At 50.8% G+C, this 144,179-nt stretch overlaps 4 protein-coding genes and 1 non-coding gene across 7 annotated transcripts in view; 2 read left to right on the plus strand and 3 right to left on the minus strand.

Moving 5' to 3' along the window:
• smek1 (SMEK homolog 1, suppressor of mek1 (Dictyostelium)) overlaps positions 1–12,879 on the minus strand; it is a 42,978-nt gene extending 30,099 nt beyond the window's left edge. For 2 of the 3 annotated variants that reach the window (XM_042338046.1, XM_007910127.2), the window contains exons 1-2: positions 12,688–12,865; positions 2,492–2,547 (exon numbers count right to left, since the gene is read on the minus strand). In XM_042338046.1, the coding sequence (XP_042193980.1) occupies positions 2,492–2,547; positions 12,688–12,829 (198 nt within the window). In that variant the 5' untranslated portion in view covers positions 12,830–12,865. Of the gene's footprint in view, positions 1–2,491; positions 2,548–12,687 lie in introns of all 3 variants that reach the window. The other variant, XM_007910128.2, reaches the window with a different exon arrangement.
• Positions 12,880–17,979: 5,100 nt separating this feature from the next.
• LOC121849693 lies at positions 17,980–37,980 on the minus strand. Its single transcript, XM_042338149.1, has 14 exons — positions 37,912–37,980; positions 32,824–33,061; positions 31,906–32,081; positions 31,098–31,205; positions 29,493–29,586; positions 28,577–28,626; positions 27,775–27,856; positions 26,810–26,895; positions 26,412–26,606; positions 25,456–25,590; positions 24,376–24,711; positions 23,785–23,889; positions 23,051–23,136; positions 17,980–18,544 (listed from the first exon to the last, which is right to left on the minus strand). The coding sequence occupies exons 1-14, from the start codon at positions 37,978–37,980 to the stop codon at positions 17,980–17,982; spliced, it is 2,325 nt and encodes a 774-aa protein (XP_042194083.1).
• Positions 37,981–42,689: 4,709 nt separating this feature from the next.
• Positions 42,690–57,353, plus strand: LOC103191059 (protein angel homolog 1). Its single transcript, XM_042338350.1, has 10 exons — positions 42,690–42,793; positions 46,669–47,265; positions 50,622–50,824; positions 52,227–52,296; positions 52,964–53,400; positions 53,961–54,087; positions 54,595–54,705; positions 55,563–55,674; positions 56,188–56,333; positions 56,864–57,353. Exons 1-10 carry the CDS (start codon positions 42,730–42,732, stop codon positions 57,022–57,024), a joined length of 2,028 nt encoding a protein of 675 aa, XP_042194284.1. The 5' UTR covers positions 42,690–42,729; the 3' UTR covers positions 57,025–57,353.
• Positions 57,354–62,834: 5,481 nt separating this feature from the next.
• Positions 62,835–62,909, plus strand: trnat-cgu. Its single transcript has one exon. It is a non-coding gene; the product is annotated as a tRNA-Thr (tRNA).
• Positions 62,910–68,049: 5,140 nt separating this feature from the next.
• LOC103191058 (homeobox protein goosecoid-like) lies at positions 68,050–78,393 on the minus strand. Its single transcript, XM_042338151.1, has 3 exons — positions 78,115–78,393; positions 74,632–74,891; positions 68,050–68,214 (listed from the first exon to the last, which is right to left on the minus strand). Exons 1-3 carry the CDS (start codon positions 78,368–78,370, stop codon positions 68,050–68,052), a joined length of 681 nt encoding a protein of 226 aa, XP_042194085.1. The 5' UTR covers positions 78,371–78,393.
• Between the last annotated feature and the right edge of the window lie 65,786 nt (positions 78,394–144,179).

Consider the following 144,179-nt stretch of genomic DNA (forward strand, 5'->3'; position numbering starts at 1 on the left):
ATTCAACAAAAAACACAAAATATATGGTTACTGCAAATGATAGCTATTACATGTGAAGCCTTTTGAGATGTTTCACAACTATAGGCACTGTATCAAATGCAAGGGCTAGAAATGCAATTGTAAGCAACTTAAACCGCCAACCCTCTTTCCATTCTAATCTCACCTCAGTCCCGAAAATATGTAACACTTACAAAACAAACCCTTCTCCTCACCGTCTCAGACCTAAACTAACTGGAATCGGTGCGGGTAATGAGTAAAACAAGCGAAGACTTGCATTCACTTACTGTGACCCCAACAAACCACCGCAAACTATCCAAGCCGGGTTTATCATAAGGTACAAACCGCATCCTGTCTATCCTTTCCAGTGTATCATATTAGACATAAGATAGATGGCTGAATCACAGAGATTCTGCTGCAGATAAAAAAAACTTTGTAGTAATGCATCCACCCCACAGAGGTATTAAAAAATAAAACAAAAATGATAATAATTTGGTGGTTGTTTGTGAGACAATGCTTTGAGACGTTTGAAGACGTGGTAAGGCCCTGTGCCGTATCAAATGCAAGGATTCTTATATATCTGTAAATAATAGAACAAACCGTGGAGAGATGTAAACAAGCTGAGTGCCCCCTACTCGGCAGGATTCCCCCACAGAAAACCAGGACTGGACAAACAATCGTTAAGTGGTTACTCGATCTTAATTGTAAAGTTCACAGTTAAGAAAAATCCCTGGGGTGAAATGAATGAAAATCAGCCATATGTACACTATTATCTCATGGGTGTGGAATGCCTAATTTATTCCCTCTACAAGAATCAACATGGGAAAAATGCCTTCCCTCGAGCCGCCGGTCAGCAGTTTAAAAATATCGCTCTACTGCATCTCACTCTCTCCTCCTGAATAAGTGTTGTCTGTAACCATACCAACCACCTCACTACAGCGTTCTGAAACAGCATCTCTCCCTCTCTCACACACACACACATGGCCGACCCACCTCACCATTGGCGGTCGGGCTTTCAGTTTCTGCCCCAATCCTTTGAAACTCAATTCCAGGCCCTTCACCGTTCCCTCCGTTGCCTCCTTCATGGCAAGTCTCAAGACCCTCCTTTTCAACCGCGCCTTCAATCACCCTCCTGCCCTACCCTCCAGCTCCCAACCCTCCGCTCAGGTGCAAATCCCTGACTGCCCAGCGCCTTGGGACATCCTCTCGACACGAAGGGCGCTGTGTAAATATAATTTGTCATTGTTAGTATTATTGCCACCCCTGTTTCCAACCAACTGGCCAACTGCTAAACCTCAGTGTAGATGCACACTTTCACCATCATGTTCAACACACGGTAAGGACACAGGCAAGGAAGGCTGGGGAAGTACAGCCTGCGCGGGCAAAGAGAAACAGCCAGTCACAAGTGCACCACTCCACGACTACCCAGACCATTAATTCACCCTTGTGCACACAGCACCAAGTGCTCTCCAGGTAGACTGGAATCACAAACTCTGCAATCTGAGTGCTTCAAGTGGGAAACGTATGACCATTTTACTCACATGCCATCGCACGTCGCTGGAATCCTAGCAACAATAGCACTCAACCATGTGATTTTTATATTCTTTTATGAATGATATAGGAGTCAAAAACAGAACGCTGGATGTGACATGGTTTATCCTACAATTGGAGGTCATCGGGGAAACCAGCAATTAAGCTCCTTCATCAGGGTCCTTCAAAATGTCCAACCCTGCCTTTGTAAAGCGCTTTGAGGCTTTTCCAAAGTGAAGGGCACGACATAAATGCAAGTTGTTGTTGTTCCTATTCACTAGTTATATTCCGACATATTAAACGAAAAAAAAACATAGGTATTCGAAGCCGCCCCGAGAGCAAGGTAAAGAGATTTGAGCGTGGTTGGGGAGAAGAAACATGCAATTCGCTGAACCATAGCCTGATGCTGTACATCACAGCCAGCATTTTAAATAGGATCAACATTAGACATTTATGTAAGAAAAAGATTAAGATTCAGCAACAACAAATTACACGTGTATATCACCTTTAACATCGGGAGGTCGTCCCAAGGCGATGGACAGTCACGGATTTGGACCCGAGCAGGGTGTTGGGATCAGGAGAACAGGGTAGGAGGGTGATCGAAGGCACGGTCGTAGGGGAGGGTCTTGAGACGTGCCTTGAAGGAGGCAAGGGAGGGAGCGAGGTGAAGGATAGTAGCTCCCAGTCTCCCAGAGTCATGCCACAGAGGCCGGGCTCTTTGGCCTAGGGAGAGGAAGTCACCTGAAGATAAGGAGGGAACTCCTGAGCAGGCTTGAGGAGGCTTGGGAGACATTGGTAGACGGTGTGTGGTGTGGGAGACACTTGTAAATGAAAGAAAGAAAATGCTTTGGCTTCATATCCCCCTTTGAACCTCCTCCCCAAACAAAAAAATCTTTACTCCTCAGAATCCTTGCACTGCTTCCTTACTGTCAGACTAGGACATGTAGATATCTTGAGCCCTTACCTGTTGTTTTTGATACGCCGTATTAGGATTTATTTTAGATTCAAGAAGGAGAGAACCTGGCAAGAAGAAGAAAAGTATGTGTTAGCTGGTAAATATTCACACCACTTATGTCTTCAGATACTAAAACATTCCTTCAGCACTACGATTTATTGACAGCACAGAATAGAAGCCTTCACTGCCCCTCCCTTACACCAGTCACTCACGTGAAAGGCGCTATACAAATATAATCTTGTTGTTGTTGTTTATTCCCTGTTGCAGACGAGTTGAGTGTACCAATGTCTGACAGCAGTAACTTCCTCCTCACTGACTCCCTCCATGTTATGGAAAGTATGACACACGAACATGACGACAGATCATTATCTGCCATGAAAATGATGGCGCTCACTCACTCACTCACACCCATCCTCTGCATGTCTAAATACAGTCAATAAATATTGGTGCTGAATTCAATTAATTACTTCTAAATACCATTATCATCATTCTTCCACGTTTCAGTTGTTGGTCAGTGCACTGTAGAAAAAGAAACGTGGGGGTGACAGGACTTTGTGAACACCCTGTAGAGACACTGGATAATGAACAGGAGCAGAAAATCCTGGCTGCATATTCCACAAAGCAAAGCGCTTCACAGAATATACTGTAAAGTGAATTGACTGTATATTTTGTAGGTGGAATATGGCAGCCAATTGTGCACAGAGGTGTCCCACGAACAGCCATAGATTGAGTGACCAAATTCTTCTTATTTTTTGTGAAAGGATTATTACCCCCGGAATAGCAATCCGCCAACTGGACATTTCCCTCTCCGGAGAAGGGATTAAACACACTGTCTTGCCAATGTTACCACAGGAGAACCCAAACAGTGGATCAGGAAGCAAATCAGTTATTTTTAAAAGGTGGCTAATCCCCAATGAGCAGTGGTGCTGTTATGCTAAAACGGATCGGTGACAACACCATGCTGGGTTTAATGCAAAGAAAACGTTGCAGTACAGTCTATCCTTATAGTTTTGCACAACATCCACGGGAAAACAAATTCCACTTTTGTTTGAAACCGTGACAGATTACTGGATGAGGTGTTGCAAAATGCCCGTGCAGCCACAATCAATCACGCTTGATATAGCGCCTTATCACATCGTCATAGAAAAGCGCTTTCACACAATATACTGTAAAGTGAATTGACTGTAAACTTTGTGGGTGAAATGCCGCAGCCAATTGCGCACAGTCCTTTCCCGCAAACAGTTGGGAATTGAGTGACCACATTATTTTTATTTTATTAATAGTGGGGGTGGAAAAAGACCCAGACCCCTTTTATTATTATATAATAATAATCCTTGCATTTGATATAGCTAGCGCCTTGTCATATCATTGAGCCGTCTCAAGGTGAATGTGCTAAGTATTTTGAATCTATATAACCATAAACCTAAGGTAACAACAAAAAAAACTTTCACTCCAAGTGTCGGAATGAAAATTCATTCAAATCACACTCCCAGAAAGAACAGTTGATTGCTTGCGACAACAAAACATAATTTGCCATTTAACCCTGACCCAGGATGGGCTATAAGAAAAGTGCTTAAAATGTCACTCCCAACTAAATATCTTATTCGGAAGAGGAAGACAATTAACAGCATGAACTTTAGAATAGATTTGCATCTCCCCGACACATTACATTTTAAAAAATGTAGTGTGGGCGAATTTTGTGTGCGAAACTTGGCAGCCAATAGCACACAGCAGAGTCCCACAAACAGTCGTGGATTGAGTGACCAAACTATTATTGTTATTTATTTTTGAAGGGATTTTTACCCCTGGAAAAGCGATCTACCAATTAACTAACAACCGGGATCCTGCTTACTGCCAGGTAAATAGAGGCGTGTGGACGAAGAAAACTTGCCCAATGTTTCGCTCTGCGCCGGAACCAAACGCAGGTCCTCTTGCTTGCGAGGTGAGCGCTCTAACCACTAAGCTACAGGATTCCCACTTAGGTTTCAAAAGTGCAGAAAATCATGAAAATACTTGTAATCCACATATTGAAAGAAAATTCTTTTTGTTCGACTGCACCTTTGGTCACCTCTCTCTTATCTCCCTCCCAGTTTGGATTATCACTTTCTTTGCAAAATGCTTTGTGACATTCTCCCCCTGGGAAAAGGTGCTGTGGGAATGCAAATTGTTCTTGTATGCAAAAAGGAAGCTTTCCATTAAATGCATCTGCTCCTTTTGATAACCTCGACACAAGCTACAAGTCACAAAACCAGCTACAAATCTCTTTGGAACTCCATCCCTCAGTCCCTTGGCCTTGCTTCTTCCCCCGTTGCCTTCTTCAAGGCATGTCTCAAGACCCGCACCTTCAGTCACCCTCCTACCCCTACCCTCCCCGCCCTCACCCCTCCTGATCCCAACCTTGGGACGTCCTCCCGACGTGAAAGGCCCTACGCAAATGTAATTTGTTATTGTTGTTCTTTAGCTATTGGTACAGAATTGGACAATTAATAACGATTACAGAACAACGGTACCACAAAGGTGTTTCAAATCGAGTCAAACATACAGGGAGCTGTGCTTTAATCACCTGTGCCTCAAAATGTAATTACAACTTTGTAATCAGTCCAGAGAATGAATCGGTTTTTAATTAATAATGTGCTCAGGAGACCGATATATTGAGGCATTTTTCATGACACCGTGGGTCAGGGGTGGACACACAGCTAAATCGCTCAATTCAGACTCCAAAGATAACCCTCATTGAAGGTTCAGGAACTGTGATGTGACTGCTGCAAGTCTATCGAATGAAACATCAAACACTGACTTTGCTTGTGTTAATCAGCGACTAACCAATTGAAAGACGATCTGACTGTTTTTTTAAAAACAAACCTCTGATGGGTAAACGTAACTAACTAGTAAAAGGGCGATTTCTCATTCATCAATCTGCAATTGTGTCCACATTGTCTGTCTGTGTGGTACGTTTGTGGGAATATGTTATGTCCGTTAGCACTGGGGAACTCCCCTCCAAATCGCTAATGTTATTTCCAAATCGCTAATGTTATTTAGTGTATATAATCCTCGTCATTCATTCTCTCTGCACACAAAGGATTAGGTTACACAACGGAACAGGTTTAGTTTAGGTTATACACTCTTGAAATAAAAACAAATAGCTTTTAGAAATATGGTGACCAGTGTTTCAAAACATACCAGATAACTGTTTACTTGTTTCAATTCTGACCATTTTATCGTGCTGGGTTCAACCGGCAGATTATAATAATAATAATAAACCCCACGTCAGAACGTCGGTTTCAGTGCAGTACTGAGGAGAGCGCGACACTGTCGGAATTGCCATCTTTCAGATAAGGCAACAACCCAAGATCGTGTCAGTCCGATGCCACAACATTATTGCATTCGATAATCCTTGCACTTGATTGTTACCTGTGCCATAAACCTTGGAATCATTTGTCATTTAGCACAAGGCTGGCTGTTGGACTTTACTGCACGCAAAATGACTGCCAATGATTCAAAATTAAACATCCGATCAAATGTAATTAGCTGCTCACCTGAAGACAAAATACTAATTTGGTCACTCAATCCACGGCTGTTGTGGGACACTGTTGTGCGCAATTGGTTGCCGCGCTTTGCCCACAAAGTCAATTCACTTTACGGTCTATATTCTGTGAAGTGCTTTGGACGTGATAAGGTGCTATAATCAAATGCAAGGATGATTATGTTATTATTATATTTTGGGGGGCAAGAAATCCAACTTTCCTTCCGATGATAGATTAGTCAGATTCATCCAAGTGATGCCACAGAACAGCAATATAAAGTGTGTCAGAATCTGGCCTATTCACTATATTCCTGCTGCTCGAGTTACCAAACTCTGCCATGTTGTGACTGTGTAACAGGAGGGGAGGGGATAGGTACAGAGAAGGGCAGGGCCTTTCCCCTAATCCACCTTTGTACACTTTTAGTCTCCAGGTTACCACAGCCGCGTTTTATGGAGCAAAGGCGGGTAATTGGAGTTGAGTTACAAAACAGCCATGATCTAATAGAATGGCGGAACAGGCTCGAGGGGCTGAATGGCCTCCTCCTGGTCCTATGTTCCTGACACTCAATTTTAGATTTCAGTACTATGGTTATTTCCGAGCAAATAAAAGCCCCCGTCCCAATTAAATGTTTGGAGTATTCTAAGAATGACATGAAGAAACTTAACAGCCAGAAGATGTGTCATTGACTGCAGATATAGATCTAAAGTTAGTCAGACAATCTGCTCCTCCCAGTCAAGGACATCAGTAAGTCATAAGCTAGTCTTGGTAGGGGTGGGGGGTTGCGGAAATGGGACAGGAGCAAAAATGAATGCAATCATTGTATTGTGAATCATTCTGAAATGCATCACACACATATCGTCAGTTGCCGTACATGTGAAGTGATGTTCCCAAAATGATCTCTGTAAACATTGTTCGTTCTCACAGAGAAGACTTTGCTGGCATAGAGGAAATATAATACTCCAGAAAGAGCCGTTCAGATTTACAATTACTTGCTCATTAGTTTTGTAAACAAATATCTGAACTGAGTCACTCATCTCAGCCTCGCCGGTTTCTGAGAAAAAGCTGAACCAAGAAAAGCCAAGAACAAGTCCCAACTTGTTTGGATTATACTCCACATTCACGAACATCAATTAAACCAGGGTGGTCCAACCCTTTGGTGGCTAAGAGCTGCATAAACAATATTTTTGTGTTTGTCTTCCAGAAATATAACATTCACGGTTTAGCGAGGGCACGGGTGGCCAGATGGAATCTCTTGGCTTATTGGGGTGATCCAACTGGCGGCCCATGGGCCACATACAGCCCGTGGGCCGCCAGTTGGACTACCCTGATAAACCAAAAGACCAAAACCACTCAACAGTTTGATAAATCAGGTTAGAAGCCTTACATAGGGCAGGATCAAATCTGTGCACCAGGAATTATCTTAGTGGAAAATAAACATTTCTTCCATTCCCTCCTTCTGCTCTATTGTACCTAATCGAGTTGAGATGTTCATTTTACATGAACAACAACTTGGATTTATATAGTGCCCTTCACAGAGGATAGGGTCTCGGAGGGATGAAAGGGGTTATACAAGTAGAGGTTGTTGCTGCAGGTAACACAAAACAGGTCACACATTGTGGAATATTGCACTGTATTGAAAATGTCATTGGTGAAGTTTTAAAAGATAAAATCATTGATCTCTGTAGTTTCGAACAGGGCCTGTAAATTTTCAAACTGAAAGTCGGCCTATGATTAACCATATCTCTAATTCAAAGTAAATCACTAATCTGGACACTGTTTGGACCTCCCCAATTCAGTTTTGTAGTGTTAAAATGCATAATTGTTGAACAAACATTAAGACAATTTACCCTAAACTCCCATTACCTAAAAACTATTTAAGTATGAATTCCAAACCAGGTGAATTCCTGTTTGCCTCTGTGTGCCATTGAGGATAAGAGACAGGTGCTTTCCACTTAACGTTGGTACAAAATCTAACAGGGTTTTAAACCTAATCGGACAAGATCACTCCTGGTACTTCCTAGCATCAGAAACACAGAACCCTGAGTAGTCCGGATCATTCTCTTGGGATAGGTAGGTGTAAGTGCTTCGAGACACAGACCTACGTGAAGGGTGCTATATAAAGCAAGTTGTTGTTGTGATGCGTTTTTAAATTGTTTAAGTTAACTCTAAAATCTGAAGCAACTCAAATATTCTGATGCAGCTCAAATATTCCATATTTATAGGCAAAAATAATTTTAAAATGTTTTTGTGCAAAAGCCATGAGAATACAGAAATGGCTAGGGAATAACTATATTTCCTTACTTTATGTAGAGGACATCAGTAAACTCTAACGCTGAGGTAGTCACAATATTCACAAAGGCTTGAGCTTTGCTCCTGTACTTTGCAGTTTCATGTCAACGACAACTTGCAATTATATAGCGCCTTTCACACCAGGTAGCGTTCCAGACTGCTTAACATGGCAGAGCCTGACCCCCAAGCCAGGAGAGAGGGAGGGGAGAGGCGACCGTAAGCACGATCAAAAAGGTCTTTAAGCAGGATTTGAAAGTGGGGAGGGAGGCGGCAAGGCAGAGAGATTGGGGGAGTGAGTTCCAAAGCTTCGGGGTACAGTGACTGAAAGCACGGCCACCGATGGTGGAGCGGAGGGGGCGAGAGACGAACAGGAGGCCAGAGCCGGCCAAGCGGAGGCAGCAGGTGGAGGAATGGGGGGGTGAGCAAGTCGGAAAGGTAGGGAGGTGCGAAGGCATCAAATGTCACAGGCAAAGATTTGATGCAAAGCTGCAGTTTGCTTTCTGAGACCCCGTTTAACAGTGCAGAGTGAGAAATTTGACTTGCATTGTCGCGGAGCTCGACTCCGAGCCGGGAAGGTGACCGTAGGTACGGTCGAATAGGAAGGTCTTCAGGCGCGACCTGAAAATGGGCAAAGAAGGGGCAAGGCTGAGGGATAAAGGAAGAGTGTTCCAGTTTTGGGGTGTAGTGGCTGAAAAAGGGGAAAAAAACAATGAAACACTGACACAAAATAGTCAATTTACTTTACGGTATAATCTGTGAAGCACTTTGAGATGTTTCAACGACATGATAAGGCATTAGTGATTGGCGGTTCGCTTTTCCGGGAGTAATAATTCCTTCAAAAAATAATAACAAATTGGTCACTCAATCCACGACTGTTTGTGGGACACTGCGGCGTGCAATTAGTTGCCGCATTTCGCCCACAAAAAATATAGTCAATTCACTTCACAGTATATTTTGTGAAGCGCTTTTAGAGACGTCTCAAAGACATGATAAAGCGCTATATCGCAAGGATTATCATATTAAATGCAAGGATTATTATTATAACCTGTCTGGTAATAAGGTCTCATCTTTGCAATACTTTTTCCCAAAGAAAGTTGGGAATGTTGGTAAATCTGCCAATACCCCTTATTTATCGATTCTAACCTTGCATCACAATGTACCGTTAACCCGTTTATAGCTGCTCTTGGTAAAAAGACAGTGTAAGTGCCCTGACTCTCAAGGAGCATTGCTATGTTGTGTTCATGACTAGTTTTCCTTAAGGGTAAAACAGTGCAAGACAGCTGCAATTTGTTCCACCTCTCAACACTGTACATCAGTAATAACACTCTCTCTTACACACATTTTGCAACCCTAAAACTATACCCACTGACTCACACATGTTCCATTCCAAGTAGAAGAACACCTGAGTGTTTCAATACCACCTTTTTATGTTGGTATTGCTCTCTGGAACTCCAGGAACTGCAGGACAGAGTGGTTCCAGGAAAAAGTACCCAACAGAGTGAGGAAGCTAAAATAAATCTATTAGACCGTTTGGGGCATTCTCACTCATATTTATACAGCACTGAGTAGTCAACCGCTTCTAAGAGACCTTTCAACCGCTTCTAAGGGACCTTTTTAACCGCTTCTAAGGGACCTTTCAACCGTGACATGAAGTTGATGCCGTTTAAGACTTTAAGGTAAGAAACAAGAAAACGTTTTATATAAAGGCAATAAAAAGGGCAGTGAAGACTTAGATCAGAATGAAATGGCTACAGTAAACCTGATCTCATTCATTAACAAATACTCAATGCAACGCTCACAAATAAACAATTGCTTCATATTCCCTTTGAGTATCTCATGGGAGAAAGGGGAAGACTGCATCCAACAATAAGTTTCTACCTCAGCCGGTTTGAAAAGTGGTCTTAAAAGGCAACTACCACAATAGCTCATCTTCTACAACAACAAATTGCATTTTTCTAGCACCTTTCATGCCAGGAGCACAGTTAATTCCATAAAGTTCCCACCCAACAGTGAGACAAGTCATGATAACTGTGTCAAGTTACTAACTCTGGAATTTTGACAATAAATATTACGTAATGGAAGGGGAAAATACAGTGCACGCAGTCAGATAGCTTTTTAGTAATTTACAAAGACCACAGCATGAAACTCTTTGCTGTCGACCAGCTAAGGATATCATCGAAAGTTTACAGACCCTTAGAGCCACTGTGTGTTTGCTCTCCCACACTGAAGTAATTCACTCTGTAATGTAACTGAACCATTTATTATTTTTTCTTTGAAATGTTATCCAATTTCCTTTCACACACGCAACTTCAACTGCCAATTGTGCTAAAGCACTCCAGTCTTACCAACCCTATACGTCAAAAAAAGTATTCTACTGGTGATAATCCTCAATTGATGCCCTTTCAGTACTGACTATCTGATCGGCTCTCAATTAAAACAATTTCTGCTCCAACTTTGATTTTTTTTCCCCATACACTAATAATGTCATACACTTTCAACCGTGACACGAATAACAGCAATAACCTTGTGTTCGGTTTAAAAGTGGCAAAGAATTTGCAATTATATGGCGGTTTTCACAGTTTTAAAGAAATGCTTTACTTAATGCAGGGCAGTGAGGAAATCACAAGATGTAAAGGCACAAGCGGTGGAGGGAGGTGCGAGCGTGGCTCAGCTGGTAGCACTCTTGCCTTTGGGTCAGACGTGCCCCACATCTGCACTTTAAACTCTCAGGTAGACTGACCCTTCAGTTCAGCACTAGCGGCTGTGAGGCACTGTCAAGAGGTGCAGTCCGTCACACGAGATATTGGGCCAAGCTCTCGTCTGCCTGTTCGGGCAAAGGTTAAAATTCCCGTGCCACTCACTACTGGAAAAGAGAAGGGAAGTTTCTCTTGTTATCCTGGTCATCAACCCTCTAGATAAATAGCTCATTCACTTCATGAACCACTTGTCCTTGCTGTGTGCAGATTGCCCCACCGTGTTTGCCTACAAATAATCACTACATTTGGCAGCAGTTACCTGTGAAGTGCTTCTGCTGTTTTGATATTGCGGGCATTGTATGAAACGCAAGTCTTGCAAAAGTCGATTGGTATTACAAGAGCAGTGTATACAGCACGAGTTGTGAGAAGACAATGTATTTATGTTTGCAACGCACAGACATTACAATAAAACCCTTGCATTTACACAGCACCTGTGGCTTCAATATGCCCGAGAAGCACTCTGCCAGGAAATTGCTGTTAAATGATGTCAGCGTGGCTCGGTTGGTAGCTCACTTGCCTCCAGGTCAGACGATTACAGGTTCAAGTCTTCCGATGGGGATTTTTAGCTCGTGGTCCAGGCTGACACTCCAGCGCAGCGCTTAGGGGAAGCCCTGCTTTGTCAGAGGTGCTCTCCTCCAGACAAGATATTAAACAGAGTTCTGTTTAAGTGGATGTTAAAGATCCCGTAGTGTTGCTCTCTCCCGGTGTCCTGGCCAACTATTCCCCCGGGTAACATCTGCTGCTGACCTAATGGTCGCTCGCGGGATGACTCTGTGCGCAAACTGGCGTTCACCTATTGAATCCACTTTGCAGTGAAATCCTATGACCCGACGATGCCACGATAAGACCCCGCATCAAGAACACGGATGGTTCGGAGTCGTGGGTTCCGGGCAATCGTGTGTTTTTGTGGGCAAGGGCGGCAGGCAGCGGTAGGCACACATGTCAGGTGTTTCCTGACACTAACTGACAAAACACACACAAGCGCAGTGAATGAGCCATTGAGTGCAACACAGGGACACACCACTCGTTTCACCCACAAAGTACACAACCAATTGACGTTACGGTTGTCTGTGAAGCACTTTGAGACGTCTCAACCACGTGAGAAGGTGCTATATCAAATGCAAGGACTCACACTCACTTGGCCCAGTTATAAACACTCCCCTGACACGCTCACCTCTTTCACACTCATTCCCCCTCACACAAACTCACCTCTTTACAGACTTACTCCCTCACACACTTCAACCCCCTCAGACATACACACATTCACCAGTTTACACACTCACCCCCTCTTCACACAAACACTCATCTCATCACAGACTCATTCCCCATCACACACTCACCGCCCCTCTGGACACACACTCACTGCCCCTCTGGACACACACTCGCCCCTCTGGACACACACTCACCGCCCCTCTGGACACACACTCGGTGCCCCTCTGGACACACACTCGGTGCCCCTCTGGACACACACTCGGTGCCCCTCTGGACACACACTCGGTGCCCCTCTGGACACACACTCGGTGCCCCTCTGGACACACACTCGGTGCCCCTCTGGACACACACTCGGTGCCCCTCTGGACACACTCGGTGCCGGAGTCCGGTTGGCGCTCAGCCCCTCAGCCCCCGACTGCCTCACCGTCAGACTCGGCCCTGACGAGCAGAGACATCCCCTTGAACCTCTCCACGTAACTGGACGAGACGTGTCCGGTGCCCCTGTCGTCCCACTGCCGCTCCTCGTTCAGGGTGTAGACCTTGACCCGCCGCCGGGTGTCCGCCATGGCCTCGGGCGGGAGGGCGGAGGGCGGAGGCTCCGTCCCCGGGGCGGCGCGGCGCGGCTTCACAGCGCGGGCGGAGTAAACAGGGCCCCGGGGGCCGCCCTCCTCCTCTCTCCTCCTCTCTCCCGGGCCCGGGCTCGGGCTCGGGCAGGTACACCGAGCCCCCCCGCCCCGCCCCGCCCCGCTCCCGGCCCGGCCCGGCCTCACTCGCCGCTCATCCCCGAGGCCCGAGGCCCGACTGTCAGCGCCGCTCCCGCCGCCCGCGGGGCTGGTGGTGGTGGTGGTGGCGGTGATGGAGGCGGTGTGTGTAATGGTGGTCTCCCCCCTCACAGCCCCATGGCGGGCGGTGCGGTGCGGGCGGGCGGTGCGGGGCTGTGCGGGCGGTGCGGTGCGGTGGCGGCTCCTCTCTCTCTCTCTCTCTCTGTCTCTCTGTGTCTGTCTCTCGGTCACACACTCCCCACCGCCGCCGCCGCCATCTTAGTGCCGACCCGCCTGACAGCACAGGGTCTCCCCCGCCCCGCGGCAGGGGCCGCCCCCCCCCTCACACTCACACACACACACACACTCACACCCTTACACACTCACACACACACACCCTTACACACTCACACACACCCCTTACACACTCACACACACACCCTTACACACTCACACACACACACCATTACACACTCACACACACTCACACACACCCTTACACACTCACACACCCTTACACACTCACTCACACACACCTTACACACTCACACACACACACCCTTACACACTCACACACACACACCCTTACACACTCACACACACACTTACACACTCACACACACACCTTACACACTCACACCCTTACACACTCACACACACACCCTTACACACTCACACACACACCCTTACACACTCACACACACACCCTTACACACTCACACCCTTACACACTCACTCACACACACACCCTTACACACTCACACACACACACACTTACACACTCACACACACACTTACACACTCACACACACACTCTCACTCACACACACCCTTACACACTCACACACACCCTTACACACTCACTCACACTCACTCACACACACGCTTACACACTCACACACTTACACACTCACACACACTTACACACACACTTACACGCACACCCTTACACACTCACACACACCACACCTTACACACTCACACACACCTTACACACTCACACACGCACACCTTACACACTCACACACACCTTACACACTCACACACACACACTCACACCCTTACACACTCTCACACACTTACACACTCACACACACTGACTGGCTCACACTTACACACTCACACACACACTTACACACACACACACACTTACACACTCACACACCCTTACACACTCACTCACACACTCACCCTTACACACACACTCACACCCTTACACACTCACACACACTCACCCTTACACACTCTCACACACTTACACACTCACACACACACTTACACACACACTCACACACACACACTTACACACTCACACACACACTTACACACTCACACACACTTACACACTCACACACCCTTACACACTCACTCACACACACACCCTTACACACACACTCACACCCTTACACACTCACACACATCCCCTTACACACTCACACACCCCCTCTCACACACCCTTACACACTCACACACATCCCCTTACACACTCTCACACACACCCTTACACACACACACCCTTACACACTCACACACACACCCTTACACACTCACACACCCCCTCTCACACACCCTTACACACACACACACACCCTTACACACTCATACACACACCCTTACACACTCACACACCCCCTCTCACACACCCTTACACACTCACACACACCCCTACACACTCTCACACACACCCTTACACACTCACACACACCCTTACACACTCACACCCCCCTCTCACACATCCTTACACACTCACACCCCCTTACACACTCACACCCCCTTACACACTCACACACACACCCTTACACTCACACACCCCCTTACACACTCACACACGCCCTTACAGACTCACACACTCCCTTACACACTCACACACACCTCTTACACACTCATACCCCTTACACACTCACCCCCTACACACTCACACCCCTTACACACACCCTTACACACTCACACCCCTCCCCTTACACACTCACCCCTTTACACACACCCTTACACACTCACTCACACCCCTTGCACACACACCCTTATACACTCACCCCCCTTACACACTCACCCCCTTACACACTCACACCCCTTACACACCCCTTACACACTCACACCCTCCCCTTACACACTCACCCCCTTACACACCCCTTACACACTCACACCCCTTGCACACACACCCTTATACACTCACCCCCTTTACACACTCACCCCCTTACACACTCACCCCCTTACACACTCACCCCCTTACACGCTCACCCCCTTACACGCTCACCCCCCTTACACGCTCACCCCCACTTACACACTCACCCCCTTACACACTCACCCCCTTACACACTCACCCCCTTACACACTCACCCCCCTTACACTGCTCCGAGTTTCTGTTTCTGAGTCGATTGGATTGAAACGTGTAGTAAATACTGAGCACACACTCACTTCCTGGTACTCAACTTATTAGTAATTAATTAACAAACAAACAAACAAACAAATAAACTCTCACAACTCTTTCCACGTTGGGGGAAGACTCCCCGAAGCCTTTCGCGACGACGACAACAACTTGCCTGTGTCCGGCGCCCTTCGCCGGGGATGGCCGCCCGGTTTTTGTAGCATTCACTGTGAGACGCGGTGACCGGACGCGTTGCGGGCACAGACCTTCCTGTGCGCAAATCGGCTCACGTATTTATTCGCCTGCAAAGTACACGGTCACTACGCTTGGGGTCGGTGACCTGTGCGGATCAGCGTTCGGATACGTCGCTCCGTTGGGCGCTATACCTGACGTGAGGATTATTATTATTATTTCCAGCGAAGCATCAAGTTTTCCAATGACCAGCGAGCGTCACGCAGTGAGTATTTAATCCTTCCACTGAACGGACAGCCCTGGTTTCCTTCGAAACAGATTCACTCTGATTGCACATTCAGGCAAATAAGTTGCTTTACACACCCACACATACTCGCCCTCTCGCACACACCCTTACACACTCGCTTTCACTCTCATCACCCCCCCCCCCCCCCAATCTTCGCGTACATACTCTTTCTCCCAGCTGAGACCAGCTCCCCCCCCGCCACCCCCCACCACCGATCAAACCTGGGCTTGGCTCATCGGTTATTATTTTCCTCTATTGACATAAATTTAGTTCAGACCATATAGCAAAGCATACGTTCGCTTTAGTGAGAGGAGTGTCATAGCGACTGATTAAGTTCGCTCCGAAAATCCTTCCTTCGCCCACAAGAACCCGCCGCAGTCGCTGAATTTTACTGTGAATTCTGTGAAGCGCTTTGGGAATTTAACAATAATAATAATAATAATAATAATCCTTGCGTATGATGCACATCTTCGCGGCATCTCAAAGCGCTTCACAGAACATACTCTAAACTAAATTGACTGCATATTTTGTGGGTGAAACGCGTCAGCCGGTCGTGCACAGCCTCGTCCCACAAACAGTGACCAATTTATTATTATCATTTTTTTTTGAAGGGGTTATTACCCCCAGAGAAGCGAGCCGCCACCAATCAACTGACAACCGGGTTCCTACTTACTACAGGATAAACAGAGGCGTGTGGAGTAAGGAAACCTGCCCAGCATTTCGCCTGCCGGAAATTGAACCCAGGACTACTCGCTTGCGAGGTGAGCGCTCTAACCGCTGAGCTCCAATGTCTCCCCCAATCGTGAAAGGCACTGTGTTATAATAATAATAATAATCTTTGCATTTGATATAGCGCTTTTCACGTCGGGAGGACGTCCCAAAGCGCTTCACAGAACACACTGTAAAGTGAATTGACTGTATATTCGTGGGCGAACGCGGCAGCCAATTGCGCACAGCAATGTCCCACAAACAGTCGTAGATTGAAAATGACCAATTTATTATTGTTTTTGGTTTTGGAGGGATTATTATTAGGCTCTGTGTGGAGTAAGGAAACTTGCCCAAAGTTTCGCCCTCTGCCTGTTCAATGTAAGGGGTTATTATTATTTTAACGCTGGGGGGGGTAGAGGCAAGTTTCCCCGTCAAACAGTGACTCCCACTGGCGTCAACCAGAACACCACAATGCTTCGATTTGACACGCAGTGGAGAGCCTGAGCTACAGTACAATATTATATTAACATCTACACAACCACCACGACAAATCGCATGTATTTAGCGCCTTTCACACCGGGAGGGGCGTTCCAAGGCGCTGACGTTCCATCCGGACAAACTGCAAGTCCCACTGCCGATCTCGACGGGTAACTAATTACTCGAACTAATTATTCTGCCTGAATACTCAGTAAACTCACCTACCTGGGCTTCCTGGTTCACAGCACGGCAAGGGGTGGGGGGGGGAGGGCGGAGAGGGAGGAATCTCACGCGTGCCTGCAGCAATTAAAATGCATTTTGCGGCGCGCACAATGCAAAACCGCCACCTGCCGCGTGCAACAACAACTTGCACTTACGCAGCGCTCTTCAAGTCGGGACGAAGTCTCCACATTCTAATGCGTGCGGGTTAGAGTGGGTAACGTGCGGGTGGGGTTTGTGTCGATACTGAGTGAGATCAAGATCGAGCACAGCTCTCACCACCCCCCAACCTGGTCAAAACTCCCAAATTCCTACAGTCACTCAGTGCCTTCAGCCGGGGCTCGTGGTGGTTGGGGGGGGGGGTGATGATGATGGAGGTGCGATCGGGGAGGGGGTGGGTGGGAGAGGGAGAGAGAGAGTGTTCAGGCAAAGGTCGCTGATTACTGGGAGGCAGGTCAGAGCAGCGGGAGGTGTCCGAGGAGAGCAAGAAGAGAGAGAGTGGGATGTTGACAATCGCTGACAAGTGTAGTGACTGTGTAACAGCTGGTTGCAGTTACGCAGTCACTACACTTGTCAGCGATTCCCTGCTGGGCGGTGTTCTCTAAATGAATAAAACGTGGCTTGATACAGTGCCTTCCACACTCGGACGGTTGAATGGCCGGTGCTACATCAGTGCAAAGAAGCCTCTTATCGCTGACCTATCTGTAATCACCGTCTCTCTCTCTCTCGCTCTCTCTCTCTCTCTCTGTGTGGCTTGCGTTGCCCTGTCAAGGCTGTGAGTTGGCCAGAAGCGACGGGCGGTGCCGGTTTGCCAATGAGATTGGAGGTGGTGCTGGGGCGGGGGGCACGGCGCGGGCCGGGGTTTGGGACCAGGTCGGGTCGGGAGACTAGGCTGTTCCTGGGGTCCGCGGGCAGGCGGCAGAGGGAGACGGAATGCGCGGGGCCGGGGTGGGCAACGCTGAGCGGGTGGTGCAATCTCTCCCGGCTCAGGCTGGGCAGCGAGTACCGGCTGCTGTCCGCGCCCTCCGGCCTGCGCCAGGGGCTGAGCGGGGCGTCCGAGGAGGAGCCAAGTGAGTCCTGGGGATGGAGGTCAGGGAGCCTGTGACTGGAGGAGGTGATGGAGGAGCTTCCTGGTCTGACGGCCTCCACCGCCCCCCTGAACGAGTTGAGCAGGTGGTCGCTCTTCCTCCGCTCCATCCGCTGCTGGGATTCCGCCTTCCTCTGCTCTCTCCGCTGCTCCTGAACCATCTGCTTCCTGGTGTCGACCAGATTCCTGCTCGGCCCCAAATGGTGGAGAGAGTTGCGGGTGCGGAGAGGATGGGATGGTCAAAGAGAAGATGGGAAATTGGGGGGCAAGGGAGTGGAGGGAGGGAGGGAGTGGAGGGAGAGGAGGTAGGAGAGCAAATTCCAAATACATTATGAAATATTCTCGCACCCAAGCGATTTCAATGCCCTGCGATCGATACGTTACAGGTCTACGCTGTGTTCCCGGGCAACCTCGAGTTTCTCCCACTCCCCTCTTGCCTTGCTCCCTGATCCCTGTAAAGCACTCTGAGAGGTTAGCTTACACGAAAGACGTTACAGAGCCACAAGTGATGGTAATACGTGGATCTGGAAAGTGATACTGGGTGGCTGAAAACATTACAATAATATTATTAATCATTGCATTTGATTCAATGCCTTATCACCTCGTTGAACGTCTCAAAGCGCTTCACTGGATATACTGTAAAGCGGATTGACTGCATATTTTGTGGGAAAAACGCAGCAGCCAATTGCGCACAGCAGCGTCCCACAAACAGTCATGGATTGAGTGGCCATATTTTTTGTTGTTTGAGGGGTTATTGCCCCTGGAAAGCAATTCCCCAATCGACTAATACCTTACTGTGAGGCAAACAGTAAGGAAACTTGCTGAAGGTTTGACCCCACCCGGGAATCAAAGGTCCTACGCAAAAGTGCCGATGCTACTGGGGCAGCTCAGAGAGAAAGGCCTAAAATTCCACCTCATCTTAGCCTTTTTGTCTTTAAACTTACAACCGGGTGGGAATTGTGGAAAATTCCTCCATCCGGTCAGTCTTCATTTGGAAGATGGTTTTCCGCCGATCTTAAACTAGAAAGCTAAGACTGGGTTCAGGAAATTTCCACAGTTCGGTCCCCCACTTTGAACTTTAAGATGATATTGTCCTGTAGCTCAGTGGTTAGAGCACTCGCCTCGCAAGTGAGAGACCTGGGTTCGTTTCCTGGCAGGACAAAACCTTAGGCAAGTTTCTTTACTCCACACGCCTGATAATAATGCCTCAAGAAGAAAAAAAATGATAAAATTGGTCACTTCAATCCAAAACTGTTTGTGGGACGCTGCTGTGCGCAATTGGCTGCCGCGTTTCGCCCACAAATATACGGTCGATTCACTTTACAGTCTATTCCATGAAGCGTTTTGAGATGTCAAGAAGAAGTGAAAAGCACTATATCAAATGCAAGGATTATTTTGTTGGATGAAATTTGTTCCAGAGAGTTTCAGATGTGGATGAAATATGAAGAGGAGCAGTTATAGTTTGCAAGTGAGAGACCTGAGTTCAATTCCAGGCAGAGGGCCAAACCTTGGGCAAGTTTCCTTACTCCACACAGAGCCTAATAATAATCCCTCCAAAAAAACAAAACAATAATAAACTGTTCATTTTCAATCCATGACTGTTTGTGGGACATTGCTGTGCGCAATTGGCTGCCGCGTTCGCCCACAAATATACAGTCAATTCACTTTACAGTATATTCTGTGAAGCGCTTTGGGACGTCCAGAAGAAGTGAAAAGCGCTGTATCAAATGCAAGGATTATTATTATTATTATAGATAAAATAGTGCCTTTTCAAAATACTCCAGGATAATCCTGGAGGCGAAGAACAACCCCAGGCTACTGTTTTCCACCACAACCCGACTCCTCCGTCCCCCCCGCCACCCCGCGCAGGTCATCTCCTCCAACCTTCACTGCGAGGAGATGCTGGATTTCCTTGAATCCAAGATCAAGGGAATCCGCTGCGCGGTCACTTCCCCTCCAACTTCCACCCACCACCCACCCCTTCCCTCCCACACTCCGACTCCTACCCATCCTCCCCTACACACCTTTGTACCCGTTTCCCCACCCTCTGTCACTGAACTCATCCAATCCCTAAAACCAACCACCTGCTCCCTTGACCCCATCCCCACTCCACTCCTTATCTCCCAGCTCCACTTTCTTGCCCCACATATCACTGACATCATCAACCTGTCCCTCTCCTCTGGCTCTGTCCCCATTCCATTAAAAACTGCCATCATCACGCCCACCCTGAAAAAACCCTCCCTTGATGCGTCGCAGCTATCAAGCTACCGGCCCATCTCCAACCTCCCCTTTCTCTCCAAGGTCTTGGAAAGAGTTGTCGCCTCCCAACTGCGCTCTTTCCTTTCCACCCATTCTCTTTTCGAACCCCTTCAGTCAGGTTTCCGTGCTGCCCATAGCACAGAAACTGCCCTGGTCAAGGTCACCAATGATATCCTGACCATCTGTGACCAGGGCTCCCTCTGTCTCCTCGTCCTCCTCGACCTATCGGCAGCATTCGATACGGTCGACCACGCTATCCTACTCCACCGCTTGTCCTCCCACCTCAACCTTCAAGGCACTGTCCTTGAATGGTTTAGGTCGTACCTTTCTCACCGTCTTCACTTTGTCTCGACGAATGGCTTCTCCTCCACCCCCCGTACTGTCTCATGTGGTGTCCCTCAGGGCTCTGTCCTCGGTCCCCTCCTCTTCACCCTCTATATGCTCCCCCTCGGTGACATCATCCGCAGACATGGAGTTAACTTCCACATGTATGCGGATGACACCCAACTCTACCTTTCCTCCTCTACTCTCAACTCCACGACCACCGATGTCCTGACAGCTGCCTGTCCGACATCGAGTCCTGGACGAGAGACAACTTTCTTCAGCTCAACGTGCGAAAAACCGAGGCCCTCCTGATTGGCTCACGTCAGCGCCTCCGCACCTCAGGCGCTGACACCATCAGCATCCAAGGCTGCACTCTCCACCTCTCAAAGCCAGTCAGGAACCTCGGCGTTTTGTTCGACCCTGAGCTGTCCTTTCTCCCTCACATCCGCACCACAACTGGCACCGCCTTCCATCACCTCCGGAACATCGCCAGACTACGGCACTACCTCACCCCTCACGCTGCTGAAACCCTGGTTCACGCCTTTGTCACCTCAAGGCTGGACTATGGGAACTCTCTCCTCGCCGGCCTTCCCGGCCCTCCCTCCACACTGCAGGTCATTCAGAACTCTGCAGCTCGTGTACTGTCCCGCACCAGGCTTCGGGACCACATCACTCCCACCCTCGCTCGCCTCCACTGGCTCCCCATCCCCCAGAGGATTGATTTCAAGATCCTCATCCTCACCTACAAGGCCATTCACGGCCTTGCTCCCTCCTACCTCTCCAACCTACTATCCCCCTACCTACCTGCCCGTACCCTCCGTTCCTCTGGCTCCGGTCTGCTCCACGTCCCCCGCCCCAACCGCCCTACCATCGGTGGTCGGGCCTTCAGCCTCTCAGCCCCCAGGCTCTGGAACTCCATCCCCCAGTGCCTTCGCCGCTTCCTCCCTTTCCTCCTTCAAGGCCGGTCTCAAAACCTTTCTCTTTGACCGTGCCTTCAGCTCCCCTCTCGACTCTCTTCCCCCTCCTCGCTCCCTCCCTTCCCTCCCCTCACCCTGACCATTTCCCCCCTGCTCGGGTCATGACCCAACTGTGCAGCGCCTTGGGACGTCCTCCTGACGTGAAAGGCGCTTTATAAATGGAATCTTGTTGTTGTAAAATAGTACTGTGGTAAATAAAGTCAGATCTGGTTTCTTTTCAGGTTTAATGACATATTGGCATTGAGGGGTTATTTGTCATTGTCCTCTCTGTCAACCTGCATTTCTGTCTCTTTCTCTGGTGGAACTTTGGCTGTATTTGGCAAAGGTTGACCATCTTTGGTAGCTGTCTCATGATCTACATCTTCTGGGGCCTCTGGGGGTACCTCTTTCAGGAAGCTTTTTATTTGCCAAGAGATAAAAAAAATAATAATCCTTGCATTTGATATAGCCCCTTATCACGTCTTCGAGACATCTCAAAGCGCTTCACTCTTTCTGATCTCTTTCCTGGACTGACATGAGCTCAGTGGTCCTGCAGCTCAGTGGTTAGAGCACCCGCCTTGCAAGCGAGACATCTGGGTTCATTTCAAGGCAGGGAGAAACCTTGGACAAGTTTCCTTACTCCACACGCCTATTAATAATCTCTCCAAAACAAAACAATAATAAATCGGTCATTTTCAATCCACGACTGTTTGTGGGACATTGCTGTGCGCAATTGGCTGCCGCGTTTCGCCCACAAATATACAGTCAATTCACTTTACAGTATATTCTGTGATGAGCGTTGAGACGTCGAGAAGACGTGAAAAGCACTATATCAAATGCAAGGATTATTATTATATTATTATTATAAGAACATGCTAGGCAAGAGAAGACCAAGGTCCATCCAGTTCACCTTCCACCATCCTGGCAGTCGCTTGACATGTATTATCCCAAACTATATACTGTCTCCCCAGATATTATTTCCTAACAGAAATCTATCTCATTTGGTCTTGAAAGAATCAACACTTTTTGCCACCACCGTCTCTCTTGGGAGCCTGTTCCACACATATCGTATACTGCATATGTCATAGTGATGGCCCTTCTAATCTCGCCCGCTATTTTCCCGCGGAAACTGCTCCATTGCTTAATCCCCTACCTGTAGTCCACTTGTCCGACATTGTCCTTATCAATCTTCGAGAACAGCTCCTCAATCTGAACCCGATCCAGAGGGATTTGGTATCTCTGTTGGGATACAATTCCAAAATCCAGGTATGGGAGAGAATGACAAACTCTTATTTTCTCCCCTCCCCCCAAAGCTACGTTTTCGGCTAAACAACTGATTAAATCAGGAGTTATTGAGAGGTGAATGGAAGGCTGGCATTAAACATGGGAAATATAGAGGGAGCTTTACTGTGTCTCTAACCCTGACCTGGGAGTGTAGACGCACAGTGTAGAGGAGCTTTACTGTGTCTCTAACCCTGACCTGGGAGTGTGGACGCACAGTGTAGAGGAGCTTTACTGTGTCTCTAACCCTGACCTGGGAGTGTGGACGCACAGTGTAGAGGAGCTTTACTGTGTCTCTAACCCTGACCTGGGAGTGTGGACGCACAGTGTAGAGGGAGCTTTACTGTGTCTCTAACCCTGACCTGGGAGTGTGGACGCACAGTGTAGAGGGAGCTTTACTGTGTCTCTAACCCAGATTGGGTAGAGTAGACACTTTGGAAGCTGTTGCTAGTGACTGACAGAACCGTGTGATCTCTGGCCACAGCACAGAGTGCAACGAGTTCCACAACCTTCCCCCCACCCCCACCGGCTCCCCCACCACGCCTTCGATGCACCCAGAGAGGATATGCTCTCAGCGGTGTGCTTCATGTGAGTTTGTGCACAGACCTGCAGCGCCTTGCGGAAATCAGACACAGACACCTTCATGTTTCCCTCCTTGTCCATGTTCTTGAAAAAATCCAAGAGGCGGAGCTTGCGCTTCTCCAGGAAATCCTGTGGGTCACAAAAACTCCATGTGGGTTACAACTAAACCTGCAGCTGAGGATCAGTGAGCAGGAAAGCCCCCATTGCCTCAACGCTAAGTCCCCGACTGATCTTATTTTTGCCAACAAAACACACTCGACAGCAAAATCCAGTGAAGCGCTTGGAGAAGTCCTCCTGACAGTGAAGGGCACTGTCTCAAATGCGAGGATTATTATCATTTAGTTTTAATCCGTGTAAACCATTTCATCTTCAAATTGTTAGTGGTGCAGAAGGGCGGACGATTCCTCAGTCCAGCCTTGGTTTGGGAGCCGGGTTCTTCTTAAGAAGCTGGGGATGACAGGCTATCAAATGGAGACTTTTTTAAGCTTTAAGGCAAAATGGTCTCAAAGGCAAGCCCGAGATTGGGGGGGAGTTTGGGGCCTTGGAGTGTGGGGGGGGGAGTTTTGGGAGAGGGGGAATGTGGTGTGGGGGGAGACTGGGAATGTGGGAACATACCTGGATCACTTTCATCGGAAAAGTCCGACGTAATAGCTTCTTGTTGAAGGCGCTGCCCAAGCCCGCGGTTATGAAGATCAACCTTGACCTTTCCTCCTTCATGCTCCTCAATTGGTCCATGAAGGCTTCGTTCACGATCACGTTCTGCAGGTGAGGACATCTGCTAAGACCCAGGCCAACCAGGGCTCCTGTCCACATAGAGTCCCCAGCTTCCCCCACCACACCCCGATCCCCCCAACCTCCTGTCACACATTGGCCCGCACAGTCCAACACCGCCACGGCCACAAAGGCATTAAGTTCCATTGTGCGCCCTGTGTAAACCACTTGCCTCGTAAACTACAGGGGTATGAGGGGTAAAGGGGACTGAAAGGATTGCTCTTAAAAGAGACAGCACTAACAATATGAGTCCTGTAGCTCAGTGTTCAGAGCGCTCGACTCGCAAGTGAGAGGACCCGGTTTTGATTCCCCAGGCAGGGCGAAACGTTGGTCAAGTTTCCTTACTCCACACACACGCGCCTCTGTTTACCCGGCAGTAAGCAGGAACCCGGTTGTTAGTCGATTGGCGGATCACTTTTCCGGGGATAATATTTCCTTCCAAATAAATTAAAATAATGTGGTCACTCAATCCACGACTGTTTGTGGGACGCTGCTGTGCGCAATTGGCTGCCCCGTTTCACCCCCAAAATATACAGTCGATTCACTTTACAGTGTATCCTGTGAAGCGCTTTGAGACGTCTCGAAGACTTGATAAGGCGTTGCAAGGATTATTATTAAACCGCCTTCTTCTGTGCTGTAAATTGCAATGGTTCAGGCCCTAATTCAAAGTGACCGCTGGATATTTTTAGGATATGCTTCAAACTAAACCATTGTGCCCGAGTTGTGGTGGGTGGGATGGGGGCGGTGGGGGGGGGGGGGTGGCTGTGGACGGGCAGTGAGGAGGGGTGTCGGAGGATTGGTGTGTGTAGGCGAGGGGGAGGTTTTTTCAGAAACTGAAAGAAATCGCTAATTATCAATAAAATTTCACCGCTTGTTAGGTTACAATGCTTTGTGCGAGTGTCAGGTTTCACACTTAAGACTTACTTTGAGGGAGAACCAGTACATTGGGGATTTGGGGTTCTTTTTCAGGACAGCCAGCAGGATGAAGGCAGCCTCCACCTTCAGAGGGTTGTCGGCCAACTGATAAGAGAGAGAGAGCTTCAGTCCAGAGACCAGTAAAGGTAGTCAGCTCACCCTATTACACCAAACAACAGGACAGCAAAGTGTTGCCAGGAACTATTGCTTCATACACAGAGAGCGATGAGAACACAATGTACTCCTCATCTCCACAATCACCAGCGTCCCATTCCCCCAATCACCCTTCACCCCTCCTTCCCCCACCCATCCCTCGCCCCTCCAAACACCACTCACCCCCCACAAACACCCCTCACCCCCCCAGCCCCCCTTCCCCCACCCACCCCTCATCACCCAACCTTCCCTCACACCTCCCCTTCCCCCAACCATGAAAGGACAGAAATGCTTCCCCACTGGACCCTCCACTCGCTCCTCTGGCTACACGTCCCCTTGGGCTGTGAGATCCTATGAAGCGTTGTCTTGACAATTAGCAGCCAAGGGAAGTCCTGTGGCTCAGTGGTTAGAGCACTCGCCTCCCAAGCGAGAGGAACCGGGTTTGATTGACGGGCAGAGGAAAACGTTGGGCAAGTTTTCTTACTCCACACGCCTCTGTTTACCGAGCAGTAAGTAGGAACCCGGTTGTTAATGGATTGATGGATCTCTTTTTCAGGGGTAATAATCCCTTTGAAAAATATAATAAAAAATATAATAATAATTTGGTCACTGAATCCATGACTGTTTGTGGGACGCTGCTTTGCGCAATTGGCTGCTGCGTTTCGCCCACAAAATATACAGTCAACTCACTTTACAGTATATCTTGTGAAGCGCTTTGAGACGTCTCAAAGGTACAATATGGCCAAATGCAAGGATTATTATTATTATAATCAATGATTATTATTACTTATTATCAAGTGAGACTGACTTACATCCAGGACTCGGAGTGTGTCGTTGACTTCCAGTCCTCTGCACAGCATGCTGACACCCTCGATCCCAATGTGGTTGTTCTTCAGGTTCAGCTCGAGCAGGTAGCTGTTGTGCCTCAGAGCCTCTCCGAGAGCCAGAGCCCCCTCATTCCCGAAGCCGTTGTTGGCCAAGTTGAGGACCTTCAGCATCATGTTGAGCTGCGGAGACCAGAGACACAGGAAGAGGGAGGCAGTGACTGTACCCAGAGCTGTACGATTAGCCAGGATTAGGGGCTGGGTGGGCTTGGGTTTAGTTCCACAAAGCTGAGGACGATGAGGGAGGTGGGGGGAGGAAGAGCAGGGAGGGAGGGAGGGAGGAAGGAAGGAGGGAAGCCCGTGCTGGGGAACGTGTGAGTTCTCACCCGCAGTCCTGCACTGATAGCCATGGCACCCCTCAGCTGTATCTGGTTCCAGCTGATGTCCAGTTGCACCAGACTCTCGCTGTATGCTTCCAGGAGAAAAAGAAGGGGTTAGGAGCGAGCGCAGGTTGTATCAGTGTAATCAAGGGGTAACGCAGCCCCCCACCCCCGCCGCCCCCCGTATAGCCAGAAGGCATTGGGTGGGGAGGAATGATGGTGGCATCAGAACAGAGTCCAATGCTCACCTTGGCCAATGTCCAGGCCATCTCCACTGGGGTCTCTGGAGAAACACTTATTAGTAATAATAATCCTTTCTTTTCATACAGCTCCTTATCACGTCTTCGAGACGCCTCAAAGCGCTTCACAGAATATACTGTAAAGTGTAGTGACTGTATATTTTGTGGGGAGCCAATTACGCACAAACAGTCATGGATTGAGTGACCAAATTATTATTTTTTGAAGGGGTTTTACCTCCAGAAAGTGATCCACCAATTGACTAACAACCGGGTTCCTAATTACTGCTAAGTAAACAGAGGCGTGTGGAGTAAGGAAACTTGCCTAAGGTTTCGACCTGCCTCGGAATTGAACCCAGGTCCTCTCGCTTGCGAGGCGAGTGCTCTAACCAGGAGCTACAGGAGATGTTCCGATATTCCTGGCGCCACAAGGATTATTCCTATTAACTACTTAATGCAATGCAGATCCCAGCCCAGCCAAGCTATCAGCCCGGGCTCAAATCTCGTAATGTAGAGTTCTATAATGTAGTCATGGATTGAGTGACCAAATTCTTTTTTTGGATGGGGAGGGATTATTACCGCCAGAAAAGCGATCCTCCAATCGACTAACAATAGGGCAAGTTTCCTTACTCCATTATATTATATATCATTATATCACGGGGGAGATACTGTCAAGCGTGAGGGAGGTGGAGGATGATCGCAAAGCATGACGGAGTTGCCAGAGTTAGTGCTCACCTATCAACTGGCCCAACTCTTCCCCTCCTTTCTCTCCAAACTCATTGTTACTGAGGTCGAGGTGTGTGACCCTAAAATTAGACTTTAACATGCATGTTAGGGGCAAATTATTAAAGATAACGGGGTCACGGATACAGATGGCATTTTATAACTTATCCTCAGGCTACTAAACACACGGATACACCATAACAACAGCTCCTTTCACGTTGGGAGGACATCCCTCCACAAAACGCGTGCTATGAAACGAACACAAGGTTTCCTTTAAGACCTCACAATCTTTGCCGCAATCTTCTAAATGGACCCATGGGCCCAAAATTCCACTCAGTCTCAGCATGTCAGAATCTTTTCTGACTAAAAATAATAATCCTTGCATTTGACAGAGCGCCTTATCACGTCATTAAGACGTCTCAAAGCGCTCCCCAGAATATTTTGTGAAGTGGAGTGACTGCGTATTTTGTGGGCGAGAATTGTTTGGTCGTGGAGTTGTGTAAAACTCTTCCAACCTTAATTCTTTTCAATTCGAAAGCTGGGACCTCTTCGTAAAGAACCGGGGAAAACTGTCGTCTTTCTGCCGTCTTAAAAACCGTCCAACAGGCTGAGAGACTGGGTGGAATCTCACATCTCGATTGAGCAACCGGCCACAACATCCTCCCAAAGATAAGTGGGTGTAAACGGGGGCTTGCGTGAGGGAGGAGAGACCCCCGAAACACGCAGCGGAAGCAGCAGGTCGCGGAGGTTGCTAACGGACGGATGAGTGAGCGGAGGGAAGACGGAGTAGCTCAGAGTCTTGCTATTTACTCACTGCGAAGGCGTCAGCAAAGTACTCAGCATCGTTATCTCTGAAATGGTTCCCTGTGGCATCAAGGGATCCACTTCAGCAAGAGAGCGCGCGGCACAAAAGCAGCTCATCTCGGAACCATCGGCAATTCCCTTGCACGCGTACACTCACACACACACACACGCGCGTACACTCACACGTACGCGCGCGCACACACCTACGCGCACACACGTACACGTATGCACACACTCACGCACACTCACACTCACACACGCGGACGTACGCACTCACACACACGTACGCACGCACACACGTACACACACGCACGTACGCACACATGGGTACGCACGCGCACATACGCGCACGCACACTCACACACGTACACTTACAGACACACACATACACAAATGTACACTCACACCCACACACCGATCCTCTGAACGTTTAAATACAGTTAAACTCTGCACTGAATACAATTCTAGATACAATTATCATCATCCTTCCACATGTTAGTGTTGGTCAGTGCACTGTAGAGAAAAACACGGGGAACAGGACTTTGTGGACACCCTGAATACAAGCACATACGCACATATACACCAGATGTTGTAAAGTGGAGTCACTGTGTATTTTATGGCAAAAATTGTTTTAAGATTCTTGAAACCTTCATTTTTTAACTTCAAGAGCTGGGATCTCTTTTTAAGTACCGTCGTTTTTCCGCCGCCCTAAAAACCGGCCGACGGCCTGAGAGACTGGACTGGAATTTCACACCTCGAGTGGCAACCGACGACAACGTTCTCCCAAAGACAAGTGGGTGTAAACGGGGGCTTGAGATTCCGTGTGAAGGAGGAGGCTAACCCGTGTACAAACACACATACGTGCACGTGCACGCAAAAACACGTACGCATACACTCACAGAGCACACGCATACACTCACACCTACTGGAGAGATTGATGGACTTGAGGGAGATGTTATGGGGAAGCATTTTAGAGAAGACGGCTGCTCCTTTGGTCCGGAGGTTATTCCTGGCCAGGTTCTGCAAGGGCAGCAATTAACAGTGTGGCTTACACCATCTCACACACACTGATAGTGAGCTCACACCATCTCACACACACTGATAGTGAGCTCACACCATCTCACACACACACTGATAGTGAGCTCACACCATCTCACACACACACACACAGATAGTGAGCTCACACCATCTCACACACACTGATAGTGAGCTCACACCATCTCACACACACTGATAGTGAGCTCACACCACCTCACACACACTGATAATGAGCTCACACCATCTCACACACACACTGATAGTGAGCTCACACCATCTCACACACACACACAATGAGATAGTGAGCTCACACCATCTCACACACACTGATAGTGAGCTCACACCATCTCACACACACTGATAGTGAGCTCACACCATCTCACACACACTGATAGTGAGCTCACACCATCTCACACACACTGATAGAGAGCTCACACCATCTCACACCTCACACACACACACACTGAGATAGTGAGCTCACACCACCTCACACACACTTACACTGAGATAGTGAGCTCACACCATCTCTCACACTCATACACTGGAATGCATTGCCTGAAAGGCTGGTGGAAGCCAATTCGAGAATGAGGAGGACAAGTTTCCCGGGCTGTGGGGAGAGAGCGGGGGAGTGGGGTTGATCAGGGCTATGGGGAGAGAGCGGGGGAGTGGGGTTGATCAGGGCTATGGGAGAGAGCGGGGGAGTGGGGTTGATCAGGGCTATGGGGAGAGAGCGGGGGAGTGGGGTTGATCAGGGCTATGGGGAGAGAGCGGGGGAGTGAGGTTGATCAGGGCTATGGGGAGAGAGCGGGGGAGTGAGGTTGATCAGGGCTATGGGGAGAGAGCGGGGGAGTGGGGTTGATCAGGGCTATGGGGAGAGAGCGGGGGAGTGGGGTTGATCAGGGCTATGGGGAGAGAGCGGGGGAGTGGGGTTGATCAGGGCTATGGGGAGAGAGCGGGGGAGTGGGGTTGATCAGGGCTATGGGGAGAGAGCGGGGGAGTGGGGTTGATCAGGGCTATGGGGAGAGAGTGGGGGAGTGGGGTTGATCAGGGCTATGGGGAGAGCAGGGGGAGTGGGGTTGATCAGGGCTATGGGGAGAGAGTGGGGGAGTGGGGTTGATCAGGGCTATGGGGAGAGCGCGGGGGAGTGGGGTTGATCAGGGCTATGGGGAGAGAGCGGGGGAGTGGGGTTGATCAGGGCTATGGGGAGAGAGCGGGGGAGTGGGGTTGATCAGGGCTATGGGGAGAGCGCGGGGGGGAGTGGGGTTGATTTGGAAGCTCTTTCCAAAGAACGGCACAGACATGATGGGCCGAATGGCCTCCTTCTGTGCTGTATAATTCGATGATACAGTGAGCGCACCCCATCTCACGCACAGACACCACGCAGGCACATATGGACATAGTGCACACGTACACACATGCACACACGCACACGCACACGGTCTCATGCCCGGGCTCGCGGTGTGGACTGGTGTCCACGGCAGCGCTGCTCTCACCAGATCCTGGATGTAGCAGTTCTCCGACAGCATTTCCATTAGGTACCTCAAGCCCTCGGCTTCGATCCAGTTGTCCTCCAGCTCCAAAGTGTTCACCATCGTGCTGCCCTGCCAGTCACACCCACCGTTAGCCCCTCCTCCCTGCCAGTCACACCCACCGTTAGCCCCTCCTCCCTGCCAGTCACACCCACCATTAGCCCCTCCTCCCTGCCATTCACACCCACCGTTAGCCCCTCCTCCCTGCCAGTCACACCCACCATTAGCCCCTCCTCTCTGCCAGTCACATCCACCATTAGCCCCTCCCCCCTGCCAGTCACACCCACCATTAGCCCCTCCTCCCTGCCAGTCACACCCACCATTAGCCCCTCCTCCCTGCCAGTCACACCCACCATTAGCCCCTCCTCCCTGCCAGTCACACCCACCATTAGCCCCTCCTCCCTGCCAGTCACACCCACCATTAGCCCCTCCTCCCTGCCAGTCACAGCCCCCCCTCCCTGTCAGTCACAGCTACGATTAGCCCCTCCCCTCCCTGTCAGTCAGATGGCTGTTGTCCGTCTCTACTCCGAGACGGGTGGAGGGAGCTATATAAATCCAAGTTGTTGTTGTTTTAGTCTTCCCCCCCCCTTCCTGCCGAGCGACAGCACCCGCTTGCTTTATTGCCCTTTATTTATGGAGTCCTCTGGCTCAGCGGTTAGAGCACTCGTCTTGCAAGCAAGAGGACCCGGGTTCGATTCCCCCACAAAATACACGGTCAATCCAATGTGCAGCTGGTGGTGGTGGTGGTGGGGAGGGATCACTGGATACTCACCACCAGTGAAATGGCCACGGCTTCAATAGCCTTGGGCCCCATGCAGCGATAGTTGAGGTTGAGGTGACTGTCGTTGACGTGGCGGATGTAGTAGGAGATAGGGGTCACATTTAGGTCCTCACAGGCTGCTCGGTATACTTCCTCAGGGCTCAGCGTCCCTCTAGTTTCTCTCTCATCTGAAGAGAGAGAATAGAGAGAGAGAGAACAGAGAGAGAGAGAACAGACATACACAGACCACACGCACACACACAACAACAACAACAAAATTACATTTATAGAGCGCCTTTCACGTCGGGAGGACGTTCCAAAGCGCTGAACAGTCAGATGTCGGGGCCCGAGCATGGGGCAGGGGGGGTGTAGGGGTGAGGGAAGGCAGAGAGGTGGGAGGGAGACCAAAGGCACGATCGAAGAGGAGGGTCTTGAGACCGGCCGTGAGGGAGGCGAGGGAGGAAGCGAGGCGAAGGGACCGTGGGATGGAGTTCCAGAGCGTAGGGGCAGAGAGCCCGGCCACCGATGGTTGGGCGGGAGACATGGAGTAGCCCGGAGCCCGCTGGACGGAGGGAGTGGGCGGGTTGGTAGGGACTCAGCAGGTCAGAGAGAGACACGGCACACATAGACACGCGGCACTCAAACACACCTAGAGACACACGCAGGCACACACACACACACGGAGAGAGAGAGAGAGAGAACAGAGAGTTTCTTTTTGAGGGATTATTACTAATCCACCAATCAACTAACAACTGGGTTCTTACTTCCAGAGGCGTGTGGTGTAAGGAAACTTGCCCTGAGGTTTCGGGCTGCCCAGGAATTAAACCCGTGCCCTCTCGCTTATGAGGCGAGCGCGCTAACCACTGAGCCACAGGACTCCCAATAACTGGGGTCTGGATCCCAGGAGACCAGTGCCTCTGCCCTTCTCACCTTCAGACTGTATCTCTGTTTCAAACTCATCCTCGCTGAACTTGTCAAAGATTCTGAACATGGGGTCATCGCAGAGAGAGACGAAGCTGACCTTGGGGCTGCCCAGCGGGGAGGTGGGGGTGACTGGGGTGGTCGGTGAGCTGTTGGGTTGGGTTCCAGGGCTCATTTTGCTGTAGTGCTTGGTGTGTCCCAAGCTAATCTGGGATCCCGTTGTACCACTGCCGAGCCCTTTAAAAGACTGAGAGAGAGACCCACAGTGAGGCAGGTCCCAGTCATCAGTGTCACACACACCTTTTAATATTGCCCCCATTGTATAAACACACACACTGACCCCATTATACACACACACACACACACACACACAAACACGGCACCCAACAACAACCACAATAAAATTACATTTGTAGAGCGCCTTTCATGTCGAGAGGACGTCCCAAGGCACTGGAGAGTTTTGGACTGGGAGTCACAGACACCACACACACACACACACACACACACATACAGACCAACACCACACAGGCACACACACACAGACCACACACAACAACAACAAAATTACATTTATAGAGCGCCTTTCATGTCAGGAGGACGTTCCAAAGCGGGGGACGGGATTGGGAAGGGTAGAGGGCCGGGGTGGAAGCAGGGAGATCAAAAGCACTGTCGAAGAGAAGGGTCTTGAGGTGGGTCTTGAAGGTGGCGAGGTAGGGGGCGAGTTGGAGGGACTGCGGGATGGAGTTCCAGAAGGTGGGGGCAGAGTGGCAGGAGGCCCACCCGCCAATAGTTGGGTAAGCACGGCAGGGGACGTGAAGCAGGCCGGAGCCCACTGAGCAGAGGAAGCGAGCAGGATGGTAGGAGGGTAAGAGGTCAGAGAGTTAGTGGGGAGAAAGACCATGGACGGCTTTGAAGGCGAGGACCAGAATCTTGAACTGTATCCTCTGTGTGATGGGAAGCCAGTGGAGTCAGGCGAGGATGGGGGTGATAGGGTCACGGAGCCTGGTGCGGAGGCTCTGGATGATCTGCAGCCTATGGTGGGAGAAGTTGGGGACAAGCAATGAGTTTGCATAGTCAAGCCTCTATGTAATGAAAGCGTGTATGAAGGTTTTGCCGGCCTGCGGTGTGAGACAGAGGTCGATGTTGCAGAGGTGGGGGAAGGCAGAGCGGGTCATGGCACAGATGTGGGGTAGAAAGGATAGTTGAGGGTCAAAGAAGACGCCAAGGTTCGGGACTGGCTCAGTGAGGGGGAGTGGGCGGTCATGGATGTTGATGCTGTCAGCGTCTGAGGTGAGGAGACTCTGACGGAAGCCAATCAGGAGAGCCTCGGACTTGTTTTCATTCAATTGAAGAAAGTTCGCTCTCATCCAGGACTTGATGTCTGACAGACATTGTGTCAGCACAGTAGTGTCAAGGGTGGAGGCAGAGAGGTAGACTTGGGTGTTATGCGCATACATGTGGAAGTTGACAACATGTCTGCAGATGATGTTACCAAGCGGGGGGCACATAGATATTGAAGAAGAGGGAATGGGCAGAGCCCTGAGAAACGCCGCACGAGATGGTATGGGGGCTAGAGGAGCAAATGTTTGTGGAGATGAAGTGGAGGCAGTGTGAGAGGTACAATCTGAACCAGTCAATGGCACAGCTATGAAGGTTGAGGTGAGAGGAGAGGCGGTGGATGAGGATAGAGTGGTCGACAGCGTCGAAGGCAGCAGAGAGGTCACGGAGGACGAGGAGGCAGAGGGAGCCCTGGTCGCAGATGGACAGAATGTTATTTGTCACTTTGACCAGGCGGTGTCTGTGCCGGGGGCGGCACGGAAACCCGACTGGAGGGGTTCGAGAAGGGAGTGGCGGGAGAGGAAGGAGCGAAGCTGGGAAGCAACAACTCGTTCCAGGACCTTGGAGAGGAAGGGGTAGTTTGAGAGTAGAGATGGGTCCAGGGAGTGGTTTTTTAAGGATAGGAGTGATGACAGCGGTTTTTAATGGGGTGGGAACAGCACCAGAGGACAGGGAGAGGTTTACGATGTCTGTGAGTAGAGGGGCAAAGAGGTAGTAAGGAGAGGGGTAGGGATGGGGTCGAGAAAGCAGGTAGTCGGTTTCATACCCATCACTGCATACACACACACACACACTGACCTCACTGTATACACACACAAACACACACACCCATTATATACACACACTGCATTCAACATATACACACACACACTGACCCCGTTGTCTCTATCGTATATCCAGACACAATGGCCCCATCATAAACACAGCCATACTGCCTCTAGGAGATATATATATATATGTACTAATCCCACTATATATACAGGCACACCAGCAACACCATTTACACAGGTGTCCTGTTCCACCAGCAGCTCCTCATCCATGAAATGTGTCAGAGCATTGTCACCCTTCTCCTGCCCACAGCATGGACGCACATCCCAACCCATTGAGCTATAATAATAATAATAATCCTTGCATTTGATACAGCACCTTATCGCATCTTTGAGACGCCTCAAAGCGCTTCACAGAACATACTGTAAAGCGAATTGACTGTGTATTTTGTGGGCGAAATGTGGCAGCCGATTGCACACAGTAATGTCCCCACAAACAGTCATGGGTTGAGTGACCAATTTATTATTTTTTTTGGAGGAAATTATTACCCCCAGAAAAGCGACCCACCAATCAACTAACAGCCGTCTTTGAAACGTCTCAAAGCGCTTCAACAAGTGGAAGTGTGTAGTTTGAGCTGTGGATAACTAATATCCCATACCTCAGAGGTTCCTCGTCAACTATTCAATGTTAATTACTGTCTGGTAAAGAAATACTTCCAGGTGACTGTTCTTTGCAAAAGGAAGAAAGAAAAAAAACAAAGAAACAGAGAGACACAGAGAGAGAGACACACACACAGAATCATAGAATATTACAGCACAGAAGGAGGCCAATCGGCCCATCGTGCCTGTGCCGGCTCTTTGGAAGAGCTACTCAGTCAGTCTCTTTCCCCAAATCCTTGCAATTCTTTCCTCTTCAAGTACCTATCCAATTCCCTTTTGAGACTTGTTATTGAATCTGTTTCCACCAGCCTTTCAGGCAGTGAGTTCCAGACCGTAACAACTCTCTGTGTAAAACAAATACCCCTCATCTCCCTTCTGGTTCTTTTGCCAATTATTTTAAATCTTTATGCCCTGGTTAGCGACCCACCTGCCAGTGGAAACAGTTTCTCCCTGTCCACTCTATCAAAACCCCTTATCGTTTTGAACCGAGAAAGAGAGAAAGGGAATGGAAGAACAGATGGGCAGATAGATAAAGAAAAGAAGCAAAGGAACGACAATGAATATAACAATAATAATAATAATCCCTGCATTTGATACAGCGCCTTATCGCGTCTTCCAGACGTCTCAAAGAGCTTCACAGAATATACTGTAAAGTGAATTGACTGCATATTTTGTGGGCGAAACGCAGCAGCCAATTGCACACAGCAGCGTCCCATAAAGCGTTGTGGGTTGAGTGACATTTTTTTTTGATTGGATTATTACCCCTGGAAAAGCGATCTGCCAATCGACAACAACTGGGTTCCTACTTACTTCTGGGTAAACAGAGGCGTGTGGAGTAAGGAAACTTTCCCAACATTTCTCCATGCCGGCAATCAAACCTTGGTCCTCTTGCTTGCAAGGCAGGTGCTCAAACCACTGAGCTACAGGACTCCTCATGAACGCAAGAGATTGGATTATGGTAGGACTTCCCATAGGGGCATAGAGCTGAACATAACTTTACCACAAGGCTCTGACCAAGTAGACTGCTCTTGATGGAAGTTCCTCACAGATCTTTCCAATATTGTGATATGTGCAACAGGTAGGAATACACAGCACATTGGATAAGGATACGAGGCACAATGGATCATTACCATGAATGGTGTATCTTGCAAATTAGTACTGTCCTGTCTGACAGATGGCAACAGACACTCAGGGCTTTTCAGTCATGCCCAGGCCCTAGTGCCTGTCTTTCCCATTTCATTTTGGGCAGGCGAGCCAGGGAGATGGTGGAGGCTCATTGTGTCACCAAACACAAGGAGGAACCTGAGCCTCTTTGATAAAGAAATCAACTGGCGTAATGAGAGATCATCGGTCACAGGTGTCGGATTCTTCCTGACGTGAAAAGCGCTGTATCAAATGTAAGGATAATTATTTTCATCCCTTGTGACTACCTGCCCACCAAATATCCATCCACTCCCTCTTAGCTACTGCATTCATCCAGCCTGCATTTAAAGCCTGAAAGAGCAGGAGTGTTGCTCACTTGCTCACTAATTCCATACTCCACCCAGTTCAACAATGATTTACACACAAGACAATACATTACACGACACAACCACAAAATACACTCCACTTTACAGTGTATCCTGTGAAGCGCTTTGAGACATCTTCTTGTTACAAACTGCATCAAATAAAGAATTACTACCATTATTATTATTGAATGCAGCACCTTTTTTGAGTCATCTCAAAGTGCTTCCAAGGATATACTGTAAAGTGATGCGACTGTGAGTGTTTTGTGGGCAAACTCCCGTCAATGATCGACAATTGAGTTGAAACATTTGAAGCTAATTTGGACGAGTAATTCCTTATTCCGGAGACCACCGTTTACCTCTCTGTACAAGTAGGAACCCGGTCATTAGTCGATTGGCTGTTTGCTTTTCTGGGGGGTGATAATCCCTTGAAAAAAAATGAATGAATAAAATATTAATCATTTGTTACTCAATTTACGACTGTTTGTGGGACGCTGCTGTGTTCAATTGGCTGTTGAGTTTTGCTCACAAAATACATAGTCAATCCACTTTACAGTATATTCTGTGAAGAACTTTGAGATGTCTCAACAATGTGATAAGGTGCTGTATCAAATGCAATGATTATTATTATAGACATTAAACTCAACCATGCCCCTCACTGGCTTTGATGGTTACTGATGCTCTCTCCTGTCCTCTCCATGCCATCATCGATGGTTGATGCTTCAGATTCCCACATCAACCCCATCCTCTAACTCACTGTCGGGCTCCTCCACCCCCCCCCCCCCCCCACCTCTCTATCGGTCTTCAAGACTCGCCTTAGAACCTACCTCTTCCACCAAGGCTGCAATCGCCTCCCGCTTCCCTGTTTCTGTCCCCTGCTCGACGTCCAACCCCATCATTGCGAAGCGCTCCCTCGTGATGTTATCCTGCGTGAAAGGCGCTGTGTAAATCAATGCCAATTGCTGTTGCTGTCTGGTGTCTCTGGGAAGCTGCAATGACACCTCCCTTGCTTGTATTGTGCCATCACAGAGACTGGGCTCATAACCAGGAAAAGCCTGACGTGATAGTGATGGGATGTATCAATAACAACAATTAATTACATTTGTATGGTGCCTTTCACATCAGGAAGACATCCAATGTGCTAGAAAGTCAACGAACCACAACCGAGCTGGGGATTGGGAGCAGGAGGGAGTGGAAGGCGAGGAGGGTAGGGGTAGGAGGGTGACCGAAGGCACAGTCAAAGAGGAGGGTCTTGAGGTGGGACTCTTGGAGGCAAGGGAGGGGGCAAGGCTGCCGCGTTTCGCCCCCAAAATATACAGTCAATCCACTTTATAGTATATTCTGTGAAGTAGGCAGTATGGTAAGGGGTTAGGAGGTTGCAGACGTAGGGGTGAGCAAGGCCATGGAGGGCTTCGAAGGTGAGCACCAGGATCTTGAAATGTGTGATGGGAAGCCAATGGAGTCGGGTGAGGATGGGGTTGATAGGGTCGCGGCGCCTAGTGCGGGAGAGAACAGTGGCGGAGCTGGGCAGTATTGTGGAGGTGGGGAAAGGCTGAGAAGGTCATGGCACGGATGTATGGGATGAAGGACAGTTGAGGGTTGAACAACAACAACAACAACAAGATTCCATTTATAGAGCGCCTTTCACATCGGGAGGACGTCCCAAGGCGCTGTACAGTAGGGTCAGGACCCGAGCAAGGGGGAAATGGTCAGGGTGAGGGGAGGGAAGGGAGGGAGCGAGGAGGGGGTAGAGAGTCGAGAGGGGAGCTGAAGGCACGGTCAAAGAGAAAGGTCTTGAGACCGGCCTTGAAGGAGGAAAGGGAGGAGGCAAGTCAAAGGCACTGGGTGATGGAGTTCCAGAGCCTCGGGGCTGAGAGGCTGAAGGCCACCGATGGTAGGGCGGTTGGGGCGGGGGATGTGAAGCAGACCGGAGCCAGAGGAACGGAGGGTACGGGCAGGTAGGTAGGGGGTTAGTAGGTCAGACAGGTAGGAGGGAGCGAGGCCGTGAATGGCCTTGTAGGTGAGGATGAGGATCTTGAATTCGATCCTCTGGGGGATGGGGAGCCAGTGGAGGCGAGCGAGGGTGAGGGTGGGAGTGATGTGGTCCCGAAGCCTGGTGCGGGACAGTACACGAGCTGCAGAGTTCTGAATGACCTGCAGCTTGTGGAGGGAGGGCCGGGAAGGCCGGCGAGGAGAGAGTTCCCATAGTCCAGCCTTGAGGTGATAAAGGCGTGGACCAGAGTTTCAGCAGCGTGAGGGGTGAGGTAGTGCCGTAGTCTGGCGATGTTCCGGAGGTGATGGAAGGCGGTGCCAGTTGTGGTGCGGATATGAGGGAGAAAGGACAGCTCAGGGTCGAACAGAACCCGAGGTTCCTGACTGGCTTTGAGAGGTGGAGAGTGCAGCCTTGGATGCTGATGGTGTCAGCGCCTGAGGTGCGGAGGCGCTGACGTGAGCCAATCAGGAGGGCCTCAGTTTTACGCACGTTGAGCTGAAGAAAGTTGTCTCTCGTCCAGGACTCGATGTCGGACAGGCAGCTGTCAGGACATCGGTGGTCGTGGAGTTGAGGGTAGAGGAGGAAAGGTAGAGTTGGGTGTCATCCGCATACATGTGGAAGTTAACCCCATGTCTGCGGATGATGTCACCGAGGGGGAGGGTGAAGAGGAGGGGACCGAGGACAGAGCCCTGAGGGACACCGCACGAGACAGTGTGGGGGGTGGAGGAAAAACCATTCGTGGAAACAAAGTGAAGACGGTGGGAGAGGTAGGACCTAAACCACTCAAGGACAGGGCCTTGAAGGTTGAGGTGGGAGGACAAGCGGTGGAGGAGGATAGAGTGGTCGACCGTATCGAATGCTGCCGATAGGTCGAGGAGGACGAGGAGGCAGAGGGAGCCCTGGTCACAGATGGTCAGGATGTCATTGGTGACCTTGACCAGGGCAGTTTCTGTGCTATGGGCAGCACGGAAACCCGACTGAAGGGGTTCGAATAATGAATGGGTGGAGAGGAAAGAGCGCAGCTGGGAGGCGACAACTCATTCAAGGACCTTGGACAGGAAGGGGAGGTTGGAGATGGGCCGGTAGCTTGATAGCTGCGACGCATCAAGGGAGGGTTTTTTCAAGGTGGGAGTGATGGTGGCAGTTTTTAAGGGAATGGGAACAGAGCCAGAGGAGAGGGACAGGTTGACGATGTCTGTGATATGTGGGGCAAGGAGGTGGAGCTGGGAGATAAGGAGTGGAGTGGGGATGGGGTCAAGGGAGCAGGTGGTGGGTTTAAGGGATAGGATGAGTTTGGTGACAAAAGGTAGGGAAACGGGTACGAAAGTGTGTAGGGGAGGATGGGTGGGAGGGAGGGGGTGGGGGGTGGGTGGATGTTGGATGGGAAGTGACCACGGAGCGAATTCCCTTGATTTTGGATTCAAGGAAATCCAGCATCTCCTCGCAGTGAAGGTTGGAGGAGATGACCTGCGCGGGGTGGCGGGGGGGACGGAGGAGTCGGGATGTGGTAGAAAACAGTAGCCTGGGGTTGTTCTTCGCCTCCAGGATTATCCTGGAGTAGAAGGACGACTTGGCCGAGGCTAGAGTGGAGCGGTAGATTTTGAGGAGGTCCAGCCAGATTTGTCGGTGGACCGTTAGGCCAGATTTGACACAGGTGCGTTCAGCGGCCCACACCTGGCTCTTCAGTGAGCGGAGGTGAGTGGTGAACCAGAGGGAGGAGCGAGAGTAGGAGACAGTACGGGAGGTGATGGGGGCAAGAGTGTCGAGTGTGGAGGAGAGGGTGTTGTGGAGGAGGGTGAGAGGCGAACAGGATGCTGAGGTCCACATTGGCTCCATGAGGTGTAGAGTGCATCCATAAAGGGTGTTGCTGTCAGCACTCGAGTTACGGAGGCGTTGACCAGAGCCAAGCAGGAGGGCCTCGGTCTTGTTGACATTCAACTGGAAAATGTTGTTGACATCACTCTGTGGCCCCTTTAACTCCTCGACCCTCTGACCAGCACAACAAGATTCAGGTCCCAACATTCAACATAACCTTCCAGCCAGAGGCGAGAGTGTGAGCAACTGAGCCTCTCATTATTAATTAGAACAATCCATGTAAGTGACGGCTGTGATGGTCAGGTTGATGGGTATCTGTCGCAGCTTTCTCTAGGACCCAGGACAAGCAAAAAGAAACATCATCCTGTAATTTTAAACTCTAGGAAAGCAGCAACGTTAAAGAGTGAATAATTCAAATCGCAATGAATAAACAATACAGTTTTGATGGAATGAGGGACAGACCAGTAAAATAAGTCAAGGTTTCAATTATTGTGTAATAATAATCCCCTCCAATTCACACATTGCTTTGTCATGTCCTCCCAAAGACGCTTCAAAGTATTTTACATTAAAGTGTAGTGACTACGTGTTTGCAATTGAACACAGCAGCCAATTTGCACACATTCGCAATGTTCCACAAATGCAAGGATAATTATTAGTATTTTATCCCCATTGCCCCTCAGCGGCACACAATTCTACCTTGACTTGAATTCTACCCGGTGTGAGGGGCACGACCTAAATGCAAGTTGTTGTTGTTGCTGCTGTTGTTGTTGTTGTTGAGTGCTTGCTCCTGCGGTCACCTCCCTTCCCCCGCCCCCACTGGCTCGGCATCAGGCTCCGCCACCGTCGAGCGCCCTGGGATGCTACTCGCTGCATAAATGCAGGTGGTGGTTCTTGTTGTTGTTGTTGTCACTCACTGCAGTGCCCATCACCCTCAGGTACCATCGCTAACCGAGTTCCTCCGTGACGGGGGTCAATGGAAGCCTAAAAAAATGCACAACAGTCAATTCATTTTACAGTCTACCCCCGAGAAGCGCTTTGAGACGTCTCAACGACGTGATGGTATAATAATAAACCTTGCATTTGATATAGTGCTTTTCACGTCGGGAGGACGTCCCAAACCGCTTCACAGAACACACTGTAAAGTGAATTGACTGTATATATTTGTGGGCGAACGCGGCAGCCAATTGCGCACAGCAATGTCCCACAAACAGTCATAGATTGAAAATGACCAATTTATTATTATTTTGTTTTGGAGGATTATCATTAGGCTCTGTGTGGAGTAAGGAAACTTGCCCGAGGTTTGGCCCGGACCTGCCGGGAATTGAACTCAGGTCTCTCGCTCGCAAAGCGAGTGCTCTAACCACTGAGCTACAAACGTGTGCCTGATCCTCATGTCCCCCCATTGCCATCCTCGGCCTCCACCCCCCCCCCCCACCCCGGGTTCACTACGGAGAGCCCAGCGCGCACGCGCAACGCGGGGCCCATCTGGATGAATGCGCAGGCGCGCGGGGTGGGGGAGTGTTGCTGTAGGGAGTGTGAGTGCGCAGGCGCGGGGGGTTGCCGTGGGGGTGTGAGTGCGCAGGCGCGGGGGGTTGCCGTGGGGGTGTGAGTGCGCAGGCGCGGGGGGTTTGCCGTGGGGGTGTGAGTGCGCAGGCGCGGGGGGTTTGCCGTGGGGGTGTGAGTGCGCAGGCGCGGGGGGTTTGCCGTGGGGGTGTGAGTGCGCAGGCGCGGGGGTTTGCCGTGGGGGTTGAGTGCGCAGGCGCGGGGGGTTTGCCGTGGGGGTGTGAGTGCGCAGGCGCGGGGGGTTGCCGTTGGGGTGTGAGTGCGCAGGCGCGGGATGCTGGGTTCTATCCTCTGCTATGTTCTGCTGCCGCTCGCGAAACTGCTCAACAGGATCACAGGTAACCATGGGAACAGGTACCCGGGGTCAGGGGGGCGGGGGGGACAGGGGACCGGGGCAGGGGGGACGGGGTCAAGGGTCAATGGGGGGCAGGGTACCAGTGGTGGCAGGGGATGGGATCAAGGGGGGGGGAGGGGGCCGGGGGAGGGGGACAGGGGGACCGGGGAGGGGGACAGGGGGACCGGGGAGGGGGACAGGGGGGACCGGGGAGGGGGACAGGGGGGACAGGGGGGACCGGGGAGGGGGACAGGGGAGACAGGGGGGACCGGGGAGGGGGACTGGGCAGGGGGAGGGACTGGGGGAGGGGGGCAGGGGGGACGGGGAGGGGGACAGGGGGAACGGGGAGGGGGACGGGGGAGGGCAGGGGGAGGGGGACGGGGGGGACACGGGGACGGGGCAGGGGGACAGGGGGAGGGGCAGGGGACACGGGGGAGGGGGCAGGGAGGGGGACGGGGGAGGGGGGACACGGGGGAGGGGGCCAGGGAGGGGGACACGGGGAGGGGCAGGGAGGGGGACACGGGGGAGGGGGACGGGGGAGGGGGCAGGGGGGAGGGGGACGGGGGACCAGGAATTGGGGTCACGGTGAACCTCTTTAAAAGAGACAACAACAATAACAATAATTGCATTTGACACAGTGCCTTAATCACGTCTTTGAAGCGTCTCAAAGCGCCTCACGGAATATACCGCAAACAACCACAAAAACAACAAAGTGACATTCGTACGGCGCCTCTCACGTCGGGAGGATGTCCCAAGGCTCTGGACAATCAGTGTTTCGGACCCGAGCTGGGGGTCGGGATCGAGGAGGGTGGAGGGTAGGTGGGGAAGGAGGGTGAGCAAAGGTACGGTCGAAGAGGAGGGTCTTCAGACGGGTCTTGAAGGACCCTTCAAGAAACTCCCCTCTCTGTCTCGTAGTGGTACAGAATTTTGGATATCTACCTAAAGAACAGAGCGATGGGAAGGTGATTTAACATCTCGTCCAAAGAACTCCCAACTCTGAGAGGAATAGAATTGAAATTTTATAATAATAATCCTTGCATTTGATACAGTGCCTTCGCACGTTATTGAGACATCTCAAAGCGCTTCACAGGATATATTGTAAAGTCAATATTGTGCAAAATATGGCAGCCAATTGCGCGCAGCAGTGACCTACGAACAGTCGTGGATTGAGGGGGCCAGATCATTATTATTTTTTTTAGGACAAAAAAGACAGAACAAGTTCTCAAAACATTTTCTTTGTGGAGTTAGTTGTACGTTAATTGCAGTTGCTTTAGGAGCCGGTTTTATGTCGACTGGGAAGAGGGAGTATGTGGAAGAAAAGTGGGTTTGTTTTATACCTTCAATTCCCTGGCTCCCCTGAAATCCAGCGTTCTTTCCAAACCCACCCGCTCCCCCGGTACAATAGCCATCTCCGCTCACTCAAAACACAAACCCGGACCCTCGAGCGCAGATGGCAGAAATCCAGCCTCACCGCCAGCTGTGGCTCGAGCACCTCCACACCCACCGCCTCTCTCTTTCACAGACCACAACTGACTTTTCCTCCAAAGTCATCCTGGAGGCAAGCAACAATCCAAATACTCCATTTTCCACTGTCCATCACCTCCTCCGCGCACCCCCTCAAGTCCCCTCGATCCTCACGTCAAATGCTAAGTGCGAAGGGATCCTACACTTCTTTGCCTCAGAAATTTAAAACATCCGCTTGGCTGCATCGTCCTCCCTCCCATGTCCCTTTCCACCCCACCCAGACCATCCATACAGCCTTCTCCCTCCGTCACAGCTCCTGCCACTACCCCCTCCTTACATTCCTTTGCCCCCATTTTTCCCTCCCTCCCTCTCAATCACAATCACCCGGATGAAGTTCACCACCTGCTCCCTCGACCCCTCCCCACCCGACTGCTGGTCACTCAACTCCCTCTTCTCTCTCCCCTGCTGGCCGACACGGTCAATCTCTCTCTCTCTCCTTAGGCTCTGCTCCACTCGCCCTGAAAACCGCTATCATCACGCCCCTCCTCAAAGAACCCACCCTCGATCCCTCTAATCTCTCGCCCCATCTCCAACCTACCCTTCCTTGCCAAAGTCCTGAAACACATTGTTGCAGGTCAACTTCGGTCACACCTCTCCCTTCACTTCCTCCTCGAGCCCCTGGAGTCTGTTTTTTGCCCTGATTGCCCACAGCACAGAGACAGCGCTTGTCAATGTCACAAAAGACATTCTCTCTATCTGTGACCAGGGTTTCCTCTGCTTCCTTGTCCTCCTGGATCTCTGCCGTGTTCGACATAATCGGCCATGCCATCCTCCTCCACCTCCTTTCCTCCCACCTTAGTGGGACCGCACTCGCATGATTCGAGTCCAACTTAACCAACTGCCTCCATTTCATCTCAGCAAATGTTTTCTCCTCGCGCCTCCACCCGATCACCTGCAGGTCACCCCAGGGCTCCATCCTTGGCCCTTTCTTTTCCTTATCTGTATGCTCCCTCTGGGCGATGTCATCCTCAGACATGGGTAAACTTCGACCTGTATGCGGATGACACACAAATCTACTTTGCCTCCTCCAGTACCAACGCCAGGTCCGCCGATGTTCTATCAGCTTGTCTGACAGACATCAAGGCCTGGATGAGTGTAAACTTCCTGCAACTGAATATGGACAAGACGGAAGCCTCCTTGGCTCCCGTCAATGTCTTCACTCCTGTGGATGTAAATTCCTCAACTGGGCTCTCCCTCAGACTCACCGAACCACTGCGCAACCTTGGCGTCCAGTTCGACCCCCAACTGTCCTTCCTCCCCCACATCCTATCTCTTGACCAGGACGCTTTCTCACGTTGCCCGCCTCCAACTGTATTTTACCCCAAATGCTGCCGAAACCCTTGTGCATGAGTTTGTCACCTCCCGCTTGGATTACTCCAACACACTTCTCCCTAGCTCCACCATTCATAAGATCCAGCTCATTCAAACCTCTGCTGCCTGCATACTGACCCCGGACCAAACTCCGTACCCACATCTCACCAGTTGTGGCCACTGGTTCCCCATCACTGAACAGATCAACTTCAAGATCCTCACTCTCGTATTCAAATCCCTTCACTCCCTGGCTCTGACCTCCTCACTCCCCATTCCACCACCCCCCGCCTCCGCTTGACTGGCACTGGCTTCCTGTTCGTCCCTCGCACCCTCCGCCCACCATTGGAGGTCTTGCTTTCAGCTACTACGCCCCAAAACTCTGGAACACTCCCTCAATCCCTCTGCCTCTCTCCCCTCTTTCAAGTCCTGCCTGAAAACTTTCCTCTTCGACTGTGCTAGTGGCCACCTCCCCCCTGCCCCCGGCTCGGAGTCAGGCTCCGCCACTGTTAAGCGCTCCGAGATGCTAACCTGCGTGGAGGGCGCTGTATAAGTGCAAGTTGTTGTTTTCATTGTTATAGCCTGAACAAGGTTTTCACTGGAGGTTAGGGATGCCATCAGTGGAGTCCTGTAGCTCAGTGGTTAGAGCACTCGCCTTGCCAGTGAGAGACCTGGATTCGATTCCCGGGCAGGAGGCAAAACATTGGGCAAATTTCCTTACTTCCTTCCTCCTCTGTTTACCCAGCAGTAAGTAGGAACCCGGTTGTTAGTCGATTGGGGGATCACTTTTTCGGGGGTAATAATTCTTTCAAAACATATGAAAATAATTTGATTACGCAATCCACGACTGTTTGTAGGGACGCTGCTGTGTGCAATTGGCTGCCGCGTTTTGCCCACAAAATATACCGTCAATTCACTTTGCAGTATATTCTGTGAAGCGCTTTGAGGCGTCTCGATGACGTGATAAGACACGTCAAATGCAGGGATAATTATTATTATCGGTGCAGATCTTGTCTTGATGGTGTCTGTTGCTCCTGGTGCTGTCAGGTCGGTATGATGGCGATGAACCACCACCAGGAGGCTCCACATCATCAGTAACCTCCAGCGAGGAGATGTCTGATGACTGCTCCACTCCCCGCCTGTCGCTCCATCGAGACCAGACCATGCTCCTGCAGGAGTGGCTGCACGGAGGGGCCATTGAGGGTCCCCTTCCCTACAGGGACGAGGAAGAAGGGGACGGCGCTGAGTGGCTGGAGCAGGACGAGCCCTGGGAGAACAGGGATGCAGATGAGGCCTTTGCCATGTGGCAGGAGGTGTGCAGGGCGAGCGCTGCCCATCAGGCCGGGCCGGGGTGGCCAGCCTCCATTGACGAGGACCCGAGTATTATGGGATGGCAGTTGGCTCCCGTGCCAGAGCTTGGCAGAGGGTGGCAGCTGATGCCTAGCCAGGGCACAGTGGAGAACTACGAGGGGGGGCTGGAGGAGCCTGAGGACGGCATGAATGGGACAGAGAACGATGGCACACTCCCAGGCATGGCGGGCTGGCCCTTTCACTCGGTGATGGGAATGAACGGGGAAGAGGCGAGTCTGTGGGAGCTCCTGGACCAAGGTGGCGTTGGGATGATGGGAATGGACCCTTGTGAAGGTGAGGAACAATACGCTGACAAATAACGTCCCCTGCATAATCAACAGCTGGAACAGGTTGCCAGGACGGGTGAGAGGACCTTCTAAAAACCTCCCTCTTCGACCGTGTCTTCAGTCACCCTCCCACCCCCACTCCCTCCCCACTGCCATTCACCCCTACTGACCCCAACTCCCAGCTTGGGTCCAAAACCCCGATTGTCCAGCACCCTGGGACATCTTTCCAACGTGAAGGGTGCTATGACAAGTTTAATTTGTTGTTGTTGTAGTAGGGGCCAGGACACTGGACTGATTTAAAGAGCAGCTGTATGCTGTGATGGGGGGACTTCAGGCCGGGTGTTCTGGAGGGATGTGATCAGATGGACCATCCAGACCATCCTTGTAATCTTGTGGGACTCTTTTATACAGTAAAACTTGCACAAGTCTGATCTGTATCGATCGTATAACTGACAAAGTCATACATATGCCCAAACCCCATTCAAGAGTTTGCATTGTATGCGAGTTTGATATAAGTCATATAAAATTTTTGGTCCCAACTGTTACGGCTGTAATCAATGCAACAACAACAACAAAATGACATTTATAGAGCGCCTTTCACATCGGGAGGACGTCCCAAAGCGCTGAACAGTTAGGTGTCAGGGCCTGAGCGTGGGGGAGGGGTGGTGTAGGGGTGAGAGGGAAGGCAGAGAGGTGGGAGGGCGACTGAAGGCACAATCGAAGAGGAGTGTCCGAGACCAGCCTAGAAGGAGGCAAGGGAGGAAGCGAGACGAAGGGATCGTGGGATGGACTTCCAGAGTGTGGGGGCAGAGAGGCTGAAAGCCCGACCACCGATGGTAGGGCGGGTCGGGCGGGAGACATGGAGCAGACTGGAAACCGCTGAACAGAGGGAACGGGCAGGTTGGTAGGGAGTCAGCAGGTCAGAGGTAGGAGGGGGGGCAAGGCAATGGATGGCCTTAAAAATGGGGAGCCAATGGAGTCGGGCGAGGGTGGGAGTGATGGGGTCACGGAGCCTGGTGCGTGAGAGCACACGAGCTTCAGAGTTTCAGATGATCTGCAGCTTGTGAAGGGAAGAGTTGGGAAGGCCGATGAGGTAGTTCCCGTAATCAAGCCTTGAGGTGACGAATGCGTGAAGGTTTTGGCAGCCTTAGGGCGTACTCCCTGACCCCAGTATTGCACTGGAGTATCAGCCTACATTATCAGCTCAATGTGGGCATCAAACCCACAACCTTTTGACCCGCTCAGCCCGGTTGCCATCTAACTTACGGGGACCCACCACCAGCACAGACACTGCGAAGCATAAGTTCCCCCCGGGGTCGGTGCCCTTTCTATGGCCGTTCTGCTGCACCTCCCAGACTCTGTTACTCTGGTCGCCACGTTAGAATCATAGAATATTACAGAAGGAGGCCATTCGGCCCATCATGCCTGTGCCGGCTCTTTGAAAGAGCTACCAACTAGTCACCCACTCGTTCCCCATCGCCCTGCACATTTTTCCATTTCAAGTACCTATTGAATTCCCTCTTGAAACCTACTATTAAATCTGCTTCCACCAGCCTTTCAGGCAATGCATTCCAGACTGTAACAACTCTCTGGGTAAAATAATGTCTGCTCATCTCCCCTCTGGTTCTTTTGAATGAAACCCACCACTTGCTCCCTCGACCCTATTCCTATCCCACTCCCTACTTCCCTGCTCCACCTCCTTGCCTCTCTACTCACTGACATCGTTAACCTCTCCCTATCCTCTGGTATTGTTCCCACCCCTTTAAAAACCGCTGTCATCACTCCTCTTCTTAAAAAAACCTCCTTGGACCCATCTCTACTCCCTAATCACTGCCCCATCTCCAACCTCCCCTTCCTCTCCAAGGTCTGGAACGAGTTGTTGCTTCTCAGCTTCACTCCTTCCTCTCCCGCCACTCCCTTCTCGAACCCCTCAAATCGGGTTTCCGTGCCGCCCACAACACAGAAACCGCCTGGTCAAAGTGACACTCTGCCCATCTCTGCCTCCTTGTCCTCCTTGACCTCTCTGCCGCCTTTGATACTGTCGACCACTCTATCCTCATCCACCACCTCTCCTCTCACCTCAATCTCCTTGATTGGTTCAGATGCACTTCATCTCCTCAAACAGCTTCTCCTCTAGCCCCTGGATTGTCTTGTGCGATGCTCCTCAGGGCTCTGTCCTTGGTCCCCTCCTCTTCAACATCTATACGCTCCCTCTTGGTGACATCATCCGCAGACATGGGGTCAACTCCCACATGTATGCGGATGACACCCAACTCCCTCTCTGCCTCCACCCTTGACTCCAGGACTCACTGCTGTCCTGATAGAATGTCTGCCAAACATCAAGTCCTGGATGAGAGCAAACTTTCTTCAGTTGAACATCAACAAGTCCGAGGCCCTCTTGATTGGCTCCCGTCAGCGCCTCCTCACCTCAGGTGCTGACAGCATCAACATCCATGGTCGCCCATTCCCCCTCACTGAGCCAGTCCCGAACCTTGGCGTCTTGTTTGACCCTCAACTATCCTTTCTACCCCACATCCGCAACAACACCCGGCTCTCACACCGCAGGCCACCACCCTCATCCACGCCTTCATTACATCGAAGCTCGACAATGCAAACTCACTGCTTGTCGGCCTCCCCAACTCCTCCCTCCCATGGCTGCAGATCATCCAGAACTCTGCAGCCCGTGTCCTCACCCACCCCGGGCTCCACGACCCTATCACCCCCATCCTCGCCCGACTCCACTGGCTTCCCATCACACAGAGGGTACAGTTCAAGATTCTGGTCCTCACCTTCAAAGCCCTCCATGGTCTTGCTCCCCCCACCTCTCCGATCTACTAACCCCCCACCATCCTGTTCACTCTCTCCGCTCAACGGGTTCCGGCCTGCTTCACCTCCCCGCCTCGCTCATCCCACTATCAGCGCGTGGGCCTTCCGCCACTCTGCATCCACCCTCTGGAACTCCATCCCGCAGTCCCTCTGCGTCGCCCCTTCCCTCGTTACCTTCAAGACCCACCTCAAGACCCTCCTCTTCAACCGTGCTTTCGATCTCCCTGTTTCTCCCTCTGCCATCCCCCCCTCCCCCACCCCGACCCTCAGCTCAGGTCCGTAACTCTGTCTGTCCAGCGCCTTGGGACATCCTCCCGACGTGAAAGGCGCTATACACATGTAATTTTGTTGTTCTTGTTTTGTCAATGATTTTAAATCTGTGAACGACCCACTTACCAGAGGAAACAGTTTCTCCCTCTCTAGTCTATCAAATCCCCTCATAATTTTGAACATCTCGATTAAATCTCCTACATTATTCTTTGTCCCCCCCCCGTGCTCTACCCGTGTGTGACTAACGCAGGCTGTGTTCTGGCTCAGAGCTGCTGCGGGTGTGGGAGGACCTGCCGGGACCACCACACACTGACCAGGCCTTCGAGTTCACCATCATGTCGTACAACATCCTGTCGCAGGACCTTCTGGAGATGAACGGCAGCCTGTACACGCACTGCCCGCCCGACTACCTCACCTGGGACTTCCGCTGCCAGAACATTCTGCGCGAGTTTGACACTTGGACCCCGGATGTGAGTCAGTCTGCATTAACTCACACTGAGTGACAGTGTTACCTGCCGGGCGAGGATGGGCTCGGGGCAGCAATGGTGGGGGCAGGACAAGGGTAGGCTGGGGGCAATGGGAGGCAGGGACATGTGGGGGGGGCAATGGCGGGGGCAGGGCAGGGTTGGGCTGGGGGGTCATGACGGGAGTAGGGTGAGGGTGGGTATGGGGCAATTGGGGCAGAGTGAGGGGCAAGAATAAGTGGCGTGGTTGAAGGGTGGGTGGGGCAAGGGTGGGGACAGGACGAGGGAGCAATCGCGTTTGTAAGCAGACATGGGAGGCATTTCACTAGATCTGTTCGGATGAAGAAACCCTTTGGCCCATCTGATCTCCTCCCTCCAGAACACCCACCTACCATCCCACACAGCAGTATTGAGCTGCTTCTTAAATGAGTCCCAATGTCCTGGCCTCAGCCCCCGTCCAGTTCAACCTATTACAGTCGTTATTTACCCTCTGAGTATAGATAAAATGTTTGTCCTGGGTTTAATTTTTTGCAACTCTAACCCTGTGTCCTCATGTCCAACATAAGAACATAAGGATTTGCCGGGCAAAGGAAGACCAAGGTCCATCTAGTTCGCCTGCTACCATCCTGGAGGTCGCTTGACATGTCGTGTTCCAAGCTATAGACTGTATCATCCCAAGATATTATTTTCTAGCAGAAATCCATCTCATTTGTTCTTGAAACAAACAACACTTTCTGCTTCCAGCGTCTGTCTCCCTAGAGAGCCTGTTCTGTAGGTTTACAACTCGCTCATTGAAATATTGTCTCCACAGGTTTGATCTGAATTTCCCCAACCTCCGATTGCAGTCCTGCTGTGTTGGCGTTCCAAAAGTAATGGTACAAGCAAGCAGTGGGGAGATGAGCGACCAATTAATCTGGGGGAACTGAATGCTTGTTTTCTATCCCTCTTTTCCTGAGAAGACACCTCCATTATTCCAATATGGTGTCTGATGGGGCAAGTGTTTTCTGATCAAGGCCAGATTGGAAGTCACCCCTGAGAGCAGTTGGCAGCCAAAATCCAATACAGTTTACATTCACATAGAGCCTTTCACGTCAGAAGCACATCTCACATACACACACAAGGCTAGAGCAGGGAAAGAGGAGAGGATTGGGATTAGAGTAGACATTCACTGTGGGAGAGCATTGACTCCAGGGGAGAGAGAACAAGGGGATGGGATTAGAGTGGATGGTAGCAATGTGGGAAGTTAGTGCCAGCATGGCCTTGATTGGAGTTGAGGTACAGATCAGCCATGATCTAATAGAATGGTGGAACAGGCTCGAGGGACTGAATGGCCTCCTCCTGTTCCTATGCTTCCTATGATGGGCTGGAGGGCTTTGCCCTGGGCTTTAATCTCTCTGGTCTTTCTCAGATCCTGTGCTTGCAGGAGGTTCAGGAGGATTATTTTCAGCAGCATCTCCAACAAGCACTGGAGCTCCGAGGTGAGTGACTGATACACAACTCTATCTAGCGCCTCAGCATGTCATCCTCACGTCTCAAAGCGCTTCACAGGGTTTCGCTGTAAAGTGTAGTGACTGTGTATTTTGTAGGCGAATGCGTCCGCCGATTTGCGCACAGTGGAATTAATGAGCAATTTGATTTGGCCAGGACCCTGGGAACGAGGACTTCCCTTGTCTCCTGTAAAATATTTTACTTTATGTAAGTTATTTCACTGCAAGGTGTAGTGACTGTGTGTTGTTAGGCGAATGATGCACAAGGGAGGACGTTCTCCGTCGAGATCGAATTCAAGATCCTCGTCCTCGGGATCAAATCCTCCCACAGGAATCCCAGCTTCACCATCACCCCCTCCCCAACTCTCCCCTCCCCAACCCCCAACTGCCCCCTCCCCAACCCCCAACTCCCCCCTCCCCAACCCCCAACTCCCCCCCCCCCCCTCTCTTGCTGCAGTGCACTATTCTACAGGTAGCTTTGCCATTTAGGGTTAACTCTTATCACCTTTCCTCTCCCTCTCCTCTCCTCCCTCATCCCCTCTCCTTTCCCCGCCTCTCTTCTCCTTCTTCCCCTCCCTACCCCTTCCTTCTCCCACTCCCCGCCACTCCCCTGCCCTCCCCTCCTACCCCCCCGCCCTCCCCCACCCACCACCCTCAGGCTACAAGTGCACGTACAAGCGGCGCACAGGCTCCAAGACAGACGGCTGTGCGGTGTGTTACCAAGGGGAGCGTTTCTCTCTGGAATGCGAGCGGGCGGTGGAGTATTTGCGGCCCGGGGTGGAGACGCTGGACAGAGACAACGTGGGGCTGTTGCTGCTGCTCCAGCCCCAGGACGAGGAGAGCCCCCAGGCCTGGCCCCCGATCTGCGTGGCCAACACTCACCTGATCTACAACCCGCGGCGCGGAGATATCAAGCTGGCACAGCTGGCACTGCTGTTTGCCGAGATCGACCGGCTGGCAGGGCTGGGCAGCGGGGCCGGGGACACACGCTGTCCCGTTATTCTCTGTGGTGACATGAACTCCGCCCCCCACTCCCCTCTCTATCAGTTCATCCAGGACGGCCAGCTGGACTATTATGGGATGCCGGCTTGGAAGGTAAAGTACGACGAATAATGGTCTGGTCACTGGGGCGGTCGCTCAGTTTGTTACTGCCCGGTGAGTAACAGTGACTCAACCCTAAGTGATTGCACAACAACAACAAGTTGCATACGTATAGCAACTCCGGGTAATGTCCCGAAGTGCTCGAGAGCGGCGGAGTCTGACCCCGAGCCTTGGGGAGTTGGTGAACATAAGCACCATCAAAAAAGAAGGTCTTTAGGTGGGATTTGAAGGTGGGGAGGGAGGGGGCGAGGTGGAGGAATTGGGGGAAGAGAGCTCCAGAGCTTCGGGGTGTAGTGACTGAAGGCACGGCCACCGATGGTGAAACGGAGGATGCGAGGGACGAACAGGAGGCCGGAGACGGCTGAGCGGAGGCAGCGGGTGGTGAAGTTGGGGGTAACAAGGTTGGAGAGGTCGGGAGGTGCCAGGGCAAGTGATTCGTAAACGAGTGAGAAGATTCATAAACCGGTGGCTCGGTTTATTACTGTTTATTACTAGGTGTATTACTGTGAGGACTCGTGAGCTGTTTGCTGTTGATTCCCTTTCCTTCTCCTCAGGTCTCGAACCAGGAGGACTCTTCCCACAGGCTTCACCAGAGGAGACTGTATGAGCCGCTGTGGCCTAGGAACCTGGGTATCACCGATCACTGTCAGTACCGGAGCCAGAGTGACAGGAGCCAACCAGGTGAGCTGCCGAGGGGGCGAAGCGTCATTCCTCTTGCTTCATACAATTCCCTCTCTCTCTCCCCCATTCTCTCTCTCTCTCTCTCTCTCTCTCTCTCCCCCCATTTGTCTCTATTCTCTCTCTCCTCTCCCTCTCTCCATCTCACTCTCTCTCTCTCTCTCTCGCTCTCTCCATTCTCCCTCTCTCTCTCCCCCTCATTCTCTCACTCTCTCGTCATTGTTTGAGTTATGGCCTCACGGTCTCACATCCATAGTCCGCAGCTGTATTAGGCGCAGGATGGCAAGAGCCAAGGCTTGCCGGAGCCCAGAGTGAGCGTTGGGGTACCTGGGTGGTGGTTTGGGGGTAGATTGCCTACTGCAGAGAGTATCGACAGAGTGCTGAGATGCTAGCCTGTGCGAAGGGCACTTTATAAACACATGTTGTTGCAATTGCTTTGGTCGGTCTCTGACTCTCCCCACGCCCTATCCCTCCCCCCCCAACCCCCCCCCCGCCCCGGTATCTCTGCAGGGGGATGGAGGTACGAGCGGGACTTTCTGCTCAGCTTGCGATACTCTGCCCCCGCGCTGGAGCGTCCACACGGCCTCATCTTCATCGAAGGTGTGTCTGACACAAAGCCAGGTACGTGCTCGGAGCCGCGCGTGTCCGTGAGTCATCTCACAAATTGGATGGATTTCTGTTAGGAAATAATATCTCTGGATATAATATAGTTTGGGACACAGAATGTCAAGCGACTGCCTGGATGGCAGAGAGATTCTTTGTCCAACAAATCCTCATGTTCTTATAAGTGTGTTGTGGAGCCATGTGCTGAATAATAATAATAATCCTTGCATTTGATTATCACGTCTCAACTACGCAATAAGAGCCCCTTATTGCGTAGTTGAGACGTCTCAAAACCTTTCACAGAATATAAAAGTACAGTGACTGTGTGTTTTGTGTGACTGTAAAAGTGTAGGGACTGTGGAGAGGTCCGGTTTGCAGGGCTATGGGGAGAGCGCGGGAGAGTGGGATTGATTTGGAAGCTCTTCTCAAAGAGCTCTTCTCTGTGCCGGCTCTTCTCAAAGAGCCGGCACAGATATGATGGACCGAATGGCCTCCTTCTGTGCTGTATAATTCTATGATTCTGTGATAATTTGTGGGTAAAACGCAGCAGCCAATTGCGCACAGCTGTGCCTCACCAAAAGGTGTGATTGAGTGACCAAATTATTATTATTACTTTTTACTATTACTAGGATTATTACCAGGGGGGGTAATAATCGACTAACAACCGGGTTCCCCTTACTGCTGGGTAAACAGGCGTGTGGAGTAAGGAAACTTGCCTAAGGTGTCGCCCCGCACTGGGAATCGAACCCGGGTCCTCTCGCTTGCGAGGCGAGCGTGCTATAACATGCGCTGTGTTGCTTCTCTCTCCGTGTCTCCTTGCTTGATGATGAGTTGTAGCTGACCTCGTGTTATCCTGCAAACGCATAATACTGCAGATGCTGGAAATCTGAAACACAAACAGCAGTCGCTGGGGTCCTGTCTTGACTCAGTGGCCCCCAGAGGCGGAATGGAAGGTGACACCCATGCGGATGAGATCTTCTGTACCAGGTGTGTGTCTTCCTCTATACCGACCTGTCGACTCCCTGCGCTCAGCGGGCTCCGGTCTGCTCCACGTCCCCCGCCCTGCCTGCCCCGTCGTCAGCGGTCGGGCCATCAGCCTTTCTGCCCCCGACCCTTTGGAACTCCATCTGCCAGGTTCCTTCCCCTCACTCCCTCCCTCACTTCCTTCAAGGTCTATCTCAAGACCCTCCTCTTCGACCGGTCACCCTCCTAACCCCCCCCCACCCTCCCTGCCCTCCACCCCCTCCTGATCCCAACCCCCAGCTGGGATCCAAATCCCTGACTGTCCAGCGCTTTGGAAGGTTAACGGGAGCTGAGTGGGAAGATTCCCTGCTCAATTGGCTCCTCTTCAAAATCCTTTGGAGTCTCTCCTTCCTTCGGCCGTGTCGATGGCTTGTTTACTTGTTTAAGCGGGGGACGTGGAGCAGACCGGAAACATGCAGTTGACACTCAACCTGGTCTCTCCTTCCTCCTGTCTCCCCCCTTTCCTCCCCCGCTCAGGTCTCGCCGGCTGATCAGTCACGGTCTGAACCTGACCTCGGTGTACAGCCATTACCAATCTGACAGCAAACAGCCCGAGGTCACCACCTGCACCTCCAACAGCTGCCTCACCGTGGATTACATCTTCTTCTCCTCACAGACACAAGGTCAGTGCTGGGGGGAGGCGGAGGCGGGAGCGTTAGATGATGAGGAAACATTCACTTCTGACCACTTTATTGTTTGGAGTCCTGTCACGTAGCGGTTGGAGCACTCGCCTCACAAGCGAGAGGATCCGGGTTCGATTCCCAAGCAGAACAAAACCTTAGGCAAATTTCCTTAATCCACACGCTTCCGTTTACCTCGCAGTAAATTGGAACCCGGTTGTTAGTCGATTGATGGATCGCTTTCCAGGGGTAATAATCCCATCAAAAATTATATCTATATATATTAATAATAGGTCACTTGAACCATGACCGTTTGTGGGACGCAGCTGTGCACAATTGGCTGCCGCGTTTCACCCCCAAAATATACAGTCAATTGACTTTACAGTGTATCCTGTGAAGCGCTTTCAGACGTCCCAAGACGTGATAAGGCTCTGTATCAAATGCAAGGATTATTGTTATTATTACATTGTTGTAAATAGCAAGTTGTTATTGTGGTGTTGGTGTAGTGACTGTGTGAGCTCTCTGGTTGGCAGGTGGTGATGGTGATGGTGATGTTGGGCTGCGGCCCCAGGCTCGCCTCTCGCTGCTCTCCGAGGAGGATCTCTGGACGGCCAACGGGTTGCCCAACGGGACCTGCTCATCCGACCACCTGTGCCTCCTGGCTAGGTTTGGGCTGGAGCCTCGTGGTCAGTGACATACGCTGAGGACGGTGATGGGGGGGGCTGGGTGGGGGGGGGAGAAGAGGGCGAGGCCTTTCCTGACACAGGGGCGCCATCCCTCGGCAGCCCCCGGTGGAGGAGGGGGGTGACAAGAACAGGACAAATCCCCACTTTCACCCCCTTCCCCCCCGACTACCCCATCCATTACCAAACTGGCTATTACAAGCCGGAACACCAGAGGAGGAGGAGGAGGATGTGAGTGGAATCAGGATAGAACAGGGTAAAGATTCTCGCCCCTCTCCCTGCCCAGCAGCGCCTCTCGCCTCACAGTCAGAAGGTTGTTGGTTCAATCTCACCTCACCCCCCCCCCGCGTTAAGCTCACAGTCTAGTTGATGCCCCAGTGCAATGCTGGGGGGTTGGGGGAGCGCTGTGCTGTCAGAGGTGCCATCCTACAGGGAAGGGGGCTGTGGGGGGAGCTCATGCATTGAGTAATTGTGTCCTTGGAATAGAGTGGAGGGGGGGAGGATGATCGCCACTAAACAACAGCGAGTGGAATGGGGGGGGCAGAGTGAACAAATAGGGCTGAGAGGAGGTGAGGAGGGGGGGCAGGGATATTGAACGAGGGGATTAATATGTCCTCTATTGGTTTCTCTCTCGTTCAAAACATTATGCAGTGCCAACATTTCCCAGGCTACAAGGTGGGGCGAGTCATTGACTGCCCCCTCTCCTCACCATAGCCCCCCCCACCCCCAGCTGTGCTAGGGCTGAGGGAGAGGGATGAGAAGAAGGGGAGAGATATTACACGATGTATTCATCTCACTGTGTCACCTCGGTTGAGTGGAAGGTATCACAATGCCACCCCCCCCCCCCCCACACACACACTTGGCTCAGTGACTTGCAAGCTGTGACTCGGTGCTTATAAGTCAGCTTTTATTCTCGGATTGTTATAAAGTGTGGAGAGTGTGATCGCTGTATGCGGGTGACGAGTACATTTACAGAGACAGACAGACAGACGGACAGACAGAAGGAGAGACAGTCAGAGACAGACATTGCGATGAATGTGATGTTAAAGCTGAGCTGTTTCTCAGAGGAGACGGAATGGGTACAGACGCCTCAATGTTTTTGCTATGCGGTTCGATGATATTTTGATGAAATAAAAGGTTTATTTATTTGACGTGTGGAGGATTACTCCTTGGTTTTCGCTGACGGCAGCGGCTGGGATCTGCGCGCGGGGCACGGGAAACAGGTACGTTCAAGACCGCAAGACACGCCGGTCGGTGCCTGCCTGGCTCCGTCACTCACACTCTCGCCTCCCAGTCACAAGGTTGTGGGTTCAAGCCCACCACGTTGGGGACTTCGTATGCATTGCCTGAGACAGGCATCTGCCCCACCCCACCACCTCCCTCCGTCCGTCCCTTCCCATTTTATTTGTCCCACTCGCTCCCTCCATAACCCGTATATGTTATGTTTCTGGAAGGAAGCCCTAAAGATTGGATCAAGGCCCCCCCACCCCCCCTCCCCACCGATCAGATCATGGCTGATCTGTAACTCAACTCCCACCTTCGCCCCAAATTCCTGGAGGCTGACGCTCCAATTCAGCACTGGGGGAGCACAGTGTTGTCAGAGGTGCCACCAAACCACGTGAGGCGCTAACTCAAGGTCCCGTCTGCGCCTGTTCAGGTGGTCGTTACAGATCCCACACAGAAGGGAGTTTTTCTCTCTCTGTCTGTTTCTCTCCCTCCCCCGGTGTCCTGGCCAGCAACCCCCCAAATAAAATTGGCTGCTGTGTTTGTCTATAAAATGCACAGCAGTTGGCAGCGTTCATTGCCCGTGAACCTTTTTGAAATGTTTTATTTTGGGGGGTGGTAAAGATGTTGTATAATAATAATAATAATAATAATCCTTGGATTTGATATAGTGCTTTATCACGTGGTCGACACGTCTCAAAATGTTTCACAGGAATTGGCTGTATGTTTCGTGGGTGAAAAGGATGATAATATGTTATATTAATATTACGAAACGCAGCAGCCGATGGCGCACAGCAGCGTCCCACAAACCGCCGTGGATCGAGCGACCAAATTCTCATTGTTTGTTTTATTTTGAAGGGGTAGCTATAAAATGTACGCCAGAGAACCTCTCTGCAGACAAAGGGGCAGGCAATTGGAAAAAGGCAGAAGTTCAGAATGATTCATATACGACTAAAATGCTGAGAATCGTGAAGCGGGAGACAGGTAAACAGGTCCCCGGGGGACGGACAGGGCTCAGGACAAGGGAAAGGGCACATGAGAAGGGGTTTGCTGCCGCCCTGTGGCGCAGTGTGGTATGGTGGGTCACGCATCCCAGAAACACAACACTGAAGGATGGCACAGGTGTGTCTACAGCTCCGAACCGCCCATTCGGGCCATTGGAAACTCCTTTCTCTTATTATCATAAGGTATAGCCAGAGGGAGCGTTACTGTGTCTCTAACCCTGACCTGGGAGTGTGGGCGCACAGTGTAGAGGGAGCGTTACTGTGTCTCTAACTCTGACCTGGGAGTGTGGACGCACAGTGTAGAGGAGCGTTACTGTGTCTCTAACCCTGACCTGGGAGTGTGGACGCACAGTGTAGAGGGAGCGTTACTGTGTCTCTAACCCTGACCTGGGAGTGTGGACGCACAGTGTAGAGGGAGCGTTACTGTGTCTCTAACCCTGACCTGGGAGTGTGAACACACAGTGTAGAGGGAGCGTTACTGTGTCTCTAACCCTGACCTGGGAGTGTGGACGGACAGTGTAGAGGGAGCGTTACTGTGTCTCTAACCCTGACCTGGGAGTGTGGATGGACAGTGTAGAGGGAGCGTTACTGTGTCTCTGACCCTGACCTGGGAGTGTGGACGCACAGTGTAGAGAGAGCGTTACTGTGTCTCTAACCCTGACCTGGGAGTGTGGACGCACCGACTGTCACCGACTTGGGAGTACTTAACACTTAAAACGGCCAGGAGCCCGAGCTGGGGGTGGAAGCTGAAGGTTGAGGGGGAGGGATTTACAGGGAACACAGGTTTATATCTTTGTCCCTAAATGTTTGTTACGGAATATTTATCCAATTCTCTCCTTGTCTAATTCTGCCCAAATTTTCCGAGTTCTGAGCGAAAACATTTCTTCCTCCCTCCCTCCCTCCCTCTCCTACCCTACCCTTCCAGCAACAGCCACAAGCTTGAGTCCCATGTTCCCACCCCCCCCCCCCCCCCCACCACCGCTTTACCGTCCAGCGGGAATAATCATTTGCAAGTTATCCCCTTGTCACTGACTTTGTGCTCTTTCCAGCCCCAATTTCCTACTCAATTTTCTCGTTTGAGGATTTGAGAGAGGGAAGGAGTGAGAGAGAGGGAGAGAGTTCAGGGTCCTGTCGTTTTCACTGCTTGTAAACTTGTCAGTTGGGAGAAATGAGCGTGACTGTGTTGATTAAAGTTGCTCGGTGAACGAGTGGAAATATGCCGTCATTGAGTATTATACAAATATATAAAGCGCGGCCTGCCATTAAAACCCTGCCAGCAAATGGACTGAGCCCCGCTCAGCTGCCAGTTTTTACAGCTACATCCCAGGTCAGTGCTGAAATCGCACGTCTCGGGTAATCATAGAAAATTACTCCCCATCGTGTCTGTGCTGGGGCTCACTCCCCCATTGGAGCTCTCTACTCTAATCCCATTCCCTGCTCTCGCTCTCTCCCCATGGTGTCTGTGCTGGGGCTCACTCCCCCATTGGAGCTCTCTACTCTAACCCCATTCCCTGCTCTCGCTCTCTCCCCATGGTGTCTGTGCTGGGGCTCGCTCCCCCATTGGAGCTCTCTACTGTAATCCCATTCCCTGCTCTCTTCTCATCGTGTCTGTGCTGGTGCTCGCTCCCCCACTGGAGCTCTCTACTCTAACCCCATTCCCTGCTCTCTCTCTCTCTCTCCCCATCGTGTCTGTGCTTGGGCTCGCTCCCCCACTGGAGCTCTCTACTCTAACCCCATTCCCTGCTCTCTCTCTCTCTCCCCATGGTGTCTGTGCTGGGGCTCGCTCCCCCACTGGAGCTCTCTACTCTAACCCCATTCCCTGCTCTCTCTCCCCATCGTGTCTGTGCTGGGGCTCGCTCCCCCATTGGAGCTCTCTACTCTAATCCCATTCCCTGCTCTCTTCCCATGGTGTCTGTGCTGGGGCTCGCTCCCCCATTGGAGCTCTCTACTCTAACCCCATTCCCTGCTCTCTCTCCCCATCGTGTCTGTGCTGGGGCTCGCTCCCCCACTGGAGCTCTCTACTCTAACCCCATTCCCTGCTCTCTCTCTCTCTCCCCATCATGTCTGTGCTTGGGCTCGCTCCCCACTGGCGCTCTCTACTCTAACCCCATTCCCTGCTCTCTCTCTCTCCCCATGGTGTCTGTGCTGGGGCTCGCTCCCCCATTGGAGCTCTCTACTCTAACCCCATTCCCTGCTCTCTCTCCCCATCGTGTCTGTGCTGGGGTTCGCTCCCCCACTGGAGCTCTCTACTCTAACCCCATTCCCTGCTCTCGCTCTCTCCTCCCATCGTGTCTGTGCTGGGGTTCGCTCCCCCACTGGAGCTCTCTACTCTAACCCCAATCCCCTATCTTTTGGATGAGATGAGACATTAAAACGAGGTTGTGTCTGCCATTTAAATTGGGCGTCAAAGCTCTTGCGCCAGAATTGGAAGAGACGAGGGAGTTCCTCCAGGTTTGCGGGCCGGCAGTCCTCCCCAGCTGCTTCCTGCCATGTTCGCTTACGGAAAACAGTCACTACACTCGGCAGTAATTGCTGAGACGGGATCGTGGTAACAAGGGCAGTTGTTTCTCTGCGGTGATCACAGTGGTGGCAAAGGCGGTGACGGTGGGAGAGTTGGGGGGTGGGGGGGGTGGCCTCTCCTTCCCCTCCCCCTCCCCGTGACATCCGCCGTGGGTGGATGGGTGGGGGGGGGAGGGAGGGAGGAAGGAAGGGAGGAGATGTGTCAGCAAATGATTGCCGCGCAGTATGGTTGGAATTCGTCTACCAAGCGTCCGCCTGGCTGTGTGTTTATTTTTGTAACTAACTCAGACTAACTCTACTCCCTCCGGATACTCCTGCCTCTCATTGCCAAGCATTTGCCCCGTATGTTAGCCATCAGCGAGAGAGCGCGGGAGAGAGAGAGAGAGCGGGAAAGAGAACGAGAGAGAGAAAACCAGAGAGAATGAGAGAGAGAGAACGAGAGAGAGAGAGAGAGAGAGAGAGTGGGAACGCGAGAGAGCAAGAACGAGAGAGCGAGAGAATGAGAGAGACCGAGAGAGAGTGAGAGAAAACGAGAGAGAGAGAGAGAGAGAGTGGGAACGAGAGAGAGAGAGACTGTGTGTTCATGTCGGAAAAGAGAAGGGAATTTCTCTCGCCCGGTGTACTGGGCGACACTGGGAGCCCCACCGCCCACCTCCCCCCACGTCGCTGTGCAGAAATTGGCTGTCACGGTCACCTACAGAACACACAGTCACTAGACTTGACAGTAAATCCAGTGAGACACTGCGAGACGTCCTCCCGACGTGTATCAAACGAAGGGAGAGAGATGCCCTTCTCTTTTCCTTGAATTTTTTAACAAACGGAGGGCAGAGCTGGGCTTGAACGGCCTCGAAAAATGTATAAAATTCTTACAAAACGTAAGACGGTCCCTCGGGTTGAAACTGAGGGAATTTCAGGCCCGGGACACTTTTTAGGACGAAAGTAAAGAAGCCTTAAACTTGCTAAATTCCTCTGGTCAGGACCTGGGGGTTGGTTTCGACTCTGGTTAGTAACATTTGGTGTAGCGCCTCAAAGAGCTTCACAGGATATACCGTAAAGGTATGGGGGGGTGGGGGGTTCCTGTAGCTCAGTGGTTAGAGCACTCGCCCCGTGAGCGAGAGGACCCGGGTCCGATTCCCGGGCAGGGGGCGAAACGTTGGGCAAGTTTCCTTACTCCTCATGCCCTGTTTACCAGCAGTCGGTAGGAACGCGGTTGTTAGTCGGTTGGCGGGTCGCTTTTCCGGGGGTGTGATAATCCCTTCAAAGAAATAATAATTTGGTCACTCAATCCACGACTGCTTGTGCGGACGTCGCCGGGGGCCATTGGCTGCCGCGTTTCGCCCACAAAGTATACAGTCAATTCACTTTACAGTAGATATACTGTGAAGCGCTTTGAGACGTCTCAACGATGTGATGAGGCGCTGTACCAACCGCGAGGATTGTCATTGTATTACATATAAACAGCGTCGGGAGCGGAGGTTGTGAGTGAGCAGTCTCAGAGGGCTGAGCAAACAGATTAGAGTTGGGCGAGCACATCTACAACTTAAAAATGAATAAAATGTCCTTCCTCTCTCTCTCTTCCACGCCCCCCCCCCCCCCCCCACCCCACCACCACCCCCTCTCTCCCTCCTTCTCTCTCTTGTTTTCTCTCCACCACAAGGAGCGAGTGAGTGAGCGAGCGAGCGGGGCAGCAGGAATGAGGGGCTGTTATTGCACATTCCAACTTTTACATAATTTATTCAGCTGCACGCTGTGCCGAAGATTTTTTTCTGACATTTCCTCGCTATTCCCTCAGCCCCGCACTACCACAGGTCTGACTTGCCTCATTCAGCACCGCAAACCTCGCCACTTGGAACAGCAGCAGCTTACGCCCTCGTGATTTACACTCCAGTGACTTACACAAAAAATACAGTCAACTCACTTCTTGCGAATGATCCTCGCATTTGATGCAGCGCCTCATCACCTCTTCGAGACGTCTCAAAGCGCTTCACAGAACATATTGTAAGGTGAAGTGACTGTAGTTTGTGGGCGAAACCCGGCAGCTAATTGCGTACAGCAGTGTCCCACAAACAGTCATGGATTGAGTGACCAAATTATATTTTTCGAATAATATAGCTGTAACCCAGTGGTTAGAGCAAGCCGGAGGACTTGGGTTGGATTCCCGGGCAGGGCGAAACCTAAGGCAAGTTTCCTTACTCCACACTCGCACGCCTCTGTTTACCTTAGCAGTAAGTAGGAACCTGGATGTTAGTCGACCTGGAAAGCGATCCACCAATTGAGTAACAACGGGGTTCCTACTTAACGCTAAGGTAAACAGGCATGTGTAAGGAAGCAAGGAAACTTGCCTAAGGTTTCATCCCGCCCGGGAATCGAACCCAGGCCCTCTGGCTTGTGAGGTGAGCGCTCTAACCACTGAGCTACGGGAGCTCATCACTCCAAATGAGAAGGACTTCTCTCTCGTCCGTGGTCCTGGCCGACAATAAAATTGCTCCCAATAGTCCAAACCCCTTCCCGTTCACTCCCATCCCAACGCTTTCTGTGCCAACTTGTGGGACTAGTTGGGCGGCTCTTTCAAAGAGACGGCACAGGCATGATGGACCGAATGGCCTCCTCCTGTGCTGTAGGATTCTATAACACTCCCGAAGGCGCTCTCTCTGCTCTCTCCTCTCAGTCAGGTTCGTTCCATTCTCCTCATGGAGCAGCGGTGTTCTCACATGGCTCCGTCCCCCCTCCCTCTCCGCATCCCCCCTCTCCCCCCTCCCCACTTGCGAGCATATTGGGGTCAACAAAAGGCGAGTGCCCTTGGCTGCCAGCCCCGTACCCTTCATCTTCACCCTTTTTTTCAACAGGGGGGGGGGGGGAAATTTAAGCTGTAAATCTGTGTCGGTCGCCAAAACCACCTCATTAATCACCGGCAAATCAAAGCGTATTGGAAAGAGAGGGAGGGAGAGGGGGGAAACAGAGAGAGGGAGAGGGAAAACAGTGAGAGAGAGAGACGAGAGAGGGAGGGGGGACAAACAGCGAGAGAGAGAGAAAGAGAGAGGGAGGGAAGGAAGGAGGGAGGGAGGGAAAAGCAGTGTGTGAGAGAGAGGAGAGAGAGGGAGGGGGAAAAACAGAGAGAGAGAGAGAGATCGCGTGATCCAAAATAGCTCTCCATGTCAGTGAGCACCTTTTAATGAACGTTGCGGCACTGACCTGCTCCACATACCTCCGCGCCACTTGCATAAACACTGGCTGATCCAAGCAAAATTCACTGGACAGACTGGGAGTCATCCCAACTGCAAGTCAGGGAACACACCCTCGCTCGCTCGCTCACTCGCTCACTCCCTCACTCACTCGCTCACTCCCTCACTCACTCACTCACTCATTCACTCGCTCCCCTTTGTTTTTTAGCGGAAGTAAAAATGTTTGCTGCCGAGTCCTGTCGCTCAGTGGTTCGAGCCCTCGCAAAGCAAGCGAGAGGACCCAGGTACGATTCCCGGGCAGGGCAACGTCGGGCAAGTTTCCTTGCTCCAAACACACACACACATACACACACACGTACACACACATGTGCGTGTGTCTCTGTTTACCAAGCAGTAAGTAGGAACCCGGTTGTTATTCGATTGGCAGATGGCTTTTTCCGCCCAGGGGGCTAATAGTCCTTTAAGAAAATAATAATAATTTGGTCACTCAATCCAAGACTGTGTGCAATTGGCTGCTGCGTTTTGCCCACAAAACCCACGGTCGCTGCACTGAAAAGGAAAATCCTGAAAAGCATTTTGAGATGTTTTAACAATGTGATGAGATTCTGCATCAAATGCGAAGATTATTATAACAACAACAATAATAATAATCCTTGCATTTGATATAGCGCCTTATCACATCTTCGAGACGCCTCAAATTATTTATTAAATTATCTAATAATGATTATTATGAAGTGAATGACCGATTTGTCAGCCAGGACACCGGGAGAGAGAGAGAGAAAAAAACTCCCTTTTCTTTTCTAATAGCACCACAGGATCTTGACCATCCACCTGAACGGGCAGACGGGACCTGGGTTTAACTTCTCATCTCAGTTCTCTCCACAGCACTGCACTTGAGCATCAGCCTAGATTACACCAGTTCAAAGTCCCTGACGTGAGGCTGGAACTCCCAAGGGCACGTTATTGTCCATGCCTTGCATTTGAACCAGCGCCTCATCACGTCTTTGAGACGTCTCAAAGCGCTTCGCAGAATATACTGTAAAGTAAATATACTTTTAAGTATTTTGTGGGCGAAATGTGGAAGCCAATTGAGCACAGCGGTGTCTCAAAAACAGCCGTGGGTTGAGTGATTTTTCTTTCAGGCTTTATTACTCCCCCAAAACGATCTGCCAATCGACTGACAACCGGGTTCCTACTAACTGCGAGGTAAACAGTGTGGAGTAAGGAAACTTGCCCAACGTTTCGCCCGGTCTGGGAATCGAACCTGGGTCCTCTCGCTTGCAAGGCGAGTGTCTTGACCACTAGAGCTACGGAACTCACTGTAGAGTGGTGTGACTGCGGGTGTTTTGTAGGTAAATTGTTAAGAGGGAGACTTTAACAAAGCGTAAAGACTGAGGTAAAAGCTGGCGACGGGTGCAGAGAGGTTGAAATGCGAGTCAGTGCCCGTCCCTCCTGGATGCCTGTATTTACAGTGAGCTGTCAGAACGCTTGCGAGAAGGTTTGACAAATGCTTCCCACCCTGTTTTTCTTAGAAAACTCCGCTGTCTGATACTCTGCAGCGAGACAGCCAGACAGCCAGACATGCTCGCTCGCTCGCTCGCGCTAATCAGCCAGTTTCTTTGCCAATGCTGGGCTACAGGGAATCAGACAGCCGTTTCCCCCCCACACCCCTAAGTCCCTCTCCTCACCACCCCACCACTACCCCCCACGCCCGACACACACACACCCACCCACCCACCCACCCCATCACATGAGGAGCTACTCACTTCTCACTCAATGTCCCGCTCATGTTTGCTCTCTTCTTCGTAAAATGTTATTCTGTCAGTCAATGCCGAATAAACCTGGGGCTGGAGTTGGGGTTGTGACTGGGGCACTGTGGGTTATTCAGAACTCTGCAGCTCGTCTCCCCTCCTGCACCAGGCTCCGTGACCCCATCACCCCCACCCACCCTCGCCCGGCTCCACTGGCTCCCCACCCCCAGGGGGGAGGGTTAAAATCCTCATCCTCTCCCCTTCAAAGCCCTCGTCGACCTTCCTCCTTCCTACCTCTGTGACCTGCTCACCCCATATCAACCTGTCCACTTCTTCCGCTCTGGTTTGCTCCATGTCCCTCGCCTTGTCTGGTCTGGCCCACCATCGGCGGTCGGGCCTTCAGCCCCTCTGTCCCCACCCTTTAGAACTCCATCCTGGAGCCCCTCCACCTCGCTCCCTTCCCTCAAGCCCCGTCTCAAGACCTTCTTCGACTGCGTCTTCGGTCACCCTCCTACCCCCACCCTCCACCCCTCCTGATCCCAACCCCCAGCTCGGGTCCAAATCCCTGACTGTCCATCACCTTGGGAGGTCCTCCCAACGTGAAATGTAATTTGTTGTTGTTGTTGTGTCAGTAGCCGGGTCCACTTTTCACCCGTGTATCAGATCCCGTCTCTCTCTCTCTCTCTCGCTCTCTCTCTCCCCGTCTGCCGCTAACTAGGAAGTTATTTGGAAACGTTTTGAACGGTAACATGGGAACAGATTTTATTAATTAAAGCACAAGCACACAAACACGCACACGCACAGACGCGCACCGTACACAGACACGTACACGTGGGCACGCACCTTACACAGTCACAGACGTACACAGATACACACGCGCACGCTCTCCCACGCACTCACATATATATATTATACACAGTATTTACAGCTTTTTTCAGCCATGAGATGTACAATGTGCAAGATTCCGGCCTGGATCAGCGATGGGGGTTGGGGTGGGACTGAGGGGCGTGAGGGGGATTGGGGAGGGGTTGGTGGGCTGTGAGGTGGGGGGGGGGGGAGCTGCAAATCATCCAGAACTCAGCATCCCGTGTCCTCTCCCGCACCAGGCTCTGTGGCCCCATCGCCCTCTCCCTTGCCCGACTCCACCGGCTCCCCATTCCCCAGTGGATAAGAGTTCAAAATCCTCGCCTTCCACGGCCTTGCTCCTCCCTACCTCGGTGCGGATGGGGTTAGAGGGGGGGGGGGCGTTAGGCTGAGGGTTTGGGGTGAGGGGGTACTGTGGATTGGGGTTGGGTTGAGGGTGGGGGATGTTGATGGGGGGTGGGGTTTGGGGTGGGGGGGGGAACACCACACTATCAGCTGTCGGGATAGCGCTCCCCCTCCCCGCGCTCCCTCTCCGCTGTGGGGACACTGGCTGCCGGCTCAGCCTTGGAGGATTTGCTCCATTTTTGGGAATCGGATTCCTCCGAAGACGAACGCTTCTGTCTCCTCCACTTGGCTCTGCGGTTCTTAAACCACACCTGAGAGAGAGAGAGAGAGAGAGAGATTGAGTGTGAGAGAGCTCGGATTAAACGATTCTTAAACCACACCTGAGAAAGAAAGTGAGTGAGTGTGTGAGAGATAGTGTGAGAGAGAGAAAGTGTGAGAGTGAGAGAGTGTGTGTATGTGTGTGAGAGGGGGAATGTGAAAGAGTATGTGTGAGTGAGAGAGAGAGGGAATGTGAGAGTAATTGTGAATGAGAGTGAGTGTGAGTGCGTGAGAGAGTGAGTATGAGAGAGGGAGAGTGCGAGAAAGAGTGTGTGTGAGAGAGTGAGATGGAGAGCGAGTGTTTGAGAGAGTGTGAGAGGGAGTGAGAGAGCGACAGGTCTCCTCGCCCTCACACACCCTCCACAACACATCATAATTAGCACATCACCCGGGCAGCAAAAGCCACTTGATGATGATAATGATCCTCCCGTTTGATACAGCGCCTCATCACATCATAAAAACATCTCGCTGTGCCTCTCGGGAAGTGTAGTGACTGTGTACTCGGTGAAAGCCAGAGCCGTTAGCGTTCCACACACTGGCAGCCAGGTAAATCAACGTGTCCAGGGGTTGTCGGCCTGGACACCGGGCGAGACAGAACGAGGGAGAGAAAGAGAAATTCCCTTTTTTTTTCAGTGGCGCCACAGGATCTTTCATATCATATGTGGAATCCCATAGCTCAGCGGTTAGAGCACTCGCCTCGCAAGCGAGAGGACCTGGGTTCGATTCCCGGTGCGGGGCGAAACCTTAGGCAGGTTTCCTTACTCCACACGCCTCTGTTTACCCGGCAGTGAGTAGGAACCCAGCTGTTAAGTCGATTGGCGGATCGCTTTTCCGGGGATAATAATCCCTCCAAAAAATAGAATAATGATAATAATTTGGTCACTCAATTCACGACTGTTTGTGGGACACTGCTGTGTGCAATTTGCCCACAAAATACACAGTCACTACACTTTACAGAATATTGTGAAGCGCTTTGAGACGTCTCGAAGACCGCGATAAGGCGCTGTAACAAATGCAATGATTATTATTATTATTATTATCTTGGTTTAACGTCTCATCCAAAGGACGTCGCTTTCCGAAACCCGGCGCTCCCCCTCCCTCCCCCTCCCCCCCAATTCCCCCCATCCCCCAGCCTCGTCCCTGAGGACAGAGTCCCTGATATGGGATCTGACCCCCACAAACGTCTGACCTGGACGCAAGAGTGTGAGAGACTGGGCTGGAACAAACTGGGTGTGTTTTTGGACAGAAAAATCTCTGATGTTAACACTCTCCGCTCACCCCAACGTGAAAGGCGCTGTACAACTGTGACTTGTTGTTGTCGTCGTGGGGGGTGAGAGAGTGTGTGTGAGAGAGAGAGTGTGAGAGTTGTGAGAGAGAGAGTGAGAAGGAGTGTGTGAGAGTGTGTGAGAAAGAGAGTATGTGAGAAATAGAGTGTGTGAGAGAGAGAGTTGTGAGAGAGAGAGTGTGTGAGAAGGTGTGTGTGAGTGTGTGCGAGAGAGAGAGTGTGTGAGAGAGAAAGAGTGTGTGTGCGAGAGCTTGGCTCTGCGGTTCTTAAACCAGACCTGAGAGAGAGAGAGAGAGAGAGAGAGTGCTCGGCCCTGCAGAAATATTATACATCCCCGTTTACCCCTGATGTGATCTCAGCCCGTCCGCAGCGACGCAAACAAGGAGAGAAACAGGTCACAACCTCCCTTCTCTCAGAGCGAGCGAGAGAGAAACAGAGAGAGACATACGGAGAGAGTGAAACAAGCAAAATACACAGTCACCACACTTCACAGCATATCCCTGTGAAGCGCTTTGAGACGTCTCAACGACGCGATAAGGCGCTGTATCAAATGCGAGGATTGTTATTATAGGCAAAAACGAGAGGGAAAATCAAGTGAGACTCAGAGAGAGAGAGAGGAACAGAGAGAGTTTTTAACCTTTTAAAAATGTTTTGCTTTAAATTCAGGCTCTGATTCTTGGGATGGCACAATATAATATAATTCTTGCATTTGTTATGCATTATTGAGACGTCTCAAAGCGCTTCACAGAATATATTGTAAAGTGTAGTGACCGTATTGTGTGGGAGAAACAGCAGCGTCCCCACAAACAGTCGTGGATTGAAGTGACTGAATTATTATTATCATTTACTTAAAGGGATTATTACCCCCGGAAAGCAATCCGCAATCGATTAACAACCGGGTTCCTACTCACAGAGGCGTGTGGAGTAAGGAAACTTGTTCAAAGTTTCGTGCCCGGCCCGGGAATCAAACCCAGGTCCTCCCACTTGCGAGGCGAGGGCTCTAACCACCGAGCTACAGGACTCCAATGAAATTAACTAAACAAATGCCCTTCGCGAGGCAACAGCTCCCAGCACCAATAATAATAATAATAATCCTTGCATTTGATACAGCGCCTTATCACGTCTTCGAGACGTCTCAGAGCGCTTCACGGGATACACTGTAAAGTGTAGTGACTGTGTACTTTGTGGACGAAACCAGCAGCCAGTTTCGCACAACAGTGTCCCCACAAACAGCCGTGGATTGAGTGAGTGGGGGATCTTGACAGCATTCTGAATCGCGCAATTTATATTTCAGCCTCTCTGTAACAAAGCCCTCAGACTGACTGACGATTACGACCAGATTTTAACAGAATCAACGCATTCCTTGGTGTTGGGAGGTTTGGGGGGGGCAGTCGGGGGCTGAGGAAAATTCAGCACACACTCCCCTCACACCCGGTGAGGATCAGGGAGTCAGGCGGTGGCGGGTGGGGAGGGGAAGGGGCAGTGGGTAAGGGTGCTAACCCCAGGTACGATCAGTGATGGTCAGCCACACCGATAACACCACCAACCAGGTTGCACTTCTTATCACATCAATTGGCTGCCACGTTTCGCCCGCAAAATCCACAGTCACTACACTTTACAATACTTGAGTCGTCACGACGACGTGATAAGGCCCTGTATCAATTGCAAGGAATATTATTAAATTTATTATGATTGTTATCTTTATATTTGAGCTTCCTAAAGCAGCGACTATCTGCAGGAGGTTGATATTCTGTTCCCGGGCTATTTTGTCTGATGCCGGAATATTGTTACTCAGCTCAGTACTGTTTGTGAGGGATGTCGCTGTGCACAAATCGGCTGTTTGCCCACAAAACACACAGTTACTACACCTCAACGTAAAATCCTGTGCAGCTCTTTGAAACATCCTCCCGACGTGAAAGGCGCTGTATCAAATGCAAGGTTTATTATTATTGTAATAATAATCCTTGCATTCGATATAGTGCCTTATCGCATCGTTGAGACGTCTCAAAGTACTTCACAGAATATCTATAAAGTGAATTGAATGTGCATTTTGTGAGCAAAATGAATATATTATAATATTATGTCATACACATAATAATAGTCGTTTATAATAATAATCTTTTAGAATAATAATCCTTGCATCTGATGTAGCGCCTTATCATATTGTTGGGATGTCTCGAAATGATGTTATCACATAATGCAAACTATTATTATGATGAAGTTGGTACAGTTAAAATCATTCTGTTGAGGTAACAATATTATTGATATTATTATAATTATTCTCACATAGGTCCACATTCAATTCATAAATCAATATATTTCCTGATCATCTCTAGTTCCTTATTTCTTATAATATAATCACTTGGGTGAGCGACATCCATAATACTACATGTACAATCTGTTTCAACCTTTATGATAATATCTGGTCTGTTACAGATTACTGTTATTATTATTAATTGTTATTATAGGAATCATAAATAACCGTAAAAAATAATAATTAATAATAATGTAAGTATTGCTCCCGCCCTCTTGCAATCATTTATCATTAATAATTATTATTAATAACAGTAAAACACGATAATTGGAGGAACTTCCTCAATATACTGTCCACAAGTACACACAGTGACTGCACTTTACAGTGAATCTTGTGAAGCGCTTTGAGATGTCTCAACGACGTGATAAAGTGCTGTGTCGATTATTATTATTATTATTCAGTGTTCCACTCCAGTACAAACGCGTTTATAATAATAATAATAATCCTTGGATTTGATACAATACCTTATCACGTCTTCGAGACGTCTCAAAGCGCTTCACAGAATAGACTGTAAAGTGAATCGACTGTGTATTTCGTGGGCGAAGCGCGGCAGCCAATTACGCACAGCAGCGTCCCCGCAAACAGCCGTGGACTGGGTGACCGATTTATTATTATAATTTTTTGGTGAAGGAATTATAACTGCCCGTAATGCGATCCGCCAATCAACTAACAAACCGGGTTCCTACTTACTGCCGGTAAACGGAGGCGTGTGGGGTAAGGAAACTTGCATAAGGTTTCGTCCTGACCCGGGAATCGAACCCGGGTCCTTTCACTTGCGAGTGCTCTAACCACTGAGCTACAGGACTGCTTCGATCTCTTAGGTTTGCAGAGTTCCACAGAGCGCTGTGTAACTGAGTGAGGCAACTTGCGTGTGGGTGCGTGTATGCGTGTGTGAGTGTGTGTATGTGTGTGTGAGTGTGTGTATGTGTGTGTGAGTGTGTGTGTGAGTGTGTGTATGCGTATGTGAGTGTGTGTGTGTGTTGTGTGTGTATGCGTGTGTGAGTGTGTGTGTGTGTGTATGCGTGTGTGTGAGTGTGTGTGTGTTGTGTGTATGTGTGTGTGTGTATGTGTGAATGTGTGTATGTGTGTGTGTATGTGTGTGTGTGTGTATGTGTGTGTTGTGTGTGTGTGTGTATGTGTATGTGTGTGTGTGTGAGCGTGTGAGCGTGTGTGTGAGTGAGCAGGGAAATGGCGCTGAAAGCCAGACCCAACCCCGCAATTCCACACGGCCTCAGCCTCAGCACCGCTTTGCCTTTAAAATGTAATCTGGCGCAGAATTCCGGAACGTTCCTAAATTCCGGCTCCGCTTGTTAAAGGGTTTGAGGCAGTTTGTTAAAAAGAACCAGGTTTCCGGATTTACGCACCGCATCCAAGATCTCTTCCTCAGAAAATTCTTACGTCTTAAACTGTGACTCTCACGGGCTGGGACCGGGAGGTATTTGGTCTCAGTAATCCAGACACTCCAGCGCAGCGCTGAGGGGCGGGGGTGCGGGTGGGGGGGAAAGGGGGGAGAGGGGCGTTGGGGGAGAGAGAGAGAGAGAGAGAGAGAGAGAGACCCTGCATTGTCCGAGACGCCGTCCTTCAGACGAGACTTTAACCCGAGATCCCCGTCTGCTCAGGCGGACGTTAAAAGATCCCGTGGCTACTTGAAAAGAGTAGAGGAATTTCTCCCCCTCTCCCGGCGTCCTGGCCAACGGGCGCTGAGGTGCAATCGCCACGACTGTTTGTGGGCACGCCGCTGGGCGCGCGGTTGCCTGCCGCGCGGTCCGCCCACAAAATACACAGTCACTACACTCTATACGGTCACTATGCTTTATGAACTGTTATTCCCAGGCAGGGGGCGAAACACCGGGCAAGTTTCCTTCCTTACTCCACGCCAGTAAGCAGTCCCGCGGTCGTTAAGTTGTCCGGTGGGTCGCTTTTCCGGGGATAATAATGGCTTCACAAGAATAAATAAATAATAATCATTTGGTCGCTCAACCCACGACTGTTTGCGGGACCCTTTGCTGTGCGCAATTGGCTGCCGCGTTTCGCCCACAAGATATAAGAGCATAATAATAATAATAATAATAATAATAATAATCCTTGCATTTGATATAGCGCTTTTCACGTCGGGAGGACGTCCCAAAGCGCTTCACAGAACACACTGTAAAGTGAATTGACTGTATATTTGTGGGCGAACGCGGCAGCCAATTGCGCACAGCAATGTCCCACAAACAGTCATGGATTGAAGATGACCAATTTATTATTGTTTTTGGTTTTGGAGGGATTATTATTAGGCTCTGTGCGGAGTAAGGAAACTTGCCCAAGGTTAAGAAATAAGAGCAGGAAATGGCCATTCGGTCCCTCGAGCCGGCCCCGCCGTTCAACAGTAATAATACTATAATAATAATAATGTGCAGTCACTTCACATTGCAGTACGCTCTGCGAAGCTCTTTGCGATGTCTCGAAGACGTGCCGAGGTGCGAGATCGAACAGCAACGACACCAATAATATTCCTGGCGTTACGATTATTTTTATTTGATTGTTTTGAAGGGATTATTACCCCCGGAAAAGCGATCCGCCAACCGATTAACAACCGGGTTCCCACTGACCCAACTGTCCAGCGCCTTGGGACGTCCTCCCGACGTGAAAGGCGCTCTACAAGTGGAATCTTGTTGTTGTTGTTGTTGTTTCCGCTGCGCAAACAGAGGCGCGTGTGCGGAGTAAGGAAACCGGCCCAACTTTTGGTCCCCTTGCCCGGGAATCAAACCCGCGGTCCTCTCGCTTGCCAGGCGCGGGCTCTAACGGCCGAGCTGCAGGGCTCCTTACCTCCACCTTCTCCTCCCGCAGGTGCACCCTCCGTGCCAGCTGTTCCCTCGTGCCCACATCTGGATACTTGGTTTCCTGGAAGAGTTTCTCGAGGGCCTCCAGCTGTTCGTCGGTGAAGATGGTCCTGTGCCGGCGTTTCCTGCGGCAGTGGAGCTGGTTCAGCAGCTGGAGCTCGGAGCGGGACAGGGCGCCCAGGCTGACGTACGGCAACATCTGCGGAGGCATCGGCGATAGGTAGGCAGAGCCCACTCGCTCCAGGCCTGCCAGCGAGAGAGCACCCCTCAGTCACTGTCACTCACTCACTCACTCACTCACTCACTCACTCACTCGCTCGGTCACTCACTCACTGATACTCTCACTCACTCGCTCACTCACTCACTCACTCACTCGCTCGCTCGCTCGCTCACTCACACCCTCACTCACTCACTCACTCACTCACTCACACCCTCACTCACTCGCTCACTCACTCGCTCACACCCTCACTCACTCACTCACTCACTCACTCGCTCGCTCACTCACTCACTGACACCCTCACACGTGCTCATACTCATTAACACACTCACTCACTCACTCACTGATACTCTCACTCACTCACTCGCTGACTCACTCGCTCACTCACTGACACCCTCACACGCGCTCATACTCATTAACACACTCACTCACTCACTCACTGATACTCTCACTCACTTGCTCACTCACTGACACCCTCACTCACTCACTCGCTCGCTCGCTCACTCACTGACACCCTCACATGCGCTCATACTCATTAACACACTCACTCGCCATCACACTCACACGCCGACACACGCTCGCAGTTATTAACACGCTCACTCATTGACACGCTCACACTCATTCACACGCACACGCGCACATAATTGTAGATTCAGTGCGCTGGTCATCTTCTTCAGATACCACCTGAAACCTCACTCACAGTGACACACACAGACACACACACAGGCACACAAGCCCCAACGCACTCACACACACACACACACAAACACAGGCACACACGCCCAAACACACTCACACACACACACAGGCACACAAGCCCCAACACACTCACACACACACACACACAAACACAGGCACACAAGCCCCAACGCACTCACACACACACACACACACAACACAGGCACACAAGCCCAAACACACTCACACACACACACACAGGCACACAAGCCCAAACACTCACACATACACACAGGCACACACACAGGCACACACGCACAAACACACTCACACACACACACACACAGGCACACAAGCCCAAACACACTCACACACACATAGACACAAACACAGGCACAGAAGCCCAAATACACTCACACACACACACAAACACTGGCACACAAATCCAAACATACTCACACTCTCCCACACACAAACTCACACACAAGCCCAAACACACTCACACAAACTCACACAGAAGCTCAAACACACACAAACACACAGGCCCAAACACACTCACACATCAACTCACACACAAGCCCAAACACACTCACACACATACAGACACACACACACAAACCCGCTCACATAATCACACTCAAACACACATTCGCAAACACCCACATAAACACTCCCACATCAACAACAACTTGTCTCTCTCACACACACACACACCCCTCCACGCTCTGTCTCCTCTCTCACCCACAGACCCACAGACCCCAGAGTTTCCATTATGGGTGAATAAGGATAAATAAATCCCCCAGTTTTGTCGTGGGGGGAAATTCTTGTTTCATTGCTGTCACAGGGAACAGTCCCAACCGGCGGAGAGTGAGAAGATAAATAATAATAATAATAATAATAATCCTTGCATTTGATATAGCGCTTTTCACGTCGGGAGGACGTCCCAAAGCGCTTCACAGAACACACTGTAAAGTGAATTGACTGTATATTTGTGGGCGAACGCGGCAGCCAATTGCGCACAGCAATGTCCCACAAACAGTCGTAGATTGAAAATGACCAATTTATTATTGTTTTTGGTTTTGGAGGGATTATTATTAGGCTCTGTGTGGAGTAAGGAAACTTGCCCGAGGTTTGGCCCTGACCCCCCGGGGATTGAACTCAGGTCTCTCACTTGCAAAGCGAGTGCTCTAACCACTGAGCTACAGGACTCCACATAAAGTGATGAAGCAACGAATTTCGACCCAAACCCCTGGATGTGAAGCAGCTTCGGGATAATGATTAATAATCCTATTAATAAATTATTATTATTATTGACTTCCTGACGGTGTCAACCAAACCCGTGTAGAAAGAAAGCGATCAGGAAGGATGGAAACGATAGAAAGTAGTAGGAACAAAGAAAAGGAAGGTCGGAAAAAATAAGTAATAATAACAAATAATAATAATAATAATAATATTAATTATCTTTGCATTTGATACACATCTTCGAGACGTCTCAAATCGCTTCACAGGATATACTGCAAGTGAATTTTGTAGCGAAACCCCCAAACAATAATAATTATAATAATAAGGAAAAAGATTTTTTTTAAATGGAAAGATATAGAAAGTTATAAAATGTAATGAAGGAAGTGAAGGGAAAAGGAGAGGGAGAGGCAGAAGGAGAAAAAGAGAGAGAGAGAGAGAGAGAGAGAGAGAGAGAGAAAGAGAGATAAAATGGATTTAGAAAGAAAGAAAACAAACAGAAAGAAACTGGGAAAAAGGTGCAGACAGAGAAAAAGGAGAGGAAAATAGAAAGATAAGAGAGAAAAAAAAAACGATGCAGGAAAAGAAATAAGAAAAAAGAGAATAAAGGAGAGGAAAAGATAGCTGGAAAGTAATAAAGAGAGAGAGAGAGAGAGAGGGGGAAAAAAGGGGATAAAAATGAGAGCTAAAAAGTGATAAAAGAGGAAGAAATGGAAAGAGAGAATAAACTGAGAGACAGTAATACAGGGAGAGAGAGAGGGGGGGGACGGCAAGATGCCAGTTACCACACACCTGGCTCAGGGGTAGAGGGTCACTGCCTGTCCCTGTGACAACTGCACTGGGTGGGGGTGCAACAGGCTGGCAGTGAGTGGCAGTGGGTGGGGGTGCAACAGGCTGGCAGTGAGTGGCAGTGGGTGAGGGTGCAACAGGCTGGCAGTGAGTGGCAGTGGGTGGGGGTGCAACAGGCTGGCAGTGAGTGGCAGTGGGTGGGGGTGCAACAGGCTGGCAGTGAGTGGCAGTGGGTAGGGGTGCAACAGGCTGGCAGTGAGTGGCAGTGGGTGGGGGTGCAACAGGCTGGCAGTGAGTGGCAGTGGGTAGGGGTGTAACAGGCTGGCAGTGAGTGGGGTTGAGTGGCAGTGTCTGGGGTGCCAGGCTGACAGGTGCCAGGCGGCTCCGGCCTCTCTCACTGTCTGAGCGACCCGGGCACTTGGCTGTGAGTGGCAGTGAGTGGCAAGAGCTTAACTGTGAGGATGCTGGGGCAGTGCTGGGTGAGATGCTGGCAGTAGGTTACTGGCAATGACCGGCAGTGTGAGGCAGTGGGTGGCAGTAGCTTACCTGACGGGATGCAGGAGCAGGTCTGTGCCAGGCGCTGGCAGGCGGGCAGGGCGGCACATGGTGCCAGGCTGGTGCCGGGCAGGTAGTAGCAGGGGTAGCCGAGCCTGGCATGTGTCGGGGCCGCGGGCGGCGGGTACAGAGCCAGGCAATGGGAGCTACTGCCGCTCAGCCCCGGGGCTGCCGCGCTCACTGACTCCTTCCCCTCACCTCGTCCTCCCGACAGGATGCTCTCAATGCTGAACATGCCGGCCCGCATCACACCCGGGCACACTCACTTACACACTCACACACACTCACACACACCGGGCACACTCACACACACTCACACACACCGGGCACACTCACACACACTCACACACACCGGGCACACTCACACACACTCACACACACACACCGGACACACTCACACACACACACACACACCGGGCACACTCACTTACACACTCACACACACTCACACACACCGGGCACACTCACTTACACACACTCACACACACACACCGGGCACACTCACTTACACACACACACACACCGGGCACGCTCACTTACACACTCACACTCACACACCGGGCACACTCACTTACACACTCACACACAGCGCACACTCACTTACCCTCACTCACACACAGGGCAAGCTCACACTCACTCACACAGGGCACAGTCCTTACACACTCACTCACACACTCACTTTCACACACACACACACACAGAGTACGCTCACTCACACACACACTTGTACAGGGCACACTCACTCAGTTAAACGCTCACTCACCCTTACACATGCACACACTCACACACACACACACACTCGCTTACACTCACAGTTACAGTCACTTAGTTACATTCACTCAGTTCCACATTCAAAGTTACACACACACACACTCACACACACACAGATACTCACACACTCACAGATACTCACACACACACTCACACACACAGATACTCACACACACACACAGATACTCACACACACACAGATACTCACACACACACTCACACACACAGATACTCACACACTCACAGATACTCACACACACACTCACACACACAGATACTCACACACTCACAGATACTCACACACACACAGATACTCACACACACACACACAGATACTCACACACTCACAGATACTCACACACACACAGATACTCACACACACACAGATACTCACACACTCACACACACAGATACTCACACACACACTCACACACACAGATACTCACACACACAGAGATACTCACACACACAGAGATACTCACACACAGACTCACACACAGATACTCACACACACACTCACACGCACAGATACTCACACACTCACAGATACTCACACACTCACAGATACTCACACACACAGAGATACTCACACACAGATACTCACACACACACTCACACACAGATACTCACACACACACACTCACACACAGATACTCACACACTCACAGATACTCACACACACACACTCACACACAGATACTCACACACTCACAGATACTCACACACTCACAGATACTCACACTCACAGATACTCACACACAGATACACACACACTCACACACAGATACTCACACACACACTCACACTGACACACGGATACTCACACACTGACGGCAATAAAGTAAAGGTTTCTGTGCAGTCGCCGAATCTCCTTAAAAACCCCCAAAACGAGTTTCTTTTTTGTGGAAAAAGAGGAAACAGAAAACAGCGCCGAAAAGGGAGAAATTATCACCAAATCTGACTGTTCCCAAACACCACCACAGCATAACTGAGACACACAGAGAGACACACAGAGAGACACACACACACCTACACACACACACACACACCTACACACCCCACACACACACACCCACACACACACACACCTACACACCCCACACACACACACACACACACACCCCCACACACACCTACACACACACACACCCACACACACACACACCTACACACACACACACACAGCCACACACACCTACACACCCACACACCCACACCCCCACACACACACCTACACACCCCACACACACACACCCCCACACACACACACCTACACACCCACACACACACACACACACCCACCCCCACACACACCTACACACACACACACCCACACACACACACCCCCACACACACCCACACCCACACACCTACACCCACACACCTACCCCCACACACACCCACCCCCCCCCACACACCTACACACACACACACACACCCACACACACACACCCCCACACACACACACCTACACACCCACACACACACCCCCACACACCTACACACACACCTACACACACCCACACACACACACCTACACACCCACACACACACACACACACACCCCCAGCCAGTGCCTGAGACACACACCCCCCCCACACACCCCCAGCCAGTGCCTGAGACACACAGAGAGACACACACCCACACACACACCCCCACACACCCCCACACACACCCCCTCACTCACTCAGCGCCTCCCACACCGTTATATACAGTGTCCACGTCACTGCTCCAGTGACCAGACCCCCAACTCACACTCACTCACTCACACTCACTCACACTCACTCTCACACACACTCACACTCACTCACACACACTCACTCTCACACTCACACACACTCACTCTCACTCACTCTCACACACACTCACTACACTCTCACTCACTCACACTCACTCACTCTCACACTCACACACTCACTCACTCACTCACTCACTCACTCACTACTCACACTCACTCACTCACTCTCACACACACACTCACTCACTCACACACTCACTCACTCACTCTCACACACTCACTCACTCTCACACTCACTCACTCACTCTCACACTCACACACACTCACTCTCACACTCACACACACTCACACACTCACACACACTCACACTCACTCTCACACACACACTCACTCACTCACACACACTCACTCACTCTCACACACACACTCACTCACACACACACTCACTCACACACTCACTCACTCACACTCACTCACACACACTCACTCACTCACTCACTCACTCACTCACACACTCACTCACACTCACTCACTCTCACACTCACACACACTCACTCACTCTCACACTCACACACTCTCACTCACACACTCACTCACTCACTCACTCACACACACTCACTCACACTCACTCACACACACTCACTCACTCTCACACTCACACACACTCACTCACACACTCACACACACTCACTCACTCACTCTCACACTCACACACACTCACTCACTCTCACACTCACACTCACTCTCACACTCACTCACTCACACACTCACTCACACATTCACTCACACACACTCACACACTCATTCACACTCACTCACTTACTCACTCACACTCACTCATTCACACACTCACTCACTCACTCACACTCACACTCACTCATTCACACTCACTCACTCACACACTCACTCCTAACATGTAGAGTGCCCTTGGATGGACAAACGCCGGAAAGCTTCTCAATGGCAAGCTATGCAGTTTCAGCTGGTTAGACTCCAGCAGTTACCCCAACGCACACTCTGCGGTTCCCGAAGTTATATCAGATACAGCGCCTTATCACGTCTTGAAGACATCTCGAAGCGCTTCACAGAATGTACTGTAAAGTGAATTGACTGTATATTTTGTGGACGAAACACAGAAGCCAATTGCGCACAGCAGTGTCCCGCAAAACCAGTCGTGGATTGAATAACTAAATTATTATTACTGTGTTTTTTAAATTTGAGGGATTATTATCCGCCAATCGACTAAGAACCGGGTTTCTACTTACGGCTCGGTAAACAGAGGCATATGTGGAGGAAGGAAACTGGCCCAGTGGTTTCGCCTTACGGGAATCGAACCCAGGTTTCCTCTCGCTTGTGAGGCTAGTGCTCGAACCAATAAACTACAGAACACCACAAATTAAGTAAACAGGATGAGTCCCTCCAGGGAGAGAGAGAGAGAGAGAGAGAGAGAGAGTGCATTCCATCCCAACAAACTATCACTGGGATTTCCACGTGTAGGTGGGATGCATGGAATTCGCAGCTTGGTTTGGATACCTGGCTGATGAAAAACAACAACAAAAAAAAAGTTAAACCAAGTTCCCCATCTGTGGCCCTGTTTAGGCAGACATTTAAAGATCTCCCTCGGCACCACTCGAAAAGAGAAGGGAATTGTTGGCCAGGACTCTCTCTCCCTTTGTCCTGGCCGGACAATCTCCTGGATAAAATTGATCGCTCACTTCACGGCTGTTTGTGGTATGTTGCTGCGTGCAAATGGCAGCTGCGTTCGTCCACCAAAAAAACAGGGCTTTGAGACGGGCCGGTGTATCGAATGTAAAGATTATTATTGTATTATTGTTCTTTCTAATGTGTGATTCCCAAATGTGGCGTGGCTACTTAGGATGTTTACCGGCTCAGCGTAAACCCTTCACCGGCATTCTGTGTTCCCTGTTCTGTGTTTCCCCCGTTCCCTGCTCTCTCTCTCTCCCCATCGTGTCTGTGCTGGGGTTCGCTCCCCCACTGGAGATCTCCACTCTAACCCCGTTCCCTGCTCTCTCTCTCTCTCCCCCATCGTGTCTGTGCTGGGCTCGCTCCCCCACTGGAGATCTCCACTCTAACCCCGTTCCCTGCTCTCTCTCTCTCTCCCCCCATCGTGTCTGTGCTGGGGCTCGCTCCCCCACTGGAGATCTCCACTCTAACCCCGTTCCCTGCTCTCTCTCTCTCCCCCCATCGTGTCTGTGCTGGGGCTCGCTCCCCCACTGGAGCTCTCTACCCTAACCCCAATCCCCTATCTTTTGGATGAGATGAGACATTAAAACGAGGTTGTGTCTGCCATTTAAATTGGGCGTCAACGCTCTTGCGACAGAATTGGAAGCGAGGAGGGAGTTCCTCCAGGTTCGTGGGCCGGCAATCCTCCCCAGCTGCTTCCTGCCATGTTCGCTTACAGAAAACAGTCACTACACCCTGCTTTTTCCTCAAAGTTTCCCATTCACTCCACCCTCAACACTACACTGGAGAATCAGCCGAGACTGTGAGATCAAAGGCCCCTAATTTGCAATCTCCTGACCCGGAGGTGAGACCGTGAGACATTATTATAAAAATAATAATTCGGTCACTCAATCCACGACTGTTTGTGGGACACCGCTGTGCGCAATTGGCTGCCGCGTTTTGCCCCCCAAAAAGTACTTTGGACGACTCAATGACATGATAAGGTGCTATATCGAATGCAAGGATTATTATTATTATTATTATGATTATTAATATGGCTGACTAGGAAGAGGGGGCAGTGCTAGGCCGAGGAGATTGGCTGTAGATTAGTTGTTTCAGGGCCTGTGGAAGCCCCCTCCCTCCCCCCCCCCCCGTGAAGGAAAGCCTTAGCCAGGCTCCCCGGGGGGGAAGCTGTAGACAAGCTGGGAGGAATTCTCACGGGGGGGGGAATGGGGGTGGGGGACAACTGACAGCCCCTCGACTCTGCGATTTGGCCTGGATACAAACACTTCATAAAAGTCTGCCAACTGCGAGGGGGGTGGTGGGGGGATCAGCCTGACATTCCCTCCACCCCCCCTTCCCCCCAGGGCTGGGGATAGAGGAGTCTCTGGGGGGTGGGGGGGTGGAATAGCACGAGACGGGCAGTGGGGGAGGGGAGGTCTCAGTCACTGCCACTGAAAGTCATACAGTGACTTTCACACACTCTAAGTTTCTCCTCCTCCGTCCCCCACCACTCACCCCCCCACACAGTCCCACCCTACCCCCCAAAAAACACACGCGCATACACTCCTCCCCACCCTCACATACACACACGCACTCCCTCCACCTATGCCCCCACATACACAAATACACACCCTCCTCAAGCCCCCACACACACCCCGAACGCACATATGCACACAACACATACACGCACAGATACGCACACCAACTCCCCCCACACACAGACCCACATGCACAAGTATACCCACACACAACCATCGCCCATATCTATGCACATCCATCTCTCCCCACTACCCCATATACACTCCCAAACCCTATTCCACCTCCACATATAAACTCCCCCATTGCAAGCATACAACAACAACAACAAAATTACATTTGAAAGCCTTTCACGTCGGGAGGATGTCCCAAGGCGCTGAACAGTCGGGGAGCGGGAACCCGAGCGTGGCAGGGTTGGGATGAGGGAGGGCAGAGGGAGGGCAGCTGAAGGCACGGTCAAAAAGGAGGGACTTGAGTCGTGCCTTGAAGGAGGTAAGAGAGGGAGCGAGGCGAAAGGGTTGTGGAATGGAGTGGGCAGAGAGGCTGAAAGCCCGGCCGCCGATGGTAGGTCGGGTCGGGCCAGAGACCTGGAGCAGGTCGGAGCCTGCTGAGCGGAGGGAGCGGACAGGTTGATAAGGGGCCAGCAGGTCAGAGATGCAGGAGGGGGCAAGGCCGTGGAGGGCTTTGAAAGTGAGGGCAAATCTGGATGATCTGCAGCGTTTGGAGGGAAGAGTTGGGGAGGCCGAGAAGGAGGGAGTTTCCATAGTAGAGCCTCGAGGTGACGAATGCGTGTATGACATATCTGCCTATGCACACACACACACCAGACTGCCCCCCCTCTCTCACACCCACATGCTCCAGCTGTTGACCGGTGCTGAGCGACCCCCGGACCTTAAGCACGAATAAAAAGGAAGATCTTTAGTACACCGAGAGGCCCTGTAATGCATGGGCAAAGCAAGAGAGAGGCAGCAGATGGTAGCGTGGGGGGCTGAGCAGGTCAGACCGGTGGGCATGAAGGACTACCACTTAGTGGTTCAGTCAACTTTGGGGGAGAAGTGGGAAGGAGGGCGAGGGGATGAGGAGAGGGGTTGAAGGCCGAACAAAATAGCGGTAATGTGTGGGCCACATCCAGAGAAAGAGTCTCTTTATCACAACTGTTAGCTTTAAGAGGAGGGGAGGGAGGGAGGGAGGGAGGGAGGAGGAAAGGGGGGGGGGAATGAGATTTAATTCCACGTAGCAGCTAATATATTAATAGAGTACGCATGTCAGGCGAACTGTAGACAATGTAACTGTATCTGGAGGAAGAGAATTGGTAACAGTGGTTGGGGGATTTCACCATTGATTTAATAAATGAAACAGGATGGATTTGAGGGCTGTGACATAAATCTTCCCTTCCTCTAATTGGAAGGAAATTAAGCTAAATCCATCTCCAAGTTATTCTCCCTGCTCTCTCTCTCTCTCTCTTCCTCTCCCTCTCTCTCTCCCCGCCCGCAATCCCCAGCCCCACCGCCCCCTCCACCCACTCTCTCTCGCTCAAGTCTATAATCTGTCCATATATAATACTGTGAAGGACTCCAGCCGAGCGTTGACCAACCAGCATTTGTTTCTGTGGGAAGCATTAAGTTAATTAGTCACAGAAAATTCTTCCCTGATCCTGTCAGAGTTACACAGGAAGAGGGCTTTATTTGAAGAGAGAACCAACGAACTCAGACTCTCTCTTGCTTTGCCCATGTATTACAGGGGCCTCTCGGTGTACTCTAGTTACAACTTCTTAGTTACCGGGCCTTAGTTATAGCTTCCTAGATCAGAACTGCTGGGCCTCACTCTCACTGCCTCACATGGGTCCGCCTCAGCGGGCTCCGGTCTCCTCCATGTCCCCCCCCCCCCCCCGCCCGGTCCATCCCACCATCAACGGTTGAGCCCTTCACTCTCTGGAACTCCATCCCAGAGCCCATTCATCTCGCTGCCCTCCCTTGTCCCCTTCAAGGCCCATCTCAAGATCCTCCTCTTCGACTGGACCTTCGGTCACTCTCCTACCCCCCTATCTTCCCTGCCCTCCACTCCCTCCTGATCCCAAACGCCAGCTCAGGTCCAAATCCCTGACTGTCCAGCGCCTTGGGATGTCCTCCCAATGTGAAAGGCGCCGTGTAAATGTCATGTGTTGTTGTTGAAAGCCAGTACTTTGTCCTACTGAGTCCGGCAGTACAGTTGGATTCCATTCAAAAACACTTTATTTTATTGTAGACGATTAAATCAGTCTTTAACAACACTATGAGCCAAAGACAACATATTAAAGGGCTGATTTACTGGTGAGGTTTAGGATCTGCCCACAATTCTCTCCTCCTGTCTATTCTTGATGATTAAAGCGGCGAGTCTCCGTACCCCACTCAGCAACACAACCCCGAACACAACTCCAACCCCAAACACAACCCCAACCCCAAACACAACCCCAACCCCTAACACAACCCCAACCCCAAACACAACCCCAACCCCAAACACAACCCCAACCCCAAACACAACCCCAACACAACCCAACACAACCCCAACCCAACACCACCCAACCCAACACAACCCAACACAACCCCAACCCCAACACAACCCAACCCAACACAACCCCAACCCCAACACAACCCCAACCCAACCCAACACAACCCCAACCCAACACAACCCCAACCCAACCCAACACAACCCCAACCCCAACCCAACCCAACACAACCCAACACAACCCCAACCCAACACAACCCCAACACAACCCAACCCCAAACACAACCCCAACCCCAAACACAACCCCAACCCCTAACACAACCCCAAACCCCAACCCAACCCCAACAACGAACACAAACCCCAACTCCAACCTCAATCCCAACATGAACCCCAATCTCCAACCCAAAATGAACCCGAACCTCAATCCTAACCTCAACACCAACACCAGCCCCAAACTCAACCCCAAACTTAACCCACCTCCAACCCCCAAACTCAACCCCACCTCCAACTCCAAGCTCAATCCCAACCTCAACGCAACCACCAACCCCAAGCTCAACTCCAACCCCAACCACAAACCCAACAACAACCATTACACCAAACTCAATCCCATTTCCAACCCCAATCTCAAACCCAACCCCAACCTCAACCCAACCTCAACCCCAACCCAAGCTCAAACCCAACCCCAACCTCAACCCGAATCCCAACCTCAATCCTAACACAAACCCCAACCCAAACTCAAACCCAACCTCAACCCAAACCCAACCTCAACCCCAAACCCAACCTCAACCCCAACCCCAACCTCAATCTCAGCCCCAATCCCAACTCCAACCACAACCCCAGCCCCAAAACTCAACCTCAACTCAAACCCCAGCCCCAGCCCCAATCTCAACCCGAATCTCAACCACAACCTCAACTCCAACCCCAATCCAAACTCAAACCCAACCCCAACCCAAGCTCAAATCCAACCCCAACCTCAACCCCAACCTGAACCCAAACCGAGCCCCAAACTCAACCCCAAGCCCAAACCCAACCTCAAACCCAACGCCAACGTCAAACCCAATCCCAGCCTCAACCCCAAACCCAAACCCAGCCTTAACCTCAACCTCAACTCCAACCGCAAACCCCAGGCCCAAACCGAAACCAAACTCCAACCTCAACTCCAACCTCAACCCAAACCTCAACCCAAACCTCAACCCCAATGCCAACCTCAAGCACAACTTCAACTCCAACCTCAACCCCAAACTCAATCTCAACCTCAACACCAACCCCCAACTCCAACCTCAACTCAACCCCAACTCCAACCCCAACCACAAACCCAGCCATTACCGCAACCTCAACCCCAAGTCCAAACCCAACCATTACCAAAAACTCAACAGCAACCCCAACCTCAACCCCAAACTAAACCCAACCATAAACCTCATCCCATCCCCAACCATAACCTCAATCCCAACCCCAACCTCAACCACAAAACCAAACACAAACCCAACCCAACCATTACCCCAAACCCAATCTCAACCGCAACCTCAACCCCAATCTCAACCACAAATCCCACTCCAACCCCAACCTCAAGCTCCAACCCAACTTCAACATCAACCCCAGCATCAACTGTAACCCCAACCTCAATACCAAACCCAACTTCAACCACAAGCACAAACCCAGCCATTACCCAAACTCCAATCTCATTCCCAACAGCAACCCAACTTCAATCCCAACCCCAACCTCAACCCCCATACCTAACCCCAACCACAACTCCAACTTCCACCCCAACTTGAACATTAACCCCAAACTCAAACACAAATGCAACCCCAACCAAACTCAACCCCAACCCCACCCCAATCTCAACCCCCACTCCAACCCCAACTTCAACCTCAAGCCCAACCCACCCCTACTCAAACCCCAACGCAAACCCAACCTCAACCCCAACTCAACCTCAACACCAACCCCAGCTCCAAAAGCAACCTCAATGCCAACCTCAACCTCAACCGCAACCTCAACCGCAACCTCAACCATCAACCTCAACAATAATCCCAACCCCAACTACAACCCCAAGCACAAACCAACCCCAACAATCACCCAACTTCAACCCTAACTCCAAATCCAATCTCAACATCAACTCCAACCCCAACCACAAACCCAACCATTACCCCAAACTCAAACACGCAACCCCAATCCCAAACCCAACCTCATCCGCATTCCCAAACTCAACCTCAACTCAAACTCAGCCCCAACATCAATCCCAACATCAACCCCAACTTCAACTCCAATCCCAACCCAACCTCAAACCCAACTCCAACCCCAACCCAACCTCAACCCGAACCTCAACCGCAACCCAACCCCAAACTCAACCCCAACTACAATTCCAACCCCAACCTAACATCAAATCCAACCCCAACCCTAGCCCCAACCCCAAAATTAACCTCAATCTCAAAACCAACCCCAATCCCAACCTCAACCTCAAACACAACCCCATCCCCAACCGCAAGCCCAACGCTAACCTCAAAGGCACCCTGAACTCTAACCTCAACAACAAGCTCAATCCCAACACCAACCACAAAAGCCCAACCCTAACCATTATCTCAAACTCAACTGCAACACCATCCCCATCACCAACCCCAAACTCAACCCATATCTCAAACTCAACCCCAACCTGAACTCCAATTTCAACACCAACCTGAACCACAACCTCAACCTCAACCCCAACCCCAACCTCAACCCCAACCTCAACCCCAACCTCAAACCTAACCCCAACCCAAGCTGAAACCCAAAGTCAACACCCAACTCCAATCTCAACCCCAAACCAACCTCAACCCCAACCTCAAGCCCAACACCAACATTAACCCAAACCTCAACTTCAAACATAACCTCAACCCTAAACCCAACACAAACTCAACCCCAACCTCAACCCCAGCTTCAACCTCAACCTCAAGTCTAACTACAATCCCAGCCCCAAAACCAAACCCAACCTCAATCCCACGCCCAACCTCAACCCCAAGCCCAACGCCAACAGAAGACCCAACCTCAACTTCAACTCCAACCACAACCCCAACTCCAGCCCCAAACCCAAACCTCAACCCCATACACAACCCCAAACCGAAACCAACCTCAACACACCAACACCAGCCCCAACCTCAACCCCAACCGCAACACCAGCCCCAACCAAATGCCCAATGCAAACTTCAACTCCAACCCCAACTCCAACTCAACCTCAAACCTAACCCCAATTTCAACCCCAAATTCAACCCCACCCTCAATCCAGATCTCAAACCGAGCCCCAACCTTAACCGCAACCCTAACCTCAACCACAACTCCAACCCCAACTCCAACCCCAACCTCAAACCCAACCCCAACCTCAACAGCAATCGCAAACTCAATCCCAACTTCAACCCCAACTTCAAACTCAAACCCAGCCGCAACCTTAACCACAACCTTAACCTCAACCAATTCCAACCCCAATTCCAACCCCAAACCCAATCACAAACCCAACCCCAACCATTACCCGAAACTCAACCACAACCACAAACCCAAACCCAGCCTCAAACACAACCTCAAACTCAAACCGAACTTCAACCCTAACCCCAACCTCAACCCCAACCCCAACCATTACCCCAAACTCAAACGCAACCCGAACCCCATCCCCAACCCCAAACTCAAAGTCAACCTTGACCTCAACCCCAATTTCAACCGAAAACCTAACCTGAACCTCAACTCAAACCCAACCTCAACATCAACCCCAATCTCAACCTCAACCCCAAACTCACCCCCAGCCCCAACCTCAACCACAACCCCAACTCCAACCCTAACCCCAACCCCAACCATTACCATTACCCCAAACTCAACTACAACCCCAAAACCAAACCCAGCCTCAAACCCAACCTCAACCCCAACCCCAATCATTACCCCAATCTCAAACACAATCCCAACCCCAAACTCAACCTCAACCCAACATCAACCCCAATCTCAACCGCAACCAAACCAAAACTCAACCACAACCACAATCCCATCCCCAACCACAACCCCATCCCCAAGCTCAAACCCAATCTCAACCCCAACTTCAACTCCAACCCCAATCTCAACCCCAACCCCAAATTCACCCCCAGCCCCAACCTCAACCACAACCCCAACTCGAACTCCAACTCCAACCACAAACCTAACCCCAACCATTACCCCAAACTCAACCACAACCCCAAACCCAATCCCAGCCTCAAACCCAAACCGAACTTCAAACCCAACTGCAACCTCAACCCCAACCTCAACCCCAACTTTAACTGCAAACCCAACTCAACCTCAAACCCAACCCCAACCTCAACCCCAATTTCAACCAAAAACCTAACCTCATCTCAAACCCAATCTCGATATCAACCCCAATCTCAAACCCAACTTCAACTCCAACCCCAATCTCAACTACAACTCTAATTACAACCCCAACCTCAACCCCAACCTCACACCTAACCTCAACCCCAACCTCAAACCCAACTCGAACCCAATCTCAACCAGAACCCCAACCCGAACCTCAACCCCAAATTCAACCCAAACTCAACCCCAACACAAACGTAACCCCAACATCAATCCCAGCTTCAACCTCAACCTCAATTCCATCCCCAACCTCAATCACAAACACAAAGACAAACCCCAACCATTACCCGAACCCCAACCATTACCCCAACTCCAACCTCAACTCCAATTTGAACCCCAACCTCAACGACAACCTCAACCCAACTTCAATCCCAACCCCAGCACCAAACGCAACACCAACCTCAATACAAATCCCAACCTCAACCACACACCCAACCCCAAACATTACCCCAACCCAAAACTCATCCCCAACCCAACTTCAACATCAACCTCAACCCTAACCCCAAACTCAACCCCCAACCTCCACCCCAACCTGAACCTTAACCCTAAACTCAACCACACCCTGAAGTCCATCCCCAACCCCAACCTGAACCTTAAACTCAAACCCAACCTCAACCCCAACTTCAACTCCAACCTCAATCTCAACCCCAACACGAATTTCAGCCCCAACCTCAACCCCAACCAGAAACCCAACCCCAAACATTACCCCAAACTCAAACGCAACCCCATCCCCAACCCCAAACTCAACCTTAACCTGAACCCAACCTTAACCCCAACAACAAACCCAACCTCAAACTCAAACCCAACCTCAACCCCAACATCAACTCCAACCCCAGCCCCAATCTCAACCCCAACCTGAACACCAACCTCAACTCCAAACCCCAACCCAAGATCAACCTCAATCCCAAATCCAGCACTAACTCCAACCCCAAACTTCACCCCAACCTCAAACCCAACCCCAACCCCAAACGCAAACCCAATCCCAGACCCAACCTCAACATCAATAACAAACCCAGCCCCAACTGCAAGCCCAATGCCAACCTCAACTGTAACCCCAACGCCAAACTCAACCCCAAACTCAACACCAACCTGAACCATTTCCCCAAACTCAAGCGTTACCCCAGCCTCAACCCCAACATCAACAGCAACTTCAACCTCAACCTCAACCACAACTTCAAACCCAACCACCAACCCAACCCAAACCCAATCTCAACCATGACCCCAACTCGAACCTCACACCCAACCCCAACCGAAACTCTAACCCAACCCCAACCCCAATCTCAACTCTAACCTCAAGCCCAACCTCAGCTCCAACCCCAACTTTAACCGGAACCTCAATCTCAAACCCAACGCCAACCTCAACCCCAAACCCAGCACAAACTCAACCCCAATCCAACCCCAACCCCAATTCCAACCTCAACCCCAACCCCAGCCCTAACCTCAACCTCAACTCCAATTCCAAACACAGCTCCAACCCCACCCCCAGCCTCAACCTCAAACACAATCCCAGCCCCAACCGCAAGCCCAATGCCAACCTCAACTCCAACCTCAAACCCTAACTCAACTCCAAATTCAACCCCGCCTCCAACCCCAACCTCAACCCCAACCTTAACACAAACCCCCAACCCCAACTTCAACCTCAAGCCCAACCGCAAACCAAATCCCAACCATTACCCCAGCCCCAACCGCAATCCCAACCTCAACCTCAACACCAACCACCAACCCCAACCATAAACCCAAACCCAACCATTACCCCAATCTCAACCCCAACTCCAAACCCAACCTCAACATCAACCATTACCTCAACCTCAACACAACTGCCAACCCCAACCTCAACCACCAACTTCAACCACAAACCCAACCCCAACCACTACCCCAATCTCAACCACAACCACAAACCCAGCCTCAAGCTCAACCTCAAACTCAAAGCGAACTTCAACCCCAACCTCAACTCCAGCCCCAACCATCAACCCAACCCCAACCATTACCCCAAACTCAACATCAAACACAACCCCTGCCCCAACCACAACCCCAACCTCAACACCCAACCTCAACACCAACTGCCACCCCAAACTCAACTCCAACCTCAAACTCAACCTCAACCCAAGTTCAAATCCAACCCCAAGCCCAAACCCAACCCAAACCTCAACCCCAATCCCAAACTCAACCCCAACCTCAACTCCAACCCAACCCCAACCTGAACCCCAACCCCGAATTCAACCCCAACCTCTAACCCCAAACTCAAGTGCAAATTCAACCCCAACCTCAACCCCAACCATTACCCCAAACTCAAACCCATCCCAACCCCAACCCAAAACTCAACCGCAACCCCAACCCCATCCCCAAACTCAACCGCAACCTCAACCCCAAACCCAACCTCAACGCAAAAATCAACCACAACCTAAACAACAACAACAACCACAAACCCAACCATTACCCCAAACTGAAACGCAACCCCAACCCCATCACCAAGCCCAATCTCAACCCGAACTGCAACCGAAACCTCAACACCAACATCAACCGCAACTTCAATCCCAACTTCAACTTCAAACCCAACCTCAACCTCAAACCCAACCTCAACCCCAACCTCAACCATATGCCCAACCACAACCTCAGCCTCCACCCCAAACCTAAACCCCAACCCGAACTCAACCCCAACGCCAAATTCAACCCCCACCACAACCTCAACCCCACTGCAGCCCCAAACTCAAACTCAACGCCAACCTCAGCCCCAACCCCAAACCCAACCTCAAGCCCAACCCCAGCCCCAAACGCAACCTGAGTGCCAACCTCAACTCCAATCTCAAACTCAACCCCAACTCCAACCCCAACGACAAACCCAACCCCAACCTCAACCCCAACTCCAAAGCCAACCTCAACCACAACCATTACCCCAAACCCAACCACAACCCCAAACCCATACACAATCCCAAGCCCAATGCCAAACACAACCCCAAACACAACCCCAAACCCAAGTCAAACCCAACCTCAACCCAACCCCAAACACAAACCCAACCACAACCCCTAACATAACCTCAAACACAACCACAACCCCAAACCTAACCCCAAACCCAACCACAGACACAACCACAACCCCAAAACTAATCCCATCCCCAAACCCAACCCCAAACACAATCCCAAACAAAACTCAAAAACAGAACCCCAATCCCAAACACAATCCCAAACACAACCCCAAGCATAACCCCAAGCACAGCCCCAAACACAGTCCCAAACTCAAACACAATGCCAAACATAACCCCAAACACAATTCCAAACACAAACCCAAGCACAAACCCAACCCCAAACGCAAACCAAACCCCAAACCCAATCCCAACACAAACACAATCCCAACCCCAAACACAAGCCCAAACCCAACTGCAACCCCAACCACAACCTCCACCCCAACCTGAATTCCAACCCGAGCTCAACCCCAACTCAGCCCCAACCTCAACCCCAAACCTAACCTCAACCCTAACACCAGCCCCAAACACAACCTCAGTGCCAACCTCAACCCCAACCTTAGTACCAAATTACTGTCCATCACAAAAAGTTTCCCCTCACTGGTCTCTCGTTCATCTTATAACATCAGGTGCTTAACCTTTCTTGTTCTCCTAATCTCAATTCCCTCCCTCCCTCCCTCTTTCTCACTCCCTCACTCCTTCCCTCCCTCCCTCTCCCTCCTCTACTTCATTCCGTCTGTCCCCCTCTCTCTCTCCCCCTCTCTCACACATTTCTCCCTCTCTCCCTCCCACTCTATCTCTCCCTCTCACCCTTCTCCCTCCCTCTCTCCCTAGTCTAGATTACCTCCTCAAACAACAACGTGCATTTACACAGCGCCTGTCACAGTAGGGGTGACATCTCAGAGCACTTCATGAAGGGAGGAAGGGTGGTTGATGAGGGGTGGGAGGGTGGAAGGGGGAGTGACCACAGGCGGGGTCGACGAAATAAGTTTTAAGGAATGAGGGGAAGAGAGTAGGAGGTTTAGAAAACAAAGAGGCTAAAGTGGCGATGAACGAGTTAAAGTGAACTCAGTCACTTCCAAATTCCAATGTCACTGACTGAGTCCATGTGAGATTTGCTGAGAGCAAAGAGCGTATAGCGGGAAGTTTTAATCCTTAACCAGAGTCATCCCTCAGCCGCTCTGATTTCACCTAATGAGTGTAATTATTATAAGGCTTAAGTGTAATTCTCTATTGATTTTTCTCGATCTTGAAAGCGTTTTGTTGGCAGGAGCAGGCTTTTGGGCCTAACCAAAGCCACCTTCGCTCAGCCGTATAAACAGATGCTCTCTCTCTCTCGCCCCCCATCCCCCACAAACATACTCCACTACACCCTCCTTCCCTCATCCCCCTCCCTCCTCCATATCTCATGGAGTCCTGTAGCTTAGTGGTTAGAGCACTCACCTCGCAAGTGACCTGGGTTTGGTTCCCGGGCAGGGCGAAACATTGGGCAAGTTACGCCACACGTCTCTGTTTAGCCAGCAGTGAGTAGGAACCCAGTTGTTAGTTGATTGACAGATTGGGGGTAATAATCCCTTAAAAAAAATTGTAAAAAATAATATGATCACTCAATCCACGATTGATTGCGGGACGCTGCTGTGTGCAATTGGCTGCCGCGTTTCGCCCACAAAATAAAGCGTTTTGAGACGTCTCGAAGACCTGATAAGACGCTATATCAAATGCAAGGATTATTATTAGTATTAATATCCCCAAACCAAGCGGGAATGTTTGGATTTCACTCCCAATCTGAGCCACAACATATGAGTGGAGTTCAGATTGTCTCACTCAAAGGCACGCGAAAAAAGATATTCTCCGGTTAAAAAAATGCAGTTAATTGCTTTTTTGTCAACGGTGGATATTGCAGATTATGTGTGGAGGATAGGGAGTCGCTCACAGTCACAATGGGCTCACTGTTCACAGTCTGGTCAGACACACAGCCTAAACCAGGGGCTAGAGCTGTGCATTGTACAGGTGTCCACAAAGTTCTGTTACCCCTCTTTCAACCCCCTTTTCAACCACCTCTACAGTGCACTGACCAACAACTGAAGCATGTGGAGGGATGATGATAATTGTATTTAGAAGTACATAATTGTATTCAGCACAAATGTTTAACGGTATTTGGACGTACAGACGATCGGTGTGTGTGTGAGTGAGTGCCATCATTTTCATGGCAGATAATGGTCCATTGCCATGTTCAGTGCCACATCTTCCGTAACATGGTGTAGGAGGGAGCTTTACTGTGTCTCTAACCCTGACCTGGGAGTGTGGACGCACAGTGTAGAGGAGGGTTTACTGTGTCTCTAACCCTGACCTGAAGCCTAGGCTGCGGGTCACATGTTGAGTGGGAGGCCAGCGCTGGGCCCGCGGGTGGGTGTGAGGCAGTTCCAGGTCTGTTTACTTTGGACCGACAGAGCCAAACATCTGCGGAGGCCTTCCAGGAAAAGCCTTGTTTTAATCAGGAATCGCCATTCCACACAGTGTCACATTCCCACACTCCCAAGACTTGGGGGACCCCAGAGTGTGCGTTGGGGTAACTGCTGGAGTCTAACCAGCTAAAACCACATAACTTGCCATCGAGAGCGCTGTCAGAAAGCTTTCCCGTTGCTTGTCCAGCTAGTACCACCCTACCCATTAGAGCTTTGACTTGCAGGGTTAACAGGAGCTGAGTGGGTTGACTCCCTACCCCCAGTGATTGGTCTGCCCTTCCAGGTCCTGCTGATGAGCCAGGCCGGGCTGTGGTTGTCATCAGCAGAGCCCTGGAATACTGCGGACCCGCCTGGAGACCACGACATTCTGTTGCCAAATATGTCACCTTGGAGCCAGTCCAGCTCTAAAGAGACCCAACTTGCCACAATCACTAGTTGGTCATTCGACATCCCAACTAATCCGCGTTTGAGCCCTCGCTTGGTGGATGGCAGGTACCAGGACAATCCCTGTGAGATTCCTGGTAGGCAACACAGCTCGGCGTGATATGCGTGATATTGCCACCATCTTCCTGTCCACAGTTTCAGCAGATGTCCCTTCCCAATGAGCGATGATTCCACCAGCTGAAGTTGTGGAGTTTAAGCAGCAGCTGTTGGCCTCTCTGCGATTAAATTCTCCCGATCTGGTACTGTCGAACAGTTAGAAATCATTCACCCGCTCTCCTCTGTCCTCTCCGCTCCCGCCAACTCACCCTCCTCCCTCCCCCGCTCCCCCCTCCCTTCCCCGTTCCCCACTCGCTGCTTCCGGAATTATTAAGGTAAATGGAATAACAATAGCGTTCCAGCAGTGATCCCTGGGGCAGGTCACCAACTCCAGCTCCAGCCAGACTGGGAGGGACACACACACAAAACAATCTTTAAACTGCATTCAAAAAAAAGTTCTTATTATTCGCCACAGATTGTTTTCTGCAGAGAGATAAATAAATACTTTAACCCCCACCCCGTCATTCTCTCTCTCCCCCTCCTTCTACCCCCTCTCCCCCACTTCCCTCTCTCTCCTCTCTCCCCCCCTCTCCCCCTTTCTCTACCCTCCCCCACTTCCCCTCTCGCCTTCTCTCCCTCTCTCTCCCCTCCCACACTCCCCCCCTCTTCCTCTCCCCCTTCCCTCTCCCCACCTTCTCCTCCCTTTCCGTTCACCCTGTCCTTGCTGGCTGATCCCATCTCCAACACAGAGAGCCTGACCAATTGCCCTGAGCTCCCTGGCTGGCTGTGATGGGATAACTGATGTAAGGGATTGGGGTAGCTGTGGTCTGGCCAGGGTGGATGAGTGCTGGCTTTGTAACCACTGCAATTTATTAGTTAGACTGCACATTGATCCAGCTAATTATATACTTAGTGGCAACAATTACCAGCCAATTAAGCGAAGCAGAATTGACTTTGGCACAGACTTGTGCGGAGGGCTTCTTAGCTCGCTGGCTCCCCTTCTCCAGCCTCCAGCAGCGCTCCGAGACCTCCTCCTGATCAGCTGTAGAGAACCGAAGGGTCTCCATCAAGACCAGTCTGAGGCTGACCTCTCACACTCACACGCACACTCAGCCCGGGCTTGAAACATAGGAACATTAGGAACAGGAACAGCCCATTCAGCCCCTCGAGCCTGTTCCGTCATTCGATACTTCAATACAATCATGGCTGATCTGTACCCCCAACTCCAATTATCCCTTGATAATAATAATCATCATAATAATAATAATCCTTGCATTTGATATAGTGCCTTAGCATGTTCTTGAGACGTCTCGAAGCACTTTGAGATGTCTCGAAGACATGATAAGGCACTTCTTCGAAATGTAGATAATTATTTTGGGAGGATAAGTTTGCAGGGCTATGGGGAGAGAGCGGAGGAGTCGGATTGATTTGGATGGATATTTTCAAAGAGCCGGCACAGACACGAACAATTAGAAATCAATGGCCTCCTTCTGTGCTGTATAATTCTACGATTCCATGGTTCTATGACTGACTGCCAACTGAGACTGAACTTAAACATCTTACAAAATGTTGCGCGATCTTAAACTTTAAGATAACGCTTTTCATTTGATGTAATAAATTGTATAATATATATCTACATATAATCTGATACTTCTCTATAATATGATAATAAACTTTGCATTTAACGTAACAGCTTGTCAGCCCGTCTCGACGTCTCAAACGCCTCACGGGATGTTACATTAAGTGTCGTGACTGTGTGTTTTGTGGGTGAACTCAACAGCCGTGAAGTGAATGAGTGATTTTATGTGGGCCGATTGTTGGCCAGGATAGCGGGAGAGAGAGAAAGAATGTGCCATGGGATTATTAACATCCGCCTGACCAGAGCATAGATGGGGGAGCTCAGTTTAACGTCTCTTTTGAAGGACGGAGTCCCCGACAATGCAGTGCTCCCCTTGAAAGGTCAACCTGGAATCTGACCTCAAAATCCCCAACCTGGGGCTTGAACCCATACTTCGTGACTCAGAGGCAAGTGTGCGAGCGACTGAGCTGGGCTGACACCTAGCTACGTCTGTTATTTAGAGAGTCCTGTAGCTCAGTGGTTAGAGCACTCGCCTCACAAGCGAGAGGACCCGGGTTCGATTCCCGGACGGGTCGAAACTTCAGGCAAGTTTCCTTACTCCACTACGTCTCTGTTTACCCAGGAGTAAGTCAGAACCTGATTGTTAGTCGATTGGCGGATCGCTTTCCAGGAGTAATAATCCCTCCAAAAACAATAGGTTTGATCACTCAATTCATGACTGTTTGCGGGACACTATGGTGCACAATTTTGTGTTGCGACCACAAAATACACAGTCACTCCACCTTACAGTATATCCTGTGAAGCGCTTCGAGACGTCTCAATGATGTGATATGATAATAATAATCCTTGCATGGCGCCTTATCACCCTATATCAAATGCAAGGATTATTATTTATTATTATTTTATTATTATTTCTCTGCAAAATAAGTACACAGGGTTTTTGCCGGACTATAAAAACAGTGCTGTCTTGGCTGAGGATGTTGAGCGCCACCCCATCGATTGAGATACTAAACGTCAATAAGAATTTTTTTATATAAAAAAAATTCAAATCAAAGCATATTTTTGACGTGTCCGACAGATGAAATGGCTACGTCTCTGGGTGACACAGGCCAGGCCCTCCGCTCAGCACACACCATTAATGTCAGCCTTGTAATACGAGCCGTAAAACAGGCTATTAGCTACTGCTTAGCAATTACCCTTGAAGAGCAGCCTCTAACCACTCTGGGGATTGGACACTAAACAAAGGGGTTTGATGTTTTATGGTAAAACTCATCAAAATGTTTCAGCTCGTCAAAGAGAAGCTATTAAATACATATTCCGGGTTTCCAGAGGAGGGGGGGGGCGGTGGGGGTTGGGTGGGTAGGGGAGACTGAGGTCAAATCTTCCCTGGGAAGTTGGGAATCCGTTCTCCTGAACGCAGTCTGATCCTCCAGCCCACCTCAGGGAATGTTAGGGCTCATCCCGAGCAGCATGCGTGTTTCCCAACTCCCGTCCCTATCCCAGACCAGCAGCGATGACTCGCGATTACACAGCGCCTGTCACCCAGTGTGCGCGCACCTCCCTCACGCCCCAAATCACACACAGTCAACAACAACAACAAATGACACTTGCACAGCGCCCGTCACACGTCGGGAGGACATCTCAAGGCGCTGGACAGTCAGGGATTTGGGCCCAAGCTGGGGGTCGCGATCAGGGGGGGTGGAGGGCAGAGAGGGCAGGGGGTAAGAGGATGACCGAAGGCGCGGTCGAAGAGGAGGGTATTGAAATGTGCGGTGAGGGAGAGGGCGAGGCGGAAGGACTGTAGGATGGAGTTCCAGAGGTTGGGGGCAGAGGGGCTGAAGGCCCGTCCGTTGATCGTGGAGCGGGCAGGGTGGTGGGACATGGAGCAGCCCAGAGCCTGCCGAGCAGAAAGAACGGACAGGTTGGTTTGGGATATCCTGTGAAGTGACGCGCTTTGAGAAGTTTTGACGAGGTGATAAGACGGAACTCTTGCAAATGTGAGGATTGTTATGATTAAAGAGCTTCACGGCGACTCGCAAGTGCACAGCGCCTTTTGTTTGTGAAGGAACTTCACAACTGTGTGGATGGCTATGTGGGGAAGGGGACTGTGAGGAGGGGCACAGTCAGCGGGGAGCGTTTTATGAGGGTTTTGGTGCCAAGGAGAGAAGCTGGAGCTGGACTGAGTGACTGAGCCAGGCTGTCACATCATGTCTCTAAACGGAGCCACTTGTGCCGAGAGCTGGTGTGTGTGCCCTTTGCGATGTGCCAGGGAGAGCGAGCGAGAGAGAGAGAGAGAGGGCTGGCATCGGCTGAGTTACAGGCTTGGAGCGGGGATTGTGGTAGTGGGGAGACATTGAGGTGCCTATTAATGCGGTGCGAAAGAGCAGCACTGTTTACATATCAATAGGCTGAAGGGCCCAATTTGCTGTCAAAATCACACACAAGGTTAAACGGTGGCAGCAATTAGTTTAAGTAGCGGGCTCAGGCAATGCCACTGACTCCTCACTGAGCTCCTGACCTCCACAGGCACATCAAAGCCTCCATCAACCCACTGCCTATGTCTGACAACTAAATGGGACAGTTTGTGTGTGCGGGTTTTATGAAGGGAATCTAAATATTAAACCATTATTATTAGGAGGGGAAAATAGTTTGGACGGTAATTATCTGTGAATATTAATACTGAACTATGTTGGGAGAGGCTTGGGCTGTGTGTGTGTGTGTGTCGGGGGTGCGGTATAATAATAATAATCCTTGTATTTGATATAGCGCCTTATCACGTCTTCGAGGCGTCTCAAAGCGCTTCACAAAATATACTGCAAAGTGTAATATTTTGGGGGCGAAACGCAGCAGCCAATTGCGCACAGCAGTGTCCCAAAAACAGACATGGATTGAGTGACCACATTATTTATTTTGAAGGGATTATTACCCCCGGAAAGTGACAAGTGACCCGCCAATCGACTACCAACCGGATTGCTACTTACTGCTGGTAAACAGAAGCATGTGGAGTAAGGAAACTTGCCTGAGATTTCACCCCAACCCGCCCGAGACTCGAACCTGGGTCCATTCGCTTGCAAGGCGAGTGTGCTATCCACTACGTTACAGGACTCCAATAAAATTAACTAAACGAATGCTCTCTGCGAGGCAGCAGCTCCCAGCACTAATGATATCAATAATCCTCACATTTGATATAGCGGCTTATCAAGTCATTGAGATGTCTCAAAGTGCTTCATAGGATATACTGTAAAGTGAATTGACTGAGTATTTTGCAGGTAAAACGTGGCAGCCAATTGCACACAGCAGTGTTCCACAAACATAGAATCATAGAATTATACAACACAGAAGGAGGCCATTCGGCCCATCGTGTCAGTGCCGGCTCTTTGAAAAGAGCTTCCAAATCAATCCCACTCCCCCGCTCTCTCCCCGCAGCCCTGCAAACTTGTCCTCCCCAAATAATTATCTACTTCTCTCTTAAAAGCCTAATAATAATCCCTCCAAAAACAAAAACAATAATAAATTGGTCATCTTCAATCCATGGCTGTTTGCGGGGACGCTGCTGTGCGCAATTGGCTGCTGCGTTTCGCCCACAAAATATACAGTCAATTTACTTTACAGCATATTCTGTGAAGCACTTTGAGACGTCGAGAAGACGTGAAAAGCGCTATATCAAATGCAAGGATTATTATTATTATTATTATCGAGTCGGCTTCCACCAGCCTTTCAGGCAATGCATTCAAGATCCCACCAACTCTTTCTCCTCACCTCCCCTCTGCTTGTTTGACAGCTATTTTAACTCGGTGTCTTCGGGTTACCGACCCACCCGCCAGTGGGAATAGTTTCTCCTTGTTCACCCTATCGAATCCCCTCATAATTTTGAAAACTTCTATTAAGTCAATTCACCATTGCCTTCCTCACTCCCTTCGTCTCGCTCCCTCCCTTCCCATTCTCAGAACTCTGCTGAAGACCTTTCTTTTCGACCGCGCCTTTGGTCACCATTCCCCCCCACCTCCCCCTGGCTCAGCCCCGAGATCCGTTACTGCAAAGCTCTCTGAGACGCCGTCCGGTGTGGATATAAATCAAAGTTGTTGTTGTTGTTGTTAAGTCTCCCTTCTCTGCTCCAAGGAGAATAATCCTAACCTCTCTAGTCTCTCCTTATAACTGAAGTCTCTCATTCCTGGTACCATTCTGGTAAATCTCCTTTGCACCCTCTCCAATGCCTTGACATCCTTCCTAAAGTGTGGGGCCCAGAACTGAACACAGTCTCGAGCTGAGGCCTAACCAGTGTTTTATACAAAGGTTCATCATAACTTCCTGACTGTTGTATTCTATGCCCCTATTTATAAAGCCTAATGTCCCATATGCTTTTTTAACAGCTTTATTTGCCTGTCCTGTCACCTTCAACAATTTACTTATATGAACCCCAGGTCTCTCTGTTCCTTCATCCCCTTTAAGAATGTACCATCGGCTTATATTGCCTCTCCTCATTCTTCCTACCAAAATAAATCACTTTGCATTTCTCGACTTTAAACTTCATCTGCCCATTTTCCCGGTCTGTCTATGTCCTCTTGCAGTCTGCTACTATCCTCCTCACTGTTTACTACTTTTCCTATCTTAGTATCATCTGCAAACTTGGAAATTGTTCTTCCTATACCCAAGTCCAGGTCATTTATATAGATCAAAAACAGCAGTGGTCCCAATACTGACCCCTGGGGGACACCACTGCACACTTCCTCCTGTCAGAGAAACACCACTACTTTCTGTCTCCCAGTCAGTTCTGTATCCACTGCCACTGTCCCTTTAATACCGGGGGCTTCTATCTTACTTACAAGTCTCTTATGTGGCACTTTATCAAACGCCTTTTGAAAATCCATATAACTTACATCAACTGCGCTACCTTCATCCACCCTCTCCGTTACGATCGTGGATTGAGTGAGTGGGTGCGATTGGCACCGAATAAGTGACCAAATTATTATTTTTTTGATGTTTGTTGTTGGGGTGGGAGGGGAAAGTGCATTTCCACATGTACACGGACAACACCCAACTCTATTTTTCCACCTCACTTTGTGATCCCCAGTCCCCTGATGTTCTGTCAGCCTGCCTTTCAGACCTCAGATCGCAAATTTCCTTCAAAAGAAGGTCGACAAGATGGAAGCCATTCTCTTTGGCTCTCGTCAACATCTCAAATCCCATGGCTCTCACCTCCTCCACCTACCCGACTTCCCCCTAAAACTCTCCGAACCCATTCGCGCCCCAATTGTCCTTCGTCCCCCACATCCGGTCCCTCACCAGCACCGCTTTCTTCTACCTCCGACGCATCGCCCGTCTCCGCAAATACCTCTCCCAAAAGCCGCTGAAACCCTGGTCCATGCCTTTGTCACCTTGCGGCTGGGCTACTCTAACGTCCTCCTCACCGGTCTCCCATCCACTACCATCCATAAAATCCAAATCATCCAGAACTCTACCGCCCGCATTCTCACCCGCACCAAACTCCGCTCCCCGATCCCCCCAGTCCTGGCCAGACTGCACCGGCTGCCTGTCCCGGAGAGGATCCACTTCAAGATCCTCACCCTTGTCTTCAAATCCCTCCACTCCTCTGCACCCCCCGACCTCTCTAACCTCCTCTCTCCTCGAAACAGTTCCCATTGCCTTCGTTCCACCGGGTCTGGCCTCCTCCTCGTCCCCCGAGTCCTCCGCTCCACCCACAACAGTACGAGAGAAACACAGCGAGAGACAGAGAGAGACACAATGCTTATAATGTCAGATTGTTTCAAAGTGCTTTACAGTAACTATTCTTTGTATTATTATTAATAGGATTCCTTACGTTCAGTATAGTGCCATTTACACAAGGAGGATGTCCCAAAGTGCTTAATAATAATAATTCTTGTATTTGAAACAGCGCCTTATCACGTCGTTGAGGTATCTCATGGAATATATTGTAAAGTGAATTGACTGTATTCCGTGGGCGAAACTTGGCAGCCAAATTGCGCATTGCAGTGTCCCACAAACAGTCGGGATTTGAGTGACCCAAATGTTTTGGGGGGGATTATTACCCCCGGAAAACGATCCATCATTGATTAACAACCGGGTTCCTACTTACTGCTAAATAAACAGAGGTGTGTGTGTGTGTGTGTGGAGTAAGGAAACTTGCCTGAGGGTTCGCCCCCCTGCCCGGGAATAGAACCTGGGTCCTCTGGCTTGCGAGGCAGTGGGTTTAAACCACTATTTAGCTGAGAATCAGAAAATTGGCGCAATCACAACAACTACATCAGCGTGTATTCTCTGGAGATGCTTCTGCTCAATTAGCCTGAATGCTGCTGTTTATTCAGCCCTCAGTCCCTCTGCAGACCCCCCACTGCTTATCTTACTCTCTGACAGAGAATCGCTTGGTAACACTTCACACAGCTTATTGCAGGATATAGAGAACCCATTGAGAAATGTGCTCTTCTGAAACTTATCTCAATTTTACCTGCGGCACTGTAATCACTGTCACTTTGCTGTGTGTCTGACACTAACGGCTTCGTTTAGGACTTTGTTTAGGACTGTGGTGCATTGCCACAAACTTTCACAGGGACCTGACAAGGTCCTGGGAGAGGGTGAGCAGGCTGATAATAATAATAATAATAATAATAATAATAATAATAATAATCCTTGCATTTGATACAGCGCCTTATCATGTCTTCGAGACCTCTCAAAGCGCTTCACAGAATATACTGTAAAGTGAATTGACTGTATATTTGTGGGTGAAACACGGCAGCCAATTGCGCACAGCAGTGTCCGGCAAACAGTCGTGGAGTGAGTGACCAAATTAATATTTTTGGGGGAGGGATTACAGGACAGCACAGCCTGGCTCATGGTCAGGACCTGGAAGGGCAGACCAGTCACTGGGGGCAGGGAGTTATCCCACTCACTCCTGTTAACCCTGCCAGCCAAAGCGCTAACTAACGGGTAGGGTGGTCCGAGCTGGATAAGCAGTAACATCCTGGAAGTACTTTGAGACGTCCTCCCAACTATTATCAATTGCAAGAATTATTAACAGTGCACTGCCAATAATATACTTACAATCACAATAAATTATCTCTCGGTTTCTGGCTCTCTCTATCTAACAAACACTCACATCTACAATAAAGACACTCACACACAATAAACACTCACAATAATACTGTCATATACCAACGACACAAAAGCACACACAGTGTAATACACACACACAGTCTCACACACACACACACACACACACACACAGGCAGTGTAGTGTATAGAGCCTCTGGCTGTGTGGTGAAGCACTGATTGACCCACTGCCCCAGTCTGTGGTGATCTGTGTGTGTTCTGTACTAATAGTTTAATGGGATTTGTGAAGCTGAGATTGTGTAGAGGGTCAGTGATTGCTGTCTGGGGAGAGCTGAGAGCTGGGACAGTGCGGGGCAGCTGTGTGTCAGTGACTTTAGTGTATGATCTCTTAGCTCACACACTCTCTCTCTCTCTGTGCTGTGCACAATCCCCCTCAGCCCCCAACCCCCAACCTACAGCCCCCAACCCCCAACCTACAGCCCCCAACCCCCAACCTACAGCCCTCAGCCCCCAACCCTCAGCCCCCAACCTACAGCCCTCAGCCCCAAACTACAGCCCTCAGCCCCCAACCCTCAGCCCCCAACCTACAGCCCTCAGCCCCAAACCCTAGCCCTCAGCCCCCAACCCCTCAGCCTTCAGCCCCCAACCCTCAGCCCCCAGTCCTCAGCCCCAACCTACAGCCCTCAGCCCCCAACCCCCAGCCCTCAGCCCCCAACCCTCAGCCCCCAGTCCTCAGTCCCTAACCCCCAGCCCTCAGCCCCTAACCCTCAGCCCCCAACCTACAGCCCTCAGCCCTCAGCCAACCTACAGCCATCAGCCCCTAACATACAGCCCTCAGTCCCCAACCCCCAACCTACAGCCCTCAGTCCCCAACCTACAGCCCTCAGCCCCCAACCTACAGCCCTCAGCCCCCAACCTACAGCCCTCAGCCCCAACCTACAGCCCTCAGCCCCCAACCTACAGCCCTCAGCCCCCAACCTACAGTCCCCAGCCCCCAACCTACAGCCCTCAGCCCCCAACCTACAGCCCTCAGACCCCAACCTACAGCCCTCAGCCCCCAACCTACAGCCCTCAACCCCCAACCCTCAGGCTCCAACCCTCAACCCCAACCCCAGCCCTCAACCCTCAACCCCCAACCCCAGCCCTCAACCCCCAGCCCTCAACCCCCAACCCTCAGCCCCAAACCTACAGCCCTCAGTCCCCAACCCTCAGCCCCTAACCCCAACACCCCAACCCCCAGCCCCCAACCCTCAGCCCTCAGCTCCCAGTCCTCAGTCTCTGACCTCCCAGCCCACGGGCAGTCTCAAACCCAGTCACTGTCCCTGTACAGCCCCCCCCCAATAAACTCCTCTCAACTTGTGCACAATAACAAGTGCGATGTAATTTACTGGGATTAAGTGGTGCGTTATTCTCTCCATTTTTCCCTCTCTCTATTTCTCTGTCTGTATCTGTACCTTTCTATGTCTGTGTGTGTGTGTGTGTGTGTCTGTGTGTGTGTGTGTCTGTCTGCCTCTCTGTCTGTGTGTCTGTGTGTGTGTCTCTGTATGCTTCTCTGTCTGTGTGCATGTGTGTCGTGTGTCTCTGTCTGTGTGTGTGTGTCCTCTGTCTGTCTCTCTGTCTGTGTGTGTGTGTGTGTCTCTGTCTGTCTCTCTGTCTGTGTGTCTGTGTGTGTGTGTGTGCTCTGTCTGTCTCTCTGTCTGTGTGCATGTGTCTCTGTCTGTCTCTCTGTCTGTGTGCATGTGTGTCTGTGTGTGTGTGTCCTCTGTCTGTCTCTCTGTCTGTGTGCATGTGTGTCTGTGTGTGTGTGTGTGTATGTCCTCTGTCTGTCTCTCTGTCTGGTTGTCTGTCTCTCTCCATCTCTCTGTGTCTGTCTGTGTGTGTGTGTGTGTCTCTCTCTCTCTTTAGCTGCAAATTTCTGTCTGTCTGTCGGTCGCTCTGTCTCTCTGTGTTTCTGTGTCTCTCTGTCTGTGTATCTGTGTGTGTGTCACTCTCTGTGTTTCTGTGTCTCTCTGTGTCTCTCGCTCTGTTGTGAGAATATCAGGCAGTGAATATTAACTGTGAAGAGTTAGTGTTCACTTAGGCACCGCATTGCACAGGGGTGGGGGGGGGGGGGTGGGGGGGCGGTGCTCCTGGGGTGTGGAGACGGTATAACATACAGAGGCATAAAGAAACATAGGGAGACATGCGACCTTACACTGACATACAGAGACATGCAGTAACATACAATCTACACTGACTGACACATAAAGCCGTGTAGAGACTTCTCCCAGTTTGCCTGTATGACCCACAGGATACAAGTGTGTTTGGGTGTGTTTATGCTGATGTGTTATGTCTGTGTTCGAGTGTTTGTGTGTGTATGTGTCAGTATACCTGTGTATGTGTATGTCTGTGTGTATATGTGTATATATATGTGTGTATATATGTGTATATGTATGCATGTATGTGTGTGTGTGTCTGTGTGTGTATATATATATACTTGTGTGTGTGTACCTGTGTGGATGTATACCTGTGTATATGTATGCATGCACACGTGTGTGTGTATAGTTCTGTGTGTGGGTGTATACTTGTGTGTATGTGTGTACCCGTATGTGTATACCTTTGCGCGTATCTGTATGTGTGTGTATACCTGTGTGTGTGTGTGTATGTACCTATGTGTATGTGTATACCTGTGAGTGTGTGTGTGTATACCTGTGTATATACTATATATACCTGTATGTGTATAATATATATACACAGGTATGTGAGTGTATGTGTGTGTATCTGTAAGTGTGTGTAACATATATACACAGGTGTGTGAGTGTATGTGTGTGTACCTCTGTGTGTGCGAGTGTGTATAACGCCTATTTATCTACACATGAGAGCGCCTCTCTCTCTCTCTCTCTCTCTCTCTGTGTGGCTCTCGGAGCGGATTTTCCAGCGATAAGTAGCGAATCTTTCCGGGATGAGAAGGTTTTTTTTTCCCGGGATAAGGAGGGGGATAATCAGCGAGTTTTCCCGGGATAGTCTGTTCTGTTCTTAAAACAAACGCCGCAGCCGTTAAAAAAAGACATTCAAATGTACTTTAAATAAAACAAAATTATTTCATTTCACAGAAAAAAGGAATCGAAATTTCAGCCAAAGTCTTGTCTTCGTCTTCTGTTGGTAAATTGCAACGTTATATACATTCATACACACATTTTCTGCGTATTTATATGTATTTATTATACATCTTTATATCTATTTAGGTGTATTTTTATATATTTTAGATCCATTTATTTATTTTATACACTTTGATATATTTCAGACCCATTTATTTATTTTTATATATTTTGATATGTTTTACGAACGTTTATATCTATGTCACGTACCCCGACATAGCATTAAGTACAGTTTAGTACACAGTCACTACACTTTCCTGCGAAGCGCTCTGAGACGTCTCGAAGACGAGGATTCTTCTTCGTATTATTTATTTGCGCGAAAAGAATCGCTTGGATTGCAATGGTGTTAATGTGTTTAATGTGTACGTTACACACTATTACAATCTGTCCATAATTAATGCAGTTTGAGAGGGATTTGAGGAGGGAAAGGAAGAGGATTAAGGAGGTGTGAGAGGGTCTGGTGTTGATCACAGTGTTTAATCAGCTGTTGGTAACTAACTGTTAACAGTCTCAGGTTTAAATATTAATATTACTGATTTATACCCTGTTTTCCCGGCTGCAGAACACACAGTCACTACACTTTACAGCAATAACAATACTGCAAATCATTTAAAAGCAGCAATCGTCTGATCGACACAAGAATTAGTCCGAAAACAATTATTATTATTATTATTATTTTTTTAACTGCTCTATTTTTATTGCCATTTACTTTCCAACGGAATTGTTTTTTTTTGTCGGGTCTGAGAATTAAAACAAATCATTTTTATATTGTTTTCGATGCCTCTCTCTCTCTCTCTCTCTCTCACTCTCTCTCACTCTCTCTGTTGTGTGTCTAAAATTAGAAAAGATTTAATATTAAATATTAAATGTCATTTGGGGATGAAATTGTAAAGGTATTTTGGGTCAAGACCGTGAGGATGGAATAGATAGTCGGTGATGGGCAACTCTACCCCTGAGCTTTCGTTACTTACACCCAAAAACAATTCGGAATAAAGGGTTATTGTTATTATAATAAAATAATGCGCTCTCGCAGACCTCGAAACGCTCAGAAAATGGGAATAAATATCGAATCTTTTCTAATTTTAGACACACAACAGAGAGAGCGAGAGAGAAAGATCGAGAGAGAGAGACATAGAGAGAGAGAGAGAGAGAGTGAGAGAGAGAGAGACATAGAGAGAGAGAGAGATAGAGAGAGGCAGACAGAGAGAGACAGAGGGAGAGAGACATAGAGAGAGAGAGAGACATATATAGAGAAAGACATAGAGAGAGAGAGAGACATAAAGAGAGAGAGAGAGACATAGAGAGAGAGAGAGAGAGACACACAGAGAGAGAGAGACATAGAGAGAGAGAGAGAGAGAGAGACAGACAGAGAGAGACAGAGGGAGAGAGACATAGAGAGAGAGAGAGAGAGACATATATAGAGAAAGACATAGAGAGAGAGAGAGACATAAAGAGAGAGAGAGAGAGACATAGAGAGAGAGAGAGAGAGAGAGAGACAGAGAGAGAGACACATAGAGAGAGAGACAGAGAGAGAGAGAGAGAATTCAACAATAATTTACAATTAAATTAACAATTAAAATAAAGGAATTCGCTGAGGTTTTTTTTTGTCTGAATTTGACCCCCAAAAAAATTGTCTTACAAAAAAACCCACTGGTAAAAGGATTTCCCTGTCCCGCTCCGCGACTCTCCTCCAACAAAGATGTGGTGACTATTTGGGGAGAGTTTGGGCGCTGCGGAGGTGTAAGTTTCGAACGCGCGGAGTTTGGGATAGAAATAGAAATCGATATAAATGTACCTGTGCTGTTTGCGGGCCGGGGAAGGCCCGCGGGCCGCAGGTTGCCCCTCAGTCAGTCAGTCAGTCAGACTGAGACACGGCTTTAGGGATAATGCAAAGAGGATTAAGGCTAATGTGATTAATTGGAATACACACAGCCCCGGGGGGGGGGGGACACCTGTGTGTGCGGGGGAGGGGGGAGTGCGTGTGGGGAGGGGGGGTGCGTGTGGCGGAGGGGGGGAGCGTGTGGGGAGGGGGGGGAGCGTGTGGGGAGGGGGGGAGTGCGTGTGGGGAGGGGGGAGTGCGTGTGGGGAGGGGGGGTGCGTGTGGGAGGGTATGTGTGTATGAGGGGGTTGAGTGTGTGTGTGAGTGTGTGTGAGGGAGAGTGTGTGTATGTGTGTGTGAAGGAGGGAGAGTGTGTGTATGTGTGTGAGTTTGAGGGAGGGAGAGTGTGTGTGTGAGTGTGAGGGAGGGAGAATGTGTGTATGGGAGTGTGAAGGAGGGAGAGAGTGTGTATGTGTGTGAGTGAGTGTGAGGGAGGGTGTGTGTATGTGTGTATGGGAGTGTGAAGGAGGGAGAGAGTGTGTATGTGTGTGAGTGTGGGGGAAGGAGAGTGTGTGTATGTGTGTGTGTGAGTGTGAGGGAGGGAGAGTGTGTGTATGTGTGTGAGGGAGGGAGAGTGTGTGAGTGTGAGGGAGGGAGAGTGTGTGTATGGAGTGTGAAGGAGGGAGAGAGTTTGTGTTTGTGATTGAGTTGGGGATGGAATGAGGTTGAGGTTGAAGCTGGGATTGATGTTGGGTTACGTTTGTGTTGGGGTTGAGTTTGGGTTGAATTTGGGTTGAGGTTCGGGTTGGGGTTCTGGTTGAGATTGGGTTCGAGTTGGGTTTGAGGTTGGGGTTGAGGTTGGTGTGAGTTGGGGTTGAGTTGGGGTTGAGTTAGGGTTGAGTTGAGATGGGGTTGAGTTGAGTTGGGGTTGAGATTGGGGTGATATCGAGATTGGGTTTGAGATGAGGTTAGGTTTTGGTTGAAATTGGGGTTGAGGTTGGGGTTGGGTTTGAGGTTGAGTTGGGTTTGCAGTTAAAGTTGGGGTTGAGGTTGGGGTTGAGGTTGCAGTTGGGTTTGAAGTTCGGTTTGGGTTTGAGGCTGGGATTGGGTTTGGGGTTGTGGTTGAGTTTGGGTAATGGTTGGGGTTAGGTTTGTGGTTGGGGTTGGATTCGAGTTGGGGTTGTGGTTGAGGTTGGGGCTGGGGTGAATTTGGGGTTGGGGTTGAGATTGGGGTTGGAATTGAAGTTGGGGTTGAGATTGGGTTTGAGCTTGGGGATGGGGTTGGGTTGGGGATGGGATTGTGGTTGTGGTTGAGTTTTGGTTTGGTTGCGGTTGAGATTGGGGTTGATGTTGGGTTGAGTTTGGGGTTGGGGTTGGGATTGTGTTTGAGATTGGGGTAATGATTGGGGTTGGGGTTGAGGTTGGGTTTGAGGCTGGGTTTGGTTTTGGGGTTGTAGTTGAGTTTGGGGTAATGGTTGGGGTTAGGGTTGGAGTTGGGGTTGTGGTTGAGGTTGGGGCTGGGGGTGAGTTTGGGGTTGAGGTTGAGATTGGGGTTGATGTTGAGGTTGGGTTTGAGTGAGGTTCAGGTTAGGTTTTCGGTTGAAATGGGGTTGAGGTCAAGGTTGACTTTGAGTTTGGGGTTGGGGATGGGGTTCGGGTTGCGTTTGAGTTTGGGTAATGGTTGGGGTTGGAGTGAGGTTTGGGTTAGGGTTGAAGTTCGGTTGAGTTTGAGGTTGTGTTGAGGGCTGGGTTTGGGTTTGTGGTTGTGGTTGAGTTCGGGTAATGGTTGGGGTTGGGTTTGTGATTGGGTTTGGGGTTGGAATTGGGGTGGATTGGTTGAGGTTAAGGTTGTGGTTAAGGTTGCGGCTGGGTTTGAGTTTGAAGTTGGGGTTGAAGTTGGGATTGAGTTTACGATTGCTGTTGAGGTTGGGTTGGGTTTGAGGTTGGGGTTGGAGTTGGGGTTGGAGTTGTGGTTGAGGTTGGGGTTGCGGTTAAGTTGGGGCTCGGTTTGAGATCTGGGATTGAGGGTGGGGTTGAATTGGGGTTGAAATTGGGGTTAGGTTTGAGGTTGAGTTGGAGTTGGGGTTGGAGTTGAAGTTGAAGTTTGCATTGGGCTTTTGGTTGGGGCTGGTGTTGCGGTTGGGTTGAGGTTGGGCTGGTGTTGGTGTGTTGAGGTTGTTTCGGTTTGGGGTTGTGTATGGGGTTGAGGTTTGGGTTTGGGCTGGAGTTGGGGTTGTGGTTGGAGTTGAAGTTGAGGTTGGGTCTTCTGTTAGCGTTGGGCTTGGGGTTGAGGTTGGGCGGGGATTGAGGTGGGTTTGGTTTTGGGGCTGGGATTGTAGTTAGACTTGAGGTTGAGGTTGAAGCTGGGGTTGAGGTTGGGGTTGAGTTTGTGTTGGGTTTAGGGTTGAGGTTATGTTTGAAGTTGAGGTTTGGGTTAATGTTGGTGTTGGGCTTGAGGTTGGGGTTGAGGTTGGTTTGGATTGAGATTGGAGTTGGGTGTGGTTGGGTTCAGTTGGGTTGGGGTTGGGTTTGAGGTTGGGGTTGAGGTTGGGACTGGAGTTGAGGTTGGGGTTGGGTTGGTTGAGGTTGTGGTTCAGGTTGGTGTTGAAAATTGGGAGTTCAGGTTGGGGTTGAGTTTGAGATATGGGTTGAGTTTGGGGTTGGTGATGGGGATGGTGTTGCAGTTGAGTTTTGAGATAATGGTTAGGGTTGGGCTTTTGTGGTTGGTGTTGGGATTGAGCTTGTTGTTGAGGTTAGTTCAGGGTGCCTTTGAGGTTAGCGTTGGGCTTGCGGTTGGGGATGGGGTTGGTTTGAGGTTGAGGTTCGGATTGGGTGTTTGAGATTGAGGTTAATTTTGGGGTTGGGCAGGGTTGGGTTGGATTTGAGTTAGGGTTGGGGTTGGAATTGTAGTTGGGGTTGAGTTTGGGGTTGGGTTGCGGTTGAGGTTCGGGTTGAGGTTGGGTTGGGGTTGGAGTTGGGTTTGATGTTGGGATTGATGTTGGGGCTGAGTTTGAGTTGAGGTTGAGTTTGGGAATGCGGATGAGGTTGGGTTTGGGATTGGGGTTGCGTGTTTGAGTTTGGGGTAATGGTTGGGTTTGTGGTTGGGGTTGGAGTTGATGTTGAGATTGATTTGGAGTTAGGGTTGAAGTTGGGTGATCGTTGGGGTTGGTTTGTGCTTGGGGTTGTAGTTGGGGTTGGGATTATTGTTGGAGTTGATGGTTGAGGTTGCGGTTGAGGTTGCGGTTGAAGTTGGCATTGAGGTTGCTTTTGGAGCTGGGGTTGGTGTTGAGGTTGAGTTGGGGTTGAGGTTGGGTTTGCGTTGGGGTTGAGTAGGGGTGGGTTAGGCTTGAGGTTGAAGTTGGGGTTGGAGTGGGGGTTTGTGATTGGGGTGGGGTTGGGGTTGAGTTTGGTTGGGGTTGCATTGGTTTGAGTTTGGGGTTAATGTTCAAGTTGGGGTGGAAGTTGGAGTTGTGGTTGGGGTTAGGTATGGGGGTTTGAGGTTGGGTTGGGATTGAAGTTGGGTTGCTGTTGGGAATGAGATTGGAGTTTGGGTAATGGCTGGGTTTGTGCTTGTGGTTGAAGTTGGGTTTGGTATTGAGGTTGGGGTTACAGTTGATGCTGGGGTTGATGTTGAAGTTGGGTTGGAGCTTGAAGGTTGGGTTGGAGTGGGATTTGTGGTTGAGATTGGGTTGAGGTTGCGGTTGAGATTGGGTTTGGGGTAATGGTTGGGTTGGGTTTGTGTTTGGTTTTGTGGTTGAGGTTGGGGTTGGGATTGAGGTTATGGTTGGGGATGGGATGAGGTTTATGGTTGGGTTTAGTTTGGGGTTTGAGTTGGGGTTGCTGTTGAGTTTTTGGTAATGGTTGGCTTTGGACTTGGGGTTGAGGTTGCGGTAATGGTTGGTTTGTGGTTGGGGTTGGAGTTGGGGTTGAGTTGAGGTTGGAGTTGGGGTTGGTGTTGAGGTTGAGATTGAGTTTGGGGTTGAGGTTGGAGTTGAAGTTGTGGTTGAGGTTGGCATTGGGGTTGAGGTTTGGGTTGAGGTTTGGGTTGAGGTTGGAGTTGAGGTTGGAGTTTGGTTTCGGTTTGGGCCTGGGGTTGCGGTTGGAGTTGAGGTTGAGGTTAAGGCTGGGTTTGGGTTTGGGGTTGAGGCTGGGGTTGGGTTTGACATTGGCGTTGGGTTTGAGGTTGGGTTTGGGCTTGGGGTTGAGTTTGGGGCTCGGTTTGGGTTCATGTTGGGGTTGAGGTTGGGGTTGGATTTGAGCTTGGGTTGGGGTTGGGTTTGAGTTTGGATTGGGGTTGGAGTTGAGGTTGTGGTTGAGATTCGGGTTGAGATTGGGGCTGGGGTTGGGGTTTGAGTTGAGGTTGAGTTTTGGGGCTGGGGTTGTGGTTGGAGTTGGGATTGGGGCTGAGATTGAGGTTGGGGTTGGGGTTGAGGTTGGGTTTGGGTTGAGGTTGGGTTGGGTTGAGGTTGGGTTTGAGCTTGGGTTGGGGTTTGTGTTAGGATTGAGGTTGGGATTCGGGTTGAGGTTGGGGTTGGGTTTGAGCTTGGGTTGGGGTTGAGGTTGGGTTGAGGTTGGGGTTGGGTTTGAGATTGGGGTTGGAGATGGGATTGAGTTTGGTGTAATGGTTGTTGTTGGGTTTGTGGTTGGGGTTGGAGTTGAGCTTGGGGTTGGTGGATGCTGTTGAGGTTGGGATTGAGCTTGGAGTTGGAGGTGGGGTTGAGTTTGGGGTTGGAGGTGGGGTTAAGTTTGGGGTTGAGTTTGGGGCTGGTGTTGGTGTTGAGGTTAGGATTGAGGTTCGGGTTCATTTTGGGTTGGAGATTGGGTTCATGTTGGGATTGAGGTTGGAGTTGGGGTTTGTGTTCGTTGTTGGGGTTGGGTTGGGGTTTGGGGTTGTGTTAGGGGTTGGGGTTGTGTTTGGGGTTGGGGTTGTGTTTGGGGTTGGAGTTGTGTTCGGGGTTGTGGTTGGGGTTGTGTTTGGGGTTGGAGTTGTGTTAGGGGTTGGGGTTGTGTTTGGGGTTGGGTTTGGGGTTGTGTTTGGGGTTGGGGTTGTGTTGGGGTTGGAGTTGTGTTAGGGGTTGGGGTTGTGTTTGGGGTTGTGTTTGGGTGTGGGTTGTGTTAGGGGTTGGGGTTGTGTTTGGGTTGGGGTTGTGTTTGGGTTGGAGTTGTGTTAGGGGTTGGGGTTGTGGTTGGGGTTGTGTTTGGGGTTGGAGTTGTGTTTGGGGTTGGGGTTGTGTTTGGGGTTGGAGTTGTGTTAGGGGTTGGGGTTGTGTTTGGGGTTGGGGTTGTGTTTGGGGTTGGAGTTGTGTTCGGGGTTGTGTTGCTGAGTGGGGTACGGAGACTCGCCGCTTTAATCATCAAGAATAGACAGGAGGAGAGAATTGTGGGCAGATCCTAAACCTCACCAGTAAATCAGCCCTTTAATATGTTGTCTTTGGCTCATAGTGTTGTTAAAGACTGATTTAATCGTCTACAATAAAATAAAGTGTTTTTGAATGGAATCCAACTGTACTGCCGACTCAGTAGGACAAGTACTGGCTTTCAACAACAACACATGACATTTACACGGCGCCTTTCACATTGGGAGGACATCCCAAGGCGCTGGACAGTCAGGGATTTGGACCTGAGCTGGCGTTTGGGATCAGGAGGGAGTGGAGGGCAGGGAAGATAGGGGGTAGGAGAGTGACCGAAGGTCCAGTCGAAGAGGAGGATCTTGAGATGGGCCTTGAAGGGGACAAGGGAGGCAGCGAGATGAATGGGCTCTGGGATGGAGTTCCAGAGAGTGAAGGCCCAACCGTTGATGGTGGGATGGACCGGGCGGGGGGGGGGGGGGGAACATGGAGGAGACCGGAGCCCACTGAGCGGACCATGTGAGGCAGTGAGAGTGAGGCCCAGCAGTTCTGATCTAGGAAGCTATAACTAAGGCCCGGTAACTAAGAAGTTGTAACTAGAGTACACCGAGAGGCCCTGTAATACATGGGCAAAGCAAGAGAGAGTCTGAGTTCGTTGGTTCTCTCTTCAATAAAGCCCTCTTCCTGTGTAACTCTGACAGGATCAGGGAAGAATTTTCTGTGACTAATTAACTTAATGCTTCCCACAGAAACAAATGCTGGTTGGTCAACGCTCGCTGGAGTCCTTCACAGTATTATATATGGACAGATTATAGACTTGAGCGAGAGAGAGTGGGGTGGAGGGGGCGGTGGGGGGTGGGGATTTGCGGGCGGGGAGAGAGAGAGGGAGAGGAAGAGAGAGAGAGAGAGAGAGAGAGCAGGGAGAATAACTTGGAGATGGATTTAGCTTAATTTCCTTCCAATTAGAGGAAGGGAAGATTTATGTCACAGCCCTCAAATCCATCCTGTTTCATTTATTAAATCAATGGTGAAATCCCCCAAACCACTGTTACCAATTCTCTTCCTCCAGATACAGTTACATTGTCTACAGTTCGCCTGACATGCGTACTCTATTAATATATTAGCTGCTACGTGGAATTAAATCTCATTCCCCCCCCCTTTCCTCCTCCCTCCCTCCCTCCCCTCCTCTTAAAGCTAACAGTTGTGATAAAGAGACTCTTTCTCTGGATGTGGCCCACACATTACCGCTATTTTGTTCGCCCTTCAACCCCTCTCCTCATCCCCTCGCCCTCCTTCCCACTTCTCCCCCAAAGTTGACTGAACCACTAAGTGGTAGTCCTTCATGCCCACCGGTCTGACCTGCTCAGCCCCCCACGCTACCATCTGCTGCCTCTCTCTTGCTTTGCCCATGCATTACAGGGCCTCTCGGTGTACTAAAGAACTTCCTTTTTATTCGTGCTTAAGGTCCGGGGGTCGCTCAACACCGGTCAACAGCTGGAGCATGTGGGTGTGAGAGGGGGGGGCAGTCTGGTGTGTGTGTGTGCATAAGCAGATATGTCATACACGCATTCGTCACCTCGAGGCTCTACTATGGAAACTCCCTCCTTCTCGGCCTCCCCAACTCTTCCCTCCAAAAGCTGCAGATCATCAGGAACTCTGCAGCTCGTGACCTCTCCCGCACCGGGTTCCGTGACCCCATCACCTCCACCCTCGCCCGGCACCACTGGCTCCCCATCCCTCAGAGGATAGAGTTTCAGATCCTCGCCCTCACTTTCAAAGCCCTCCACGGCCTTGCCCCCTCCTGCATCTGACCTGCTGGCCCCTTATCAACCTGTCCGCTCCCTCCGCTCAGCAGGCTCCGACCTGCTCCAGGTCTCTGGCCCGACCCGACCTACCATCGGCGGCCGGGCTTTCAGCCTCTCTGCCCACTCCATTCCACAACCCTTTCGCCTCGCTCCCTCTCTTACCTCCTTCAAGGCACGACTCAAGTCCCTCCTTTTTGACCGTGCCTTCAGCTGCCCTCCCTCTGCCCTCCCTCATCCCAACCCTGCCACGCTCGGGTTCCCGCTCCCCGACTGTTCAGCGCCTTGGGACATCCTCCCGACGTGAAAGGCGCTTTCAAATGTAATTTTGTTGTTGTTGTTGTATGCTTGCAATGGGGGAGTTTATATGTGGAGGTGGAATAGGGTTTGGGAGTGTATATGGGGTAGTGGGGAGAGATGGATGTGCATAGATATGGGCGATGGTTGTGTGTGGGTATACTTGTGCATGTGGGTCTGTGTGTGGGGGGAGTTGGTGTGCGTATCTGTGCGTGTATGTGTTGTGTGCGTATGTGTGTTCGGGGTGTGTGTGGGGGCTTGAGGAGGGTGTGTATTTGTGTATGTGGGTATGTGGGGGCATAGGTGGAGGGAGTGCGTGTGTGTATGTGGGGGTGGGGAGGAGTGTATGCGCGTGTGTTTTTTGGGGGGTAGGGTGGGACTGTGTGGGGGGGTGAGTGGTGGGGGACGGAGGAGGAGAAACTTAGAGTGTGTGAAAGTCACTGTATGACTTTCAGTGGCAGTGACTGAGACCTCCCCTCCCCCACTGCCCCGTCTCGTGCTATTCCACCCCCCCACCCCCCCAGAGACTCCTCTATCCCCAGCCCCTGGGGGGAAGGGGGGGTGGAGGGAATGTCAGGCTGATCCCCCCACCACCCCCCTCGCAGTTGGCAGACTTTTATGAAGTGTTTGTATCCAGGCCAAATCGCAGAGTCGAGGGGCTGTCAGTTGTCCCCCACCCCCATTCCCCCCCCCCGTGAGAATTCCTCCCAGCTTGTCTACAGCTTCCCCCCCGGGGAGCCTGGCTAAGGCTTTCCTTCACGGGGGGGGGGGAGGGAGGGGGCTTCCACAGGCCCTGAAACAACTAATCTACAGCCAATCTCCTCGGCCTAGCACTGCCCCTCTTCCTAGTCAGCCATATTAATAATCATAATAATAATAATAATAATCCTTGCATTCGATATAGCACCTTATCATGTCATTGAGTCGTCTCAAAGTACTTTTTGGGGGGCAAAACGCGGCAGCCAATTGCGCACAGCGGTGTCCCACAAACAGTCGTGGATTGAGTGACCGAATTATTATTTTTATAATAATGTCTCACGGTCTCACCTCCGGGTCAGGAGATTGCAAATTAGGGGCCTTTGATCTCACAGTTTCGGCTGATTCTCCAGTGTAGTGTTGAGGGTGGAGGTGAATGGGAAACTTTGAGGAAAAAGCAGGGTGTAGTGACTGTTTTCTGTAAGCGAACATGGCAGGAAGCAGCTGGGGAGGATTGCCGGCCCACAAACCTGGAGGAACTCCCTCCTCGCTTCCAATTCTGTCGCAAGAGCGTTGACGCCCAATTTAAATGGCAGACACAACCTTGTTTTAATGTCTCATCTCATCCAAAAGATAGGGGATTGGGGTTAGGGTAGAGAGCTCCAGTGGGGGAGTGAGCCCCAGCACAGACACGATGGGGAGAGAGAGAGCAGGGAACGGGGTTAGAGTAGAGAGCACCAGTGGGGGAGCGAGCCCCAGCACAGACACGATGGGGGGAGAGAGAGAGAATAGGGAACGGGGTTAGAGTGGAGATCTCCAGTGGGGGAGCGAGCCCCAGCACAGACACGATGGGGAGAGAGAGAGAGAGCAGGGAACGGGGTTAGAGTGGAGATCTCCAGTGGGGGAGCGAACCCCAGCACAGACACGATGGGGGGAGAGAGAGAGAGAGCAGGGAACGGGGTTAGAGTGGAGATCTCCAGTGGGGGAGCGAGCCCCAGCACAGACACGATGGGGAGAGAGAGAGAGTGCAGGGAATGGGGTTAGAGTGGAGATCTCCAGTGGGGGAGCGAACCCCAGCACAGACACGATGGGGAGAGAGAGAGAGCAGGGAACGGGGGAAACACAGAACAGGGAACACAGAATGCCGGTGAAGGGTTTACGCTGAGCCGGTAAACATCCTAAGTAGCCACGCCACATTTGGGAATCACACATTAGAAAGAACAATAATACAATAATAATCTTTACATTCGATACACCGCCGTCTCAAAGCCCTGTTTTTTTGGTGGACGAACGCAGCTGCCAATTTGCACGCAGCAACATACCCACAAACAGCCGTGAAGTGAGCGATCAATTTTATCCAGGAGATTGTCGGCCAGGACAAAGGGAGAGAGAGTCCTGGCCAACAATTCCCTTCTCTTTTCGAGTGGTGCCGAGGGAGATCTTTAATGTCTGCCTAAACAGGGCACAGATGGGGAACTTGGTTGAACTTTTTTTTTGTTGTTGTTTTTCATCAGCCAGGTATCCAAACCAAGCTGCGAATTCCATGCATCCCACCTCCACGTGGAAATCCCAGTGATAGTTTGTTGGGATGGAATGCACTCTCTCTCTCTCTCTCTCTCTCTCTCCCTGGAGGGACTCATCCTGTTTACTTAATTTGTGGTGTTCTGTAGTTTATTGGTTCGAGCACTAGCCTCACAAGCGAGAGGAAACCTGGGTTCGATTCCCGGTAAGGCGAAACACTGGGCCAGTTTCCTTCCTCCACATATGCCTCTGTTTACCGAGCCGTAAGTAGAAACCCGGTTCTTAGTCGATTGGCGGATAATAATCCCCTCAAATTTAAAAAACACAGTAATAATAATTTAGTTATTCAATCCACGACTGTTTGCGGGACACTGCTGCGCGCAATTGGCTTCTGTGTTTCGTCCACAAAATATACAGTCAATTCACTTTACAGTACATTCTGTGAAGCGCTTCGAGATGTCTTCAAGACGTGATAAGGCGCTGTATCTGATATAACTTCGGGAACCGCAGAGTGTGCGTTGGGGTAACTGCTGGAGTCTAACCAGCTGAAACTGCATAGCTTGCCATTGAGAAGCTTTCCGGCTGTTTGTCCATCCAAGGGCACTCTACATGTTAGGGCTTTGGCTTGCGGGGTTTACCAGGAGCTGAGTGGGAGGATTCACTGTCTGGAGTGACTGGTCTGCCCTTCCAGGTCCTCCCGATGAGACATCTTACAGAATATACTGTAACGTGTAGTGACTGTCTATTTTGTGGGTGAAACGCGGCAGCAAATTGCACACAGCAGTATTTCACAAACAAAGTCATGGATTGAGTGACCAAATTATTATTATTATTATTATTGAAGGGATTATTAACCCCGGAAAAGCGATCCGGCAATCCACTAACAACTGTTACGGGTCTCATAGAGGTTGTTAAATGATGAGGGGACTTGATCACATAAAGAGGGAGAAACAATTTGCGCTGGTGCTCGAGTCAGTCACTGTAGGGCACAGTTTAAGGTAATTATCTGGAGAAACGGAGAGCTTAGGAGAATTTCTTTGTTTACACAGAGACGTTAGCCTGTGGAATGGCTGACTTGCAACCAGGGCTGAGCCAAGTTCTGTCGGTTCTGCGTTGACTTTTAAAAGGGAGTTCGATAAATATCTGAGAAGGTGAAATATAAAAGGGTGCGAGGTACAGAGAGGAGAGTGGTGGTGGAGGTGGTGGTGGTGGTGGGGGGGGGGAGAGGAGGGTGAAAGAGAGCACGTTCAGAGAGTTGGCACAGGCACAACTCCTGTTAACCCTGCGAGCCAGAGCCCTGACGGGTAGGATGATCCTAGCTGGACAAGCAGCGGGAAAGCTTGCCAGACAGCGATATCAATGGCAAGCTTTGCGGTTTTACCTGGTTAGATTCCAGCAGTTACCCTCTTCCCCCCACCCCCCCCTCCCCCCCACTCCCAATGCACACACTCAGGTCCTCCCAAGCCTTGGCTCTTGCTAACTTGTGTTTTATACATTTCGGAATTAGGTAAACTGGGTGTGTGCCTCCAGGGAGAGCGAGAGAGAGAGAGAGAGAGCGCATGCGCATTCATTCCAGACACAGGGCAATCTCCATGTGTAGGTGCCATACACACATGGAATTCTCAGTCTGTTTTAGAGACTCCCAAACATTGCGACGGGTTTCCGTGTGTGTCAGACACCCGGCTGATCACGTTGATGGTTATCCCACATTATCCCACAAACATTGTTTTGTGGGGAGGAATTATTACCCCCTGGAAAGTGATCCGCCAATCGACTAACAACTGGGTTCCTACCTACTGCTGGGTAAACAGAGGCGTGCGCGGAGGAAGGAAACTTGCCGAAGGTTTCACCCTGTCCAGGAATCAAACCTGGGTCATCTAACGTGCGAGGCGAGCTCGCTAACCGCTGTGCTCCAGAACTCCACAGTGATTGCCTTTGCTGGCGTGTGTGATAGATTGGGTTTGGAGCGCTCCAGTGGAAAGCAAGTGTGCATTGTGTAAGGCGTCGGGGGGATTGGGAGCTTATAGGAGAGAGAGAGAGAGAAAGGTCTGAGCTCCAATCAGCCAGGCCGTGCCGGGAATGAACTCATCTGGCAATCTACAGCAGTCCCCTCTCCGCCCCCCCCCACCCCCCCCAAACAGCTTCCAGGAGTTCAGCCAGTGATTAGCCGCTCACGGAGGCTCTCCGCGCTCAGTCAGGGCTGACACATTGGCTCGCACACTCGACTCACAGCTGGGGAGCCAGAGGTGCCAGCGAGGCCCTCAGCATCAGATCACTACAGAGGCGCCACGGGATCACTTTCAACCCCAACGCCACGCTCGCTCTCCCTCCACCGGTGCAGTGACTGTGCGTTGTGCTGGTAGACAAATTGCTTCCCACAAGCGTCCGGGAGCGAGTGACTGATTTTATGACGATCTCCCCAGTAGAAAATGTGGTGACTCAATCCACGACTGTTTGTGGGACGCTGCTGTGCGCAATTGGCTGCAGCGATTTGCCTACAAAAATACACAGTCACTACACTTTACCATACATCCTGTAAAGCATTTTGACACGTCCTCAACGATGTGATAAGGACCTATATCAAATATGAAACTTACAGGGTTAGGAAAAACATTCCCCCAACACACCCTCCCAACACCCCTAGATCCAAACCTCCCCCAGCCCCCACCCTCAAGGAACAATGCAGGGGAAAACAGGGAGTGGGGGGAGAGGGGAGCAGGGTGGAGTGGTGGGGGGATGTGTGGGGAGGTGGGGGCGAACAGGGAAAGTGGGGATGGGGGGGTGGGAGTGTAGTGAGTGTAGAGACGGGGGGAGAGGAGAGCGGTGAGAAGGGGGAGCGCGGGGGGAGAGGGGAAGGAGGGGGGAGCGCAGTGCGGAGAGAGGCGAGAGGAAGCTGGACTATCCCAGTGAATTTGGACTGATCAGGAGTGAGTAATGAAGCCTTCAGTTAATTGAGGAATTTAGATTAGACGTAACCACAAGGGCAAAACTCAATTGGTGATGGATGTCATCTAAACTGGAGGATAATATTACACAGCGCTCGCTCGCTCGCTCGCTCACTCACTCCCTCCCAATCACCCCGAGCTTTACATTATATATTATGGCTTTAATAAAACAGCTAACGATGGATAAAAGCCCAAATTACTGCGATCGGAGAGGATGAGGTTATCGGAATGTCAGAGCTGCACTGAGCCGGGGGGGAGACGGGGAAAGGGGGCGGGGGGCACGGAGCGAGGGGGAAGGGACCGTCAGAAAAAAAAACTGGGAATGCTGAGGAGCGGATTTCTCCCAACTTTCCTGCATTCAAACTGTTCGCCCCAATCCCTGTCCATTGGCCACTAATTGGTCCCCTGACCTGACTCACTCTTCCCTTCCTTCTGCACTCATTGTGCACCTTTGACTCTGTGGGTTGTGTGACTGTGTGTGGGGGGGGGTGGGGGGGGGGGTGGGGAGGGAATAGGGGGGCGCAATGGCTTGTCTTTGGCTAGGGTTGGAGTGGGGGAGTGAGTAGTGAAGATGAGGGTGGGAGCTGGGCTCAGGGTGATGGTGGTTCGGTGGGGAGTGAGGAGGGGATTAGGGTGGGGAATGTGTGGTGGGTCTGGGGGTGGTGGAGGGAAGGGCATGGGGGCTGAGTGGGAAGGCGGTGAGGGTGGGAGTGAGGGTGTGATGGGAAGGCGGGGGTTAGGATTTGGGGGAGAGGTTTAGGATTGGGGTGAGGGTGGGGAGGGTTGGGGTGAGGGTGGGGGGGGGTTGGGGTGACGGTGGGGGAGGGGGTGATCTTATTCTCAGTGTTGCTCACCAGGTGGCTGAGCTGCTCCGGAAAGCCATTATTCTCCATTTACTGCCTCCGAGGATCATTCAATAAATATGGAATGACACATAGCTGGGCGTCTGTTACCGGCTGTAACTCAATCGCGGGGGATTAGGCCATGTCATGTGCAGTGAGAACCCGCCTGGAGCCGTGTGTGAACAGCCATTGAACCCTGCCTGCCTGCCCCCACCCCCTCCTGGCCCTGCCTGCCCTCCCACCTCGCACTGCCTGCCCCCCGTTGCCCTGCTTGCCTTGCCCTGCCCTGCCCTGCCTGGCTTCCTGCCTACCCTGCCTGCCTGCCTGACTTGCATGGTATCTGCCCGGCCTGCCTGCCTCCCTGCCTTCTTGCCCACCCTGCCCTGCGCCTACCTGCTCAGCTGCCCTACCTCCCGCAAATTACACAGTCACTCCACTTTACAGCACATCCTGTGACGCGCTTTGAGACATGATAAGGATCTGTATCAAATGCAAGGTTCATTATCATTAAAGTGTAGGAGGAAGGGAAGAGCGAAGGAGGTGAGACATGGAGTGAGGTTGTCAGACACTCCCAGATGATGAGAACTGCCTTGTGAGGTATGATGGGGAGTGAGCTCAGTGGTTAGAGCGCTCGCCTCGCAAGCGAGAGGTCCCCGGGTTCGATTCCCGGGCGGGGCAACGCCTCAGGCAGGTTTCCTTACTCCACACGCCTCTGTTTACTCAGCAGTCAGTAGGAACCCGGTTGTTAGTCGATTGGTGGATCACTTTTCTGGGGGTAATAATCCCTCCAAAAAAATAATAATAATCTGGTCACTCAATCCATGACTGTTTGTGGGACGCTGCTGTGTGCAATTGGCTGCTGTGTTTCGCCCACAAAATATACAGTCAATTCATTTTACAGTATATTCTGTGAAGCGCTTTGAGAGGTCTAGAAGACGTGATAAGGCTCTGTATCAAATGTAGGGATTATTATTATTATTATTATTATATTTCCCATCTCGGTTTCACTAGCGCCCCGGCATTTTCAACAACATTTAAAAGGCAACGCAGGACCTGGATTTCAGGTCTCATCCAAAGGACAGCACCTCCGACAATGCAGTCACCCCCCGTCACGGCAATTCCACCACATGTGATTCATTCTCCCGCACTAACTCCCTCACTCTTTCTCCCTCCCCCTCTCCCACTGCTCTCTCTCTTTCTCTCTCTATTCCCGCCTCTGTCTCTCTGAAACCTGCGCTGAGCAGGGAGCTGTGACACGGAGCCAGCTCAAAGTGTTAGTAATAAACAGAAGAAGAATCCTTGCGTTTGATACAGCACCTAATCACGTCGGGAGGACACTTAAAGCGCTTCACAGGATTTATTGTGAAATGGAGTGATTGTGTATTTTGTGGCTAAAGGGGCAGCCAGTTTGCTCGCAGCAGTGTCCCCGAAAACAGTCACGGAGTGAGCGACCTGTTTTATTTGGCGGAATTGTTGGTCGGGACACAAGGAGACAGAAAGTCCCTTCTCTTTTCGAATAGCGCTGTGGGATCTTTAACATCCACCTGAACTGGCAGACGGTTTAAGCATCTCATCCGGAGGACGGCACTTCTGACAGCATAGTACCTCCCCCAGTACTGCATTGGAGAATCGCCCTAGATTAGCATCAAATCCTGACATGAGGCTTGAACCCACAACCTACTGACTCTTAGGTAAGAGCACTACCACCACTAAGCCAGGCCGATGGGAGATTGATGGATATAAAGACTCAATGAAAGACTTTTCCTCGAAACTTTACTATTACGCTTTCACCATGCTTTATTCTGAGTAAAAGATTTCTTTATAAATCCTGTAGCTTAGTGGTTAGAGCGCTCGCCTCGCAAAGCGAGAGGACCTGGGTTCGATTATCGGGCAGGGCAAAGCATTGGGCAAGTTTCCTTACCCCACACGCCTCTGTTTTCCCAGCAATAAGTAGGAACCCGGTTGTTAGTCGATTGGCGGATCGCTTTTCCAGGGATAATAATAATAATAATCTTTTAAAAAACATAATAACTTGGTCACTCAATCCACGACTGTTCGTGGGACGCTGCTGTGCGCAATTGTCTGCCTCATTTTGCCCACAAAATATACAGTAAAATTAACTTTACAGTATATTATGTGAAGCGCTTTGAGACGTCTCGAAGACGTGATAAGGCGCTGTATCAAATGCAAGGATTATTATTATCAATGTATGTGGGTGAGTGAGTGAGTGGGTGAGTGAGTGAGTAGGTGTGTGGGTGAGTGAATGAGGGAGTGAATGAGGTTCTGTTTGTAACAGGAACCCAGTGTTTGCGCAGTTACAAGACTGTAGTGACTGTAGTTTTGTAGGCAAACCCAGTGGCTGTTTTGCACATGGTGAAATCCCACACAAAGTGAGCAAGTGATTGATCGGGGGGACTGTCAGCCAGGACATCGAGAGGGAGAAACTCCCTTCTCTTGTCTAACAGCGCTGCGGGAGATCTTTAACATCCGCCCTAAACAGGGCCACAAACTGTAGTGGGGGGGGGGGAGGAGAGAGGGGTGTAGAATCTCACCCAACAACACAGCGCTCTCTCTCTCCCCCCACACCCAGCGCTGTGCTGGAGCCTGGATTGTGAGCTCGGAATACAGCAGGATTAACATGTGTTTAATTGCGATCCGGGCTGGCGGAGGTTGTCATCATTAATTGCCGCGTTTCACCCAGAAAATATATAGTCACTACTCTCAACAGTGTATTCTGCGAAGCGCTTTGAGACGTCTCCAAGACGTGATAAGGCGCTGTATCAAATGCGAGGATTATTATTATTATTAATTGCCGCAAGTGGGGTGCGGAGCCTCTGAAACTCCCCCCACCCCAACCCCACCACCACTACCCCCATGTGTCTGCGCAATAGGACGAGTGGGAGAGACAGACTCTCACACTCAGCCAAGTATCTGGGAGCTTCCAAGTCTTACTCTCCACACATCACCGCTCCCTGCTCGCAGTCAGTCAGCCTGTCTTTCAGCCCAGATTAAAGACAGCTGAGAATGTTGCTCTCAGCCTCTGGGGGAAAGGCAGGAACAGTCAGCCCAGACTTGGCTCCCAATGCCTGGCCTGAGTCGAGACTGCCAACCCACCCCAGGCCAGGCTGCGGGGGCAGCCAACCCAGCCAGCGGGCGGGCGGGCGGGCGAGGGGGCTGAGGGACTTGAGAGTCATTGGGCTCACTGCGATGAGCTGTTAAAACCCCTTAACTTTAATCAGAGCGGCTACCAGAATGACAACAGCGATCGTACTGACAAACCAGCCCGGAGGAGCTCGCTCACACTCTCCCCTCTCTCTCTCTCTCCTGCTCTCTTTCTCTCTATCTCTCATTCACTCTCTCTCTCTCTCACTCTCTCTGCTCTTCCTCTGCTCTCTCTGGGACGTCCTCCCGACGTGACAGGCGCTATACAAATGAAATCTTGTTGTTGTTGTTCCTTCTCTCACATTCTCGCTCTCTCTCTCTCTCGCTCTCTAATTCACTCTCTCTGTTTTTGGTTCTTCCTCTCTATCTCTTTCTCTCTCTGTCTCTTTCTATTTCTCTAATTCTCTCCCTCTCTCTCTTTCTCTGACCCTAACCCTACCTCAAACCTAAACCAACTTTAATAATAATAATAATAATTTTTGCATTTGATACAGCGCCTTGTCATGTCTTCGAGACGTCTCAAAGCACTTCACGGAATGCACTGTAAAGTGTAGTGACTGTATATGTTGTGGGCGAAACACGGCAGCCAGTGCGACCCAGTTTGTCTGAAATCTCAGACTAAATTGGGGAGGCTGAGGGCTATCTCTTTATCGATCACTAAAGCACGAGAGGCTGAAGACTCTGAGAAATAAACTGACGGTAAAAGCACTTTCGCCTTGAAAGCAATCCCAGGCTGTAATGGGCACTAAACCCTCGCTTTCACCCCATCAACAGTCTGAGAAATCAGCATCCAAGGACCTCTCGGGGAGTTCCTCTCGAGTGTAGTGACTGTGCGTTAGTAGGAAAATGCGGCAGTCAATTTGCACGCACAGGCGTCCTGCAAAACAGCCACGAAGTGAGTCATTGCTGGCCGTGACAGCAGGAGAGAGAAACTCCCTTCGCTTTTCCGATAATAATTGTGGAATCCTGTAGCTCAGTGGTTAGATCATTTGCCTCGCAAACAAGAGGACCCGGGTTCGATTCCCGGGCAGGGGGTGAAACCTTGGGCAAATTTCCTTGCTCCGCCTGTCCCTGTTTACCCAGCAGTAAGTAGGAACCTGGTTGTCAGTCGATTGGCCGATCACTTGCCAGGGGCAACCATCCTTTTTGAAAAATATAATAATGTGGTCACTCAATCCACGGCTGTTTATGGGACGCTGCCGTGCGCAATTGGCTTCCGCGTTTTCGCCCACAAAAAGCACAGTCACTACACTTTCCAATATAGTCCGTGAAACGCTTTGAGATATCTCAACAACGTGATAAGTGCAAGGGTTATTATTATTGCCCTTTCCTTCCCCGCATTCAGGTCACGCCTGAAGACCTTGCTCTTTGACCGTGCCTACGGTCACTTTCCCCAGCCCCCACCCCCGGTTCGGTGTCATGCTCCACCACCGTCAAGCGCCCTGAGATGCTATCCTGCGTGAGTGGCACTGCACTGTTAATACAACAACAACACAATTACATTTGTGCAACACCTTTCACATCGGGAGGACATCCCAAGGCGTTGGAGGGGATTTGGACCCGAACTGGGGTTCGAGGTCGGGGAGGGTGGAGGGCAGGGGGGAAAATGGGGTGATCAAAAGCACGGTCGAAGAGGAGGGTCTTGAGATGTTCTTGATGGAGCGAGGGAGGGGCGAGGCGGAGGGACTGGGGGATTGAGTTTCAGAGGTGTGGGCAGAGTGGCAGAAGGCCTGCCTGCCAATGGTGGGGTGGGGGCTTACGCGAAGCAGACCAGAGCCCGCTGAGTAGGTTGGCTATTGGTTAGTATGGTTATCCAGGATGGTCAACTGGAGAAAGTTCGCTCTCATCCTGGGCTGATGTCTGACAGACATTCTGTCAGGACAGCAGTGGGTCCTGGGGTCAAGGGTGGAGGCAGAGAGGTAGAGTTGGGTGTCATCTGTATTCATACAGATGTTCACCTTATGTCTGTGGATGATGTCACCAAGAGGGAGCACATAGATATTGAAGAGGAGGCGACCAAGGACAGAGCCCTGAGGAACGCCGCACGAGATGGTGCGGGGACTATAGAGGAGAAGCTGTTTGTAGCACCGAGGGATCCTTTAATATCCGCCTGAACAGGGCCCGGACGGGACCTGAGTTTCACGGCTCCTCGAACAGTGCGTAGCTTTGACGAGCGTCAGCCTGGACAGCGATATCAGGCTCTACCCCCACCCCCCCCGGCTTAATCCAGCCTAACCCAGGTCCCAAGTGGGATCCCCTGTCAAACTGGCTTCTATTAAAAGGGAATTGTATCCACACAATGCAGATTGCCACAGTTGATTCTGTTTAATACCACATAATTCAAGTGAAAAAAATATCCCTATTGAAACTCATTGTTCTATGTTTTTCATTAGTGGGATATTTTCTGCTGCAGAAAAAAAAGGATCAGTCTTTCATGTCGGGACAGAACAGACTCCTATGTGGGGTTCAGTGTAGTCCGCAGTGGGCGTGGGGGGGGGAGGTTATAGAGAGGATTCTTTCTTATCTCACAATATCTGATCAGATCTCTCCACAATCCCCACCCGCCTGTCTATCCTCCCATCACAGTGTTTCCCACACCGTCCAGTGTCCTAACCTCTACCAACCTCCCTAGTTATAGTCTCTAACCCTGACCTGGGAGGGTGGACGCACAATGTGGAGGGAGCTTTTATTATATAGCGCCCTTGGCGTGGGGTAGGGTAGCGTCCTGGAGCGCTGACCCTAACCCTGCTAACTGCTGTCCCTCCCACAGGCTGGGGATGTGACGCCTGACCCAGATTAATTAAGGATTATTGAGGTGTTTGTGAATGGATTTATCTGCTTCTCGTTCTCACGGGGACAGTAACCGTTACACCCCAGCGAGTGCCACCCCACCCACCCATGACAGGCTGAGGGCAAACAAAGAGCTGAGCAGAGACAGGAGCAGTGAGTAAACCACACTGTGAGACATCCTTTTGTAGAGTCCTGTTAGCTCAGTGGTTAGAGCACTCGCCTCGCAAATGAGAGGACCCGGGTTTGCTTCCCGGGCGGGGGGGGGGCGAAACGTTGGGGCAAGTTTCCTTACTCCACACGGCTCTGTTTACCCAGCAGTAAGTCGATTGGTGGATCACTTTCCGGGGGTAATAATCCCTTCAAAAAAATAATAATAATTTGGTCACTCAATCCCAAACTGTTTGTGGGGACGCTGCTGTGCACAATTGGCTGCTGCGTTTGGCCCCCACAGTCACTACACTTTACAGTATATTCTCAAGAGATGTCTCAAAGGCGTGATAAGGCGCTGTGTCAAATGAAGAGAGGGGGTTGCGGGGGGAGAGAGAACGGGGCAGATAAGGCCCCTGTAGGTGTTGTTACCCCAAACAGCTGGCTTGGCCGTGAGCTGGACCTTATGGCACACGGCACAACAACAACAACTTACATTTACATGGCACCCCCTCACGCAGGGCGGCACCCCAGAGCGCTTGACAGTAGCGGAGCACGATGCCGAGACAGGGGGAGGTGACCGTAGGCACGCTCGAAGAGGATGGTCTTCAGGCGCGACCTGAAGATGGGGAAGGAAGGGTTAAGGCAGAGGGATAGAGGGAGAGTGTTCCAGAGTTTCGAGGCGCAATGGCTCAAACCACGGCCACCGATGGTGGAACGCAAGGAACGAGGGACGTGCAGGAGGCCGGAGCCAGTAGGGGGGAGGCAGCGGGTTGTGGGTTGGCGGAGTGAGCAGGTCGTAGAGGTAGGGAGGTACGAAGGGATTTGAAAACGACTGTGAGGATCTTCAAGTCGATCCACTCGGCGATAGGGAGCCAGTGGAGCCTTGGGAGCGCTGGGGTGATGGGGGTACGGAGTTTAGTGCGTGTGATAGGGAGCCAGTGGAGCCTGGGGAGGCCCTGGGGTGATGGGGGAAGGAGTTAGCGAGCGGTGCAGAGCGAGAGACTGTCCGCAGGGGTTGCCGAGCGAGATGTTGTGAATTAGATTTGAATTACAGGCACTAAATGCCTTTGTCAGAAGCGATTAGGGTTGACAGTGTCCATGTGCCGGCCGGCAGGGCCTGGGGGCCGAGGGGGAGGGTGGGGGGGGAGGGGGTGAGAGGGGGGGGGGGGGAGAGAGGTGGGAGGGGGGGGCGGGATGGGGGCTCCCGCTCGAATACAAGTCGACCCCAAAGCCCGGCATTCACTCCGCAAAGCAACCAACTAACAGGAAAGGAGCTGAAAGCTGACAATAGCCAGTAATCCTCTCCCCATCCCCCCCACCAACCCCCTCTCCCCTCTCCCCCGCCCCCCTCTCCTCACCCCTCACCTCACCTCCACGTCTATCTGCAGCCAACCTGATTATGTTGGAAAAAATACTCCCTCGCTCACAGTCCCCTGATTTCCCCCCCCCCACCCCACACTCACACACACCTGAACCCCCTCTCACTCATGATCTCTGTCTCTATCTCTCTCTCTCTCCCTCTCTCTCCCTCCCACCCACCACAAGCCAACACCACTCCCACTTCCATGATCCCCTATCCTCTCATGGTCTCTCTCCCTCGCCCTCTCCCCCCCCACCTCCACCACCACCTGAAACCCCCCTCCCTCACAAGATGTCCTCCCTGATCTCCCCCCACCCCACTCACGGTCTCACTCACTCTCTCTCTCTCTATCACCCCCACCCACTCACCCCACCCCCCTAATCCCTCCCCGAGCCTCCTCTCTCACGTTCTCCCCCCTCTCGCCCCCACACCCACCCCTCGCCCTCCCCATCCCTCGCCCGCCCCACCCCCCACCCCCAACCCCAACCCCCTACCCCCACACCTCGCCCCTCAACACCACCCCTCACCCCCACCCCTCGCCCCCAACTCCACCGCTCACCCCCCACCCCTCACCCCCCACCCCCCAACCGCACCGCTCACCCCCCCACCCCTCGCCCCCCACCCCTCGCCCCCAAATCCACCGCTCACCCCCCCACCCCTCGCCCCCAAACCCACCGCTCACCCCCCACCCCTCACCCCCAACCGAGTTTACAATGGGATTATTGACAAGTTGGGGCAGAGCGAGAGAGCCTGGGGGGGGGTGTGTGTGTGTGTGTGTGTTGGTGGTGGAGGGAACTGAAGCCCACTGCCCAACTCCCCCCCCCGCCCCCCCCACACCAAAGAGCAGGGGGAATTCTCTCATTGAGAGTCCAATTGATGCTGTAATTACACATGTTTAAGCTGCAGAAACATGTCCGTTTCCTGTCCACTTCCCCTCCACCGTCCCCCCACCACGTCCCCCAACCCGTCCCCTCCCACCGCCCACCCCCCCACCCTGTCCCCCCAACCCCACGTCTACACTCGCCTCAGAGGTAATGAACCAGAGCTGACTTCTCTCTCTCTCTGTCCGTTTGTCTGTCTCTCTCTTTCTCTCGCTGTCTCTCCATCTCTCTCTCTCTCTCTCTCTCGCTGTCTTATTCTCACTCTTTTTCTCTCTCGGGCCCTCGCTCGCGCCTTCTCTCGCTCTGCCTCGCACTCTCTCTCCCTCACTCTTACTCTCTTTTCTTTCATTCTGTTTCTCTCTCTTTCTCTCCCTCTCTTTCTATCTGAGACTCTGTCACTCTCACTCCGTCTCTCGCTCACATTTTCTCACTCTCACTCTCTGTGTCTCTCTAACTTTTACTCCCTCTCTCACTTTTTCTCTCTCCGGATCTCACTCCGCCTTTCTCTTGCTCTCTATTCTCTCTCTCTCTCCTTCTCCGTCTCTCTCTCTCTCTCTCTCTCCCTAAACTGGGAGCAGGTGTGTGAGTCCATCCGATTTAAAACCTAAATGACTTTCGCGGTTGACTTTGTTTCCAGTTTTGGTAAATATTCCAGCTTTTTGTTTAAACAAAATAACAAAGAAATCCTCTAACACTAAGCAGACGGCGTCACTGTCTGGCTCTCAGCCGCTGCCTGTGAACGTCAGGCTTTCTGTCCCGGGAAAGGGGGCCCCGCAGGGCTGGTCAGTCGGGGATTTGGACCCGGGATGGGGGTGCTGGGATCATGAGGGACGGGGAGGGTAGGGGGTAGGAGGGTGACCGAAGGCACGGTCGAAGAGGAGGGTCTTGAGATGGGCCTCGAAGAGAGAGAGGGACGGGGCGAGGTGAAGCGTCTGGGATGGACGTCCAAGCGGGGGCAGAGACCAGAACGTCGATGGTGGTGGCGGGGGGGGGGGGGGGGGGGCATGGGGCAGGACAGAGCTCTCCTGGTAGAGGTCATGGAGGGCTTTAAAGGTGAGGACCAGGATCTTGAACTTGAGAGGGAGGTGGGTGTGTCTGTGTGTGGGAGGGGGGTAGGGAGCCAGTGAAGCCGGGCGAGGATGGGGTGGGGGGGAGGGGGGTGTCAGCGTCACAGCGAGGTGGGGGCTTGAGGTGAGTGAAGGTGCAGGTGAGGCGGAGGTGGCGGAGGAAAGAGATCGCACGCCTCACATCAGGGGCTGCCGCCTTCCGCCCACAAAGCACAACGCAGTCACTCCACTTCGGAGCGCGCCTCCGTGAAGCGCTTGGGGACGTCTGAGCCGCGTGATAAGGCGCTGGGTCAAACGCGAGGGTTTTATTGCTTTTATTACAATGACGACAATAGAAATATCGTCCAGAGGTAAAGTGCGGAGTTCGGCCAGCGCCGTGCAGACACTCGGGAGAGACTGGGTTCAATTAGAGTCGAGGCACGGTTTCCCCCCCCCCCCCACTTCTACATCCCTCCGCACCCCTCCCCTCCCTCCCTCTCCCTCTCCCTCTCCCGCTCGTTCCAACCTCGCACTAATAAAAGCCCTGGTGCCCTGTACATTGTATTTGTCAGACGGCAATTTACAATAATCCTCCGGTACAGAACTTAAATATGTGCAGCTGATTCCAGAGTGGCGAGGCAGAGAGCTGAAAGCAGAGAAAAGCAAGATGCCCCCTACACATGGAACGCTCCCAGTACCGAGAGCGGGGCGTGTTGAGTGACGGAGATTTTTAAAGCTAACCTGGGACCGCAGCGCTAGGTCAGGGGAACCTCTACGTGGCCAAGCCTCCGCTTGGCAAACAATGAACTTCCACATATTTATTTGCCGTGGCTTTGTTTTTACAGCCAGCAGAATGAATGAGCCGTAGTGACAATCGAGTGAGCCTGCACAGTCTCTACACAAGTTATAAGTCATCATTAAAGCGCTGCCTTCAGCTCCCTGCTAACCTGGCTGGGCTGCACTCTTTCAAAGCCATTCTTTTTTTTTTTTTTATTTTTGCATTCTTTTTCTGTCCCTCAAAGAAAAAGGAACTCACTCCTGTCTCCCCTTCACCTCTCCCCCCACCCCCGACGAACCCCCCCCCCCCCTCTACCACCCGCGCCCCCCGCCACCACCACTCCCGGTCACACAACAACTCACATTTACGCAGCTCTCCTTCACACGGGAATGGCATCTCCTTGAACGATTCCGTTTTTTATTTATTAGTCAAATCGTTAATTTGGTCACTGGATCCACACGAGTGTTGGTGGGGACGCTGCTGAGCGCCATTGGCTGCCGCGTTTCGCCCACGAAATACACAGTCGATTCACTTTGCAGTGTATCCTACGCAGTGCTTGGAGACGTCGCACTGATGTGATAAGACGCTGTATCAAACCCGAGGCTGATTATTATTTCGAAAGCCATTTTTTAATTGAAAACATTATGATCTCTCTCTCCTCGCCTCCCCCCGCCCCCAACTGCATTTTGCTTTAAAAAAGGTTTAAAATCTCGCTCCTGTTTCCCCGGATTATTTTCGTTCCCCCCCACCAAAGAAAAGGGAAAAGTAATCCTCCACAAAAGCGACCCAATGAGACTGCCCGATCCTGGAGTGTGTGCACGGACAGTGTGACAATGTGAGTGACTATGTGTTTATCGGCAAGCGCAGTAGTACCAGCGACGTCCCACGAACAGCGAAATAATAATAATAATCGCCGCGTTTGATTCAGCGCCCGATCACGTCGTTCAGACGTCTCAAAGTGCTTCAACAGAATATACTGTGAAGTAGAGTGACTCGCTTGTTCTGATCTGAAACAGGATGGTTACCACGCGGTTTGAATCGGTCGCTGATAAAGTATGAGGTCACTACACTTTACAGCACATTCCGTGAAGCGCTTTGACATGCCTCAAAGACGTGTGGAGTCCTGCAGCTCGGTGGTTAGAGCACTCGCCTCGCAAGCGAGAGGAACTGGGTTCGATTCCAGGGCAGGACGAAACTTTAGGCAAGTTTCCTTACCCCACTCGCCTCTGTTTACCCAGCAGTGAGTAGGAACCCGGTTGTTAGTGGGTTAGCTGATCACTTTCCAGGGGGTAATAATCCCTTCAAAAAAGAAACAATCATTTAGTCACTCAATCCACGACTTGTTTGTGGGGACGCTGCTGTGCGCAATTGGCTGCCGCCTTTCGCCCACAAAATATACAGTCAATTCACTTTACGGTATATTCTGAGAAGCGCTTTGAGATTCTCAAAGACGTGATAAGGCGCTGTTTCAAATGCAAGGATTATTATTATTTCTTTGATTTTTATCATCATTAATGTCTCGGGGCCAATTTGCTCACCGCACTGAGGTCAGGCTCCAGCCCTATGTTGCTGTGATGGGACAAGGTCTGTCCACGCATAACTTCACCTCTCTGGTTTTTTTCCCGAAAGAGAAAATATAACTTGTGTTTTGCCGTCACTAATACAAAGCAGGAAAGGGTCCCGAAGGGAAGTCACCCCCTCTGTTTGCTCGCCGAGGGGCAAGTATCCAGTTTTACACACTGTTAACCCTTTCAAAGCCATTGTTGGACAGTGCAGAGGGAGCTTTACTGTGTCTCTAACCTTGACCTGGGAGTGTGGACGCACAGTGTAGAGGGAGCGTTACTGTGTCTCTAACCCTGACCTGGGAGTGTGGACGCACAGTGTAGAGGAGCTTTACTGTGTCTCTAACCCTGACCTGGGAGTGTGGACGCACAGTGTAGAGGAGCTTTACTGTGTCTCTAACCCTGACCTGGGAGTGTGGACGCACAGTGTAGAGGAGCTTTACTGTGTCTCTAACCCTGACCCGGAGTGTGGACGCACAGTGTAGAGGGAGCTTTACTGTGTCTCTAACCCTGACCTGGGAGTGTGGACGCACAGTGTAGAGGGAGCTTTACTGTGTCTCTAACCCTGACCTGGGAGTGTGGACACACAGTGTAGAGGAGCTTTACTGTGTCTCTAACCCTGACCTGGGAGTGTGGACACACAGTGTAGAGGAGCTTTACTGTGTCTCTAACCCTGACCTGGGAGTGTGGACGCACAGTGTAGGGGGAGCGTTACTGTGTCTCTAACCCATGATGTCACTGAAGAACATTAGTAAAGTTTGGTGAGGAGGTAATGACACTGTAAGTGGGAGTTTTCCTGTTGGGTTTAGCAGTGGGGTTGGGTTTGGTGGGGGGGGGTTAGGGTTTTTGCGGAGACATGTAATGTTTCAGAGGTGGAGGGAATGATTGGAGTTATAATAATAATAATCTTTGCATTTGGTTTAGAGCCTTATCAAGTTGGAAGGAGATCGAAAAGCGCTTCACAGCATTCACTGTGAGATGGAGTGGACTGTGTATTTATAGGCAAACGCGGCAGCACAATTGAGCATAGCCAGTGTCCCACAAATTTCCGGGGTATTTTTGTACTTCTGGGGTAATAATCCATTCAAAAACACAATCATTTGGTCACTCAATCGAGGACTGTTTGTGGGGACACTGCTGTGTGCAATTGGCTAACACGTTTTGCCCACTAAATACACAGTCAATTCACTTTACAGTGTATCCTGTGAAGCACTTTGAGACATCTCGAAGACGTGATAAGGGGCTGTAACAAATGCAATGACGCCCCAAGGCACTGGAGACCCAAACAGCCACTGAGCGAGTGACACAATTTTCGACCAGGAGACTGGGAGAGAGAGAGAGAAACTCCCTTCCCTTTTTGAGTAGCACCTCGAGATCTTTAATGTCCTCCTGAACAGGCACAGACGGGACCTCGGTCTGGGCAACATCATCGCGCTATCAATGAGTCGCGCTGTACCACAGGTGTAATTAGAACCGTGTCAATTCCAGTGGTCCAGCACACACTGCGCACACAGCATCCCACGTACAGGGCTCGTGACACTGAACGGTGGGGGTTATAGCACCACAGTTGGACCCCATCAGACCTGTCTCCCCAAGTCTCCACTCCTGCCTCCTGCCTATGTTCCTGTGCTGGATTTGTGCAACACAGTTCCCCATTAAATGTTAGGACTGTCTCCAGGTGTCCTGACCAACCGTCCCCCCAAATACAATTGGTCAGTCACTTCATTGCCATGTTTTTTTCTACTAAATACACTCAACCACACACCACCCCCCACACCGCCACACACTTTACAGTATATTCTGTGAAGCGCCTTGAGACGTCTCGATGATGTGATAAGGCGCTACATCAAATTAAAGGATTTTTCTTAGATTCCATGTCCTAATAACCCTTCACACCATAACAATTCTCTCGCTTAACTCTTCCTGTGTGTGTGAGAGACAGAGAGCGAGAGAGAGAGAGAGAAGGGCAGGTGGGGGAAGAGAGACACACACACACACTCAGAAAAAGAGACTAATTTGGAGTGGATCAGATTTCATTCGTGCTTCAATAACGTGTGTTATTTGTGCGATGGAGAGAGAAAGAGAGAGATGGAGATCGAGAGAGCGAGCGAGAGAGAAAAAGAGAAAGATGGAGAGAGAGAGAAAGAAGAGAGAGAGTGCGAGAGAAAGAGAGAGAGAGAGGAGGGAAGAGGAAAGACACACATACACATGCGCGGAAAGAGAGAACGAGAGAGCGAAAGGGAGAGAGCGATTTTCCAGTATTTGTTGGTTGACAAAGGCGGTTCATTCAGAGTTGGAGTTCAGACGTGTCTGTGCTGTGTGTGAGCTCAGGGCCAGTGTCTGACAAGTAGGTTGTGCTGGGAGCCAGGGCTGACTGACACACGTGTAACGGATGTGTTGGAAATGACCACACAGCCTGTCCCAGACTGCTCCCCCTCCCCTCCCCAGCGATAAATCGCCTAATAATAATCCCTCAAGAAAAAAAAATAATAAATTGGTCGCTTTAAACCACGGCCGTTTGTGGGGACGCTGCTGCGCGCAATTGGCTGCCGCGTTTCACCCACAAAACATACAGTCACTTGACTTTACAGTGTATCCTGTGAAGCGCTTTGAGACGTCTCAACGATGAGATAAGGCGCCGTATCAAATACAAGGATTCTTCTTCTTAAATCGCGGCTCAACTGTTGCTCAGTGACTGGGCCAGTCGGGGAGGGAGGGAGGGAGTGGAGGAATGGGGTGGTGGGGGAGAGAAAGAGAGACGGCTGGAATCGCTTTGACTCAGGTCCAATACACACACGGCTCCTGCCATCAAAAACAAAGGGCAGCAACGCTGCGAGCAGAGGAACCTGTCCCACATACTCCAGGCTCCCTGCGTTGCAGCCACTCACACCCAACACAGTGAGCGGATCAGCAGCCGAGTGGTGTTAGAGGCAGAGCCAAGACAATGTGAGTTAGCCACTCGCTCTCACACCAGGGGCAGGAGCTCACCACAGAGCCTCCAATCCTCATTGACTCTCTGTAGCGTCCGGGGGAGAACCTGCTTGCTTTCCATTAGCGGCTCTTCAGACGGAGTTTAATCAAGTAATCATGCAGCTCTACCCCCATCCCTCCCACCCCACCACCCACAGCCACCCCCCGCCGAGGGAAAGACTCTTAACACTGTTTAGCACCTCCGCAGAGGGATGCTGCTGAATTCCCTTTAACGAGGAAGTCTCACCAACCAGGACTCTTCACACAGAGAAAATCCAGCCACTGCCAACACACAACGTCAACTTTACTTAGTCCTTAACAGCATGTGAAAGGCGATTAGACTAATACTTGATTAACCGTATTAAATAGCAATGGGGGGTGGGGGCGCGGGGGGGGTGGGAGAGGTGGGGGGTGCGGAGGAGAGCAGGGAATGGAATTAGAGTAGAGAGCTCCAGTGTGAGGGGGAGCGAGCACCGGCACAGACGCGATGGCGAGAGAGTGATAATAATCCTCACATTTGATACAGCGCCTTATCACATCTTCGAGACGTCTCAAAGCACTTCACAGGATACACTGTAAAGTGAATTGACTGCGTATTTTGGGGGAGAAACACGGCAGCCAATTGCGCACAGCAGCGTCCACACAAACAGCCGTGGATCGAGTGACCATATTATTTTTATAATATGTTTCACACTTCCACCTCCAGATCAGGTTCCCACTCCAAATTTCCCAATGTCAGTTCACTTTCCTATAAATTACTGCGTCCTGGTCAATAATACTTTTTCATCCAAACCCCCACCGCCCCCCCCCCCCCCAGTCCTGTAGCTCAGTGGTTAGAGCACTCGCTTTGCAAGTGAGAGACCTGAGTTCAATTCCAGGCAGGGCGAAACCTTGGGCAAGTTTCCTTACTCCATACGCCTAATAATAATCCCTCCAAAAAACCCAAAACAATAATTAAATTGGTCATTTTCAATCTACGACTGTTTGTGGGACATTGCTGTGCGCAATTGGCTGCCGCGTTCGCCCACAAATATACAGTCAATTCACTTTACAGTGTGTTCTGTGAAGCGCTTTGGGACGTCCTCCCGACGTGAAAAGCGCTATATCAAATGCAAGGATTATTATTATTATTAATGTTAATTGCTTTTAAATGCATCGTCTCGAACCAGGGTCCCGTCTGCCGTGCCATTTAGGCAGATTCGTTAAGCAAATACAGTCACTACACTTTGCAGTATGTCCTGCAAAGCGATTTATGGCATCTTGACAACATGATAAGGTGCTGCATCAAATGCAAGTATTATTATTTTAATGACTATTAGATGTTGAAAGATCTCACGCAGTTTTTTTCCCCAAGAGTAGGGAGTTTAGAACCACAGACAGCACAGAGGAAGGTCATTTGGTCCATGGTGTCTGTGCTGTCTGTTTTAAGAGCAATCCTTTCAGTCCCATTTCTCCCCTTTCCCTAGTACAGCTGTAGGTTCTCCTGAGTATCCTGACTGACCTCCCTCCTTCGTATAAATCCACAATAAAAAAATTCAGATTAATCGGCTATTCTGATCTCACTGTTGTTTGTGGGACGTTGCTCGTGTTCAATGTAGGTTCAGTTCAACGTACGTGCCGATGTTCACCAGGGTTCGATTTCCGAGCGGGACGAAACCTTAGGCAAGTTTCTTTACTCCTCACGCCTCTGATTGCCTAGCGGTAAGTAGGAATCCATTTGTTAGTGGATTGGCGGATCGCTTTCCGGTGGTGATAAACCCTCCGAAAAATAGACAAAAAAAGAAAAATATCACTCAATCCACGACAGTTTGTGGGACGCTGCTGTGCGCAATTGGCTGCCGCGTTTCGTCCACAAAAGACAGCGTCCAGCCACTTTGCAGTGTATTCTGTGAAGTGCTTTGAGACGTCTCAATGATGTGATGAGGCTCTGTATCAAATGCAAAGATTATTATTATTACAACAACAACAACAAGATTCCATTTATAGAGCGCCTTTCACGTTGGGAGGAATGTCCCAAGGCGTTGTACAGTTGGGTCAGGACCCGAGGAAGGGGGAAATGGTCAGGGTAAGGGGAGGGAAGGGAGGGAGCGAGGAGGGGGTTGGGATCAGGTGGGGTTGGAGGGCAGGGAGGGTAGGGGGTAAGAGGGTGTCCGAAGGCGCGGTCGAAGAGGAGGGTCTTAAGACATGCCTTGAAGGATGCAGGGAGGGAGCGAAGAGAATGTGGGATGGGGTGGGGACGGAGAGGCCGATGGTGGGCCAGGTAGGGGGAACATGGAACAACAATAACAATAAAATTACACGTGTAAAGCGCCTTTCACATCGGGAGGATGTCCCAAGGCGCTGGACAGACAGAGTTTCGGACCCGAGCTGGGGGTTGGGGTAGGAGAGGGCAGGGTGGGAGGAAGCGTGGAAATCAAAAGCACGGTCAAAGAGGAGCGTCTTGAGATGGATCTTGAAGGTGGCGAGGGAGGGGGTGAGGCGGAGGGACTGCGGGATGGAGTTCCAGAGGGTGGGGGCAGAGTGGCAGAAGGCCCGCTGCCAATAGTGGGGCGAGCGAGCTGGGGGATGTGAAGCAGGCCGGAGCCCGCTGAGCGGAGGGAGTGAGCAGGATGGTGGGGGGGTTTAGGAGGGCACAGAGGTAGGGGGAAGCGAGGCCATGGAGGGCTTTGAAGGTGAGGACCAGGATCTTGAACTGTATCCTCTGTGTGAACAAAAACATGCTGAGCGGAGGGAGCGGACAGGTCAGTATGGAATATCTTTTCGACCGCGCCTTTGGTCACCTTCCTCCCCCTCCCCCCGGCTCGGCTCCGGGATCCGTTACCGTGAAGCGCTCAGAGACGCCGTCTGGCGTGGAGGGCGCTATATAAATCCACGTTGTTGTTGTTGTATCAGGTCACAGATGTAGGGAGGGGTGAGGCCGTGGAGGATAATCACAGCGTAGCAAGTGTTAATCTCGCTCCGAAAACTCAAGCAGAATTCAACAAGTATTTGGAAATTTGGAACATGCGAGACTGCAAGAGACCATTCCAGTGATAAATAATCCTACGCTGCCCTCTCTCTCTCTCTGTCTCTCTCTCATCACGTGCCATTGAATTATTTGCCAAACAATTATCTAATTCCCCCTTGAGTTTACTGACCCAATCTACCACCACCTCCTCCCCCCGATTGACCATTCCCCGCACTCTCCACTCTCTGCTGTAAAGTCATTCCAAACAGAACACTCTGTTCTCATTCCCTCTTCACAAGAGAGATACGGGGAGGGGGGGGGGGGGGGGGGGGGGGTGGGAAAGCTCCTTTGGCTCATTTGACATCACTCTTCCAAAACACCCACCTGCTATCTTTCTGTTATAATAACAAGCGGTTTGTGGAGCTCAGTGGTTAGAGCGCTCGCCTCTGCAAGCGAAAGGACCCGGGTTCGATTCCCGGGCAGGGGGCGAAACCTTAAGCAAGTTTCCTTACTCCACATACCTCTGTTTACCCAGCAGTAAGGAGGAACCCGGTTGTTAGTCAATTGGCGGAACGCTTTCTGGGATAATAACCATTATTCAGTGACCAAACCATTATTATTTTATTCATTTATTTGTGGGACACCCCTGTGCGCAATTGGCTGCCACGTTTCGTCCACAAAATACACAGTCGCAACCCTTTACAATATATTCTGGGAAGTACTTTGAGACACCGCTACAATATGGTAAAGCGCATTATTAAATGCAAGGATTATTATTATTAAATAACTTCAAACTCCTGGATTCTGTCACCCTTCCTGGGAACTGCTGCACTAACCAAAAAGTAATAATAATAATAATAGTAATTTGCTCACTCAATCCACGACTGTTTGTGGGATACACGTGTAACTGATGTGTTGGAAGTGATCACACAGCCTGTCCCAGACCGCTCCCCTCCCTGGTGGTAAATCGCCTAATAATAATCCCTCAAGAAAAAAAAAACAGTAATAAATTGCTCACTTCAATCCACGACTGTTTGCGGGGACGCTGCTGTGCGCAATTGGCTGCTGCGTTTCGCCCACAAAATATAAAGCCAATTCATTTTACAGTATATTCTGTGAAGCGCTTTGAGACGTCTCGAAGACGTGAAAAGCGCTATATCAAATTCACGGGTTATAGCCAAGGTCCAAGATTCTAAGGCACTGATACTTACAATACTGAGTGCTGCAATGAACTCATGTTAGAACATCCATGGGATCATTCCTCCAACAAAGTGCTTCTGTCTGCTCCAGGATTCTCACTCTCAATCTGCAGGGTTTTACTCCTGCTGTGATCTGGAACTTTCTCTCCCGCAAAAGGCCGTGGATGCTGGATCCATTCAAATTTCCAGGACTGAGGTGGAGAGATATTTATTAGGTCAGAGTATCAAAGGATATGGAGCAAAGGCGGGTATTTGGAGTTGAGGTACAGATGAGCTGTGATCTAATAGAATGGCGGAACAGGCTCGAGGGGCCAAATGGCCTCCTCCTGTTCCTATGTTCAGCCCATGGTTTTGAAGGTCTGCCAAGCTCATTTCTGTGTGGGTGGGGGTGGGGGTGAAGAGAGAGACTTAGAGAGTATACCGTCCGCCTCAGGTACCCCATAGACAAGCAATGCCTTGAATGTATTTGTACTTCACACTTACTGACCTCCACATATGCTGCGGATTCCCCAGCCAATTTAACCGGATCTGGAATTTATTCCATCTTCATTCGGGAAAACTGATGTGAAGAATTAATTTAGCACATCTGCCATTTCCTGATTACGTTGTGATACAACGTTTGTGTCCAACCTCGCCCTTAAAAGACTCACGTGCTCTCCAACGTGGCATCAATTCAACATGTAACTAATTCTTCTCATTAATCCCCCTCACCCTTCCCCATCGCCCCTCACTGGTATCAATCTATCTCTCCCCCTCTCCCCTTCAAGCCCCCCCCCGTCCCCCGCCTCCCCACCTCGTAACGCTTCCAAAGCTGCTGGAAGCAAGAACTTTCAAGGGACCGATTGGAAGTAGATGCGATTTGATTCACGCTCTCTGGGCAATTATACAATAATATGTGTGTGTATACATATGCAGGGGGCACAGAGGGAGCGATAGAGAGATAGAGAGAGAGAGAGAGAGAGAAAGCGAGGAGAGCCAACTGTTCCTGAAACTCCTTCTCAGTGCCAGTTCTCTGACTATTGGAACACCCCATGTCTTCATTGCCAACCAAATCTTTCTTTCGCTGATTATTATGATAATAATAATAATACTAATCCTAGCATTTGATATAGTGCCTCATCACGTCGTTGCAGCGTCTCAAAGCGCTTCACAGAATAGACCGTATATTTTGTGGCCAAGATGTGCACAGCAGCGTCCCACAAACAGTCATGAATTCATCGGTTCACACTGGGAAAGGTGGTGGTGGGGAAATCTTAAGAAAGTGATGAGGTCTGGGGGGATATCTGCCCCCTTCCCCCCACCCCACTGGGCAACTAGTACTGAACAGTAACCGAACCAGAGTAAACCGAAGTGGGGGGTAAATTCAGAACAGATCTGGAGAGACACGACTCCAGCGAGCAAGCAGTAAACTTGTGGATCATATCCCTGGGGAGATGGTGGTCACAAAAAAATGTTGTTTTCAAGAACAAATGAGATAGATTTCCGCTAGAAAATAATATCAGTCTATAGTTTGGGATACGACATGTCAAGCGACTGCCAGGATGGTGGAAGTTCAACCTGATGGACCTTGGCCTACATTTGCCCGGCATGTTCTTATGAGACCCATTGCAGCACCCCCTAGTGCTCCCCTGGCTGAGATCAGCTAACTCAGCACAGGCAGGAGATCTGACCTGAGACATTTCCGGTCTGT

Source organism: Callorhinchus milii, unplaced genomic scaffold (assembly GCF_018977255.1).
Source record: "Callorhinchus milii isolate IMCB2004 unplaced genomic scaffold, IMCB_Cmil_1.0 Scaffold9, whole genome shotgun sequence".
Lineage (NCBI taxonomy): Eukaryota > Metazoa > Chordata > Chondrichthyes > Chimaeriformes > Callorhinchidae > Callorhinchus > Callorhinchus milii.

Bases quoted from the DNA above. Each gene is read 5' to 3' on its own strand.
- LOC103191058 (XM_042338151.1), bottom strand. From the start codon at position 78,370: ATGCGGGCCGGCATGTTCAGCATTGAGAGCATCCTGTCGGGAGGACGA. The intron at 74,892-78,114 runs GTAAGCTACTGC...TCTCGCTGGCAG, and splicing joins CTGCTCCTGCATCCCGTCAG to GCCTGGAGCGAGTGGGCTCT. The intron at 68,215-74,631 runs GTAAGGAGCCCT...TCTCTCTCTCAG, and splicing joins TGCGGGAGGAGAAGGTGGAG to GTGTGGTTTAAGAACCGCAG.
- LOC121849693 (XM_042338149.1), bottom strand. From the start codon at position 37,980: ATGGGGTTGGACGTCGAGCAGGGGACAGAAACAGGGAAGCGGGAGGCG. The intron at 33,062-37,911 runs GTAGGTTCTAAG...TCTCTCTCTCAG, and splicing joins TTGCAGCCTTGGTGGAAGAG to TCTTTTAAAGGGCTCGGCAG. The intron at 26,896-27,774 runs GTGAGCACTAAC...TTCTCCTGGAAG, and splicing joins AGAGTTGGGCCAGTTGATAG to CATACAGCGAGAGTCTGGTG.
- LOC103191059 (XM_042338350.1), top strand. From the start codon at position 42,730: ATGCTGGGTTCTATCCTCTGCTATGTTCTGCTGCCGCTCGCGAAACTG. The intron at 47,266-50,621 runs GTGAGGAACAAT...GTTCTGGCTCAG, and splicing joins GGGAATGGACCCTTGTGAAG to AGCTGCTGCGGGTGTGGGAG. The intron at 54,088-54,594 runs GTGAGCTGCCGA...GTATCTCTGCAG, and splicing joins GAGTGACAGGAGCCAACCAG to GGGGATGGAGGTACGAGCGG.